Here is a 144,179-nt window from a genome sequence, read left to right as displayed (position 1 = left end):
GGGCTCCAATAGATTACACAGGATCTTCAGTGTTGGTCTGTCCAGCCTGAATTTTCTGATGATTGCCTCATCCTCCATGTCCTGCAGCACTGTCAGGTGATGGAGTAGATTCGGCCTCCTCCTAGTCAAGGAGTGAAATGAATATGTTAGTGACAAGCAACATGTGATGAGCATGGCACAGAGAATCAATGATGTAATGTGAAACAAAGGAGTACCAGAGAGATGCATGGCACTTCAGGTCACTTGGCTGGCCAATAGCTACACACAGAGGGCACGCCTCTCCAGTGACAATACACAAGTGCCACAAACAAATCTGGGACATTGGAAGTGGAAATAATGGATGAACAATTCACATGTGCATACAAGGTGCAGCAAGACCCGCAATTTATTGTGATTCGCCATGTCTATCATACCCATCTGGTGTACCAGCCACACCTCAAAGCATCATGTGAAGTCGGAACACATTCATCAACACAATGATCACAGTAGCAGGGACACTTCCGGTTGTGTGCATGAGCAGTTGTGAATGCAGAAGTCTTGTCCGATACAATGCAGTGACAACATCCAGGTGAAGGTCTGAAATGAGCCACAACACATTACACGTCACTACATCATTTACACCAGCTGGAGTCTGTCAATCATCATCAGCCATCAAATTCCTCACTAATATGGATGAACAACAGGCCAAAGTGTCTCACACTGAACGTGCGTCCACCTGTGGATGACATGGCTGTGTGGCATCGTGTGTACAATGATGTGCCCTTCACCATGTTGCTGCAGGGTGCTGATACAGTGGCCCTGATTGTAATACACAGCAATGTGTACGAACATGGCAGTAACTACCGCCGGTCCCTGGCGGTGTGACCCCAGCACCACCCCCTTCAGGAGTGTGCTAGCCATTGGCATATGGACATGTGACTATGGCGCTGGCATGCTCCGCAGCATGATTTGCGGAACCTACCGCCTGTCCCCGGCGGTGTGACCCCAGCACCACCCCCTTCAGGAGTGTGTTAGCCATTGGCATATGGACATGTGACTATGGCGCTGGCATGCTCCGCAGCATGATCCGCGGAACCTACCGCCGGTCCCTGGTGGTGTGACCCCAGCACCACCCCCTTCAGGAGTGTGTTAGCCATTGGCATATGGACATGTGAATATGGCACTGGCATGCTCCGCAGCAGGATCCGCGGAACCTACCACCGGTTCCTGGTGGTGCATCACCGCCGTGGAGCATTGCATACAGCCAATGGCATCGATGATGGCGTTGGCATGATGCAGATTTGAAAGTCGGGGGAGGTGTGCTCCGCTACCGCGGAAGCGGTCATTGGATACTTCTAAATGATGCACCATCGCGGAAGCGCACTCCAGGCGCCCGCGGAGCGTCACCGCCGTGGAGCATTGCATACAGCCAATGGCATCGATGATGGCGTTGGCATGATGCAGATTTGAAAGACGCGGAAGGTGTGCTTCGCTACCGCGGAGGCGGTCATTGCATGATTTTGAATGAGGCAGACCCGGACAACCAATTGAAGCAGCTTTCAAGCTTCCTAACCACCACAGGGGGTTATAAATCTGTGGGAGTGAGCCTCACATTCCCACTGCTCCAAGAGCCTCCTGCCTGCGACTATCTCCTGCTGCCTGGGACCCTGTCCTGCTGCTTCAAGAGCCTGCTGCCTGCGACTATCTCCTGCTGCCTGGGACCCTGTTCTGCTGCTCCAAGAGCCTGCTGCCTGAGACCCTGTCCTGCTGCCTGGGACCCTGTCCTGCTGCTCCAAGAGCCTGCTGCCTGAGACCTTGTCCTGCTGCCTGGGACCCTGTCCTGCTGCTCCAAGAGCCTGCTGCCTGGGACCCCTCACAACTCACTTCCGCCACAGGTCTGCCGTATCCACAGTGATGTCAAGAACAGAGAAGATCCGTGCCAGTCCATTCACGAGTGAGTAGCTGGATGTCCTTGTGGACGGGGTGCTGGCACAGTACCCACGGCTGTTTGGTGGTCCCAATGTTGTGGTAAGTCACCATGAAGGGAGCTGCAGGGCAGGGTGGTGTCAGACGTGTAGTCGTGATGCTGCAGTACATGCTTGGGGATGTGGGGTGATGACATACACTGACAGACAGGCTGTTTCCTGCTCGAGGTAGTGTGTGTGTTGCAATGTGAGTCTTTCCTAGGCCTGAACTCGTATGTGTGAGTGGGGGGTGTTACATTGCCGGCCATACAGAACCAACAGTTGTTAGCCTTTTAGATGCCAGGACAGTGAACGCTTGTGAGGAAATTTCAGGGTGCCCTGTAGTCAGAGTCAGTGTGAGCCACAGAGTGGGTTCAGTGGCAGCATAGCCAAACCTTGAACATCAGCCAACTTACATGCTACAGTTGCTTCACACTCATTAGTGGATATACCCCATCGGTGCCCTGTGCAATTTCCGATTTACACACTGCTGTTGATGCATTTGTGTTGAGGCATTATGCATTTGCGTGCATATCATGGTGACTAGGGACCACAATGTGTGCATGCATACACTAATGTTTATGCCATGCAGAGGGTACGCCCAGTTCTGGAGGGAGGGAGGTTACTGTGAGTCCAGAGTCTGTGTCTGGCTGCTGTAATGATAGATGCTGACATCTTAAATTGTGTAAATGTTCTTTTGCCCTTCTTTACTCTCATGCCTGCAGCTCAAGGTACACCAACGTAAGGCCGTGTGGAGGGCCATCGCAGCAAAGGTGCGAGCCCTGGGGGTATCAACAGACAACACACACACTGTCACAAGAGGTGGGACGACATCAGCCGACTGGCTAAGCAAGTGGCAGAGATGACCTTGGGTATGGTACCACGCACAGGACGTTTGGAACGTCGCACCATGACTCCGCTGATGGGACGCATACTGGCAGTGACCAATCCAGACCTGGATGCACGTCTGAAGGGGCATCAGCAGCAAGACAGAGAAGGTGAGTATCTGGGGAGGGAGAGTTTGTCTGGGAGTGGATGCATGTGTACAGGGCCGGTGCCAGCGGTGACACATGTGATGTGCGTGTGTTGCCATGCTGTGTCATGTGATGTGAGTGGCGACTGTGATGTGTGCCTGTATGAGGCATTGCGCCACCATGGCCTTACTGTTCTGCCCATGCATGCAGTTCTCAGTCCTTGACAGATTTTATGTGTCCACATGGTCTCTCTGCTCTGTGATGGTGTGGGGAGTCCATATTGTGCCGAACTGCAGTGTCCATTTGATGAGTGTCACACCATGTCTATCTACTTTGCATGCATCCATGATGTTTGAGGCCCACACATCCAACGATAATGTGTAGCCTGATTGCCACATGGTGTTTGCTATGGCCTAGTTGGCATTGTGGCATGTGTAGTCAATACAGGTGTGTGTGGTCCCCAATGATTCCCTGTAGGGGTGTAAGTGGTGATGTGTGTTGTGGCTACATCATGTCCATGGGGATGGTCAATGTGGGCTGGGGGAAGACCATCTATGGGCAGGGTGTGGTGCTGTGTGGCATCGACATGCCTCACTCCAGGAAGTTTGTCTGCATGACAGGCACTGTTGTGGTCTATATCGTGTGTAGATGCACAGTGTTTGCAGGGTGTGGTGGTTATCATGTAGCTCTAGGCCTCTACTGTGCTGAATTGATCTGCTATGGTGTGTACAGATGATGACACTTACACAAACCTGTTTCTCTCACTAATGCAGATTCGCAAGACACCACAGCGGTACATGATCCTGGTGGGGAGACCAGCACGACAGCGGCAGCGGAGGCAAGTGAGACTGAGCCAAGTGACACTGAGAACACCAGCGCTCCTGAGGGTGACAGGAGTATGCATGAGGAATCTGTAGCTGAGACACAAAGTACCACTTCATCTGATGCCGGCGGGTATGCATCCCTGTTTGCAGGCACAGGGGATGTGGAGTGTGCCACAGAATCTGACACCCAGCGGCCAGTGCCCAGCCTCCCATCCACTGCCTCTGGTGCTATCCGTATCCGTGTTACTAAGAGGGGACGTGTGACATTCACACATGGCACCGCTGCCCCTGCACCTGTCCCCCCTGCTGCCCTCAGTGCAGAGTGCGTAGAGCTCCTGCGCCAACTTTGCGTGGGCCAGACCGCCCTGCTCAATGCCTTCAGTGCCCACGATAACAAATGAGGCCAGGTTCTAGCTTTCATGGAGGGCATACACTCTGACGTGGGTGGGCTACACCGCACACTCCAGTCATTGTCAGCCACAATCACAACAGGCCTCCAACAGGCACATGGTCCCATTGCAGCTCAGGTGCCAGTGACGAACAGCCACATCAGATGACATTGTCCACTTGGGACCTACGTCTACTAAACGGTACAACACTAGGAGCACAGGTCAGACACAAAGCAAACAATCCCGTCCACAGACTCCATCCCCGAAGAAGAGCAGGGCCCCCTCAATATGCACGGACAAGGTGAAGTCACAGAAAAGTAAGGCCACAAGATCATTGTCCCAAACATCAGGCTCACATGTGCAGAGGCATCACCAGATTATGACTCAGCGATGCCCACAGAGGATGTGTGGCATGTCATGGCTACACCTGGAGAGAGCACAGGGACACAACCACCCACCACATCGACACCAAAAAAAAGTACATCGAGGCAGGTGGAGGAGGGCCCTGTTGGGACCAGCCCAATCATTGAGGCAGAGGAGAGCCCAGTTGTGACCAGCCCAATGGTTAAGGCAGGGAAGCCCAGTGTTGTGACCAGCCCTGGCAAGGAGGGACAGGATGTCACTGTGGACACCACCCCTGGGGGTAGTGTAAGGTGGTCAATGTGAGGGGTACACCTTCCGGAGAGGGTAAGGTGGTCCGAAGGCGTAGCCAGCCAAAGCGTTATGCAGGATCAAGCACATCACCTGAGGGAGTGCCAGTGTCTGCCCCTGATGTGGGACAGTTGGTGTGTGTGCCTATTCTGCCATCTCCACTTCCCATCAACCCCAAGACAGGCAAGCCATTTCATGTACCAAAAAGGTGGAAGGGAACCCCTCCAACCTCTCCCACCCACACTGTGTCAAGGGTGTGCATGACTCCACCTCCATGTGCCACGGTGCCACCTGGTCCACACAGCCCTCCACCTTGCAGGCCCTCTGTTATTGCCACATCACATGGCCCTCTGTCACCCCAGTCAAGTAGACCTGCTGTCCATGACACGCAGCCAGGTCACAGTCCGCATGACAGCCAGGAGTGAGTTGACAACCCCCTCATCGCTTGTGCCACACACAGGTGTGCTAGTCAGGACCATTGTTTGCAACCTGGGTGTGTTGCTAACCCTGTTGTTCTGCTGTGCTGGGCTCTCCCCTGCCAAGGACTCTGGGCCTGTTGCTCTGATGTGCTGTGATCTCCCCTGTGCAGCCTCTCATGTACTTGCTGTCTCCCCTGCCAAGGACTCTGGGCCTGTTGTTCTGCTGTGCTGTGCTCTCCCCTGTACAGCCTCTCATGTACTTGCTGTCTCCCCTGCCAAGGACTCTGGGCCTGTTGCTCTGATGTGCTGTGATCTCCCCTGTGCAGCCTCTCATGTACTTGCTGTCTCCCCTGCCAAGGACTCTGGGCCTGTTACTCTGATGTGCTGTGCTTTCCCTTGCCAAGGACTCTGGGCCTGTTGCTCTGATGTGCTGTGCTCTCCCCTGTGCAGCCTCTCATGTACTTGCTGTCTCCCCAGCCAAGGACTCTGGGCCTGTTGTTCTGATGTGCTGTGCTCTCCTCTGTGCAGCCTCTCATGTACTTGCTGTCTCCCCTGCCAAGGACTCTGGGCCTGTTGCTCTGATGTGCTGTGCTCTCCCCTGTGCAGCCTACCATGTACTTGCTGTCTCCCCTGCCAAGGACTCTGGGCCTGTTGCTCTGATGTGTTGTGCTCTCCCTTGCCAAGGACTCTGGGCCTGTTGCTCTGATGTGCTGTGCTCTCCCCTGTGCAGCCTCTCATGTACTTGCTGTCTCCCCTGCCAAGGACTCTGGGCCTGTTGTTCTGCTGTGCTGTGCTCTCCCCTGTGCAGCCTCTCATGTACTTGCTGTCTCCCCTGCCACGGACTCTGGGCCTGTTGCTCTGATGTGCTGTGCTCTCCCCTGCCAAGGACTCTGGGCCTGTTGCTCTGATGTGCTGTGCTCTCCCCTGTGCAGCCTCTCATGTACTTGCTGTCTCCCCTGCCACGGACTCTGGGCCTGTTGCTCTGATGTGCTGTGCTCTCCCCTGCCAAGGACTCTGGGCCTGTTGTTCTGCTTTGCTGTGCTCTCCCCTGTGCAGTCTCTCATGTACTTGCTGTCTCCCCTGCCAAGGACTCTGGGCCTTTTGCTCTGATGTGCTGTGCTCTCCCCTGCCACGGACTCTGGGCCTGTTGCTCTGATGTGCTGTTCTCTCCCCTGTGCAGCCTCTCATGTACTTGCTGTCTCCCCTGCCAAGGACTCTGGGCCTGTTGCTCTGATGTGCTATGCTCTCCCCTGCCAAGGACTCTGGGCATGTTGCTCTGATGTGCTGTGCTTTCCCCTGCCAAGGACTCTGGGCCTGTTGCTCTGATGTGCTGTGCTCTCCCCTGTGCAGCCTCTCATGTACTTGCTGTCTCCCCTGCCAAGGACTCTGGGCCTGTTGCTCTCATGTACTTGCTGTCTCCCCTGCCAAGGACTCTGGGCCTGTTGCTCTGATGTGCTGTGCTTTCCCCTGCCAAGGACTCTGGGCCTTTTGCTCTGATGTGCTGTGCTCTCCCCTGTGCAGCCTCTCATGTACTTGCTGTCTCCCTTGCCAAGGACTCTGGGCCTGTTGCTCTGATGTGCTGTGCTCTCCCCTGCCAAGGACTCTGGGCCTGTTGCTCTGATGTGCTGTGCTCTCCCCTGCCAAGGACTCTGGGCCTGTTGCTCTGATGTGCTGTGCTCTCCCCTGTGCAGCCTCTCATGTACTTGCTGTCTCCCCTGCCATGGACTCTGCCGTTCCTGTTAATGTATGACCTCTGCATAGTCTCTGCCATTTGTACATGGTTGTGTGGCTTGCTGTTGTCTACTAATGTTGTATTGCTACATCTGTGCAATATATGAATAAATACAGAAACTTCTGGTGTGTGTTTTCTCATTCTCGTTGCTGATTGAAATCCTTTTCTTGTTTGCATTTGCTTGACAGTTTACCATGCTCTATTTTTCAGTTCAACATTGCTAGGCTCTTTGTGGGCATCTTATTTTTATACAGGGGTGACAGGCTCTTCAGTCCATTCTGGCCCAGCTGATGTTGTACTCTGTAATGGCTATTTCACAGACAATGCTATTTTCCTGTTGGGGATTTGCTATTGCTGCATACACTGTTCACAGGTCACCTTGGGAGGACACTGGCAGCACAGGGTGTGCAGCTGTTTAGTGGTTTTGTAGCTGTGTGATGTCATGGGGTATGTATGTGTTTTCCTTTCTGTGTGCCCAGGCGTGTATGTGTATGGTCATCTTTTGTTGGCCCTTAGTCCAGGTGGCATGGCTTACATGGCATGTGTGGTGTTGGGTGTGGCAGAGGTGTGCAGTGTGAAGGGTGTTGGTTTGTGGTGTATGTATGTGTGCCCCTGTATGGTGTGAGACACACATGTGTGAGGCAGGAGTTGTATGCCTGGTTTTGGTTTTGTCTTGCCCTGTGTGGATGATTGTATGCAATTGTGTGGGCTACGGGGAGTGCACTGGTGCTGTGTGTTAATTCTCAGCCACTCCTGCAGTGCCTGTGTCCCTGGTTGTGTGTTGTGTGTTGCAGTGTGTGTGTATTGTGCTTCTTGTTGCTGTGCTTGTTGGTGTGCATGGGGGTGCACAGGATTAGTACCTGGCCTGTGGCTAGCTCGGGTGGTGTGCAGTGTGGTTTGGGGTGGTGTGTTTCTGTGATGTAGGTGCCCTGCCCATGCCTTGGTGTGGCCCTGCCTTCTGCATTGTGCGCATGTGTTGACCGCGGTGGTGACGTGACCGGGGCGTTCCTGCTGGTTGGCGGACGTTCTGTGTTCCGGATGGTGTAGAGTGCCTTGTAGTGAGGTGGGTGATGTGTGGGTGCCCATGTGGATGTGTTGTGTCCTCTAGCAGGATGACAGTGTGGTGCTGGGGCCCTGTGTCGGCATGTGTGTTGTGCGGTGCATATGTGTAGTGGCGTACCTGCGGCGGCGTCCGCGGCGGCCCATCTGACGATAGTATTGCAGCAGGTACATGACCGGATGCATGTGGAGGGCTGGGTCCATGGGGTTCATGTTGGGTCTCGGCGTTCGTGCTCCGCTGTCGACTTTCCGCCTGCTTCAGCTGTGCAGTGTCCCCGCTGCGGTGCGTCTGCTTGTTTGGCCCATCCTAATTTGTCGGACGGGCCGGACGTCATCGGGCGTGGCGGAGGCTTTCGGTTGGCTCCCGCCGCCGCGCTGGCGGGCGCAGTTTGATGGCGGTGCGCGGCGCGCCGCGGTGGATAAGAAATGACCTGTGTTTACCTATCCTAATGTTGCGGACGTGAGTTCCGCAGCTCGCGGGTGGAAAAAGCTGTTTTTCCGCCCCGCCACCACCGCGGTGGTGCCACCGCCCACCATCCTAATGGACCCCTCAGTGTGTCCTAAGTAGTCAATGTTTTCTGTAAAAATGTGCACTTATCTCTGCAAAGAGTGATACCAAACTCTTTAAATTTAGTGACAACTGTTTCAAGAGGGTGATTATGTTCAGGTAAGGATTTAGTAAAAATCAGCACATCTTGAAAGGCTTGTACCCCACTCACGCCCTCCGGAATGCTGAAAAACACTAGCTACTGAATCCAATCCAAAAGGGGGTCTGCAAAACATAAAGGGGGTCATTAGGATGACGGGCGGTATCGGATAATGGGACAGCCCGCCTTAAGGGCGGGGGTCCAGTGGGGGGAATTAGGATGCGCCCGCCACATTGGCGGGCGCATCCAGCATTTTTAGAGCACTGCCCGCCACAATGCTAAAAATGCATGTTGTGCATGTGTCTGCACAACGTGGCAGGCACTGTGCGGTGCCTGCCATGTTGTGCATGCACATGTAGGGAGGTACCATAGGTACCCCCCATGTGCCTCCCCCACCCCCACACCATCCTGGGGGCCTGCAACGGGCCCCCAAACTAGAAAACCACATGCCTTACGCCACAGAAAGGCATCATCTAAAGCCCATCCTAATATGGCTGGCGGTGTCCGCCGCGGGCAAGGATGTCGGGCGGATCGACACTGCCCGGATGGCAATCCACCCGACATCCTAATGGGCCCCAAAGTCTCCGAAAGGAGTTACAAAGGTGGTTAAATCTTGAGATCTTTCATCTAATGGGATCTGGTGGTAGGCTTATTTGAGATCCAAAAGTGTGAAAAATGTAAAGTCTCCAATGTTGGCAAGTAAGTATTGAACCTTGGGTAGAGGATGACAATCAACCCCAATGTTCCTGTTGAGACTGAGGTAGATCAGTGCGGATGCTAATGTCAACATCCTTTTTGCAAGCAATTACAATAGGACTTACCCATTCAGAGGAGTCAGTGGGTTTGATAACTAGGTGGCCTATTACGATGGATGGCGGACACGCAAAGGAGGTCGGGACGGTCCGCCGAATTTTGCGGCTGTCCCGCGAAGCAAATTAGGATGCAGCACCCGCCACAATGGTAGAGCCCATGGTGTGCATTGTGGTGCCTGGACCTTGTGCATGGCAATGTTGTGGGGTACCATTGGCACTCCCCGATGCAGCCCCCCCCGGGGGCCCGCAGTTAGGGCCCCTCTGTGAATTTCTAAATGCCTTACCATGGCGGGGTCTCCGCCATGGAAAGGCATGCATCCTAGAATGGATAGCGGTGCCTGCAAGGCACAGCCACCATATTGAGTTCCTTTTCCGCCCGGCCGGCAATCCGACCAGCGGAAAAGCGGCGGACGGTATTTCCATCCACCGCGGTGCCCCTCACCATGCTAATATGACGGGCGTGAACCAGGGGCATTTTGCGGGCGGATCCGCTGTGGCGATCCGCCTGATATCATACTGGGCCCCTAACTTCTCTAAGAGCTTTTTCAATTCCGCTCTAACACTTAAGGGGCTTTGAGTGCAACCTCATAGCATGCCTCTTCAACTTAATTGTGTGCATATTTTTCTGAATTAGTAATAAAAAAATAATTCAGGAAATCTTTTAATATCTTCAGTGGGATTAAAATCATCAGTAGTGAGTAAAGATACATTTGCTAAACTGACTGGTGGATCATGGCCAGGCACAGGCATTATATTTCTACCCTTGACTGCAACATATATGTTAATTGACATTGACCTGCCAAGACAAGATACAATGACTATGAGGAACCAAACCATAGTGACATCCTGATCACCATAAGCTTTAGGATGTATCTCCGGTGTGCTCAGGATAACATTAGACCCCCACTGTTGATAAAATAAAGTATCAAATATGATAGCAATAGGTGCACCTGAGCCACACATTAAGTTATGAGTTATTTTGGAACTTAGTGTTACCTTACATAAAGGTTCCTTAACTTTTTTAGTAGATGTTAGACCTGGCACCTTGGCGTGAGTCTCCCTTCCACTTTTTGCTGATGTGCCTCAGATGTTTTGCTGGTGTTCGATGCTCAGGGCACTGCGCCACGGCCGATCCGTGCCGCAGTGCAAGTGCTCCCAATGTAAAGTGTATGTACAATTGATTTCCACGATTGGATTATTTGGTTTACTATCAGTCCCCAGTAAAGTGCACGAGGCGTGCCGGGGCTAGTAGATACAAATGCCGCTAGTGGGCCTGCAGCGCTGTTTACGCCACCCACAGAAGCAGCCTCGTAAGATATGTCTTGGGTCCGCCATTGCTGACCCCGCGTACAGTCCCGCACTGTCACGCTGACAGTGCAAGTGCCCACACTTGCCAGTCCCAGAACCTTCCCTCACCTTCATATCAGTCACCCCTATGGTAGGCCTATGGGCAGGGTGCATTGTAAGCGTAAGGTAGGGCAGGCCTAGAGTGTGGCATGTCCTAGTAGTGAATTACCGCCCTTTCTCGTTCTTCACTATTGAAGGGCTACCGGTTCTCTTAGGCCAGATGAGCTGTCGGAGCTATTACACGCTATAGTCCCGGCAGGCTCAGGGAACACGGTAGCAGGTCGAGTTTAATATGCCTGAACTCAGAATAATAAAATACTTCCTTTGGTAAGGTTTATTTTAATATCCTGTGCTGGAAATGCTACTTTTAGAAAGTTAGCCTTTGCTCGCCTAACTGTTCAGCCTGCCTCTGCCAGGATGTGTACCTGCTGTCTGGGTTTGTGTGAGTGACAGGGCTGGGAGATTCCCGGGGGATAGTCGGGTGCTCAGGAAGGTGAATGAGATGCTTACACCAGGATGGGTGGGCGGAGTAGTCCTTGACTCTGAATAGGGTTGTGCTCCACCACCACAATGCTGGCTCCACCTCCTGCGGAGCGTCTGATGTCTCTGCCCTGCACCCTGAAAGAAGACGGCAGCGCCCTGTCAACAAAGTACTTCAGAACCGGGTTGAACCAGGCTCAGGCCCCCTGGCCTGCAAAGACAAAAGAAATGCAGTATAAAAATAGGAGCTCCGCTCCTTACAAATCAGATCCAGTTTTAACCACGACGAACCTCTGCCTGACTAGAAGGACCAAGAGAAGCTGAAGGACGGAAACCAGTCTGTATCCTGTAAGACTAGCCTGCAGTGGCGCCTTGCTGAGAACGGAGAGGAAAGGACCAGATAGGACTTTGTAGACTTGTGCCTGAAACGATCTCCAAGGGCTTGATCAAGAGCTTTCTCCCTGAACGGAACCCCAGGACCATTGGGTTCTATCTGCTTGTGCCCGTTTGCTGTTGGGCCTCAGTTCTTATTCCCTCACCAGAGTTGTGACTCGGGTGCCTTCGCCCTCTCCCAGGCCGTGACGGCTCGGAGCTTGGTCGCCCCGCCGTAGAGAGTGGAGCTCATTCCTGAGCCGCTCTCCGCTTCAGTGCCGGGCCGCCTGCTCTCCTGTCACCTCGCCGCTTACGGAGCGAGCTTCGCACCTCTCATCTTCTCCAGCCGGAATCTGCACAGAGAGCATCTCATAGCCTCGGACGGTCCGTACGCCGTAACGTACCCGACTGCCTCGCTTTGCACTCCTGCATACCAAGGCGCATGCCGCACCTCAAGAAAGGCCTCACCGTACCGTGGTACCGGAAGCCTGGTGCTGCACCTGTCTGCCCGAGAACTCGACGCCCCTCACAGATCCACGAATCAGACCCGGCGTGCTAAGAAGTAGTACGCCCCCGCAGGCCTGAACGGCGCCTCGCCCCGTGAGCTGTACCGATCCCGGATCGCCGCAACCCTCCACAGTCTAGCTCCTTCACCTCGCTCCTCGAGGGGGATTGAGCCGGAGAGATCCTCTGGAGAACCGTCGGCCTCGTTCGGGGTCCGCCCTCACAAGTAGCCGCGCCTGAAACTCCTCGGACTTCCACCAGCAAGGTACACTTGAACTCCGTCTCGAGTTCATATCGGATCCAGGGTCCGCAACGTTCTTATTTCCCTGTCATCGTACCTTGCTGAACAACGAACATAGAAAGACTAAATTGCCTATTGTAATCTGGTGACCTCATTGTACTAAACATTATTCTGGTCTTGTGATAATCCTGCTTGAATCTATCTTTTATATAAAGTATACGTATTTTTGATACAACCATACGACTGGTGTCGATTTGTGGTGGGTCAGTGGGTTTACTGTGTGTGATCATGAATGCTTAACTTACTATCGCCCTGAAGATTAGCCTTGTCTGCTCGCGCCACACTACCTAGATGGTGAGCAGGGGTTATTCCAAGGAGTAGTTCCCTTACCGTTACATGGAGCTGAGGGTCATTGCTTGTCACAAGTGTATACCTGTGCCAACCAGAGACCTCCGGTTCTAACAGTAGACAAGAAGTCAATCTCCAGATTCAGGTCCATATTTGATGGATCAACAGGAAAGTCCCCTTCATTTAAGTCAACACTGTATACTTTAACTTTGTGTTTACCAGATATGCAATCACTGTGAATGTGTCCAAATTTCTTGCACTTATTGCATCGTTTACCTGTTGCTTGAAAGGGATTTAGATCAGCACCTGAAACAAACAGTGTTAGTATTATGTTGAACATTCTTTTTTTTTTTAAACCTTTATTTAAAATTTGCAATCAGATACAGACACGGGCCTACAACCCCCAGGGCTGGCCGCTAAGCATTTCAATACATTATTACAATCCAACTTCAAACCCAGCCTCCCTGGGGAGCATGGGAACTCCATACACAAAACGCATCGGTTGCAAAGGCAGTTCAATCCGGAAACAGGATAAGAGGTTTTCATTTTACAAATATAAAGTAGAAAGGATCAGGTGTCGTACAGTGTCTCGGATCACAAAGGGGGGAGAGCAAAAGAGCAACGTGTCCAAAATAAGCTCGCTATCATGTAAGTCAGCGGCGTTAAGACATACGACAGCAGGATAAAATAGCACATTAATATTCGTCTACGCCATCATTAATGTCCGCCCCACAGCACCAAAACCTCAGAAAAGTCAAGGTACAGATGTAGAAACAAGGATGTAAGGAAAGCCGAACCCACTACACTAACCCGGAAAAAGAAAAAGAAAGAAAAGGCAAGGGAAGAGAAGGAAGAAAAGAGGCCATAGAACAAAAATAAAAACGAAACACCCACCCCCACACCTCCCACCCTGCACCCCTGCTGATGACTACGGCCACCCCCCTCGCAGCGTGCCTGTCGCCCAGTAACCAGAACCCGAAATATAGAAGAAAGGGAAAGAAAGGAAAAGGCAAAGAACCCCACTCGATGAGGGAAAGCGGAGGAGGGCATAGTTCTACGGGCTCCCGGTCTCCTCCCCCAGTCGTAGCCAGCCCCGCCCCGGACTCCGTTAGGTCAATAAAACAATCCCGTTAAACATAGTGCCACAATGAAAAACCCAGATAAGAATATCAACCCTGGCCCCGTCGATCAAATTCACTGAAGTCGTCAATTAAGGAAAGCTCTTTCCACAAAATAATGCAAAAGTCCGCAGAACAGGAGTACACAGATGAGAAAAGAACAGCAGGTTCCAATGTAGATAGCTGGTACCAACGTCGCCCCTCCCGCCTCCGAAGCCAAGCTTTACCCCATCCGCCAGCTTGAAAGATCGACAGGGGAGGGGAGTCAATGCGGTCCAAAACAGCAAATGATAGAAAGTAGAAGGTTCCAAAATGGGGACGACATGTAAATATTCCGAGGGATACACAATCGGGGGTTCCAACGGTTCCATTGGGTGACCAGGCACAGTACAGTCGGGTAGATCCACTACAATAGGGGCAAACACTGCTTCCAGCGCCGGGTCAAAATACGCCTCCGAGACATCTATAGAAAAGCGGGCTGGCTGCCGGGTCGCGGGCGTCGAGTCAGGATCCAGTCTCAGGCCTGAGAGTCCATCCGTCGCAGACAACAAACTGCAAGTTTGGACTTCAATAGTTCCCTTAAGTGCCATGAGTGCCTCCAGCACTGTTCGCAGTGACGGGCCAGTTCCAGCCTGTTCCGCTAGATTCCTTTCGTCCTCCAACATGGTGGTCCCACGGAGAGGGCCTTCTCCGGGGCAAAATGAGGCAGAGCAGGATTAGGCCATGAGGGACTGACTGTTAGCGAGCAGTAGTACGCCGCGAGGCACCGACCCGGGGGGATCGGCGATGTGAATGCCGGACCCCCGGTCAGGGACCCCAGCGACACAGCACCATGCGTCACTCTTCACCTCACCTTCTGTAGGCACCAGGCAGCTGGTGGTAGTAGAACAATCAAAAAAGTCCGAGTGTTCCAGAGACCGGACCCAACCACCTTCAGCAGTCCGTTGTTATTCAACTCGGACCCGGCTGAGCCAGCACTCGAGACCCCGGCTTCTCTGCTGGGTTAGGCCTCAATGCGACCATCGACGTAGCTCCGCTCCACAACGGCGGAGAAACTCCGGGATTGCACCACTGGAGTGCAGGTTGGATCACACACACGGATCCGGTGCAGGTATACAGGATAAGCAACAGGATAATAAAGCGAAGGACGGAGGTCAGCGGAGCCGGGAGACTATGCGGCCATCTTGGTTGGTGTTGTAGCTCCTCCCCCATGTTGAACATTCTTAAAGACTTTGCCCTTAATTTGCACAGCATCAACATGTTCAGAATATCCTACAGCATGAACCATTGGAGAAGACGTCTGAGTGGATTTATGAACCAAGAAGCAACTGGTGATTATTGAACGTTCAATGCTTTTGTCCAGATCAAAAACCTCTGACAATGCATGGTCTCTGCAACTGAGTAGCCTTTCTCATGTATTTTTCTAAAAGCAGCTATACACAAACTGATCTCAAATGTGTATGTAAATGGATTCTCGGAAATTGCATGTAGCAGCTAATGCCCTTAATGTTGATATTCATTCTTCAATAGTTTCATGAGTTGTTTTTTCTTCTTGAAAAAAAGTAAATCTCTCCAAAGGAACCCTAGGTTGGTCTGAGAATTTGACTGTAAGTCTTATAATCGCTTTTGAATACTCTTTAGAATCTCTGGATTGTCCAGATGTGCAGCAGCAGGAGGCAAATTATCAGAATCCTACTGCCCTTCATTTCCTAAATGACTAAACAAAAAAGCAGCCTTTATTTTAGGTTCAAAGACATCTGCTCCAATGTCAATTAAATAGTTCTCAAAACCAAGCATTGAATTAATCAAAGGCTTGCAAGGAAGTTGAAGAAATGATGAGATTTGAGCTAAATTGTTAGAAGACATTGAAAGGAATTGTTTAATCTGCCACCATCCAATGAAGAGTTGATACAGGTAATGACACAGTTCTGAGAGTTCAATAAGTATTTCCAAGTTCACGTGAGCCAATTCAAACAAAAACTCTCAAAGTTACGAAGAAACCTTGCTGTAAACCTAAAATATCCAAAGCAATCTAGCAATAGCATTCAAATATGAGCGTCCTGGCATAATGTCGACAATTAAAACAGAACCATCTCAGACAAGTAAAATTTGTGCCAGGAGGACATATGAACGTGCAGCTAAGTATTTATATGTTGAACAGATATGTAAACTGAAGAAACAATATCAAGCGCATACACGAGCGTGCTGGCTCGATGGCTCACCCGTGTTGATGAAGAAGCAGAGCCGAAATGGGGAAGTGGGCGGAGCTGAGTTCAAAACAGCCCAAAGATAGCCTTGGGTTGTGTTGGCTCCAGGAAGTACAGGAGAGCACTCACCGGGTGACGGCTTTGATGGGTGAAATTGTACAGATGATAGCACGGGTTATCTGGAATACGCTGTAGGCTTCAAATTCTCGAGTCTCAAATTTCTTGATAAATCATCACCAAATATTGCATAGAGACTTTGGGAGCCAAGTGGAGATAAGCACAGCGTTTTTTTAATGAAGTACAAGGTAATGAAAAAGAAGCCCACACGCAGCCTGCCCTCATGGGTCAAACGCCCAATGAAGACTCAGCAACTGATGCAGGACAGCAGCGCAGGTCATAAAGCACTAACTTAAAACATAGCAACCCGAATGCATTTACTGTTGATAAGTGGTGTGCACCTGTTACAACGCATTTTTTACAACGCACTACTGTTACAACGCATCCATTACAACGCGGATACTGTTACAACTCATGTTTTTACAACGCATTTTTTTACAACGCAGGTACCTTTACAACGCATACCATTACAACGTAAGTATTGGTAAGTATATAGTTATATTTTAAATGTTATATGTTTGGGGTAAAGGGGTATTTTTAGGGGTTAGGGTCAGCTTTGGGTTTTAGGGTAAAGGGGTATTTTTAGGGTTCAGGGTCAGTTTTCAGTTTTTGGGTAAAGGGGTATTTTTAGGGTTCAGGGTCAGTTTTCAGTTTTTGGGTAAAGGGGTATTTTTAGGGTTCAGGGTCAGTTTTTAGTTTTTGGGTAAAGGGGTATTTTTAGGGTTCAGGGTCAGTTTTCAGTTTTTGGGTAAAGGGGTATTTTTAGGGTTCAGGGTCAGTTTTCAGTTTTTGGGTAAAGGGGTATTTTTAGGGTTCAGGGTCAGTTTTCAGTTTTTGGGTAAAGGGGTATTTTTAGGGTTCAGGGTCAGTTTTCAGTTTTTGGGTAAAGGGGTATTTTTAGGGTTCAGGGTCAGTTTTTAGTTTTTGGGTAAAGGGGTATTTTTAGGGTTCAGGGTCAGTTTTTAGTTTTTGGGTAAAGGGGTATTTTTAGGGTTCAGGGTCAGTTTTCAGTTTTTGGGTAAAGGGGTATTTTTAGGGTTCAGGGTCAGTTTTTAGTTTTTGGGTAAAGGGGTATTTTTAGGGTTCAGGGTCAGTTTTCAGTTTTTGGGGTACAGGGAAAAAATAAATTAAATTTAATTTTAAATTAAATTATTTAATAGTAAATAAATTAAATTAAATTACATTGCATTATTTTTGGGGTTGAGGGTCAGTTTTGAGTTTTTGGGGTACAGGGGTACAGGGTAAAAATAAAGTTATAATTTTTTTAATTTACAATAATTAATTTAAATTATATTTCATAAAATTACTTTAATTTATTTTTGGGGTTTAGGGTCAGTTTTGAGTTTCTGGGGTACAGGGGTACATGGTAAAAATAAAGTAATATTAATTTAAATTTAAATGAATTAACGGAAATTAAATTATTTAAAATTACATTAAATTATATTTTTAAAATTAAGTTACTATTATATTATTAATATTAATATATACTTACCAATACTTACGTTGTAATGGTCTGCGTTGTAAAGGTACCTGCGTTGTAAAAAAATGCGTTGTAAATACATGCGTTGTTACAGTATGCGCGTTGTAAAAACCGCGTTGTAACGGTATGCGGTGTAAATGTCCGCGTTGTAACATCATATATCCTTGATAAGTGAGCTTGCTCCGCAAACCAAGCTCGCTCAGTCACAACAAGTTCTTAAAGATACTGCACACTCCCGACATTACTGCAATGTCTTATGGTAGAAAACAACGGTTGGCGTGTTGCACTTAGAGGGCGTTAGATTGCAGTTTATTCTTTGAAAACTCATAACTCCGGTTCTACTGATTGGATTGTTTTCGATTTGGTCTTGTTTTATTTAATACATTAACCCCTTCGCTGCTAGGCCTCCCTCCTCCCACACGGGCTAAGCTTTTTTTTGGCTTTTTGGGGTTGGTTGCGCTTAAGCCCCTGTAACTGTTTGTCAACATGAGCTATCCATGCCAAATGTATTTGCTTTTCTTCCAACATCTTGAGGATTGCAAAGGTACCCAGGGTTTGTGAATTCCCCTGGAGGGGGCCAAGAAAATGTACAAACTACAGAAAATGTTTGCCTTCCTTTCTGAAAAATGGGAAAAAAGTGCTGCAGAAGAAAGTGTCTGTTTTATCGCCTGCAAAAGGTATCAACAAAGGGTTTGTGGTGCTAAAAATCACCATCTTCACAGCTTTCAGGAACAGGCAGACTTTTGACAGAAAACCAAATTTTTCTACACCGTTTTGGCATTTTACTGGGACATAGCCTATTTTTCAATTTTTTTGTTCTTTCGACCTCCTTGTAGTTAGTGGTAGAAATGGTAGAAAACAATAATGGATCCCAGACAACTATACATTTCTGAAAAGTAGACAAAATTAATAATTCAGCAAGGGGTCATTTGTGTAGATCCTTGAAGCTTTTTTTTAATAGAAACTAACAGTTGATTTAAAAATGTATTGAAATTGAGTTAAAATAAAACAGCCATTTGTGCCAAAGTTGTCACCTGTAACTTGTGAGGATTCCTGTTTCCGTTCCAGCGAAGAACTGGCTTGGAAGTTCAGGCTGGACTGTTCCCATGAGGAACAGGGTCAAAACTGATTTGCATATGGCTGGGTCCAGACTGGGGTGGCAAAGTGAGCTAAAGAACAACGATGGATTTAACCCAGATCTGTGAATTGGCGTGTCTGATAAGTTTCATCGCTCCGTCCATCATCTCCTTGTGTTAGACTTCTTTTAAGTATGGCAGATTTTTTAAAGCAATATAACGTTATGTCCGTTGTACCCTTCTAGTTGCCGGGATATACAGGACTTGTAGGTTCACCAGGAACCCTAGGACTGCAGAGCCAATAACCGAACTGCATCCTGCAATGGATTTTCATGTTGTACCGGGTATAAAGCAGCAATTCATTTGGTAAAATATAAAGAGTGAAAAATAGGTATCAAGGAAACCTTTATATTTCTGAAATGGGAGCAAAATATAGAGTTTGGAAGCAGTGATATTTTTGCACATCTCCAAAATTGTGAGTACGCACACAAGCAGGTGATTTAGAGGACATTTTTCTAAATGGCTTCTTTTTTTTTGCAAATTGTCTAACATTTGTAAGGCAGATATGGAAAGAATGTCAATTATCAATAACACTTGTTCTACAATCCTTTATTCCCCTAATTCTCCCGAAAAAAATGGTACCTCACTTGTGTGGGTTGGCCTATTGCCTGGAACAGGACATAGCCCAAACCACAATGCAGACGCATCACATTTTTCCAGTGAAAACTGAACCTTTTTTTTGCAATGGGACTAACTGTGGATTTTGGACCCTAGCTCAGCCGGCACATAGGGAAACCTATAAAACCTATACATTTTTTAAATAGAGACACCCTGGGGTATCCAAGATGGGGTGACCGGTTTGGCTTTCCCCAGGTTCTGTTACCCAAAATCCCATGCAAAGATCATACTTTGTAAAAAAACAAACACATTTTCCTCTCATTTCTGTGATGGAATGTTCTGGAATCTGCAGGAAGCCACAAACTTACACTCACCCAGCATTCCCCAAGTCTCCGGATACAAAATGGTACCTCACTGTGTGGCTAGGCCTAGTGCCCGTGACAGGAAATGTCCCAAAATGTATTGTGGAATCTTCAAAATTATCAATTTCAAAAAGACCTTGTTTTGGAGGGAGTCACCTGCATTTTTTAACCTGGGCTCAGCAGCAATCTATGGAAACCTACCAGTCACAGAGATTCCTGAAAACTAGACACCCAGGGAATTCCTGGAAGATGTGACTTGCGTGGATCCCCCAACGTTTTTCTACGCAGAATTTCCTGCAAACCTCGAATTTAGCTGAAAAAAAATCAAATTTTCTTACATTTCAACCTGGGGTAACCATGACCACACACATGTACTACCACCCAGCATTCCCCTTGGTCTCCTGACAAAAATTAAATGTCTTGCGTGGGTGTCTAATGTGAAGTCAGCCTAAAAACACATATAAAATATAGTGCTCAGAGCTCGCTGTGCTATCCCTTCAATCCCTATGTTTTTGGCCCTTCCCAGTCTCAGGATATTGGGCCACCCTCACAAGTGAGGTATAATTTTGCTTTAGAGACCAAGAAGAATGCCAGGTGGTAGGTAATTTGTGCCGGAGAAGTAATTCCAGACAGAAATGTGAGGAAAATATGACCTTTTAGCTAAATTTGAGGTTTGCAGGGGATTCTGGGTAAGAAAACGTTGGGGATCCATGCATGCCACACCTCCCTGGGTTCCCCAGGTGTCTAGTCTTTAGAAATGTCTGGGTTTGGAAGATTTCCATAGATGGCCATTGAGCCAGTGACCAAAAATGCATGCGTCCCCCCTTGCAAAACCAGGTCTTTTTGTGATAAATAATTTTGATGTTTCCACAATACGTTTTGGGCCCTTCATTGACCCGGGAACTTGGCCCAGCCACACAGTGAGGAACTATTTCTATCATGAGACCTGGGGAAATGTTGTATGATAAGAAATGTGTGCCACTCTGGTGATCAGACAACTTTCGCACAAAGAAGTGTGAGGAAAATGTGATTCTTTTTAGCTAATTTTGCAGGGGGATTCTGGGTAAGAAGTCATTGAGGGATCAGCGCAACCCACACCTCCCTGGACTTCCCTGGGTGTCTAGTGTTCAGAAATGTCTGGGTTTGTTAGATTTTCTTAGATGGTTGTCGAGCCCAGGACCAAAAACTCAGGTGCTCCCCTTGCAAAACCAGATGAATTTTGATTGATAATTTTGAAATCCTCACAGTACATTTTGGGCCATTTCCTGTCACGGGCACTAGACTTAACCGCACAAGTGAGGTACCATTTTCATCTGGAGACTTCTGGAAATGCGGGGTGGGTGGAAGTGTGTGGATCTCTACAGATTCCAGAACTTTCCATCACAGAAATGTGAGGAAAATGTGTTTCTTTTTACAAAGTTTGAGGTTTACAAGGGATTCTGGGTAACAGAACCTGGTGGGAGACACACATGTCACCCCATCTTTGCTTCCCCTGGGTGTCTAGTTTGTAAAAATGTCCAGGTGTACTAGGTTTCCCTAGGTGCCGGCTGAGCTAGGGTCCAAAATCCACAGATAAGCACATTGCAGAAAAAGGTCAGTTTTTCCTGGACAAATGTGAATTGTTCATGTTGCGTTTTGGGCCATGTTCTATTGTAGGCATTAGGCCTGCCCACACCAGTGAGGTACCATATTTATTGGGATACTTGGCGGAACGCTGGGTGGGTGGAAGTTTGTTGCTTCCTGCAGATTCCAGAACTTTCCATCACAGAACCGTGAGGATAGTGTTTTGTTTTTAGAAAGTTTGAGGTTTGCAAGGAATTCTGCGTAACAGAACCTGGTGATAACCACCCAAGTCACCTTATCCTGGATTGGCATGACCATTCTGGACAGACCCCAGCCCTACATCAAGAAACAAAAATAGTCTCTGGTGCCTAGTATGCTTTCTGCCCCTACCTCCTAGGAGAGGCAGACCCCAGTTATGTGGGGTGGAGGATTGGCTTAGCCCATTGTGGGCAGCCCCTACCACTCTTTTATAAACAAAAACAAATCTGTTTTGCCTAGTGGGATTTATGCCCCCCAGGGGGCAGATCGGGTAATAAACCCCATCCACCCATCTGCCTCCTACCCCTCCCACGGGCAGAAAGACTGCCCCTTTTGTGTTTGGGAGGTTGGGGCATAGGCATGCCGATTCTGGGCAGCCCACACTGCTATGTGTTAAAAAAGAAAAATCCCTGGTGCCTAATTGGCTTTCCCCCCTCCCCCCCACCCCCGTAAGGGGGGGTATATCCGGGGCTATTGCCCCCATCTGCCTCCTGGGGGCAGAAAGACTGTGGCATTTTGCGGGGAGGAGCATTGGCATGCCCATTCTGGGCAGCCCCACCCTTGAAATATGAAAACAATTATCTCTGGTGTGTAGTGTGCTTTCTGTCCCCCCCCAACCTTCTGGAGGGCAGATTGGGAGCTAATGCCCCATCTGCCTTATATATGGAGGGAGCAAAGACCCTTGCCCAAGGGGCTGCTCCCCCCTCCTTGGTGACTAGTGGTGGATTCCTGCTTGGGGTCACCTTCTTGCGGTGATCCCCAAGCAGGGATCCACTAGGGAGGGTTCCCACTAGAAAGGGGAGTTTCTCCCCTTTCCAATGATACCTCTCCCCTGTGTTTCAGTGCTCAGGGGCTGGATAGGCCCATGAGCACCAGAAGCAGTGATACTGAAACGAGCAGATCAGCTCATTTCAGTTTCAGTTTCTATGTAATTACGTCAGCGCGCAATGCGTGCAATCGTTATTATACTGAAAGGAATAAAATGTCTCTGGAGGTTGGGGAAGCTCCACCTCCTGAGACAAAAAACAGGAAATCCCTCTGCTGTTTACATCAAATGGATTTCGTGTTTGTGTACACATGACGGAATGGTTCCGTTTTGAGCACACAAACACTGTGGCTCATGACGGAACCATTTCGTCATGAGCATGGAAGGGGTTAAGCTCTATTTGTCTAACCTGTTGTGGATCTTATTGTGTGGCGAATTCACTGTTTTAACGTTTAAAGTGTTGCCCAAATACTTTTCACATTGCCTCTTAGTTTAGCCTTCTAGCTCTGTGCCAAGCTACTAGGGGGTTGAGCACAGGTTAATTTGGGGTTTGCTTGTGCCTTACCCTGACTAGGATTGTGGTTCCTGCTTGTCTGGAGCAGTTAGTCAAGGAGTTGGGTGCTAGAAGCAGACGTTTAAGATAGAGCTCTGGGCGACTGTCTCCAATATTCTGTCTGGCAGACACCATCTTCTTTGCATGCAGGTAGTAAATATGTTTCTTTTCCAAGCATGTTCTCCCAGTGTCTGAATAAAACTCCCCCATGCTTCCCACTACTACTTTTCTGATAGTGACTCACTTCTGGTTTCAGGAATGTGTGAGTTGGCATCAAACCAGATGTGACTGTCCAATCAGAGGTGTGAGTACAGAGCACTTTAGTAATATCCCAAAACTGTAGCTATACAAAATATACCCTACACAGCATCATGAGCTTGTTGGGGTGATTCAAACATTGTTTGCAAACCTACTTTGTTAAACGTCTGCAAATCCTAATGGAGGGCTCATTATCTAGCTTGAGATGAAACTGTATGTGTAGTGAATACATGGGATATCCCTCTTTGCAGGAGTACAGAATGACACACAGGGGGGCCGTGTAAACATCAATAAAGATGCAGTGCACTGGGAAACTTCACATTTGACATTGGCTATTTTGGAGAGGATTCAGCCAGACTTTACTTGATGGCAGCAAATGATGAAGGCACGTTTGATGCTCAGAGAAATTACTCAACTAGAGAGACCAGAATGCACTAGGCTGGCGGAAATCTGGCTGAGAGCTGTGAGCCGAGCATGATGACTTTGGCAATGCAGATATCTTGAGAAGGAGATGATTTGTCCAGCATTGAAAGTCTGCAACCTCTAGTCATACTATGCACCCTTTGTTCGCCACCCATAACATGGCACAAGCCATAAACTTGGTAAAAGGAACGGCTGTTATTTACAGTGCTTCGAAACAGCATAAGTGTGGTATGCAGCACTACATAAAAAACGAGTTATTAGTAATCTCGTGAGTTAGGCTAGCAATGCTGAACAGTGGAAGTAGGACAGCGCACTTTTTGCTGAAGTTGAAGTGCTCTGTGCAGATGCACTGGGTCTAGGATACCTTTCTTGCTCTCTGCGGGCTGTTAGATGAAGAAGCCAATGCCTGAAGGAGACGCAGGATGCAGGCAGGAGACAGGATGGCAAGTGACAAGCAGGGCCGGCAAGCTTGCAAATGCTGGGCTCCTGCAAGCTGACGGGCTCCTTGGCAGTCGCATGACGGCCTGAAGATGCCCTAGAAACAATGTCTTGACAAAAATAACTCTCGCGTGATATCTCCGAGACAGGCCCAGACACTGATATTAATTCAAAGCAGAACTTCAATCACAGCCCTGGTGCTTGCACGCCCCAAACGCCAGCGGTGGTGATGTCATAACTCTCCTAGTGTTTTATTTTTATCCTGTGATCCATTTTTTCTTAACTGTGTCATGCCAAGAAGGCCGGATGAGCTGATTAATTTGACACATTGACGGCTGCTCTGCACAGCAGAGTTAATTGGGAGTGGGTGGACGGTCTGTAAGAGAGGGAAAGTTTTGTTTTACTGAAGTATACTTATGGCTGTTACCACAAAGTCTTTATTATAGCGCAGGCTTTGGCTGAGATTCCGGGAGTCAAGCAGGCACTTTCACTTACTCCTGGGTGAGAATGGTAAGCAGAGAGTAAGTACAGAGAAAGCACTTTTACATATTCTTGGGTGAGAATGGTAAGCAGGAAGTGGGTTCAGAGCAGGCACTTTCACTTACTCCTGGGTGAGAATGGTAAGCAGAGAGTAAGTACCAAGCAGGCACTTTCACTCACTCCTGGGGGAGAATGGTAAGCAGGAAGTAAGTACAGAGAAAGCACTTGTACATACTCCCGGGTGAGAATGGTAAGCAGGAAGTAAGTACAGAGAAAGCACTTTTACTTAGTCCTGGGTGGGAATGTTAAGCAGGGAGTAAGTACCAAGCAGGCACTTTCACTTAAACTGGGGTGAGAATGGTAAGCAGGGAGTAAGTACAGAGCGAGAATGGTAGGTAGGGAGTAAGTACCATGAAGGAACTTTAACTTACTCCCAGGTGAGAATGGTAAGCAGAGTGTAAGTACCAAGCAGGCACTTTCACTTACTCCTGAGGGAGAATGGTAAGCAGAGTGTAAGTACCAAGCAGGCACTTTCACTTACTCCTGGGTGAGAATGGTAAACAGGAAGTAAGTCCAGAGAAGGCACTTTCACTTACTCCAGGGTGACAATGGTAAACAGTAAGTAAGTACCCAGCAGGTACTTTGACTTACTCCTGGATGAAAATGAGTAGCCAAACAGGTATTTTCACATTTTCCGGGTAATGAATGGTAATCAGGAAGGAAGCATCAAGCAGGCAGTTTCACTTATTGTTAGATGTTTATGGTCAGCAAGAGCTAAGTAACGAGCATGCCCTTTCAATTACTTTTGGGTGTGAATAATAGGCAGAAAGTAGGTATTACTTACATAATGTGAAGCCAGACATTTTGATCCACTAAAGATATGCTCAAGGATCTTTGATCACAAATGACTCAATTTACAAAGCAATGTGTGCATCTAAGTTTGACTAATGTGCTCACGCACATATATTTACTCTTGCAAACCACCTACAGAACAAATGGTTTAGCATTCACATGAACGGCTGCATGTGAGGAAATCTCCTCCCTGTAGAAGAAAAGAAAATAAAGGCAAGCAAATTTGTCATGTCCCGTTGGAAAGCTGTATGAAGTATCACAAGACATAAATCACTGATGCATGATCGTAGAATGTAGTTCTTAAGAATTACACCCAGACTTTGTTGACACTGAGCCCAATTTTTAAACATTTTTGGTACCTTTGCTCGATTTAGGTCCGCTAGTTATACCATTATAGATATAAGTGCTATATCCTGACTGACTGCTTTACAACGTGCAGACATTTAAACCCACAAATCGAAATAATCTTCAAATACAGTAGATTTTCTTTAGTAATAAGGTTAATGTCAAAGGCCTTTAAGGTGGCAGCTTCTGCATTCCTAAAAGAGGGGCTAAGGGTTGCTTATTAGGAAGGAAGTGAACACCTAGAGTCTTACCTCAATTTACAAGCCTTTTTCATGCCCAACTTGCTCACCTAAATCGAACCTCATTATGAGATGTCTAGTAATTAGAGTGAGAGACACCAGAGCCTAAGTTGGCGATTTAGGCCGCCATCTTCTCTAGATAGTGGCTATTACGAGTTTCCGGCAGCAAAAAACAGGGAAAACATATCTGACCTAGAATTAACTGATCCAGTTACGTTTCACATGCTGTACCCATTGAATTTGCTGTTTCGCAATTTCTGGCAGTTATGTGCCGCACGTGTGCAATTACTTAAGTTTATGCCTAGCACGTAAGTTAAGTGACCTAGTCTGTTTTTTTAGTGTTTTTACTAGAAACGTATTTATTGACGTAACTTTTAATGAGATTTGAACGTTACCTGCTTCGATGAATTGAGAATGTCACCTATCTGGATTACTGCCATATGTTTTTATTGTGATTTTATGGTACTTTACCAAAATAAAGATTTTATGATGATGATATGATGTACCTGATTCTGGGGCTGTTTCTGCACACATTTTCCTCCTGTTCCTAGCCAGAGAAAAATGTGTGCAGACACCTTTGCTTTTATTGGCTGCATTTCTTTGCCTATTAAAACTTGCAATCAGTCAGGTTGCTATGTCCCGGGGAATACCTCTATATCCAAATAGTAATGGGCCCCAAAGTGTCGCACTAAACTTGCGTAAGTGTGCAAACTGTTGCGAAAAACACCCAAACAGTCCCATGTTTCATGAGGAGTGTACTGTAAGGGATTTCCTCCCCATGGCATAAAATGTCCAGGCTGGGAAAGCATAGAAAGCAAAGTCTGGTGTTATTCAGTTCCTGTCAGACTCACTTACCTCTATGTCATTATAGCTTGTAAACAATACACACAAGGAAGTGTAGAGTAGAAACCCAACTCATTGAAATCAATGACATGCCTGAATTGACATTGAAACACCTGGGATAATTGCACACACCCAAAAAGTCGGTAATCTACTCAAACTGTATGAATAAATCTACGATGAACACAATTCTGCCTTTCAAAAATAATATTTATCAATCAGCCACACTAGAAGGAGATACCTCTAGGATCAGTACTTCTGAGTGCTTGTGAGTACCTTTCACTCTATGCCAAAACAGGCTCAGCTTCTATCTTCATCAGATAAAAGTACGACACAATGATATACTGTGAGCCCAATTCGCAAAGGTAAACCTAGACCTGAAGTCTATGCTTAGCCCTGAAGTCTATGTTTAGACCTGAAGTCTACGTTTAGACCTACAGGAGGGGGCTCTGCGTGTGGTGGAGGAAATCCTATTGGCTGAATCCGAGATCACCAACGCCCCTTTCATCTTGCAATGCCTCGAAGTTGTTCTCGGCGAGAACTACTTTGAATTCAACAATAGTTTTTTCTGGCAAATTTAGGGTGTCAGCATGGGGGCGTCATGTGCCCTCAGTGTAGCATGTCTATACATGCGACAGTTTGAGACGATTAACATCTATAACGAGATGGCCCCTTCCATGAAAATGTTCGAGCCTGGTCTCGATTCATTGATGATATCTTCTTCATATGGAAGGGGGACCAGGACTCGCTCAATGAGTTTATCCTATGGATCAATGCAGCGGACTGTAACTTGAAATTCACCGCCCACTCCAGTAACCATTGAGTGGAGTTCCTTGACATCTGGATCGAACACCGACATAATGAGATCTATGTGTCTCTCTACACCAAGCCAACTGCAAGGAACACCTTGTTGCAGTATGGCAGTTTCCATCCCCGGTGTCAGCGAGATAGTATCCCGTTTAGCCAGTTCCTTCGGATCTGAAGGAACTGCTCTGATCTGACAGATTTCCTTCGTCAGGCAGATGCCCTGAAAGAGAAACTCGCCCACCGCGGCTATCCCCACAAATTGATAAAGGAGTCTTTTAAACGGGCCAGATATTTTAATCGGGAGACTATGTTCTTACCTAAAGAGAAGAATCCTTTGGAAAAACTAGTATGTGTGACTAGGAATTCGGATATCAATCATAAGCTTAGACAGGCCATCAATTCATGCTGGTATCTATTGAATTTAGGCAATGGGGATGACCATCTCCCCAAACCCATGTTTGCCTTGAAAAGGAATAAGAATCCCAAGAACTACTTGGTGAGAGGTAAATGACAGGACCCTTCGGCTCTCCAAGAGACTGGAATATGTGGTCCTGGTCCGATCAAAGGCAGGCAATTGCCAGGCCTGCCCCAATGCCCTAGTGGGAGACAAGATCAAGACCACTGAACGGACAGTCTCTCTTACTAAGATGACCAACTGTCGTACATCTAATGTTGTGTCCATTATCTTCTGCCCGTGTAACCTCCTGTATGTCGGAGAAACAGGTTGGGAGGTTCGCACTAAAATAGGGGAACATAAATCTAATATCCGGACGAGAAAAACTACAGCCCCTCTGGTCACTCACTGGCACGAGAAGAAACATTCTGAAGGGGACCTTAAATGGTCCATGCGAGAAAAGATACTGGCCCACTCGGGCCAAGATCCTCAGACTATACGGAAGAAGAGAGAAGTCTTTTGGATCTTCCTTCTCAACGCTGTGAATAAGGGCCTAAACAAGAATTGTCCATGGGAGAATGCCATTACCTGATGCACCCCCGTACTATCTCCTCACTCAGGTGTCATGTTTTTTATTTTGCCATTCCCTGGTGGAGATAGCTATGAGTTTGGACCTCAGTCCCCTTTACTTAGTGCAAAGGGACTCGTCCACCGTGAATCTGTGATTGGTTGCTGCAAGTAGCCATGATTCCTGGCTGATTCCACATGATTGGGAATATTGCAAGTCTGTTTCCTTATACTCGGATAGGTGTTGTTTTTTATACATCTCTATACGTTTTTGCTGCTTTATGGGCTATTGTCTTTGTACACAGTTTTTTTAGTTGGTAGTCCTCTGTTTTCCACCTTTAAATTGGTCTCTGATTTATTTTCTGGGGTCGGGAGGCTGGTCTCAGCCCCGTTTTCGGTGCTCTAATATGGCTGTATTATCCCCCTCTATTCTCGCTCCTTTCCCATGGGACGATTGACCTCTTTCCATGACGGTGCCATAGTTTGCATCATCAAGCTAAGGGGTGGAGCTTTCCATGATTTAAATGGACGACACTTTTTCAGCCCATCATGCGCCGCTAAGATTGAAGTGTGAGTGAGGAGCCCAACCGTTTGCGCCCTGCTGTCAATCAGCTACAGCCTTTACCAACCAGTGAGTGGATCTTCCCTGTGCGACGCTAGCAGTCATTGGGGAATTGCTGTCCGTGAACCATATCCCTTGTTTTTTGGCCGCATGACCCGACGCCGGGCGCCTGGGTGGTTGTTCTTGAGCAAGGGCAAAAACCACAGATGATGGGCAGAATACAGAGCAATGTCCTACATTCACCCCAGTACAGAGATCTGAGCCTAAATCCATTGTTTTTTTGCACTCCACACCAACCCAGTTCAGACATGCCCATATGCAAATCAGTCTGACCGTGTGGCTCATGGGAACAGTCCAGCCCGAACTGCCAAGCCATGCCTTCCCTGGACCGGAAACAAGCTTCCGAGGACCGGTTTCTGGCATTCCAGCCATCTTCAGCTGAAGGCTTCTATAGGCGTCTATGTGGGCCCCCGTGCTGGATATGGTAGCCCGATGTATCGTGTAATTGACATTGTATTTATTGTGTCTTGGAATCTGTGGATTGGAAAATTGAATCATTGGAAGCTTTGGCGCAATAATAGGAGTAGTGCTGTGCTTGCTTGAAAAGAAAGTGAACATCAGGATCGTCCCCTCCATAGGAACCATTTGGAAATTACTTGGTAGGTATTGAGTCATCTCACTTCTTGTTGGGGTGGCTGGGAGGCGGTTGTATCTGTGAAAAATATTCCCCCCCCTCAGCGAGCTCCTAATAGTCATCTTCATTTTTTCTTTGAATTCATGCTTGTTCCTTAGAGGGGATGGTTTCTTTTTAAACCCAGCGAGGTATCCTGTCCAGTGCCTCCTACCTTTCTTCCAGCGTTTGGCGGATTACAGTCCCCCCACCCGTTGGTAGGCGATTTGAGACTTCGTTCCATCTAGCCTCCTTTTTTGCCACACTTGTGGGACCGGTGATGGTTTGGCATTTGCCTTGTGTTTCCACTGTTTAATTGTTCTTTAATTCTGTTTTTTAAACTGGACACTTGTGTTACTCTTTTTTGTTCCTGTTTTTTTTATCTTTGGCTTTTTATCCTTTGTTTCCCTACTCTGGTGTCTTTGATATTTCTCTTTTCATTGTGCTGAACGTAAGCGTAGATGTGAATAACTTTATGTGTGAGATTTTCTGAGAGTTTGGATTTATTGCCTTACATAATATTACTCACCATGAGCCATGCCTTATGTGCTATTCCCGTTGTGATTTCTATTGTGATTGATTATATTATGGTGTTCCCGGAGCATATTAAGCATGCACTTTTACTATGAAGTATATATAAGTTTGTAAAAAAGTCTAGTCACAACTTTGAAAATGTGTATTTATTTTTTCTTGTTCATATTTACAGGTATCTTGTCCCTCCCTCCATTCCTTGTTCCCTTTTCGCCCTGATGAAGGTGTAGCCCCGGCTGGGGCAACACACCGAAACGTGCGTTGGCGTTTTTCTTGAGGGGGAAGCTGAATGATATCTACCCCCACCCCCATAACCATGATGATTTGTACTATCCTGTCTCAGGACCAGCTTGTGGTGTTTCTCTATTTTCCTTATTTTTGGATGTGTGAATTGTGTGATGAGTCTTGGGAACATGGGAAGGATTGAATGTGTAGTATGTATGAGGAGTGTGGGATTTTTTATATTGGAATATTTTGTTACTGATGTCTTATGCACTGGTCTGTATCATGCCAAGCATCTAACCTTTTTGAAATATGTGTTAAAAATCACAAAAAATATCATATTTTTGTATAAACTGGTGTGACTTACTTTCTCTGCACTTAATTTGCTGCGGTGACTGTGTGCTTATTTCAGGACCCCATTTTGGGGCCTAGTCTCATGAGTTGGGGCAGGTAGTTTTCTTGCTTTAGGTACGTTTAGACCTGAAGCCTAAACTTAGACTTCAGGTCTAAAGTTCAATTTCAGATCTAAAATTAGATTTCAGGTCTAAAGTTACACTTCAGGTAAAAAGTTAGATTATTGTCTACCATAGAGACATGTCCCTTGAGAAATTACTGAACAGGAACCTAGAGGGAGAAGAAGAGGCAATCTGCACATATCTGATTTACGCATCAGTTCTACAGATCAGTGCTTTAATTCAGTTTAATACTGACCTCAAAAAACAATATTAAACAAGCATTTGCAATGCAATAGGACTCGCAATTACACAAGACATATTGCATTGGAAACAGGATTGCGGGCGGGCAAAAAGGCATGAGGACCTGTGTCTTGTCCCCAGTGTTTAAGGAGACCAATTTATTCTTAGAGCCCGTGGGGCTCCAATAGATGGCGCAGATTTGTCCTAAGGAGCCAGTGGACTAAATGGGCACAGTTGATTGCCCAGAGCCTGTGTGGCTCCAGCATTTGGCCACAGTGTTTGGTGTCAGAGCCTGTGTGGCTCCAGCAGTGGGCGCAGTTTACGCCTAAGGGTCAGTGAGGACCCTGTCGCAGTTTTGATTCCCAGCTGCCCAGCAATTAGTGGGCAGCTGCACCGTTTAGGTCTTGTGATGTTCCCAGGTGCCCAGCAAGTAGTAGGCACCTGCAACGTTTAGGTTTTGCGTTGGTGGCGCACCCCTGAATGGCGCTGCGTGGCAGCGCGCACTGACATTCTGGACACAGGGCTCTTTAGTCCCTTTATTAGATGGGGGCTGGTATGTGATTATCTATGTGATGGTAATTGCCTAATGTGAGTTTTGCGCAATGTGATGTGGTGCTAGGAAATGTAATGTATTTAATATGATTACGCACCTTGATCCTACACCTCTGAATGTTTTCATGCATCATGTGTTTTTGCGCAATTGAGTTATGTTCTGGCACCTCTGAATGTTTTTATGCGTCATTTGTCTTCCTTGATTTTACACCTCTGAATGTGTTGGTTTATGCATCATGTGTTTTTCCTTCCTTACACCTCTGAATGTTTTAGGCATCATGTGTTTTCTCCGGTACCTCTGAATGTGTTTTGATGCATCATGTGCCTTGTTCTTACACCGCTGAATGTATGTTTTATGCATCATGTGTTTTCCTTCCCTACACCTCTGAATGTTGGTTTTGCATCATGTGAAGGCACGGACTGTGGGAGGGGGGGAGACACAGGAAGAATATAGTGCTGAAAGTAAAGGGGCAGTAACCATGGAAGGATACAAATGACAACATGCCCGTCATAAGGAGGAGCTAACTAGCCTAAAACCAATCGGAAGGCAGCATTTAGGACCTAAGACAAGAAAAAGATGTACGGTGAGTGGGCGGAACTTCCAGAAAGCTTCCATGCTATACTGAATGCTGCATGTCTTGCAAAGCGATCAGCGCATGAGCTGCAACGCTAGGCTCGGAAAAAAACACAAGCCTAGCAACTGTGTGTAATGATACTTCAGAATAAATGTAAGATTGAAGCACAAACACAGATGTCTGTCAAACACAGTTATTGAAAGAGGTCCCCAGAGCAGCTCTGCGTGGGTAGCCAGTGAAGTAACTGTTGGACCCGGCTCTTTTGGCAGGTTCACCCCAAGACTTTTTGTTTTCTCCTAGTTTGTTTCTGGACCTTCAGTGCTGGGGAGCGCTGTGAATTGCCTTCAGCGCTTGGGAGCGCTTTATTTGCCTTATTACTTTCTCTACCGCTGCCAGGGGGCCTACAATCATCAGAGCCCTTGGCCGGGGATCGCGGAGAGAGACCGAAGCATCTGCGCTACCATTAGCGGAGAGCGACGAGCCCCCTCAGTGACGCCGTGCTGGGATTGGCCCCAGCCCTGCCGCGTCATCGGCAGAGCCGCGCAGCGATTGGCTGAGGACTCAGCATCGTCGGAGGCTCGTCCCGGGAGCCGCACTGCCATTGGCTGGCTCCCGGGTGTCTACAGAGGCCGCCATGGGGGAGCCCGGCCGAAGAATGAGCCTGGAGCCACGAGGGCTCCGCCTTCCGAAGTCCCGGTCCCCAGATGGGGGACCGGGTGAAGCGTGGTGCAACCCCCCTTCCGGGAGGGGCAGCTGGTGAGTAGCGCCGTCGGGGAGGAGGGCTGGGGAGGAGAGAGCACCAAGAGGAGCCCCAGCGAGAGTCCCGGTGAGTGTCCTCGGGAGCGCTGCCGCATTAGTTCTTGAGCGGCCCCCGCCTGATAGGGGGCCGCTCCAACGAAGGGGCCACATTTGGATCTTGTGAGCCGCGAGGCTCTGGGGGCATTTCAACATGTAGAGTCCCCCAAGCAGGACTCCAACGGTAGGGGGCAGTTCTTTGCGGTGCCGATGTAAGGGACTGCACCAGAGCGGCCCTGTGTGTCAGTGGGCCGCTCCAATGAGGTGTATTGCAGTTCGGGCCCAGAGGGGCCCACACTTTGTTCATGATTGTTGAAGAGCCTGTGAGGCTCCAACGTGGCGCAGATGTGAATATGATGACCTGTGTCTTGTCCCCAGTGTTTAAGGAGACCAATTTATTCTTAGAGCCCGTGGGGCTCCAATAGATGACGCAGATTTGTCCTAAGGAGCCAGTGGACTAAATGGGCACAGTTGATTGCCCAGAGCCTGTGTGGCTCCAGCATATATCCGCAGTGTTTGGTGTCAGAGCCTGTGTGGCTCCAGCAGTGGGCGCAGTTTATGCCTAAGGGTCAGTGAGGACTCTGTCGCAGTTTTGATTCCCAGCTGCCCAGCAATTAGTGGGCAGCTGCACCGTTTAGGTCTTGTGATGTTCCCAGGTGCCCAGCAAGTAGTAGGTGCCTGCAACGTTTAGGTTTTGCGCTGGTGGCGCACCCCTGAATGGCGCTGCGTGGCAGCGCGCCCTGACATTCTGGACACAGGGCTCTTTAGTCCCTTTATTAGATGGGGGCTGGTATGTGATTATCTATGTGATGGTAATTGCCTAATGTGAGTTTTGCGCAATGTGATGTGGTGCTAGGAAATGTAATGTATTTAATATGATTACGCATCTTGATCCTACACCTCTGAATGTTTTCATGCATCATGTGTTTTTGCGCAATTGAGTTATGTTCTGGCACCTCTGGATGTTTTTATGCGTCATTTGTCTTCCTTGATTTTACACCTCTGAATGTGTTGGTTTATGCATCATGTGTTTTTCCTTCCTTACATCTCTGAATGTTTTAGGCATCATGTGTTTTCTCCGGTACCTCTGAATGTGTTTTGATGCATCATGTGCCTTGTTCTTACACCGCTGAATGTATGTTTTATGTATCATGTGTTTTCCTTCCCTACACCTCTGAATGTTGGTTTTGCATCATGTGTAATGTGTTCTTACCTATACCCCTAAATGTATTTTATTCTTAGGTGGTTGTTCTTTCTAGTACAGGTGGTCCTGGTTCCCTGCGTGACATTTCTCCTAAGGTGTTTAGGGTTGCGTAGGTAGTACTTACCTGTTCCCAGTAGTTACTGGATGTGATCTATAACTGTTATTTTGTGCTATACTTATTCTAAGTTCTAGAAGTTCTATTTCTAAAAGTGTTGATTCTGAATTGACCCATGTGGCCCTGTCCTGTAAATAATCCCTTGTGAATATTGCCCGTGCCAGTTGGCACAATGTACATGTGCGACTTCTATCTGATGTGTTTTTACAATACAGAAGTTATTTTTATATAACCTTGTGTGGAGTTCCTTTTGTGGTGTGCCTAGGATGTTGTTGCTGTTGTGTGCTGGCGCAAATGCTTTACACATTGCCTCCGGGATAAGCCTGTCTGCTCGTGCCAAGCTACCATGGGGGTAAGCAGGGGTTATCTTGGCGTTTGACTCCCTTGCCCTGAGTAGAATGGTAGTTTCTGCCCAGCTTTGGGGTCAGCCTTAGCCAACCAGAAATAGCCAGTTCTAACATTGGTGGACAGTGGTGAGGGTTAGGACTTGTGTTTGCGTAGTGCCACAGCGACAGCTAGCTACATTACAAAACTCTGTGTTTTTTAGATAGTCACATGTTTGGGATTATTGTTTATGATTTTGTATTTTCCTCAGGAGTGTCATTTTTAAATTATGTTCCTGTGCTTTATGTTTAGTGGCAGATGAGAGACAATAACAGGGCGGGACGCGAGTAGAGGGGGAGGTTCCCAAAGATTAGGAATCCGTTGCTGGGTCCAGTGGCTAATCCCTGTTCCTGTCCCTGTGTGGGTAGATGGAAGAGAGGGAGTGTGGAGGAGGAATGGCTTGCTCGGGAGGGTAGTTATCACCTGAGTGTAGGGTGTGTGTCTGGATTCCCCAGTATGTTAGGATCTAGTGGTGGCAGCTTAAATGTCTCCAGTGCGTGAAGTCCTATTCCCAGTTCCCAGAGTATGGTGCCTGGTGCTCAGTAAGAGGGGTACAGGTTGAGGGTCAGAGGAAGTGAGGAACTGTCTCACCAATCTGGAGGGGGAGTGTATGAATGAGTGGTGTGTTGAACTGGAGGAGTTGGTATGAGTTTTTTTAAGGAGCTTTCACGTGTATCTGATGATCCTGTTTAGGGGAAGAGGTTCATGTGTAGCCCAGCTAGGTCCCAGTAGGATTGTAGGGGTGTGGGGGCTCATGTCCTGTCTCAGTGGAGGCGGAGTGAGTGTGGGACGGTGTGTCCCATGTTGGCACGAAACCCTGTCTCAGGGCCTAGAGGGTTCCCTAAGGGAGCGCCAGGTCAGGGGCCTAGGCAGTACATACAGGTCATTTGAGGAGGATCTTCCTGTGTCTAGAGGACGGGGAGTGTCTGTAACCAGAACTCCGGCGGTCCTGGTGTTGAGGGGTACCGCTCCTAAGTGGAGGGTACAGAACTCTGGAAGGGGGTGCAGAGGGACGTGTACTTCTGACCCCGGTGAAACCTGAGAGTTTAGATCCTAGGTTGGGAGATTAGGAAGCTTCCAGGTTAAGAGGAAAGAGGACTTTGCTGTGTGCTGTGTTCCCCCACCTGCTTGAAGAGGAACTGTGCTGTGTGCTTTGTACCTTAGAAGTGAAATAGTTTCCAGGTGATAGACCAGTGATGGAGTGAGGTCCTGATCTGGTAGGAGAATTGTGTTCTGGTGAGTGCTTCCCTGTGAGGGTGCGGAAACCCAGAAGTAGAGGTAGGGTGGGGCATTCTTGCCCGTGACCTCTGGTCAGCCTGAGGGTGTGGTACCTAGGCTGAAGGATCCATGGTAGTTGTAGCTACGCTGAGAGGGAGAGTGGAGACTGGCTATTTTGTGCCAGGGGTTACTGCCCCCCACTCTGTGAAGTGGTTAGGACCTGTGACATTTGGATGGCCTATGGCCTGGTCCTGGCTGTGAATGACTAGGGAGTACCAGTGGGGTATACTAGTTGTGCCAGAGAGCTCTTGTTGAGAGAAATACATGTGGGTTCAGAGTGGCGAAAAACCGGAAGGGGTCCCTGCCGTGCGGGTCCGTGTCCCTGTTTTGTCGCCAAAGCAGGGAAGCCCATCAGTGGAGTGATTGGTCTACCCTGCGTTTTGGCTGGAAGGGGGTTGTGTTGGACCCGGCCCTTTTGGCAGGTTCACCCCGAGACTTTTTGCTTTCTCCTAGCCTGTTTCTGTGACCTGGTGTTGGTGATTTTAGGCCGCTGCGCACTTTTTCACTGTGGTACAGTGTAAAGTGCATGAGGTCTCTGTGTATGTGTGGTGAGTGACCTGCCCTCCCATAGGAATGAATGGGGAATATGTATGCCCATGGTAGTTCCTGATGTGTGGGGAGTGCAGGGTCGAGTTTGGTAAGCTAAAGATCTGATTGCCTCATTCCTAGCCAACCGCCCTCAGACCATCAAGATGGGCAATTTCACCTCCCACACCTTCTCCCTCCCTTGCGGTGTTCCCCAGGGCTCCTCGCTAAGCCCGACGCTGTTTAATATCTATGCGTCGGACTTGGCGAGGGTGATCAAATCTTATGGAATTGCCCTCACTACTTACGCCGATGATACCCAACTTGTATTATCGGTGCATAATAATGGAACATCCATCGCAGCCAACTTCCAGGAGGGAATGAAGGCGATAGGCTCCTGGATGTCATCAAATTGCCTTAAGCTCAACTCCGATAAAACGGAGGTGATGACATTCGGGAGCTTGCGCCCAGCATGGTCTCCTCAGTGGTGGCCACCTCAGCTGGGGCCCCCACCCCAGCCGGTGGCAAAGGTTCGCAACTTGGGAGTCATCTTTGACAACAAGCTGACGTTTCACCACCATGCCAACGCCATTGTTTCATCTGCTTTCTATACCCTCAAAAAAATAAAAAAACTGCTTCCTTACCTCCCACAATCAGCAGGAAAAACTCTCATCAGCACATTAGTGTTCTCGAGAACCGATTACTGCAATTCACTTCTTCTGAATGCGCAGGAAGGAGTTTTCAATAAATTACAAACAGTACAAAATGCTGCAGCCAGAACGCTACTGTCTATCCCCAAATTCTCATCTGTGTCCCCGTACATCAGAAAACTCCATTGGCTCCCTATCAGGAGCCAAATCAAATTTAAGGCTATGTGTATAGCTTATAAGACCCTGAACAACACAGGACCACAGTTTTTAAAAGAAGCTCTCCGTCCAGTTGAACAACATAGGATTTTACGGTCCTCTTCAGCCTATCTGTTGAAAGTCCATCGAACAAAGAGGGCCAACTGGGGAGATAGACGCTTCACCATTGCCACGTCCAAACTGTGGAACACTTTACCGCTCCACATTAAAACTGCTCCCACGCTTCAAAAATTTCGTAAAAGCCTCAAGACATGGCTATTTTCCTCCTCCTAACTCCCCGTTCAGACATGGCTATCCTACGCCTTAACTCCCCCGACATCTCTTAGTGAGTTCTATGAATTTAGCGCCGAGACACCCTCACGGGTATTTGTTTGCGCTTTAAAAATTGCTAAAAATAAATAAATAAAATAAATAAATATGTGCGAACTCGTGAGATTGAATGCTGCGCAATGGTATATGCGATTTACAAAAAGGGGGGTGGTGATGAACAGAGTGTCTGAGTTAAACAGACCACTCTTACCCAGTCCAAAGATCAGGGCTTGATCCATCACCGTTATTTATCTCACTGCCCCATCCCAGCTCAGAACCTGGCTATATGCAAATCAGTCTGTCCCTGGCCCAGTGCATCATGGGAACAGGGCAGACTAAACTACCAAGCCAATTCTTCACCAGAAAGGAGACAAGCTACCGGGGACCGGTTTCTGGCATTTCAGCCTTCTTCGGCCCGGCTTGCTTGAATCCTGATGGAGCAGTGAGAAAGGGACTCATGTCTGAGTATACCCTGCCACACCTATAGTGGCCAAAAACGATTTACAAAAAGGGGGGTGGTGATGAACAGAGTGTCTGAGTTAAACAGACCACTCTTACCCAGTCCAAAGATCAGGGCTTGATCCATCACCGTTATTTATCTCACTGCCCCATCCCAGCTCAGAACCTGGCTATATGCAAATCAGTCTGTCCCTGGCCCAGTGCATCATGGGAACAGGGCAGACTAAACTACCAAGCCAATTCTTCACCAGAAAGGAGACAAGCTACCGGGGACCGGTTTCTGGCATTTCAGCCTTCTTCGGCCCGGCTTGCTTGAATCCTGATGGAGCAGTGAGAAAGGGACTCATGTCTGAGTATACCCTGCCACACCTATAGTGGCCAAAAATGATTTACAAAAAGGGGGGTGGTGATGAACAGAGTGTCTGAGTTAAACAGACCACTCTTACCCAGTCCAAAGATCAGGGCTTGATCCATCACCGTTATTTATCTCACTGCCCCATCCCAGCTCAGAACCTGGCTATATGCAAATCAGTCTGTCCCTGGCCCAGTGCATCATGGGAACAGGGCAGACTAAACTACCAAGCCAATTCTTCACCAGAAAGGAGACAAGCTACCGGGGACCGGTTTCTGGCATTTCAGCCTTCTTCGGCCCGGCTTGCTTGAATCCTGATGGAGCAGTGAGAAAGGGACTCATGTCTGAGTATACCCTGCCACACCTATAGTGGCCAAAAACGATTTACAAAAAGGGGGGTGGTGATGAACAGAGTGTCTGAGTTAAACAGACCACTCTTACCCAGTCCAAAGATCAGGGCTTGATCCATCACCGTTATTTATCTCACTGCCCCATCCCAGCTCAGAACCTGGCTATATGCAAATCAGTCTGTCCCTGGCCCAGTGCATCATGGGAACAGGGCAGACTAAACTACCAAGCCAATTCTTCACCAGAAAGGAGACAAGCTACCGGGGACCGGTTTCTGGCATTTCAGCCTTCTTCGGCCCGGCTTGCTTGAATCCTGATGGAGCAGTGAGAAAGGGACTCATGTCTGAGTATACCCTGCCACACCTATAGTGGCCAAAAACGATTTACAAAAAGGGGGGTGGTGATGAACAGAGTGTCTGAGTTAAACAGACCACTCTTACCCAGTCCAAAGATCAGGGCTTGATCCATCACCGTTATTTATCTCACTGCCCCATCCCAGCTCAGAACCTGGCTATATGCAAATCAGTCTGTCCCTGGCCCAGTGCATCATGGGAACAGGGCAGACTAAACTACCAAGCCAATTCTTCACCAGAAAGGAGACAAGCTACCGGGGACCGGTTTCTGGCATTTCAGCATTCTTCGGCCCGGCTTGCTTGAATCCTGATGGAGCAGTGAGAAAGGGACTCATGTCTGAGTATACCCTGCCACACCTATAGTGGCCAAAAACGATTTACAAAAAGGGGGGTGGTGATGAACAGAGTGTCTGAGTTAAACAGACCACTCTTACCCAGTCCAAAGATCAGGGCTTGATCCATCACCGTTATTTATCTCACTGCCCCATCCCAGCTCAGAACCTGGCTATATGCAAATCAGTCTGTCCCTGGCCCAGTGCATCATGGGAACAGGGCAGACTAAACTACCAAGCCAATTCTTCACCAGAAAGGAGACAAGCTACCGGGGACCGGTTTCTGGCATTTCAGCCTTCTTCGGCCCGGCTTGCTTGAATCCTGATGGAGCAGTGAGAAAGGGACTCATGTCTGAGTATACCCTGCCACACCGCGGCATGAATGTGTTTAGTGTAGAAGTGCCACTTTTAGTAGTTGGCATATTTGTGTAATTTGTGTCTGGCGTGTGATTGGCTGATGTTGGCTGGTGAGCCTGGCTCCAAGAATCTGGGAGGGTCTGCTCTGGTGGTGAATGGAGTGTTTAGCATGCTGATGTGAGGGGAGGAGTGAGCATGGGCCTGCTTGTGGATTGACCGTCTGGTTTGAGGGTCCTGAATGAGGCTGGGTTTTCCCCACACAATGCTGGCTCCACCCCCTGGGGTGCGTCTGATTTCCCTAGCCTGGTCAGTGAAATGAATTCCCTATAACCAGTTCTAGCTGGTTCTCACACTGCCTGCACCCTTTAGACAAAGGATTTTGGGTATAAAAAGGGTGCTGTGACACTCTAAAAATGTTCTTGTTTCTGACTTGAATCCTACCAGGGGCGTGCTGCTGCTTGGGCCCAGGGGAATCCCTGGGCCCTGCCCAGCCCCTGGATATCTGATGGACTTGTCCTGGACCCCTGAAGGAGTTTGTGGAGTACTGTTGGGGCACTAGTGCCTGAGGGGCTCTTTACTTGTACTTTTGCTGGACTGGTGACCTTGGTTGCCTATAGCACTGGGAGCGCTTTATTTTCCCCTTCTATCACCTGGGAGCGCTTTTGTTTTACTTCGAGCGCTTGAGGGTGCTTTTTCTGGACCTTCAGCGCTGGGGAGCACTGTGAATTGCCTTCAGCGCTTGGGAGCGCTTTATTTGCCTTATTACGCTTTTCTCTGCCGCTGCCCGGGGCCTACAATCATCAGAGCCCTTGGCAGAGAGAGACTGAAGCATCTGCGCTCCCATTGGCGGAGAGCGACGAGCCCCCTCGGTGACGCCGCGCTGGGATTGGCCCCAGCCCCGCCGCATCATCGGCAGAGCCGCGCAGCGATTGGCTGAGGCGTCAGCGTCGTCGGAGGCTCGTCCCGGGAGCCGCACTGCCATTGGCTGGCTCCCGGGTGTCTGCAGAGGATGCCCGGCTGAAGAATGAGCCTGGAGCCAAGAGGGCTCTGCCTTCCGAAGTCCCGGTCCTGAGATGGGGGACCGGGTGAAGCATGGTGCAACCCCCCTTCCCGGAGAGGCAGCTGGTGAGTAGTGCCGCCAGGGAGGAGGGCGGGGGAGGCGAGAGCACCAAGAGGAGCCCCAGCGAGAGTCCCGGTGAGTGTCCCCGGTAGCGCAGCTGCATTAGTTCTTGAGCGGCCCCCGCCTGATAGGGGGCCGCTCAACGAAGGGGCCACATTTGGGTCTTGGGAGCCTGCGAGGCTCTGGGGGCATTTCAACATGTATAGTCCCCTGAGCAGGACTCCAACGGTAGGGGGCAGTTCTTTGCGGTGCCGATGTAAGGGACTGCACCAGAGCTGCCCCATGTGTCAGTGGGCCACTCCAACGAGGTTTAATGCAGTTCGGGCCCAGAGGGGCCCACACTTTGTTCATGATTGTTTAAGAGGATGTGAGGCTTAAACGTGGCGCAGATGTGATTATGAGGACCTGTGTCTTGTCCTCAGTGTTTAAGGGGACCGATTTATTCTTAGAGCCCGTGGGGCTCCAATACATGGCACAGATTTGTCCTAAGGAGCCAGTGGACTAAAGGGGCACAGTTGATTGCCCAGAGCCTGTGTGGCTCCAGCATTTGGCCGCAGTGTTTGGTGTCAGAGCCTGTGTGGCTCCAGCAGTGGGCGCAGTTTACGTCTAAGGGTCAGTGAGGACCCTGTCGCAGTTTTGATTCCCAGCTGCCCAGCAATTAGTGGGCAGCTGCACCGTTTAGGTCTTGTGATGTTCCCAGGTGCCCAGCAAGTAGTGGGCACCTGCAACGTTTAGGTTTTGCGCTGGTGGCGCACCCCTGACTGGTGTTGCGTGGCAGCGCGCCCTGACATTCTGGACACAGGGCTCTTTAGTCCCTTTATTAGATGGGGGCTGGTATGTGATTATCTATGTGATGGTAATTGCCTAATGTGAGTTTTGTGCAATGTGATATGGTGCTAGGAAATGTAATGTATTTAATATGATTACGCACCTTGATCTTACACCTCTGAATGTTTTCATGCATCATGTGTTTTTGCGCTATTGAGTTATGTTCTGGCACCTCTGAATGTTTTTATGCATCATGTGTCTTCCTTGATTTTACACCTCTGAATGTGTTGGTTTATGCATCATGTGCTTTTCCTTCCTTACACCTCTGAATGTTTTAGGCATCATGTGTTTTCTCAGGTACCTCTGAATGTGTTTTGATGCATCATGTGCCTTATTCTTACACCGCTGAATGTATGTTTTATGCATCATGTGTTTTCGTTCCCTACACCTCTGAATGTTGGTTTTGCATCATGTGTAGTGTGTTCTTACCTATACCCCTAAATGTATTTTATTCTTAGGTGGTTGTTCTTTCTAGTACAGGTGGTCCTAGTGAGGTCCTGGTTCCCTGCGTGACATTTCTCCTAAGGTTTTTAGGTTTGCGTAGGTGGTTCTTATCTGTTCCCAGTAGTTACTGGATGTGAACTATAACCTATATTTTGTGCTATACGTATTCTAAGTTCTAGAAGTGCTATTTCTAAAAGTGTTGATTCTGACAGTGGCCCATGTGGCCCTGTCCTGTAAATAATCCCTTGTGAATATTGCCCGTGCCAGTTGGCACAATGTACATGTGTGACTCTTTCTGATGTGTTTTTACAATACAGAAGTTATTTTATATAACCTTGTGTGGAGTTCCTTTTGTGGTGTGCCTAGGATGTTGTTGCTGTTGTGTGCTGGCTCAAATGCTTTACACATTGCGGGATAAGCCTGTCTGCTCGTGCCAAGCTACCAAGGGAGTGAGCAGGGGTTATCTTGGCGTGTGACTCCCTTGCCCTGACTAGAATGGTAGTTTCTGCCTAGCTTTGGCGTCAGCCTTAGCCAACCAGAAATAGCCAGTTCTAACAGTAACTGATACACATTCTAAACATAACAATCACAGACTGCATGGTAAGAGTCTGTGAGTGAGGTAGGTAACATTTTAAATGATGTAAGACACTACATGTCTCCCTTCCTTTTGGAAAATAACATAAGCTATATACAAAAAAACAGAATTCAAGGATATGGAAACAATAGGAAATGACAGAAAAGATATGTAGTGGCATTACCCACAAACATAGTCCTTTTAGCTAGAGGGTGGATTAGTCTCTCTTCTATTCCTAATGCTTGTAATATCTACCCACTTGTTTATTACTTCAGACTCATTTCTTACCATGGTTTTTTCACCGAAAGCTTATCTCTCTTCCTTTTATTCAATTAGCTTAACCAATCTACTTTTACTTGAACAACCTTCTAATTTCACATAATTTCTTCCCATTCTTTTCACAACTTTAGGATCAGAAATCATAGATTTGCCCTTGTGAACACACCATGGTAACTCATAACTCTTTGCCCCAAAGACACCATAAGATTATATGTTCTGAATATTTCATCAACATTTCTTTTACTGGACTACAGTTTTTCCAATATTCTTCTCTTTCATCTGCCTTCATTAAATTCATTTTTTCTTTACTGATATCCATGGGTTCAGCCAACTTCGGTTTTCTCCTTCTCAATAATTCAAATGACGACTGATAAGTTGTGCAGTGTACACTGTTCATACACAACCTGACCATATGTTTCACATGGTCCACAACAGACCCGTTTACCATGGTCATCTGAATGCCTTCCCTAATTATTCTGTTTATTCCCTCCACAATACCATAAACCCTGGGACTGTATACAGTGGTTCTGGAATGCACTATGGGCCAGATGTAGGTGGCCGAAAATAGCCATTTACCGATCGGTAACGGCCGAATTCGGCCGTTACCGACCGGTAAATGGCCATTGACATGTAGGGGCCCTTAAATGTTGCATTTTCGGTAATTTTACCGAATCTGTAATTTTATGGATTCGGTAATTTTACCGAATCGGTAATTTTACGGATTCGGTAATTTTACCGAAAATGCAAGATTGAAATGTGGGTAGCCAATTTTCCATTGGCACATGGCTTTCAGAATCGGTATTTTACCACGGAATACAAATCCATGGTAAAATACCGATTCCTGTGTACATGCACATCTGTGCATGTACACATGTGCCATGTGACGGACAGATGTGCCCTTAGGGCATGTCTGTGTGCCACATTGCACACATGCCCGTTTTGGGGGTGCTAGAGGGTGTCAAAGTGACACCCCCTGCACCCTTGACAAATTCGGTATTTACCGATTCGGTAAATACTGAATCGGTATTTGAATTGAATCCTATGGGCTTCAAGGCCCATAGGATTCAATAGCAAATACCGATTCGGTATTTACCGAATCGGTAAATACCAAATTTTTAAGGAATCAGTAAAAATCCAGATGTTGGTACCTACATCCCATTTACAGATTTTGAAATACCGAATCGGTAAAATTCGGTAATATTCGGTATTTCAAAATCGGTAAATGTGATTTACCTACATCTGGCCCCATATTCCTTTGTGACAAGACTGTGAACCATTGTCCGGCTCAATTTCTTCAGGATAACCCTCATTGAAAAGAAATCTCTCCATGAACCCTATATTTCCTCGTTACCACTTGTACACATTCTAGTTCAAACCACTTGGAATATAATTAATCCACCAATACCAGTGCATACCCATTGTAAGCACTCATGACAGTCAATGGACTCATAATATCCATGGCAAACATTGCCCATGATGTCATGGGATACTTTACTTGTTGATGTGGCTGAACACAAGCTTTTAGCATTTTGTCAATTCTGTGACTTTTACTATATCACCCCAGCAGTCTCTGGGATAACCTTCCTTTTGGGCAGTTTCTAAGGATTCGCAGGAACTCCACCACAATGAGAGCTACTTTGAAGAATCAGATATCCTAATAACCAAGCTCATTGAAAGAGGGTACCCCAAAAGACTGGTGAAGTAAGCCCACAAACAAAATTGGAATAATCCCAGAGAGATCCTAGTGGAACCCAAAATACATGGGAACACAAGAGATCCCTTGAAATGTGTACCTACATTCAATACAGCAAGTATTGAGGGTAAGACAATTATATGTAAACATTGGTAACCAGTCAAGAATTTGTTGACCAAAACATTTCCGTTTTAGTACAAATAAGGTGCTAACTTAAGGGACAAGTTAAAGGGAACGGCTTCTGATATAATTTCACAATGGTGGATAACCCCACACATAGGACATTACAATGGTGGCAGCCTCACAGCATGCAACATTTTTATTGTAACTAAGACTTTCTGTCAACGCAAAACCAAAATTGACCTAAGAGCCTTCATGGATGTACGCCGTTACCACGCATGGTTTTACCACGCGTACCTTTACAATGCGTTTTTTACACCGCAAGTCGTTACCACGACTTGCGTTGGAGGGGTGTGGACTTAGGAATTTTTTAATTTACTATTACAACACCAGCCTACATACAGTAGGGAAGGTGTTGGATAGTAAATTAAATTATTCCTTGTCCTGTAGCGCCCTCCAGCGCAAGTCGTGGTTACGACTTGCATTGTGAAAGACGCGTTGTAAAGGTACTGCGGAGTAAAATCTGCGTGGTAAAGGATGTTCCCCGCCTTCACAAACTGTAACTCCAAAGGTGTGATTTATGCAGTATGGTGTACTTGTGATTTGATCTACACGAGCCAATCTACTCAAAAGATTAAGAATCGTATTATGCAGCAAAGGAACTGGATCCAATGTGGAGTTGTGGGGCTCCACTGATGGAGCATTACCAACATCTTCAACACTCAGCAGAATGAATCAGATGGCAAGTCACTGAACATGTATTTCAAGATCCATGCAGAGATCGCTGGAACAAAATACTTTCCAAGAAAGAATTGAAGTGGATAGATCAAACAGACTCCAATGCTAATGGACTGATGAGTGTGGAGGACTTGAGACACGCTGTGTTATTTTTGCAAATTCTGTAAACCTCAGGGACATTTGGACCAGGGCATGCATATGTAACACTACAGTATATGTTTTTGTTGTTATTTATGTCACCTTGTAACTACAAAACATGTTATGACAACCCTTATGAGACCGCATTGCAATACAAGTCCATCCTTTCGTCAGTAATATTTCCTGTTGTAACCAAATTATGACTTACACAATAGTTTAGAATACTTTATAGTGTAAAATGATTTATCCCTTGGACTAATTCTAACAGCCAATCATTCAACCTTACACACTGCTTTGCTTGTCCTGTTTCCTAGAGAAATATCTCCCTTAGCTACACATACAAACCCATTGCAAATGTGACTCCAAACATATACTATGAAAATATCAAAAATGTATTACTTCATTAATGAAGATCATATAAAAACATCATAATCAACAATACATTACACGAAAAATCAATAAAAAATCTAAAACATATTCCACAGAAAGAGACAAATTCAAGTGAATCAGTATGAAATCATTAAGTTTCATTAATCCGTTAGAATCTTGAGCACCACGTCAAGCCAATATGAGCAAATGACATTACATAAATTCCGCGGATTTAATAAAAAACAATTGCGTCGAGGCATTTCGGTGTGTTACTTGTTTTTGCACCACCTTTCTCAAGACAGAAACTTTCTCTTTTCGTGTCCAGTATTAAAAAATCAAATACAATCTTATTCAGGTTATCCCCGGGGATTTTGCTGCAAACCACTTGCTGGATAAAATTAATTAATCCCGTGGTAATCTGGTCGCACAGGTCTATGTCGACCGGCTCGCCACTTCCCCGACGGAATCAATATAATTCCAATCCTCTTGATTGGTTCAAAGAGATCTATATTTAGGACCCTTCTGGCCTCGTGTTAAGTCGTACTTCATGGTACCGTCTCTATCCTCGAAGTTAGTTTCTTTTATATTGCGGAGGGCGCCGTAAGTTATAAAAATCACCGAACTTCTCCAAACTCGAGTCAGTGGAATCGCCCGTCTGCCACCACCTTCATGGGTGAAAAAATCCTAGCTACGGAAATTCTTTTTGTTTAGGCCGAGATCTTCTCTCACGGGACCCTCGTTCAATGTATGGCTTCACCGTTGGTAAGAATACTTTATCACAGAACCTCTGCCATTGACCCTATTTGTTTATTGTACTTATACTCCCATTGGGACTGTTCTGAACTATGTGATCTAAAGTAATTTGTCTTTGGATATGGGGCTTGAGGTGCCTGTTGTCCATTTCCTTTTTTTTTCTTTTTCCCATATTTTATTGATGGCACAAGCAATAGAGAAAACACAAGAGACAAAAAAGAAAAAAGGACAGACATCGAAAAATAAAAGCATACAATCGGAGAAAACAGTGTAGGTAGCTCCGATATGAACATAAATATCAAATCGTTTCGCCTCAAATCATACCCAGGAGAAAAAAAAACAGATTTGATCTATTTTCATTAATGCACGGTCACCTCTAGTTCTAGCTAAGATGAATTCCATATCTTGTATTTCGTTCACCAAAAACCACCAATCCTTTACCTCAGGTGGTTGTACCTGTTGTTCATTTCCATTGTAGTTTTTATGAGATCTTGGTAGAACTACCAGACGTTTACCATGCGGTTCAGGGGCCTCTTTTTCTTTTTACACATAGGGATCATTTTTACCTGCAGGTATTTTTTAGACTTAGTGCATTTCCTACACCAGGTCAGTATCACCAGCAGTCTGGCAGCGTGCACTTTGCACTGGCATGGGTTGCAGTGATAAACTGACAGATTGAGCACACAAGGCTAAACAACTCCTGAAGTTTACTGTGGAAGCGTTCTGCTCTCCACTTGAGGGCAAAGTCAGCCTATTTTAACTTTTAACATACACAATAATTACATGAAGACAGATGAGTTTTCTCTTGTCCCTTCAGCCAAGAGTACATTGAGTGCCTTGGAAACATTTCTTGTTGCAAGGCAGTGGTGAGTCACTAAGCCCTTAGGTTACCTCCTGATGTGGACAGTGGTTGTTTTCTCATGTTGTTTTCCCATGAGTTGCCTATTTTCTCCTACACATATGAACTAACTACTTGAAGAATGATGAGCATCCTCTTGTTCTTTCAGGCAAGAACACATTGAGTACATTAGAGAGTTGAAGGAGGAGGCGCTAATGTTGGAGCACTAGCATAGGGCTCACTTAGAGAGATACAGCTTCTGCTTACCGGGATATCACGTGGGCTCGTCACTAGGGAGCCAATCGTTGCTGCTTTGTAATGATTTTTCCAAGTATACGTAAGATTGAAGCACAAACTCAGATGGCTGTGAAGAAAAAGTTATTGGCCTTCTTTAATGCATCTTCTGGCAAAGACTCTATCTACCCGTAGATTCCTCACCTTTGAAATACTCTCATTAGGCATCGGTAAAGAATCTGCGGCTCGGATAAATACTATATAAGAAATAGCTCTACAAAAGGTAAGTTACTTGTTATTCTAATAGGGAAATGTAGTCTCAGATTCCACACCTTTTGAATAGATACTGAACTAGTACCTATTTGGATGTGAGTCTGTAAATGGACTCAAACCAGAAAGTCCTGCAGGACCGAGCTGACAAAATGCCCTCTCAGTAAACCTGACTGTCCAGACAATAGTGCTTCATTAATATATGGAAGGATGTCCACATAGTCTCTGGGGAAATGACCATAACAGGGACTCCACATGTCAAGGCAGTAGTAGCAACCTTGGTCGGAATAGAATGAGCACAAAGTCCTTCCAGAGGCTGCTTTTTAGCCACCGTCAAGCAGGTCTTAATGCAGAACACGATCCAGTGGGAGATGGGTCTGTTCTGCACAGCCCTGCTTTTTCACTTTAGAGAACTCCACAAAGAAATGACCATCCATCAGGTGTTCTTGAAGCTCAGCCTCTCTTGGGGTTCAAGCAATGGACTCTCACCTTGTCCGTAAAGGGGTGAGGAGGAGCATACAACTTTGGCAAGGTGATATTCTGGCCAAAGTAGAACAGCATTTCAATTTTCGGTAGGACGGATGCCAAGAGTTCTGCAAAACCAGCTTCTCTAGGAAGAAAGTGGTGTACAGTGGGTTGACATAGAGAGCTGAAAGCTTACCCGCAGGTCCCACCGATGGAGGAAACAAACAATGTAACTCTTTCCAAGGGTCAAGTCCATCGTTGGACTTGACCCTTTCTGCAGGGTAATCTCCAGACTTTATGCCTTCCTCCTCCTATTTCGTTTCAAATTTGTTTTTGTTGGCTTTAGGACTCTGTGCAGTGTACCACTGCTCACCAGTGCTAAAGTGCTTGTGATCTCTCTTCAAAAACATGGTTCAATTGGCTTATACCAAATTGTCATATTTAATGTACTTGTAAGTCCCTAGTTAAGATGCACTACATGTGCTAGGGTCTGCAAATTAAAGGCTACCACTGGGTCTGCAGCAGTGATTGTGCCACGCACTTAAGAAGCCTTTTAAACTTATCTCAGGTCAGCAATTGCAGAGCCTAAGTCTGCAGTTTTAAACTGGCATTTTGACCTAACAATGTAAAACTTTTGCCGGGCCCAAACCTTACTTTTTGATACATTTAGGTAATTCCTAGGGTAGGCCCTGGACAGCTCAGAGAGCAGGGCATAATGTACTTAAAAAGCAGGACATGTACGTCTAATTTAACATATCCTGATTGTGAAAAAAATCTTACATTTGTTTGTTTTCCCTACTGCATCTCTCCCACAGATTAACACTGGAGTTGCCTTATTACATTTTATAATTCCCAAATGGGAATAGTTAGACAGTTCATCTTTTTTTTCTTTTTAACTTTATTTTTGCAAATTTTTAGAAGTACAAAGCATAGCACAGAGTTCAATAGTGGTACATAGCAGATACATCCCGACAATGGCGGTTAAATATCGTCTCCGCTGCAGAGTATGTCAATGCAGCCCTGGCACAGCATAGAGTCTGGCAATAAACATAATCAGTTTATATTCAAAGGCAATCCCACAGAATTATCCAGAATACCATTATTTGTCTAGTACATGCATAACCGCCCATATTAAATTACCTCATACGTGCAGAAACATCATTATGAATGCGCTATCACACTTGCCCTGGCTTTGTTGTGTAGGGGGGATTGCTGCTGTGAGGTCAGGTAGTTACGGAGGGGTCCCCAAATATCTCTGGGTCTGGAAGATACAGGACAAGTGCTGTCATACGTATCGCTGTGTGTTGTGCAAGTTGCCATACTTTGTATCCATCCCTTCTTCGTCTGTGCTCTCCTACCACCCCAGGATATCGCAACTTCTCTTTTGGCCAAGAGCAAGGCAATAGCAGCGAACCTACGAACTTTTAATGGTATTTGCACCGCATACCCTAATAACGCAATCTCTGGGAGCGGCTTCAATGGATTTTGAATCATTACACTAAGGAGTCGATGGACTTCCGTCCAGTAATCGTGGACTCGCGGGCAGCTCCAGGCCAAATGTGCAAAGTCTGCGCGCGGTGCTTGACAGCGCTGACATGTGTGTGGTCTGGAGGGGTCTATTCTATGTGTTCTGGCGGGGGTAGCATATAGTCTACGGAGAAATTTAAAGTGTAGCAGTCTATGTTTGCTATTTAACAACGCCGTCCCAGTGACCATGCAGCATGCCAACCACTGCTCATCTGTGATGGAAATGCCCAAATCAGACTCCCATGCGGAGCGGACTCTCGAGTCATCTAACGGTATCACCTCGGAGCAGGCCTGATAAAGCTGTGATATGAGGTGTAGTCCCTTGTCGCAGGTTATCACCAATGTGAGAGGGGAGAAGGAGGGTGGCTACAACGGATAATCAGGGAACTTGGCACGTACTGCTGCTCGTAACCTAGCTAATACAAACTTGTCCAAGAAGGAGGACTCCGAAAGTGCGGGCATGTCTTCCGGGTCAAAGATATGACCATCAGGGAAGAGATCTCCCATTGTGTGGAAATTGAATTTAGCACAAGTCTGTTGGACTAGTCTTCAGGGGTAATGGGCAAGAAGGGGGCATTCAATATGGGAAGGGAGGAGGAATACAGAGTGCTTATCTGTGTAATTTTACTTAGTTTCAGCCATGCCCAGCTGGTAGTGTAAACGGGCTGTATAATTTTGGGATCTCGGGGGACACCCGAGAGTATCACCGAGGCCAACACATCAGGGAAAACAATGTCTGATTTAGGGCGAAGATAAGTAATTCTAGCATCTGGGTGGTACCAAGAATGTGCAAAACTGGCTTGTGCAGTAAAATAGTATAAACGCGAATCAAGTGCACCATACCCGCCTCGGTCGTAAGGAAGGGTCATGACTTGCCACCGTACCCTGGGTGTCTTGTCTACCCAAACTAATTTAATCAGCAAGGACCGCAGAGTATTGAAACCTTTATTGGTTAGGCGAATCGGAATGTTCTGAAATAAGTACAGAAATCTGGAGAGGACTATCATTTTTATCAGGGCTATGCGTCCCTCTATAGAGAGTGGAAGTTTAAGCCAGGAATGGATTCGCGCCTCCAGTTGAGAAATCGCCACTCTGTAGTTTCGGCGCACTATCTGTTCGGTATCTCGATGAACGTGGATTCCTAAAAATTTCACTGAATCAGTACACCAATCCAATGGGAACTCCGTGGTACACCGATCCATTCCCTCAGTGAGCGGGAAGATGATTGATTTACACCAATTAATTTTTAGGCCAGAAAAATTGCCAAATCAGAGGATCTCTCTGAGTAGTGGATCAAGGTTAGTCTGAGGGTCATATACATACAAATTTGTGTTGTCAGCGTACAAGGAGACCAATTGAGGGCCCGTCCGGAATACCAAGCCTCTATGGAGATATTTTTCCTGGAAGTGCCTAATCAATGGGTCCATTGCCCAAAAAAATAATAAGGGGGAAAGGGGGCAGCCCTGGCGTGTTCCGCGTGATAAAGCAAAGGGAGCAGAGAGCGTCCCATTTAAACGCAGTCTGGCTGTGGGTCGTGTGTAGAGCAAGGCTGTGGTTGCGATAAAACCCTGGAGCATACCCATGCACTGCATTATGGAAAGGAAGAAGGGCCATTCTAGAGAATCAAAAGCTTTCTCGGTGTCCAATAAAATTGCCGATGCGGGTGTTTCCGGGGTTATCTGTATAGGGTATCAAACAAGGTGCTAAGATTAAAGGCAGTGGATCGGTGTGGAACAAATCCCAACTGGGCCGGGGAAATTATGGATTCCACTAGCAGGGATAAGCGACACGCCAATGCTTTCACTAGAATTTTGTAGTCTAAGTTTAGCAATGATAGTGGCCTATAGGAACTACATTGGAGGGGGACCTTGCCGGGCTTCGAGAGCAATAATATTACGGCCTCTCTCAAAGTGGGAGGCAGCTGCTGGGATTCCAGCGCCTCTGCGTACATATCCAATAAATGTGGGGTCCATAGGTCTTTGTATGCTTTATAAAATTCAGGCGTGTAGCAATCTAGCCCCGGGGCTGTGGATGTGTTTAGTGCGTCAATTGCCTCATGTATGCTGTCAGCAGTAATGGGTTCTGCCAAAAAGTCTTGCATTAATTTTTCCAGGTAAACTAATGTTATTTCTGAAAGATATTCTTCCTGATTAAATTGGTCAGATCCCAGCCTAGTAGTGTATAACAATTTAAAATAAGATTGGAATTCCTCCTGAATCAGCACGGGATCTGTGAGTGTATGCCCTGTTTCTGAGCGTAGCTCCGTGACGTATGCTTTTGTGTATGGTGGCCAAAGCATCTGAGCTAAGACTCTGCCGGGATGCTCTCCCTCTCCATATACGCTGGCTTTGTGGTATTTACCCATATACAAAATTTCCTTGTCGGCCGTTTCCATATACTGAAGGTGGAAAGCTGCCCTCTTGGCTTCATACCCCGGGTCTGCAGTTGTCTGTTGTGAGGTATCCAACGCGGCCAGGTCTATTTCCAATCAGGACAAGGTGTTCCGTAGATCCATAAGCGTCTCAGCACTCTTCTGAGCCTACCGAGCCCGTGTTTATATCAAAATAAGTTTTGATGGCTACCTGTAGTTCTTCCCTAAAGTGCTCGTCATCTAGTGCTTGTGACGGGAACCTTCACTGCCGCTCGTACCCTTCAGGGCGGGGGACAAGCAACCTTAACAGTACAGGAGAGTGGTCGGAATAGGATCTGGGCAGTGTATGTATATTGTGAAACCAACTGGAGAACTCGGGAGTGACCAGCCAGTAATCGAGCCGTGTCCAAGTAATACTAGCACCCGTATATTGTGTATATGTGACGTGGTTTGGGTCTCGTGTTCGCCCCAGATCCAGCAACTAGAGGCAGTCGCACAGGGATTGCAGGGCTTTGCGCGCTCTAGGCTTCGGGTCAGGGGCGGTGGAAGTGCTGTCAAGGCGAGGGTCAAAAGTAACATTGAAATCCCCTTCTATCAATAGGGAAACGGGGCCCAATTGCAATAGTTTTGCATACAAGTCATGAAAGAAATCGGGGGAGTCAGTGTTGGGGCCATATATACATCCCAGCGCAATCTTGTAATAATAAAGAGTGCGCACCGCAATTACAAATCTACCAGAGTCATCGTGTATGACGGAGTGACATTTTAAGGGGAGTCGCTTGTGGATTAAAATACCTGTACCTCTGGCGTAGTTACTGTAATTAGTGAAATAGCAGTTTGGGCACCAGGCGGCTGCAAACTGGGAATGGTCCGTTAAGGAGAGGTTAGTCTCTTGTATTCCATGTGGCCAGGGTGATAGTGGATGGGCCAGTAGTGTTTCCTATCTGTGCCATAACTGCAGGGTAAACTCAATAAGGAAGAACAGCCTAGGTCCGTACTCTGCTAGTGTGTTAATAATCATAAAAAGTCTAAACTTGGTGCAATGCAAATTAAACAATTCGCATCCCGCCTCCCCCCACCCAGCCTTCCCACCCATTCAGAAAGGCAACATCCAAGTGTTCATAACAGCCCACAGTTCCCAAAAACAATCAATTGTTGTACCAAACCAAACTTTTAGGGTACGGAATACATGATAATCCCAGGTCAAAGGTGTACATCAAATAGGGAGACGTTCTCTATCCAGAGTGTAGTAACCAAGAACAAATAGTGACAATATATCAAGAAATACTATTAAGGAACACTTATGGCAGCAAAGTCAAAAAGGATATTATTCAGCCGGGGCCGGATGTGGAAAATAGGTCTGCACTAGCATCAGACCCGCTCAGTAGGGGGGAGGAGGAGACAGTGTCCAAGGAGCCCTTGTTACTAAGTTTTTAGGTGTGATAGAAGTCCTGCACCTCCGCTGGACTTTGGAATATGCGGGAGCGACCGTTGATGCCCACACGCAGTCTGGCGGGGTACAGCATTCCATACTTCAGTCCCAAGTTCCGAAGGGTAGCTTTGACACCCTGGAACTTCCTCCGGGCATCCTGAACCATAGTGGTAAAGTCAGGGTACAAGGACAGTTTGGATCCTTGCCAGTTAAGCTCACCTTTCTCTCTGGCCATCCGCAGCGCAGTGTCTCTGTCCGGGAAGTTCATTATCCTGGCAATAATGGGCCTGGGAGGGAGGCCAGGGTTATATCTTGGGCCGAGCGACCTGTGGGCGTGTTCCACCACAAAACCTGGGGTGAACACCTCTTTGCCAAAAAGATCCACCAGGATGGCCTCCACCAGATTGCCCATGCGTTCAGTTGCTGTAGATTCCGGCACGCCCATGAGGCGAATAATATTGCGGCGACTCCTGGCTTCTAAGTCCTCGTTCTTTATTGCCACTTCCTTCAGTATCCTCTCCATTCTGTCGACTCTCTTCAGGGACTGTGCCATGCCGTCTTCCAAGTCCGATGTCCGAGATTCCACCACATCCAGGTGGCGGTCTTGTAGTTGGAGTTTGGCCCCTAGATCAGCAATGTGTTTGTCTAGGGTATCGAATCGGACGTTCAGCGCTTTAAATCCTGCCCGCATTTCAAGCAGTAGGGGCCCCAGCTGTCCTGCATCTTCCGCGGACATGGATTGGTTTTGACTGCCTGTCGCCATGGTGGTGGGTGGGCCCTTGCTCGTGTCTGCTGGCTTATCGAAGGAGAGCTGACTTTGCTTTAAATCTCTGCGGCCCATGCCGCAATAGCCCGCCAGATGGGGGCAGGGAGTCGAAGATGTATATTCACAAGCTCCAGCAAAACGTTGCTCCGGAGTTGCAAACCGTGGCGCCCACTCGGACGGGGTCCATGCGTTGGTGTTGGGCAACTGTGGCACTAGGGAGGTGTACCATGTGCGGGAGTTCCGGCTAGCATCCACCGGGGTTGCAGGCTGGTGCCACAATGGTTGGTTCTTCCAGGTGCCGGGTGCATACTACCACCCTAGTGGTCCATTGGGTTGAAAATGCCGCAGTGACCTGTCGGCTGTGAGAAGGAGCCCAGTCAATGGGGGCAGAGAGGACAGCCTGGATGGGTATTCAGAAGCGAGGTCGGGGCGCAGCGGAGGGAGGGGGTAGGCCCAGGGGTGATGTTCGGGGAGGCCAATACTGTTGATCACCAGTCACCGTACTGCATGGTGGGAGCCCTGGGCAAAGCTATTGTTGAATCTTCTGCTTCCCCCACAACTGCAGCGGTAGTAGCCCCCGGCCGTTGGACGCCCCGCTCGGCCGTCTCCCGCCAGCTGTTAATGGGAAGCTCGGGCTCACCAAGCGCAGGATCTAGGAGCTGGCCCCGTCCTCCCACACACAGAGCCAGCAGCCGAGGGAGACTCCGGGGACGCCAGCCTGGCCGCTAGCCCGGGACCGCCATTTCCGGGCTCCTCTGGTCACCCCGACCACCCCGCGCCGCTATCGGGCCAGGGGGCAGCAAGGAGGAAGGCAGCCAGAACAATGGAGGCAAGGGGGGGGGGAGCAGTCCTCCGCCAGCGCCGCGTCCAACACGGCCAGAAAAACCAGCAGGAGTACCCGCCACTCACCGCACCATGTTGCAGCGGTAATATGCAGGGCAGTCGTCGACTCATCCGCCTCCTTCACTCCAGCGGCGGCACCCGGGCAGGAAGATGATCTGGGCGGAGATGTGCCGATGTCTGGTCAAGTCGTCAGCTCTCCTCCGCCGTCAGCAGGATGTACGGCCAGCCCAGTCCCAGCGGCGCGCAGCTAGACCCATCTCGCTAGTCGCGGAGCCGGTAGTCAGGAGAGACGCCGAGAGCTATCGCTGGGCTGCCATTTTGTTTCTTCTCAGCCGCGCGACTCTCTGGCTGCCTCGGCTAATTTTGTGGTGCAGGCGGGGCAAATCATGAGACAAGAGGGCTCCCTCGTATACTGTGAGGTTCCGACACATCGTAGGATCAAATTTGGGTCGTCAGCGTGCACGTTAGTACCAGATAGGCTACATCACTCTGGAGAGCTTTAGCGCAGCGTGGCCATTTCGATCGCCGGCTTAGCCACGCCCCTAGCCAGTTCATCTTTGGTGCCTCTGGAGTCAACAATTAAAAATCCTAACATGTTCAAGTCAGATTTTAAATTACAAATCTGAAAATGCCACTTTCAGAAAGTTTAATATAAATCTACTGTACCCCTCTACCATAGATTCATGTTTTACTTCGGTTGGAGTGTAACCCTTACATGAACCATAATGCAATTAAGGTCTCTGATTTCTGTCATGGTGTGCTCTCTCCCACTTCTCACTCTATGCCTCCCATCTCTCTCTCTCTCTCACTTTCTCATAATTCTAGTCTTTTAGTAGCGTCTCTCTGTCTGTCTCTTATTTCAAAATAAAGATCTGTACACTTACGGGCAGTGAATATGCTATGACAGACGACAGATTTATTTAATTTGTCATTGATTCTTTTTATCAGGTTGCATGTATAGATTCTAGTTCCAGAAAAAAAACATATACTCACCTAACGCTTTTTACAGTACTGACACATTGAAATTTAGAAAATGAATCTTGCAGAACGTCACTTACATATATCGTGCTTTTTACATATATAACACTAAACCATACGTGGCCAACAACAATTGGTTTGGGGGCGCAATACACTCCCTCAGACAATTGATCCTAAAGGTATATGGTGGCCCTATGTGGTCAGGGACACAAAAAATCAATAGGGAGGGTAAATATTCTCTCCAAGCATGTTTCTGGAGTATGTGAATTTTTCTCTTTCTTTTTCACATAATACAATTCAATCCTTGAATGCTGATAATCGCCTCCTGACCACTTATTACAATATGCCGATGTGCCTTTAACCTTCACAAAGGGCCTGCTGATTTTCACAAAGGTCTTCCTCAGGGCTTTTTATGTGCTTTGACTGGGACGCTACAAGTAATACAAAAATGTGTGTGGGAACCGATTACAGAATGGAACAGGGATGTATTGTTAGTTAAGGAAGACATTTTTTCTAATAAAGGTCAGAGGAGCCCTCAATGGAGTGTGACCTACCAGTATTACTCTTTAGAGGGTCTTTGAACTGCTCAGTAGGTCCCTCTCATCATGGAACGCCTTGGCTGCCTCTGTGAAGAGGGCAAAGATTACTATTATGCAGCCATGGCTGATATTATACATACAGTTAGGTGAGGTTCTAACGGTCTTGAAGGGTAGTTCTTGCAAGCTGGAATTAGCTCTGTGTCTCCTGTTTTTGGAATATTTTCTTCTTTCCGTCTTCGCTTTTATTTATTTCAATTTCCGATGCATCATCATATTCGTATAGTTCGAGTGAGGCGGAGCCCTCCACAAATACAGTCTTAAATCAACCTGGGCAGTTGTCTTTTTTTGGGCGAGGTCAGAACAGGACAAGGGGAAGAATCAGAGGTGGGAGATTGTTCAATCCGATCCAGTTCCCAGGAGAGATAACTATGAGACGTCAGACTTACAGATGGAGATACCAGAACTAGTCCCCTCATATACAATCTATCGACAATGGAACTTGATCCAGATGAGATAAAACTATTAAGTAAGGACTATCTTTTGTCCCTTCATTAAGACCCGACTATATGCAAATTTGTCTTGAACTCTTCAGAAAAATGTGATTGAAAGTCTTCTTTAGACAAGAAACGTCCGTACAAGAAAGAAACTACTCTGGACTAAGAAATCGGCTAAACACCAGCTAATATGCCCTTGAATTACAAACGTTTGAAAGAACTACTCTAGAAGACATCGATAATATGGAGAAGTAAATGAAATACACCAAACACAACATGTCCAAAGGAGAACTTAAAGCATTGATCAGATTAGAATTAAATCAGGAACTCATCATAAAGCCAGCCAGCAAGGGTGGGGGAATAGTAGTCATGACCATGGACAAATATGAATCCCAGATCCAACGGCAACTTGCTAATGAAGAACACTACAAAAAGATCCAAGAAAATCCTAGTTGCATGATTCTCACAAAGATAACAGAATTAATCAATGAAGGAAAACAAGGAGGATGGGTCTCCATTAAAGAATTCACAGACTCAACCGCACCTCCTATGCCAACAACACCCAGCTGATCCTCTCTCTCGCTGATGAGCCCACAACCCCCAGAACCAACTTCCACAGCGGGATGAAGTCCTGGCCACCTGGAGGAAAGATAGCTGCCTTAAGCTCAACTCAGATAAGACCCCCTCAGCCTGGGACGACTCCTGGCGGTCTGCCACTCTGGGAATCCCTCCCACCTCCACAGACCACGCACACAACCTCTGTATCATACTGGACTCCTCGCTTACAATGAACCGCCAGATCAAAGCCATTTCTCCATCCTGTTTCCACATGCTCTGCCTGCTCCGAAAGACATTCAGATCGATCCCCACAGAATCCAGAAAGACTGTCACCCATGCACTTATCATCACCAGCCGACTCGACTACGGCAACGCACTCTACGCCGGGATCACAGAGAAACAGATCAGGAAACCTCAGAATGTCCAAAACGCCACAGCCAGACTAGTCCTCGACATCCCCTACCGCAGCCACATCACTCACCACCTCCAACAACTTCACTGGCTCCCAGTCAACAGAAGAATTACCTTCAAGCTCCTCACACATGCCTACAAAGCTCTCCACAACTCAGGACCAGCATATCTGAACCACCTCCTCTCATTCCACGTACCCGTCAGACTACTACACTCCACCCAACTTGTCTTGGCCACCATCCCACAGATTCACAAGTCCAGAACCGGAGGAAGATCTTTATCCTACCTCGCCGCCAAGACCTGGACCACCCTGCCCCTCCACCTCAGGCATTCCCGGTCGCTGACCCATTTCAAGAAGGATCTCAAGACCTGGCTCTTCGACTAAACCTGCATGCCCAGACGGACCAGCAACACCTTGAAAGCCTCACGGCTGAGTAGCTGTGCTTCACAAACCCCTGATTAATTAAAAGAAGACAAATACCTATCTAACAAAAACCCTAGAATACCCTTATTATATATCCGGCCAAAGATACACAAGGACCTACTAAACCCTAAACCGGTTATTTCAGAGGTAAATTCAATCCTGGAACATCCAGCTAAATCCGTGGCTGTGTTTCTCAAACCCAAATAATGAATATACCAACTACTTGAGAGAAGCCGTGCATGCCATGAATACACTGGAAGGGATGCCATTAAATGAGATGGAAGACATCCTTGTAACGCGAGACATTGTCAGTCTCTATACGAATATCCCACAGGAGAGCAGGCTCTGGAAGCCATGGAATACTTTTCAACAGACAGTTCTATGTCCAAACGAAAGGGCCTGTGATGGGATTGCCCTTCGCACCAGAAATGGCCATAACGTTTATGGCACTATACGAAGACAAGTGGGCAATAACCCCTTCAGAGACTACATCAGCGTTTGGCGAAGATACTTAAATGATGAATTGATGATGTGGAAAGCACTATCAGAATTGATTAAGGATTTCACTCAATGGCTGAACACACAAAGCTTGTGCAGGAAAGCTTTTGTGCATAAGAGGGAAGGGGCAAACAATATTTAAGATGAGAAAGTATACCTTAGATGTACACAACAGTAGCATCATCATCAAGGAAATGTCTGCTCATTTATTGCAAGTTAATGTAACATATGGTTTAAGACCTCAATCGTAATAATTAAGAACTAATGCGTGGCATACAACTACATGATTCATCCCCAAAAATTTTAAAAGGGCCTTTTTACCCATGTATTCACAAGAGTAATACTCTTGCAAGTACGGTCCAGAGATGTCCCTCATAGTCTGCAAGAATCTCCCATATCAAATAGTTACTACTGAAAAATAAGAGTAATACTATAGGCAACGAATAGATAATTAATTTCATTGTCTACCCTATACTTTCAAGTTAGAATCAGGAAAGATCTATGCCCTCTGTGTTTACTATAGCAAAATACGCTGTTGCCTAGTGGATAAAAAAAAAAGGTAAGGCACAAGCCAATGAGAGGCAAGCGCTGCTTCTGTACCCGTAACGAGAAAGAGCATCATAATTACCCTGAAAACATTTGGATTATTAATTTTAGTGCTTTAAATGGGGGGAAAATAGTGCAGATAAATGGCGAGAAGCTCTTCAATCTGATTGCACTTTAAATGAAGTAATAACCTTTGTGAAAGCAGGTTGGCCGAAAGAAACTCAATTGAGAAATGATTTACAACCTTTCTTGAAAATTTGTGATGAGTTGTCTTTAGAAAGTAATCAGTTGGTTTGTGGTGAAAAACTTATTGTACCTTTTTCACTTCGTCAACTGGTAATTACTTTAGGTCATACAGGGCATTTAGGGTCCACCTTGACAAAGAGGAAAGTCAGAGAAAAGTATTGGTGGCCAAAAATGGACTCAGAAATTGAAAGTTATGTGTCAAATTGTACTAAATGTAAGATTAGTGACAAACACCCACATGCATCAAAGTCAATTGCTTTTGCAAACGGTGTGAATCAAAATTTTCGTCTGTTTGCGAATGCAATTGACTAATTTGGAATGCATTTCACAATTTTAGGAATCGCAACCATGTTGCAATTTCTAAAATTGCAATTGCATTTAAGAAATCGCAATTTCAGATTTGTTAAATGCAATGCATGATCATTTTTAAATTGCGAATTCGCACTTTGGAAGGGGTAAATTAGCATGAAGGTGAACTTCATGCTAATTTACTGAAAACTTTCAAACATGCACTAGTTGCATATTTGAAAGTTTTAATTTACACACACACATGTCCTTGGTTCATGTGTGTGTGTAAATTGCACTTAAAGTTACATTTCAGGGGTGCAGGGAGAGGTTCTTTGGACCCCCCCTGCACCCTTGAAATTGCATTCACATTTTGCGAATCGCAATTTGAAATTCGCAAAATGTGAATTCCTTCCCATTCATTCCTATGGGCCTTTTGGCCCATAGGAATCAATGGGAAGTGTTTTCCTTAATTGCGATTCGCAAATTGTGAATCGCAATTAAGGAAAAATACCGAATCGCAAAAAATATTGCGATTTTTTAATGCATAGCATTTTGCGATTTCTTAATTGCGATTCCTTAATTTTCGCAATTAAGAAATCGCAAAATGTTACAATGGTGCATGTGGGTGAAAGTGTTAATCACTGAAAGACAGGTAGACACTGTAAATTTATTGGTGTTGATTTTTTAGGTCCATACCAAATGCTTTCTCATAATTTGAGATATTTTATTGTCATTGTAGATCATCTTTCCAGATGGGTTGAAGTAGAGTCAGTCTCTGAGCCTACTACCAAGTGTGTTATAGAATGTTTTCAGAGAATATTTTCCAGGGAAGGACTTCCAGAAGAGGTACTTACTGATAATGGAGTTCAGTTTGTGTCCTCAGAGATGTCCTCTTTTCTAAAAAAATGTAACATCAGGCTTTTGAGAACTCCACTTTATCATCCTTAAAACAATGGAAAAGTAGAACGTTTCAACAAAGTTCTAGTTGAATGCATCCAGGCTTCACTTAAGAGTAACATGAATATAGCAAAGTCAATACAAGAGTTAGTATGGTCACCCCGTACCATGCCGCATTCAATTACAGGTAAATCTCCATTTGAGTTAATGAGGGGTAGAGAAGCTGCAACTGAATTGTGTCCTTTTTGGGTACTAAAGGTTTCACCAGGGTCTGGGGAAGTCAACAGTTGGTGCAAATCTGCTGAAGCAAATTCCAACGCGTCCAATTCCAAAAGGATTGTAGAACAGTCCTACTTTGATAAAACCATGTAGATTGAAGGTAGGAGATTGAGTTTGTGTGAAAAATCCTGTTTTAGTAACAAAGGGTCTATCAAAGTTCAGAGAACCTGTTCAAATATGTGAAATTAGGAAAAATTCAGTGAGATTATCAGATGGTAATTGATGGAGCATATCTGGCATAGCTTTAATTCCTCACTATCTTCCAGTTTCAGAGAAAAAAATAATTATTCTGAGCCAAAAAAATGTGTACCTAGAAGAAGTGATCGCATTACAATGAGACCCAAAAAGCTCAATGATGTTGTTTCACGTTAAAATGTTTGAACGGGAGGGTGAGTGTATGTGCAATTTCAATATGTTATAAGTTATTTGTTTTTCTAGAAAATGTTCATAGTTTGTATGCTGATATTGTTTTTTAGAGTTTGAATATTTTAGAATGTTATGACTATGCTCTTGTGGGATCATTAGTTCTTTCTTTTTGTTTTTGTAAAAAAGGGAGATGTGTGGTATTGTGCTTCAATGATCATAGCAGATGGCTTGGAATGTAATGAGATCATGGAGCTGGAGAATTGTTATGGCTTGGACATTCTGCGTAATGTCAGTTGCTCCAGGGGCCCCTTAATTGAAGTCTTACTTTCTGCATTAAACCCATTTCTTACCCACTCCTCTTGTGTGGGTCATTTCTACAATTACTCATTTCAATATGGCGAGTGGGCGTGTCTTGGGGTTGTTGTGTGTTTATCTAGGTTCCTGATCGATACTGTGACCTTATGCCCGTATTCGGCTATAACTCCATTTATTCCCTATATTGGCATAACCGTTCAAGTGCGATTTTCTGAAAAGTCATCTCTGGTCTCACACGAACAGAGCCACATTCCAGCATGACTCTCTGCTACTTCCTTTGCGACCAATTAGTGCAATGACAGTGCAGCAGTCCCTATTTGATATTCCTAGATAACACTCCGAGTTCTTCAACAAGATAAAAACTTAGCAAACCTGGAAATCCCCGCTTGCTATGTTTGATTAGTAATGGAACTCTAATGAGCAACTGATAACTATCACTTCCTAGTGACATCTTTAATTGACGTCTTATGTCCAGCAAACTTGCGTCAAACCCGGCACCTGTCAGGTATAAATATTACCAACGTTGCCTTAAGCAATGTTCGTTGCCTGTTGCTGATGCCAGCTGCCTGCATGACCCTGTGTTGGTAAATCTAGCACTCTGTCGCTGCAGCCTGCTATCCTGTGGTGGTGAAGCTGCTGATTACCATTATCGCCGCTACAGCGCGAACTATGGTGCAGTACGCTTAAGGAGCTGAACAGCCGTCCCTCTGCGAAGACATCCAGCAGATTCCAGCTGCCCGCGGACGCTGTCCCCCCTCCTTCCTCGACGCGCTGAAGAGAAGCCGCTGCCTTTCTCGTGCAGAGAAATCCAGTCCCGGCGCTTCCGGTTTACCCTCGCGGGTGACTGGGATATCGAGAGAGACCCCTGAAGGAGATACCAATCCTCCATCATTCTATTCAGAGGTATGGTGTTGACTAAACCCTTAGACGAGAATTCTTGAAACAAACCTTGGCAAAACCAACTTAACTTAAAGCTACTTACTTACTCCCCTTTCACGTGTTAGGCTTAGGTCAGGCACACTGGGGTAGGCGTAGTTAGAAGCACCAGTTGAGTATGTTAGCCTAATGTATATATGACTGTATATATGTTTTATTACTTTTAAACCATTGTATGGCTAAGAAACCATATCAATGCTTTTACAGTTCTATTTCGCAATACTTATCTTACTGTACGTACTTTTTATAATAACAATTATTGCAATTGTGGCAATACATTTCTCTTGTACGAGAAGAAAGACTGTTCAATAAATGTTAACCCTTTATTGATACACGCCCGTCTCTCTATTCTCTACATCTCGTGAAAGTAAACTGCACTAGACTGACTGAGTGAAATACATGTCTATTGTTTCACACGACCCTAGAGATTGACTCTTGATCTGAGGAGCAAAGTTGTCATGTTGCACGGTTGTTGGAAAGCTGAATCCCTTCTTGTCTGTGCCAAGGAAGCTGATCACTTCCTATGCAGAGAAGAAAGTTTCCAGTGACCTCTGAGCTAGTTGGTAACACAACCCAATTAAGTTTAGCATAGTCAGTGGAGGCCTGGAATATCCGCAGTTCCACGTCGATACTACTGTTTATGTTATTCCAATGCGCAGGGCCTAGTGGGAAACTAGGAACTACACTACAGGGTGGGGCCTAGGGCAAGACATGCTGATACTTATTGACTTCGATACTACTTGCAGCATATACCAAAACACCTGTGAAATTTCTTTCAATAAACAAAGCACGTTTGTTTACTCATTACACACAACAAAAGCCAAACACGGCAATATTTTAACATTTCCCTGTTATGTAATATGTGCAACATCAATACTGTTAATTGCTGTTGCTTGGCAGAATTCTATCTATTCTCGAATGACACAGAAAGAAACAAGCACATCTACATACACAAATGCATTCCACGCATTTCCTTTAATATAACTTCCAAGAGTGTCTCTATTCTCTCCCTCTTTCTCACTAGTTTTTGTCTCACACAAAAACAATCACAGACAAGCAGACAAACATAATCAGACAGTGAACAAAAGAATCAGGTGGGATTAAAGCCATTTGAACCTGGTTACCTCCCACAGCTTTCTTAATTACGCTGTCACTGGGTTGCCTCCATGTCTGTGTTTGAATTTCCTTCGTTTCTTGACACTCTCTTGTTGTTTTACTGTGTTTGCAACACAGCATTATGGTGAACACAAGGACATTATGCAAATGAGCCCACGCTGAATTGTTCTGCAAGTAGGCTCAGCTCAGGTCTACAGAAGTGCCTTGGCTATGAAAGAAAGCACTAGCATTTCATGAGTACCGGTACTCTCCTCGGCAGTAGAGAAGTGACGGTACTCAGAGTGATAAATCTATGAAGTGCCGGTACTCAGTACTGGTGAGTACCGGCCCATTTAAAGCACTGAGCAATTCCAATACTTTCTCTCACATAAACATAAATCAAGAACATAGCGTGCAGAAACATCCTCTTGCACGCACCCATACGTTCCCATAAAGCAGTGTTTGAAACGTTATCTGGAAAGCACGAAGCAGATCAAGAAAAAGATTGAGCATAATATGACACAACCCCCAAGCAAGGCTATTGATTGTTCACGTTTCAATACACCCTCATCGATTAGCAGCGTAAACACTCAGTAAGGTTAGGAAACTAAGAAGTGTCTTGCGCGTAGCAAGCCAGACTTCTCGGAATGTAAGCCGAGGAAAAAGGTATTTGTGCCCTCTGTGACGAGCCATGCACATGTTTAGAATGACTTTAACAGCCATCTCAGGAGCCTTACACAGCTAATTAGGGGACGGCTCTCCCTAGATTTGGAAGTAATTCCTTGACGACAGCTTTCCTATAAAACGGAGACAGAAAGACAATAATGGCCCAAAGACAGGAGGCACAGAGCAAATTCCAGTTTCCCTGTATTGCCCTTCAAGACTATTAGTACCCCACACAATTGTATGTATATTATCAACCGCCGCTGCATAATAGTAATATACAGGGCTTTAAGTGGGAAAAAAACTGGGGGTGCTCTAAAAGGGGGGTTAATTGCTGAAACCTCTCTCTCAATCCGCATTACTTGCTGGCAGGGTTTCCATGCAAACTACTAACTTTTTTAATGCTTCAGGGGTTTTCTTTCCACCAAAATCTTTGAAAAGTCTAAAAGCTTGAATAGTTTCTCTTGCTGGCAGCTGAAACTCTGAACACAGTTTCTGGATATCTGTTTCACCATAAAGAATGCATTCATCACCAGAAAGCAAGTTACCTGCATCTAGCACACTAAAGCAGGCTATAATTCTTTCTCAGAATCTGGGGCACATCGTTTATTGATATTTACAGACAGACTTTGGCAAAACTGATTTTGATTAAGGGCAACAGAGTTGCTTCTACCATGGAAAAGAGGAACATTCTTGAATTTGTCTTTGTCAACTGCTCTCTGAGCCGCAGAAGCAAACTACCCTGATAAGTCCTTCATTGCTCTAAATATACGTACTTGACTAACCTAAAGTCTGTGGGCATCAACAATTGTAATGTCCCTCCTGTGTAAGGAGAGTGATAAGTCTTTGAGCTCTTGAAGTGCATCTCTGATAAAAGAATAGGATGTAGGCTTCTTCAAGAGACCTTCATACATACTATGGTCTCTTATGGGTCTGGATGGGTCTTTAGAAGCATTCTCAAAATATTTGCACAAGGCAGGGAAGCAGTTCAAAACAGCTTTCACAGAGCTGTAACTGCAAGCTACCCATCTAGTATCAATCATTTTCCCTATCTTCTGAAGCTGCACACATAGCTCGTAGGCAGCCAGATTTAGCTCTCTTTTTTTTTGGTGACATGCTGTATGTGGCATACAATGAGTCTATGAAAATCTTGAAGTGATTGACCCCGGCAACCTCATCAACTGTATCTGCCACAACAAGATCTAGTCTGTGAGCCTAGCAATACAGGCACTATATAGACAACCTACTGCTAGGATAAGAATTAACAAATCCTATTCAAAACGGTACAGATCGGGCGGGGGACGAGACAGGGTTGCCCAGCCTCCCCGCTGCTGTTTGCCATCTATCTGGACCCATACCTGAGAAGGCTATCAGCTAATTGTAAAATCATGCCTGTTACATTGCATGAGAAAGATTACAAATTATTTGCTTATGCAGATGACGTGGCTATTATAACATCAGTACCGGCGCAAGCATTGGTTGAAATTGAACAGGAGGCGAGGAAATTTGGCATGTTTTCAGGGTATTCAATAAATAGAGGGAAGACATAGATAGTTCAGAATAGTTACTCTTCTTTTATAGATGCAAGAGTAGTCCAGGAAGCAACATATTTGGGAGTTAGGGTGACGGCTGAGTTAGGAAAATTGGTAGAGATAAACATGGAGCCATTACTAGGGAAGGTTAAGAGAAATTTGGAGAGGGTTAACAATTTACATCTGACACTAATGGGTCGTATTAATTTCATCAAAATGGTTACTTTTCCCAACTTTTTATATTTATTTAGGGCAATCACTCTATTATTTGATGGCATATGGTTTAACAAGATAGAAGCAACATTGAATAGATTAATTTGGGCACAAGGGAAGACACGTAGAGCCTATAGATTTTTGACACTACCAAGGGAGAAGGGAGGATGGGGGGCACCAGATTTCAGATTTTACTATTGGGTGGCAGTATTGCAATACTCCAAAGGACTTTTAGGAGGCAGCGATTATCAAGAGGAGGGGGCAGGTATAGAGAATGTTTATAAAGCACTGATGGGGGAAAGGGCAGAGAATGCTTTGGTTAATACAGTAGATTTCGCCTATTTTAAACATACTAGATTTAAGACCTTGGTGGCAGTATACAAAATTTGGAGGGTTATTATGAAGAAGGTAGGTTTAGGAAGATATAATAGATATCTGAGGCTATACTTGAATGTCGATCTGCCAACAGAAATTTTTTGGGATGCTGCAATGAAAGAGTGGAACGATAAAGGAGTTAAGAAACTAGGAGACTTGCTGGATGTGGAAGGGGGGTTCCTACTATTTCAAGAAATCCAACATAGATTTAAAATACCTGGGAACAATTTCTTCAAATACTTACAAATTAGAAGTTGTTTTCATACAAAACAGGGGGGTCCGGTAGGTATGACAAGTTGCAGGATTATGGATTATTTGGGGAGCGGTTTAAGGGGATCAATTAGACAATTGTATATAGAATTACAGGCGTATAAAACTGATGATAGGGAGAAATATAGCAACAAATGGGTTGAACAAGTTGGGGCCCACCCGCAAGCTTCATTAGACCTAGGAAGAACCATACTTTGTTCAGCTACCTTACAAACCCAACATTATAAGACCATCTTTTCACTATACCACACACCAGCTAGAATTGCACAATGGGGGGGTAGCACCGGTATAACTTGTCCACGTTGTAACTCATCGAGCGCAAATCTCACGCATATGTTCTCGCAGTGCCCACAGCTTTGTACCTTAAAGGTGGCAATAGAGGTATTTCTGGAGAAATCTCTAGGGCTAAAAGTGAAATTAACAGACAAGCTGATAATTTTAGGCATCAGTATAGGCGATAATAATATTCATCCAGAATTTTTGTTTGTGGTCACAGCAGTTTTCAGACTTATTATTGCGAAAGCCTGGAAAGATAAATCTGCACCAACATTCCAAATATGGATGGCAAGGATTTTACACATATATAATCTGGAGAAAGCCATTTATGATAGGAAAGGCAGAAGGGCAAGATCGCTGGGGGGAAAGATTTGGCGCCCTATTGAAGAGTGGAAGAATAGTAAGGCATAAAAACTCTATTTCCTTTGAGTTATGTTAGGTTATGACCTATTCTGTTTTGTTTCAGATATTCAGCCTTTGTGTCTTTCATTTCGCTTTCTCTTTGTTTTCTCATAATTTTGGACTGGTTATGGATTTCTAGTTGTTGATATTATATAGGAATGTATAATGGTGAGAAAATCCTGTACTGTAATCACTGCATTGTAATTTACAGAAAAAGTGAAAGAAAATAAAAAAATATTAAAAAAAAAAAAAAAGATCTAGTCTGTGAGCCAAACAGTGCCATGTCAGTACAAGATTTGGAGAAGAGAAGGGAAATCCCGAGAGAAAGCGTCTTTCGTCAAAGGATTTCTTGCTGCCCAAAAATAGAGCCCTCTACAGAACCCTTTCGAGGCCCCCCAAAAACTGGGGGTGCTCAGACCCCCCCCTCCCCACTTAAAGCCCTGGTAATATATCTCCTCTTCACAGAGGCGTTCCATGATGAGTGAGACCAACAGAGCAGTCCTAAGACCCTCTAAAGAGCAACACTGGTAGGTCACACTCCTTAAGTACAATGTGAGTATCAGGGCTCCTCTACCTGTCTTTTAATACTTCATTGCTCTTTTTTTAATTGATTCCCACACACAATTTTGTCCTACTTCTAGTGTCTCAATCAAAGCACATACCCAGCCCTGAGGAAGACCAATGTGCAAACCAACAGGCCCATTGTAAAGGTTAAAACATGTTAGTGTATTGTAATGTGGTCAGGGGGCAAATATCATCATTCAAAGATTAAATCATACATGTGAAAAAGAAAAGAGAAAAATTCATAGACTCCAGAAACATGCTCGGGGAGAATACTTGCCCCCCCCACTATTTTTTTGTCCCCAACCACACCAGATACCTGTAGAATAAATTGTCTGTGGGATTGTAATACACTCCCAAACATTTTGTTTGTGATTCCTATGTTGGGCACGTATGTTTTAGTGTGTATATGTAAAAAACGGTATATATATTTTTTGTGTGACCTTCTGCAAGATTTGTATATCTAAATTTCAATGTGTCAGTACTGTAAAAACGTTAGACGAGTATGTTTTCTTCCTGTAGCAAGAATCTATTTATGAAACAACCTGATAAAAAATAATCAATGACAAATCAAATAAATGTCCTATCTATCACTGCCCATAAGTGTGCACATGCTTATGTTGAAATAAGGGATAGACAGATAGACAATACTAAAAGACTAGAATCATGAGAAAGTGAGAGATAGGGAAGGGGGCCATAGAGGAAAGAGTGGGAGAGAGCACACCAAGACATAAATCAGAGGCCTTAATTACCCTATGGTTCATGTAAGATTAAACGCCATCCGATGTAAACTATGAATCTGTGGGGGAGGGGGTACAGTATATGTATATTAGAGTTATGGTCCAGCACCCTTTACACCTCAACAGGATTATCCCTGTGCATGTTAGACTGACTTTTAGACAGTTGGCATTTGCTTGCCTTAGCCCTTTGGTGTCTGTAGCCTGTGTCTGGGTCACATGTGTGGTTGACAGTTGGGATTTGTGCATTCCTCGTAGGCAGCCAGGTAGGTAGGCATCCAGTTAGGTGGGACTGGATAAGCTATCAGTGGCGGGAAGGGTGGGATTACTTAGGCCCATCCCCACTTACACTTGAATAGGCTGTGTCCTGGCTATGTCCTGTCTCCACAGAAAGGGTTGCATAACCCCTGTTGTTAGTCTGGAGCCAGGGCCAGGAAGGTAGGGCATTTGTGCACTTCAAATTCATGCCTCTAGAAGCGTCTCCCCACTTCAAAGGCACACCTGTGTATAAAAGAAGGGCCTCAGACACCAACTCCCCACTACACTTCTGGCTCTGTGGATACTCTGCCAGCATGAGTGGCAGCTGTGCTTCTACAAGAACTGCCACTCAGCTGGACTGCTGCTCTAATGGAACTGCTGAATCCAGGACATCAGAGTGACTCTATGGACTAGTCTGCTGGCCTCCTGATCTGAGCATCAGGGACATGCAAGGCTGCCCAGCCAGCTCCTGGACCCAGCTGCAGCAAGTTCCTGGTTCTCAAGTGGTGCCATTCAGCTCCTGGACCCTTGGTGAGGCTGACGGGCTTCTAAATCAAACTTTTAGGCTCTTTATGACTGCAAACGTTCCTGTTTACGCCTGGAACATGCCGCCTGCACAGAAAGTCAGTGCTAGACGCCGCCAACCCGTCTCTTCACACAGCAAGCATTCATCACCCGTGGGGGACTGCCAAGACGAAACAACAGTCTGCCTATCAGCAATGCTCAGCCTGATCTCTGAGGGACGAAAACCGCATCTGAGAAGGTAAACCTTCAGCAAGACTTATCTGAGACTGTATTTGACCCTGGCTCCATCGCCGTCTGCCTAAACTTTTGACTTTGATTTGGTCTAGCGCCATCAGATATGCATGGTTGGGACTTCATACTTTTAGGTTCTACTGATTAAGTTTTTGTTGTTTTTGTCATGTTTTATCTATATAATTATATGCTATTTTTTCTAACTTAGTGTTGGATCTTTATGTGTGGTATTTTTACTGTTTTACTGTTTGAAGTGTTGCACACATACTTTACACCTTGCCTCTAAGTTAAGCCTGACTGCTCTGTGCTTAGCCACCAGGGGGTTGAGCACAGGCTAATTTGGGGTTTTCTTGTGCCTTACCCTGACAAGGACTGTGGTTACCGCTTGACCAGGGCTCCCACCCAGCAATAGGCGTACAAAGGTTTTGTCAATGGGTCGGCGGTTCCAGGATGAAATCAACCACCTAAGGAGGAAGGTCGTATGTGTTCAGCAGCCGCCGCTCAATCCCCATACATGAACGTGAAGATTGCGATGGCTGAGGTACAGAACTCTACCCTGCTGCTACAAAAGCAGATCCTCTTGGAGTGGCAGCCTGATCGCAGAACAGATGCTCAAGGCCAAGGAGGTCTGGGCCCCATATTCTCATACCCAAACCAGGGCTACTAGGATGACTTGGGCTTGGTTGTTCCTAATCTTCTTGAGAACTGGCAGAACGCATCTCCGATACACAGATGCTTTGGAAGCTCCATTGCGCAGAAGTGCTGACATTGCAAAGTCTTGGCAGTGGCAAACAGATTGTGGTTCTCCTCAGTCTCGGAAGACTCCTTGCGCCACCTTCGTATATAACTGCTAACCATGATCCACATTGCACCGATGGCCGAGCTCATCTACCCTGCCACTCAATGATCCTTCCAGGAGTTTTACGACCAGAACAATCCCTAGGAGGTCCATTCGTTTCCAGAGGCCCAGAGCCTCCTCGCACAGGGTCCATAAGCCCACCCTGCCCTGTTTGTTGCAGTACAACATGGCAACAGTGGTGCTGTCTATGAACACCAGTACCAGCGTCCTCTTGATGGATGGAAGTCTTTCAACGCAAGTAGGTTGGTCCTCAGCTTCAGAAGAATGATATGGAGTCGGGACTCCGCCAGAGACCAGAGGTCTCTGTTCTCCATCTAGCCAAGATTGTCACTCAAACCGAGAAGTGATGCATCTGTCAGCCCTGTCAGCTCTGGCTAGGAAGGGAAAGTGGTCTGTGCTGACACAATCACAGTCCAGGAATCAACACTGCAGACATTTTTCAGTCATTTCTGAAATCTGAACTTGGTCGGAGAGGTCCACTTAATGAAGGACATCAGATCCTGCACATTCCAACTAGCGTACTCAACCAGCACGCTGCAGGAGGCCATAAACCCCAGCAGCCTGAGTGTACCTTACTGAAATCCAGGACCAAGTTTGAAATATTGGGATCATAGCCTGAAGGTCCTAGCCTCTCTACTTTCCGGGTGAAAGGCACAACACTGAACTGTGTCCAGAATGGCTTAGATAAAAGAGAGTGTCTACGAAGGAGTCAGCATCTTGATAGCAAACCCCAATGATGTCAGGAGGTTTTCCGTATTCTGGTTGACGATTGCCTGGTGTGAGCCCACCATCAAAGCCATTCGCCAAGGTTAGGGAAGACTGTCACTCCTGACCCCCAAAGGTCCACTGGGATGACAGCCATCCCTTTTGTAAACACCCAAAGGGATTGTGGTGAGACTAAAAGGGAAATGCCCTTGCCTCACCTCAAACAGCATGTAGAGCTGATGGATCTGCAGGACTTGTATATGGAAATAGATGTCCTGCAGGTGCAACGTCACCATCCAGTCCCAAAGGCCGAGGGCAGACAAGACCTGGGCCAGTGTGAGCATTTTTAATTTCTCCTTTGGAGGAAGGTGCTGAGAGGTTGCAGGTCTGAAATGCGACAATGGGTTCCATCCTTCTTAGGTACCAGAAAGCAGCAGGAATAATAGCCATGTTCTACTGCTGGTGCAGGCACCCGCTCTGCAGCCCTATGGCCAAAAGAGCTTGCACTTTCTGCCATAAAATGGAGAGATAGCCCTGCGTCAGCCGCTGGGGGGATGGTGGAAGTTGTAGCGGGTGGTAAAGTGAAAGGCAGTGCATATCCCTTCCGAACAATTTGCAAGACCCACCTGTCCGTTGTTATGGCCTGCCAACCAGGCAAGAATCGTTGGATCCTACATCTCACCTGGTGCACTGCTTAGGACAGGCTAAAGTGGTTTGGCAGGTCAAGTTGCTCAGGAGAGGTAGTAGACTGGGTGGCTCATTGACTTTGGTGGTGGGTGAGGTGGGCACCACGACCTTGATGCATCTTAGGTGAGTTTTATTGCCTTGCGGTATGGGGTATCTCTTCCAAACCCACGAAAGGAGATGTAGGGCTGATGTGGATGGTGAAAAGGCATAGAATCCCAGAGAGCATGCTGCAGCTCTGCTCTCCTTGAGCCACTCGCGAGCGGAGGCTCCTTTGTCCATAAACACGCGATTGCCATAGAGGGATGCCATGAGGGACGACTGGTCATCACCAGAAAAAAAGCAGTGGACTGCAGCCACGTCTAGTGATGAATTATGACACTGGTGCCAATAGCTCATCCAATGCAATCAGTGGTGTCCTTGCCAAAACAAATTGTGAACTTGATGGCGTCACAACTGTCTTGTATGGCCTAAGCATGGCAGGTCAGAGATCTTCAGGATAGATGGGGTGCTGAGATAAAAATGCTGGGTCTTCAGAGATAGGGCGGTAATGTTGAGCAATATGGCGGTTGACCAGAGGGTGAAAACAAAGGTTGGCCTATGCCCCAACAAAGAATTTGTATGGGCCACATTAAAAAGGGCTCAGTGGATATTTGCCCTAACTGAATGACCTCCATAGGAACACTGTTCTTGACCTTGAGGAAAATCGAATTTTATATGTCCCCTATCGTGTACCCCAACGTTCCATGTATGTGCATGACCTCCATGCATTTTCCCTCCATGCCGAAAATGAAGACGCATTTGTATTTGCGTCCAACGTTAACATGTTATCTACCAAGTCCTCCATGAAAGCAACATTAATTTGGTTTCTAGACCCATGTTGCCAACGTCTTTACATGGTGCACTTTTAAATAACGCGAAGCACACGTTTTCCTGGCTCAGCCGAGCTAGGCCCTGAATTGAGGCTCCGAAGTCTCTTCTGTCTCTGAAAGCTGCAGTTTAGGTATGCATCCCTGACCTCTGCCTTACTTCCTGCCCAGCGAAGCGGTGCCCGGCTCGGCCTGGCCTGCCTGCCAAGACAGTATTTTGCCTACAGTTATCTGCTCAGCCTCCTCAAAAACACATTCCAGTCTAGTGAAATAGGTAAACATATTCCCGGCTGCAGAGTAAAGGGCCCTTGCCTTCCTGTCTCCTTACAAGCGATTTACAGCACCCGTTACCATGGTAGGCCCATGGCCCCCGCGCATTGTACCAGGACACGTATGCACTCCCTAGCATTCAGTAATGTATGGCCCCTGCCCGAGAGACCTTTTGCTTCAGACAACACATCCTCCAAACATGAGATACCAGATATGCTATAGGTGCAGGTCGTTCTGACATCCCAGACACCGAGACTCTTCTACTAGAGCTAAAGTCAAGCCCCCCAGCTCTCCCCAGTTACACGTCTTTACCACGTCATGCCAGTTGCGCGCGCATACAGAGTAAAGGTTTCTGCTGACCCTGCAGAATCCTTCTATGCATCCACCCACCTATGACACTTTTTGTGACGTTTCTAGCACACACCTCCGTGTACGCCTATTACACGCCTTCTTTTACGCCCATATGTTCTTATCTTCTTCTTTTCACTTGTCACGCCTACTGTATTCAATGCAATTATACTGTTTTACTATATATAATGTGTGATGTTAATAAAATGTTGAATATCCCTTTCTGAACCCTCGTGGTGATGGAACTCGATGTCCAGCTTCTCGAGTTGCTTAATTAAAGCCCGTATGACTCAGATACCACGGACTCTGCCTCTCATTTTATTGAGCTATCCTTTATTGTCATTTAATGTATAGAAAAATAGTCCCGGTAATTTTATTTACCACATAAGCTGGTGCCCGAACAGGGACCCCTCCCCTTCCCCACGCGCCGGCGATGTAACGCAGGCCTGACCCCTTCTACAGCCGTGACGGACTCCTGTGCACCCCTGCGGGTTTTCCTGCTAACTCCCTCAGGCCCACGGAGGAGACGGAGACTGCGGTCCAGCATCCAGACGAGGCGGTGAGGAATGCGGAGAGTCCCGACCAGAGCCCGAGCCGAGAGAGCAAGGTCCGAGGTATCCAGAGGCCCACCTGTTCCGAAGCGCATGCGTAGTGCGTAGTAGCAGCCAGATGTCGTAGCAGTCCAGTCCAGTCCAGTATCAAGTTTCCGAGGCCTTCAGTTTTGCTTCCCGGTGAGTACAGTTGTTGGGAAAGCATCTAGACGGGTTCATTAATTTGTTCCCGGTCAAGACGGGTCTGGGTACACAGACCCGGTCCAGACGTGTCCACTTAGGTGGATGCGGTATGACGTGTCTCTTTATGGGACCGGTATGTCTGTACTGTTTTAGCAGTGCATCTAGTGATCCAGAATTCTAGTATTGTTTCTCGAGATTTTCAGCATTGTATTTTATGTACCAGGTAGTATCTGTTCGAAATGTTTTGATGAGTTTTATGTCGTGGTATGAATGACTGTTTGAAATTCCATACTGTGTTTATTGTGTTCACGTTCAAGTAAGTGCCAAGATGCCACTGTTCTCAAAATTACGTCAGATAGGAACTAGGAAAGGGATACTCGAAGAAGCAGTTCCCGTCCCGCCTAGGGACACTCCCGGACATTTTATGTACCATAAACATGGCTTAGATGCCATACTGTACTTAGACTTATGGGTTGAATACACAAAAGATCTGGAAGAGAAATATAGATGGCCTGTTTCAGGGACATGGGATGCTGAATGCATCATGAGAGTAGAGGAAGCATTATGGAAAAAGAAAGCCAGACAATCCCAGAAAGATGCTATAGAATTGTGGCGTAGAACAGTGGCGAAGAACAGAGAAAGAAATTAGGAAAGCAGAGAAAAGTAGAGAAGAATCAGAAAAAGCCCGAGAAAAAGAACTACTAGAAGAAGGTGAACGAGTTAGAGCAGAACAATTAGACCGGCAAAGAAATGCCCTTATTCAAGGCATGTATCCTCTTCTCGCCGAGGGCCTGCCCAAGGCGACCCCGGAAGTACCCAGTAATTTACCGCCACCACTGGTTCCAACTAAACTCCGACATAAACAGACCGCAGCTGATATTTTCCTTTCATCTTACTTAGATGACAATGTCCCAGGTTATGCAAACAGAACTCCGAATATTAATCCTCACATCCCTGTTCAAGACACGGTTCCGCCCACTGTTTCTCCTGTCATTGGTCCTGCCACTGATCCTGGCAATCCTTTTACTCCACCTGCAACCCAGGGCCAACCGACATTGCCTACACCTACTTTACCAGTTCTATCACCGCTAACATTACCACCAGCACAGCCAGTATTAGTTGACGATCACGCTTCCGCAGGGGCAGTAGGAGGTCTCCCTATCACCCCGCCTCAAGTTAAACGTACCACACTCAGAGAAGCAGCATTACAGCGTACACCGAAAGTATCCACATACGCAGCCCTTAAACAGTACCTTACTGATTGCAGATATGATCCGATACCAGGCGAAGACCAGATGATATTATATTCAATACGTATACGACGTGTTACGAATTATTTGACTATTTTACCAGATATGAAGAAACATCTAGACAACATATATCATTTTATTAGAACAGGAGAGAGACCAGAAAGTATTCACGAAGCCATGGCACACAGGAAAGTGGAAATTCAAAATATGATCTTACAGTTTCTGATAAATTGTTTAATAAGGGAACAAGACCAGCCAGGTATAGATAAAGACGAGATGAAAACTCTGATAAAATGGAGTGACAACATAGCTGATGGTAAACATAGTAAGCAAGGTTGTATAGAATCTATGTACAGAAAGATCCGTAAAGAAATTGTAGAAATACACGCAAGGGAAAAAACAGCAAGAGAAGCCGAGAAAGCGGATGGTGACATCTCAGAAGACAGTGATATAGAAACTGAGGACCCAGACAGAATAGCATATGTAGGTAGGGCGAACCCCTTTGACAGACCCATACGCCCAGAATGCAAGAACCGTTTTCTTCCTCCCATACCAGAACAATGTTCTCTTGAGCATCTATTCCAAGCTACCGATAAAGTATTGAAACAACGAATAGGTTACAGTGAACTTAGTACTATGCGTGAACAGGAACTAGCCCGGTCAGCAGTCCAATGGGCTGGCAATTCTAGTGTATATAAAGATGACGTAGTAGCCCAAACATTTTTTAATCTTTCCCCAGACGAACAGCGACTAGCTGGTATGTACATGATCCAGCACCTCATTACATTGTATGAAAGTCAACATTCTGATCCAGGTCCCCTACATAATGTATTGGAAGAGTTACTCCTAAAGAGATGGAGAGGCCTAGGTACCGATTTAATTAATGTCATTCTAGAACAGCGACACAAGTACAGAACTTTCCTGACTCCACATTTTGTTCCCGTTCCACCCCCAGTAAGGAAAACATTTTACATAGACAGACAGAATCCTTTACGAGAAGTTCATCCTGTTCAGACAACGGGGGGTACGCTTCAACGAGTATTTGTTTACACCCCCTTAACGAAAATGGAATTATTGGAAATGAAAAAATTAGTACCGTGCCATGATAAAGATCCAGCAGGGTTTCACCGCGAATTAAAAGACATGCTCCGCATGGGGGAGTATACGTATCCCGATATACTTAAAATGTTAAAAGTACTGTTGCCTGCTGGCATTTACGAGAAACTGAAAGAGAAAGAATGGGAGGTGGGAGAGAAAAAGATTGATTGGACAGTATTAGAAAACGAAGAAAATACACGAGTCCCTGGTACTGGTCTCGGGGATCACGCCAGAGCCTTGCCAGAGTTATTAGTACAGGTTTTGCCAAGATTACTAGCAACTAAAAAGGAAGACTAGGATGGAATCTCAGCCTGCAAACAGAAACAAGACGAAGACACTAGTGATTTTTATTCCAGATTCGAGAAATGTTTCATTATTAATAGCGGCCTGAAAACAAGTAGTGAATCATATCCACATCTTTTTGTGACAAAATTAGTAGAGAATTTCTTACCACAGGTTAAAAATAGAGTTCTGAAAGTCGAGAGTACATGGCAAGCTAATACTCCTTCCCAAATGTTACAAATGTTACAGTATCACCAGAATCGAATCAGAGAAGAACACGAACATGAACAGAAACGTATTAAAGATACGAAAATGAAAGTACTAGTTGCCCAGTCCGTCCCAGCTGACAGCCAGAAGAGGGGTACTACACAGACCAGTCATTCTGCATCTCCCGTTAAAGGGAATTGCAACTATTGTAAGTAGCCAGGTCACTATATAAATGAATGTACCGTTCTAAAATACAATATTGCTACAGGCAGGACGAAAGAAAGACCGCGTCCACCTAGACAAGAACAAGTTCCGCAAAACATTCCGCAGAACACACAATCTCCTCAGGACACACAACAGACAGTAGCGGTACCCCAATCCCAACCCATAGCTGCCACGCAACATGTTACACAGCAAATGTACCTGTATGCTCAGTCAGATTATCCGGATTATCAGCAGTACTCATGAAACAGCCTAGAGAGGGAGGTTGGCTTGCCCCTCATCGAGGTTCCTGTAGATCAAGAGGGTCCCTATGTACATAATCAGGTATTAGGGAAAGACAGAAAATTTTTGATTGACACAGGGGCGAGCAGAACTACCATCAGTCATGACGAGGTTCCAGGGGCACCCCTCTCAGGCTCACAGAATGTTTCCCTGGGTTTTTCAGGAAAGCCTATTGCTAACGAAGTGTCAAAGCCAGTTTCCCTAGAAGTTGGTCCGTTATCCCGTACTACAGACTTGTTACTTACGAAATCATGTCCAGAAAACTTGCTTGGTATTAAAACATTGAAAGCTCTGGGAGCAGTGATTTGTTGTTCTCCGGAAGGAGTGAGATTGCTTTTACGTGATTTTAAAGGGCATTATGTGTTAAGAGATTTTGATCCACGATTGCAGAATGTACCACAGCATTTATGGGCACAAGGTCCGACTGATGTAGGTTGCATGCATATTACACCATATCGTGTTACTCTCAAGCAAGGAGTTGTACTACCCCGAATCCGACAATACAAGTTACCACCTGAGGCTGTAGCAGCCTTATTGAAAATTATTGACGAGCTCATTACTCAAGGAGTGGTTGTAGAAACTGACTCCAATGTATGTAATTCTCCAATCATCCCGATTCTTAAACGAACAGACCCGAATGCACCTCCAGTCTACAGACTGGTGATCGACCTTCGAGAACTAAATAAATGCATCATACCCCAGTACCCGGTAGTCCCAGACATCTCTTTCCTTTTGACTGCCATTGATTCCGAAGCAGCGTTCTTTACTGTCATAGACCTCAAGAACGCCTTCTTTAGTGTCCCCATTCATCCGGAAAGCCAGTACCTTTTCGGATTCTGTTTAAATGGCCGAAGCTTCAAATTTGCACGTGCACCTCAAGGGTTCACAGAAAGCCCTAGTATTTACAGTCAAGCACTGAAACGACAACTAGACAGTATTCACATGCCAACTGACACTGCCCTGCTCCAGTATGTTGATGATCTATTGATCACAGCCCGAACAGAACGTGACTGCGAACATGCATCACTGACAATCTGGTATTTTCTGGCCGAAAAGGGGCATAAAGTATCCCCTTCGAAGCTCCAATTCTGTGCCCAGCAAGTGGTTTACTTAGGACACTTGCTGTCCAAGAGGGGTAGACAGTTGACACCTGACCGCATCCAGTTAATTGCACATTTGCCACAACCCAAGACACAAAAGGAAGTACGGGCCTTCATTGGCCTCACTTCTTACTGTAGACAATGGATTCCCCAGTATGCATATCTAGCCAAGCCACTCATACAGTTGACAACACAGGAGGCAGCGACATCGACTGTCCTCCCTTGGACTCAGGAACATACACTTGCTTTTGACGAATTGAAGAAAGCCCTATGTCAAGCACCTGTTTTAGCGACACCTTGTTACAGCAAACCTTTTACACTTTTTGTCACTGAACGCGATGGCACAGCATTGTCTGTCCTCACACAAGATCAAGCAGGAAAACACAAGCCTTGTGCTTATTTTTCTAGTACATTGGATCCAGTAGCCCAGGCTCTGCCTGCGTGTCTCAAATCAGTTGCAGCAACAGCTCTAGCTATCAGACAAAGTGATTCCATAGTATTAGAACATCCTCTGACAGTACAGGTTCCACACTCCGTGGAAGTTCTTTTAAACAGAACACAGACTCAACACTTGACCATAGCACGACTGACAGGATATGAACTGACACTGTTTCAGCCACACATAGAAATCAGACGTTGCAACATACTGAACCCACCTACACTGTTACCCTCAAATACAGCAGATCCCGTACCACATGACTGTGTGGAAGTAATTAATACCGTAACAAAGCCCAGACAAGCCTTGACTGATATTGCATTGCCTGACCCCGACCTGACACTTTACGTGGATGGTTCATGTATGAGAACAAGTACAGGAGAGTTAGTGGCCGCATATGCAGTGACCACTGAAACTGAAGTCATAGAAACACATCGTATTGACACACTGTCTGCTCAAGCAGCAGAGCTCATCGCTCTGACCCAAGCCTGCATACGAGCCAAGAACATGAAAGTAAACATATACACGGATTCACAATACGCATTCGGAGTCGTACACGACTTCGGCGTTCTCTGGCAAGAGAGAGGTTTTCTGACCTCCCACGGTGCCAAGATACAGCATGGTCCCCTCATTCAAGCTCTGTTAGAAGCAATACACTTGCCTACAGCCATAGCCATCATGAAGTGCAAAGCACATACAAAAGTCACTGATTTTATTTCCCAGGGTAACGACCTGGCAGATCGAACAGCCAAGCTTACAGCTCAGACTCATACAGACATTCCAGCCGACACGACAAAGACAGAAGTACCATCACTGACGCATTGCATGACAGTCAGGGATCCCATACAAGATGTACTCGACATACAGACACATGCCACTCCAGACGAAATCAAGAAATGGACTGAACAAGGAGGGGTCCAGACAGATCAGGGATGGATGACGAAGGGAAAAGCCACATGGTTTCTTCCCGACTCAATGGTTCAAGTTATCATCAATACAGCACATAGTCCAGCACACTTAGAAGAAAAAGCCATGTTAGACAGCATTCAGAATATATGGTTCAACAAGCATTTACGTGCAGCAGCAAAACAGAAAGTACGTACCTGTATGATCTGTTGTCAGTTCAATCCAGGCAAAGGCATTCCCGTGGAACAAGGTGGATTTCATCCTCCTGGCCATCCATTTGAAGTCCTCCAGATGGATTATATCCAGATGGACAGATGTCGTGGATTCAAGTACGTCCTCGTAGTTGTATGTGCCCTTTCCAGATGGACAGAAGCATATCCAGTCCCAGATTACACTACCGTAATTACTGCCAAGCAGTTGGTTCGTGAATTTTTCCCGCGATATGGTTGGCCCGTGTCGTGTATTAAGATAATGGACAGCCATTCTCGTCCGAGCTTATGAAACAGGTATCACTCCTGTTAGGATACCAGTGGAAATTCCACTGCGTACGACATCCCGAGGCAGCTGGCCTCGTCGAGAGACACAATCAGACTCTGAAAACACGTTTAGCGAAGGTCTGTGCAGAAAAAGGCGTAGATTGGATGGTAGCCCTGCCGGTTGCCCTCTTTTACATGCGTATGGTAGCCCATTCTAGAACTGGTTTGTCCCCCTATGAAATTATTTTTGGTCGTCCCCCAAACATGTGGGGTACGCCTATGCCTCGTAAGATAACAGACGTCGACAGTAACATGCTGACAGATTACCTGGCTTCCTTGATGTCTGCACTACACTCTTGTCGTTCACAGGTCGCGGCTGCCTTCCTGGACAATACCCAGGTGAAACCGCATGAAATCGTTCCAGGAGACCTGGTCTGCGTACGAAATTTTGATCGCTCAAGCCCTCTGGAGCCCAGGTGGAAGGAACCCAAACTGGTGTTGATGACCACGCGTACCGCTGTGAAGATTGAAGGAAGGAAAGGGTGGCTCCACTCCAGCCACATTAAACGATTTCATGGACTGTGTCCAAAAACTTTTTTCAAGGACTGCCCCGATACAGACTCTAAACTCCCCCTGGTGAAGTAGTGTGGCTCACTGGTTAGAGGCGGCAGACCCGAGAGCAGAGGACGGCCCGGGACCAGGGTTCGATTCCCGGCGCGGCAGGTTTCTGGACCAGGGTCAGCGGACTCGATAATTCTCTCGCCTCGGTGCCCACTCTGATCAGCGATCACACTCGGCAACTCTGGGCATTAGCTTGCCTCATCTTCACTAACGGCCCCACCAGACCGTCTCTCAGGGAAGCCAGGAAGGGTTTCGCAGCGGTCGAAGCGCGGAGATACTCCCCCGGGAGTGATTCTAGCGCTATATAAACACGCAAATTAAATTAAATTAAATTAGAAAAAGCTCCGCAACAGGAATATAAAACAAAGTTGAGGTCTAGTAAGTCAGACAGCGTTTAATTGTTTAAGTCCCCCTGGGTGAAGCGGTTAGACAGGTTTCTGACATGTATGAGATAGACCCAAATAGTGAGAGAGATAGACAGAAAGTCAAGAAAATGAAATACTGTAAAAATCTGCGCAGCAGATGTATTATCACGTTGCTTTTTATGTTTTTTTTGAGTCTTACGATTATATGTATAAGCTGGACATTACATGTTTTCTTTCCTCCTCATGATTCACATGCACATCTTTTTTTCAATGACACCGTAGAGCACACTTTCAGTGACCTGCCCCCACACGAACTTTCCTATCGACTTGCATTGCGCAACAACACTTTTATCCGTATGTTACACCATTCTCACCAGACCAGCTGAGTATGTGGCCGACTCCCTCCCTATCAGAAATACAAGGGAGCTCTGCCCCTCTTTCCTTATCCGTTTTCACACAATGGTTCGTGCGGAGCATGGTTTACTTTAATGTCATCATTAGACAGTGAGTCCAAAGTTTCCCAAGGCAATTGGCTATGGGGAGACTTGAATACAGTTATGAATAGAGCATGTTTTCCAGACAAGGAAGGTCTTCCCCAAAGGACAGGAACCGATCTAGAAAATGAAGTGTATGGATTAGGGAATTTTACACTTAATCTCATGATTCTGAACGTCCAGTCCGAGACTAATACGAATTTGCCATCTATTACAGTTTTACCAGTGAAAGGTGAATTATGCGTTAGGAAGAATGGTTCAATACACCTAGGACACAGCGATTGTAATACTGTAGTCGAATTCAGTGATAAAGGAAAGTCTACTTTCAAAGCTTCCCGCCATTCCTATTTCATTTGTGGGTCAACAGCTTATGCACGTCTGCCCTTAAATTGGGATGGAACATGTTATATTGCATTCCTACTACCACCTGTTTTTCTAGCCCCACCTGATTATCATCGAAATTCACGTCTTGTGCATGTAAGACATAAAAGGGAGATCAAGACCCCAATTGTCGATCAGACTGAGACAACATGGGAGCAATACACAGATTTCAATAAAGGATTCTTTTTCTTTGTAGGTCCTGTCCAAAACAGTAAACTGATACGCAAATTGACCAGAACCCTTGAAGCAGTAGTGAATGAGACTACTTTTGTCCTAGGTAACTTGACCGAAGAGCAGTCTGCTATGAGACTTGTTGTCCTTCAAAACCGCCTTGTCCTTGACGTCATCCTGGCCGATAGGGGCGGGGCTTGTAGAGTGATCGGATCTAGTTGTTGCATTTTCATTCCTAATAATGCACCGTCAGTATACAAAGCCATCACAAGGCTTCATGAGATAGCTCGCCAGATGCACCAGAATCCAGGCACCTGGACTTGGTCCGGTTGGTTCTGGATTGTGCTATCCGCCTGGGGATGGAAAGTACTGTCATTCCTAGGAATAATACTCCTCATAGTATTCAGTTGTTGTCTTTGTCTACAATGTGGGCCAGCGATTTGCGGCTTGTGCGCCACAGCTTGTATTCCCCGTCCACGCCCACGATCCCGTGCTCGAATGAAAAAGGACGAGCAAATGATGTTATATGAACAGATAGATGGTCTCATGAACATAGATATATCTTGAAGGGAACGTAGGGGACAAGGAGGGAATGAGGAAAAGCGAATTTTATATGTCCCCTATCGTGTACCCCAACGTTGCATGTATGTGCATGACCTCCATGCATTTTCCCTCCATGGCCGAAAATGAAGACGCATTTGTATTTGCGTCCAACGTTAACATGTTATCTACCAAGTCCTCCATGAAAGCAACATTAATTTGGTTTCTAGACCCTTGTTGCCAACGTCTTTACATGGTGCACTTTTAAATAACGCGAAGCACACGTTTTCCACGTTTTCCTGGCTCAGCCGAGCTAGGCCCTGAATTGAGGCTCCGAAGTCTCTTCTGTCTCTGAAAGCTGCAGTTTAGGTATGCATCCCTGACCTCTGCCTTACTTCCTGCCCAGCGAAGCGGTGCCCGGCTCGGCCTGGCCTGCCTGCCAAGACAGTATTTTGCCTACAGTTATCTGCTCAGCCTCCTCGAAAACACATTCCAGTCTAGTGAAATAGGTAAACATATTCCCGGCTGCAGAGTAAAGGGCCCTTGCCTTCCTGTCTCCTTACAAGCGATTTACAGCACCCGTTACCATGGTAGGCCCATGGCCCCCGCGCATTGTACCAGGACACGTATGCACTCCCTAGCATTCAGTAATGTATGGCCCCTGCCCGAGGGACCTTTTGCTTCAGACAACACATCCTCCAAACATGAGATACCAGATATGCTATAGGTGCAGGTCGTTCTGACATCCCAGACCCCGAGACTCTTCTACTAGAGCTAAAGTCAAGCCCCCCAGCTCTCCCCAGTTACACGTCTTTACCACGTCATGCCAGTTGCGCGCGCATACAGAGTAAAGGTTTCTGCTGACCCTGCAGAATCCTTCTATGCATCCACCCACCTATGACACTTTTTGTGACGTTTCTAGCACACACCTCCGTGTACGCCTATTACACGCCTTCTTTTACGCCCATATGTTCTTATCTTCTTCTTTTCACTTGTCACGCCTACTGTATTTAATGCAATTATACTGTTTTACTATATATAATATGTGATGTTAATAAAATGTTGAATATCCCTTCCTGAACCCTCGTGGTGATGGAACTCGATATCCAGCTTCTCGAGTTGCTTAATTAAAGCCCGTATGACTCAGATACCACGGACTCTGCCTCTCATTTTATTGAGCTATCCTTTATTGTCATTTAATGTATAGAAAAATAGTCCCGGTAATTTTATTTACCACAACCTCCAATGTGGGGAGCTGGAGGTCAAGGTCTTTGGCTGCCTACGCTTCACCATGGCTCAAGGCATTCTCCTCAGTCGCTGGTGTAGGGGTTCGGGGGAAAACTGACTCAGGGGAGGTATCATAGCCATTAGCCTCTAGCATCTCATCATACGAGTTCTCCTTGTGATATGGCTGGACAGTCTTGTAACCCGCTTTATAGTCATTGTCCGAATCCATGCCATAAGGGGAATATGGGTGTGAGTTTGTCTTTGTGGAGGCAGATCAAGTGGAAGAAGTGGAGCCTCTCTAGTGACGGAGCTTTCCTTTGGTCGAGGTCAGACCAGTGCCAGCATCAAAGTGTTAATGGAGTTGTCGTCGAAATACCAGGAACCAGCAAGGACTGTGGCACTGAAGTTGGAGTCAGTAGCGGAGTTAGAGGCAGCCTGTTTGAGTACTAAGAGGGTTCATATAGCGAACCTGCCAGCAGTAATACAGGTGGAGAACCTCTCTGCTCCGTGGGTCCACAGAGGGAGTTGGAAAGGATCCAAAGAGTTGAAGCATGGCCAAACGGAAACCTTCAATCTGTTTAGGAGTAGTGGACAGCCCCTGAAGATAGGATTTTGCCAGAACAACTTGTGACATTGGCCTACTACTTTGAAAGTGAGATCAAAATGTATGGCGCTGCCTTTGTCTTCTCAGGGGGTTGTAAATAGCGGGAAGTGGCAGAGTCCTCCTAATATTACTTGTTTTTTTTTTTCAACTGACCTGAGGACTTTGATCAAAACGAAGACCAGCTTCTGGAGTGACTCCTTTGACTTTTGAATCTCAAACAAGACCAAACTTTCGACTTGGACCAGTGTATTTGTGGAGTCTTCCGGTTCTTGACGATGTAGAGTTTCACCTCGCAGTTTTCTATGGCCTTCTGATTCATTAATGAGCAGTTCCTGCAGGCTTCAGAGTTTTGACTCGACCCTAAGCACCACAGGAAAATCTGATGAGAATCTGCCACAAACATTTGTTTTCAACAGTCCTTACAGGGATTAAACTATTTCGATTGACTTACGGCAGTGGTTCCCAAACTGTGCACTGTGGCTCCCTGGGGGGCCATCAAACCTCGCCTTGCACCAAGCTCTTTAATGCATTTATTGTTGAAGGTCTGTTGGCTTCAGTTAAACTAATTAGACTTAAATGCATGATGTTGATGATTTGCAAGTGACATGCCTAAAGCTGTAAATGTTGTCCTTAATTGATGGCATGTCGAGGAAGATGACCTCCATCTTTCACTGGATCCCCACGTTCCAACACCTCCAAAGTAAGCGGAAGATGCCTACTTTATTTTGTTAGACTCGTTAATAGTTTTGTTTTTTTCCAATTACTTTTTACAACAATGCAAGTTATCAGGAAAGTACAGTTGTCCTGCCTATTAAACACACTAAGTATTAATAGATATTGACATTTGTACTTGAATCATGGGCACTTCCAGTACACATTTCTTTTAGTACATACACATTTCCAGACAGGCCTGTTCTCTCCTTGAGCGCAAGGAAGTAAAACACCATTATACGGCATAATGCCAACACCTGGAAGCAAGAAAGAGGGCTGTTTAAATTTGTTTTAAATAAATCAGAGGAATTCATTTTACTTGCATTGATTTGGAGGAAATTTTAGGGAGGAAGCAGCAAAAATAAAGCTGTACATGGTTTGAAAAATCGTGAGTCACCCTGCTGAGCAGGTTTGTTTGCATGTATGACATGGGTAGAAATGGAAGTGCATGCAAATATTCTTCAATCAATCAATCAATCAATCAATCAATCAATCAGGTGAATTGTAAGCGTGGTACTCTACCCATGAGGGTCTCATGGTGCTGGAGGGGGGGAAGGGGAGGGGGAGTAAGCAGCCCCTTTCAGTCAAAGATTCAGGTCTTGAGTGTCTTCCCAAAGATGTTCAGGGAGGGTGTCTGATGATGATCGGGAGCTCGTTACAAGTCTTGACCGCGAAGTAGAAGAAGGCCCTTCCACCTGTTCTGGCTTTGCGGATTTCTGGGGTTTCTCTTGGGTACGTGGAAGGAGATTCTCTCGTTGAGGTGTTGGGGTCCGTGTTGTGGAGGCATTTGTAGGCATGGGTGAGTATCTTGAAAGTGACACAGTTCTCGACGGGGAGCCAGTGGAGGTCGTGCTGGTGCTGGGTGATGTCTTTGTGTCGTGGGATGCCGAGGATGATTCTAGCTGCGGTGTTATGTCTGGAGTTTGTGAAGCCGCGACGTGTTGATACGGGCGTAGAGGGTGTTTCTGTTGTCCAGTCTGCTGGTTATGAGTGCCTGGGTGACGGTTTTCCTCGATTCATGGGGATCCATTTGAAGGTCTTTCGGAGGACGCGGAGCATGTTGAAGCAACTAGCCGCAGCGGCATTAACCTGTTGGGTCATGGAGAGGGAGGGGTCGAGTACGATGCCGAGGTTTCTGGCGTGGTCTGTGGGGGTGGGGAAGCTGCCGTGGGCTGTGGGCTGTGGGCCACCAGGTGTTGTCCCATGTGGAGGGGGGGAGGGTTGGAGGACGAGGACCTCTGTCTTCTCCGAGTTGAGCTTCAGGCAGCTGTTGCTCATCCATGATGTGACATCCTTCATTCCTTCCTGGAAGTTGAGTCTGGTGGTGATGGGGTCCTTGCGGAGGGAGAGGAGGAGCTGGGTGTCGTCTGCGTAGGATACTGTGCTGAGTCCGAGGTGACTGAAGATGGCGATGAGGGGGGGCATATAGATGTTGAAGAGCATGGGACTGAGTGACAATCCTTGGGGTACTCTGCAGTTGATTTCCATGGGTTCGGAGAAGAAGGGTGGCAGTCTGATTCTTTGGGTTCTACCGGTAAGGAAGGAGCGGGTCCAGTCGAGGTCAGTTCCCTGTATGCCGGCGTCGTGGAGGCTGCCGGTGAGTGTGCAATGGGATAGGGTGTCAAACGCTGTAGAGAAGTCGAGCAGGATCAGGGGTGCTGTGTGTCCTTGGTCTAGGAGGGTGCTGATGTCATCTGTGGCAGCGTGTAGAGCAGTCTCGGTGCTGTGGTTGCTGCGTAAGCCAGATTAGGAGGGGTCGAGGATGGAGCTTTTTTCAATTAATTTTGTTAGCTGGGCATTGACGATCTTCTCAGTGACTTTGACTATGAAGGGAAGGAGGGAGATAGGGTGGTAGTTCTTGAGGTCCGTAGGGTCTGCTAGGGGCTTCTTTAGCAGGGGTCTGACTTTTGCGCGTATCCAGTCTTTAGGGAAGGGGCCTGTCTTGAAGGTGGTGTTGATGGTGCGTCGTAGTTCTGAGGTGATGGCGGTGTCGGCTCTGTGGTAGATGTGCGGCGGGCAGGGGTTCATGGGGGCCACCGAGTGGATGCCCTTCATGGTCGAATTGGTGTCTTCGGTGGTGACTGGGGTCCAGGAGGAGATGGTATGCTAGCTGGCGTTGCTGGGGGGTGACACTTTCGGTGTTGGGTGTCTAGTCATTCAAGTGGTCATAGTGGTCCTTGATTTTGCAGGTAGAAGTAGGTCCTGGGAGGGGAAGGTGGGAGATGGGGCGGTAGTTATTGAGGTCCGTGGGGTCTGCTGTGGGCCTCTTTAGCAGGGGCCTGACTTCTGCACGTTTCCAGTCATTAGGGAAGGTGCCCATCTTGAAGGTGGTGTTGATGGTGCATTGTTGTTCTGGTGCGATGGCGGTGGAGGCCACATGGCCCCACTTACTGGTTTGCAGAGGTAGTGCTGAAAGTTTTCGGATCCAGTCTGACACCTGGGAAATATTCAAAAAGTGAGGAACCTGAAGATAGATGTCTCTATCAGAAACACAACATTTATTGCAAGAAGTCACCAGAGCAGCTATGTGTGAGGTAGCAAGTTCACCAACTGCCACACATTTTTAACCTAACAATCACAGGTTGCATGGATACATTTTGATATACTGGAACATAAGTGGGATTTGATGGCTAACTGTTGGCAGCTTTATAGACACTTTATTATAAAATCACAGTAGTTATATGGTATGGCCCAAGAAGGATCAAACAACTCTACTGAAGTTGGGAGGGGGGGGTTGCCAAGACTGCACTTTGGCGCATCAATTATGTAACCTATATATGAACCCTATTAGTGAGTGCCTGTAAATATTTAGGCCAGGTGTCACAAGTGCAGGAAAATGTGCTCTCCCTATCATGCTATTTAGATATTAATTGGTTGCACAGAAAATGTTTTGCAAAAACTAATAAAGTGATTTGTTCATTTATTTCTGTAAGAAAAGGTCATTTGGAAAGAGCGTACAAAAGTCTAATATCATAGTGATGGGCTTGACGCGATCCTTAGAAGATACCTAGAATCTAAGCCTAAAATGTATGACCAAACGCTTTTGGTTCTCAGTAAACTTATTTAGTGGTGGAATTCTTCCTACATAAAACATACAAATACTTCATTAAGAAGGGCATTGTACAGAATGAAGGAAGAGAATGGGGCATTATTTCCCTTCACAATTTGGTGGTTCAACCTCCTCATCTTTAATAACCTACCAGGACAAACAGTTGCCGACTGCTTTGTATGCAGTAGATCTATGATGAAATGTCAGAAACTCCGACCCCATTGAGATTTATTATCTGAACTGAATATTGGTATTCCTTCTCAGTGCTCCAGATTCATTCATGCTCAGTAAATTAATAAATGTAAATGTAAATTGATACTTGTATAGCGCACTACTCACCCGCAAGGGTCTCAAAGCACTTGTACGAATACCGCTGTGGAACGCATCCTGGCTGTCCCTGTGAGGCGTCCACTCCTGGGCACCCCCAAGGTGGAGGCCAGGCATCCTTAGCGTTGTGGGGGGCGTTGTGGAGATTAAGCAAGCTATTGCCCAGAGTTGCGGAGTGGGACTCTAAGATTAGAACCGGCACAGAGGCGAGAATTATCAGGTCCGTGGAATTTTGAGCCCAAGACCCGCCGAGGAGGGAAATTGAACCCTGGTCCCGGGCTAGACCTCTGCATCAGGGTTTGCCGCTCTAATCATTGAGCCACACTTCTCCAACTCAGACAACTAGGCATTCCAAGGGACCATACGTCTCCCACACCCTTATTTTTCTGGGTCAGACTCTAGTTGCATAATAATATTAAAAGTTTATCGCCTGATACGTTTGTATCCCAAAACAGGGGTAGCAGATTTTACATACCTAAATGTAGTACCATGGAAACTAAAAACATGACAATATAGTACATCAATCCTTCTCAACATTCATGGCAATGAAAATTAGATGATTCCATCAATCAAGAGAATGGACTTATGTGGCCCATCAGAAACAACAGCAAGCGAGTCTAACATCAGCCACATGAAGGGGCATCAAGCCAACTAAAATAATGGCGATCTATTATAAAATGTGTGCATACAAAATTAGAGGTGGCTTGCGGAATTGGTCGTTCTGGTCAAATTCTGCCAAACACGGATTTTTCCCTCGAGGCTCTGGAAATGTGAGCGCAAGCGAGATTTAGCGTCCCCTAACCTGATTTTCTAAGGTGGGCGGTTGCTGTCCGAGTACTGCTTCTCAGGTAGATTTGCTGCCTCTCGAGTAGACTTTCTACTCGAGCGACATAAAAATCAACTTGAATAGCTGCCCACTCTTGTGCACCGCATGGTGCAGTTCACACTGATTTTTTGCCGCCGCATGCGCTACTGGTGCTTGATTGCTGTGTGAGCAGCCCAACAGGCATATTATCCACCCATTGGCGGAACCCCGCAGAATCTCGCTGGGTTTTAATGTAACTCAGCAGAATTCCCCAGAGCGAAACTCTGCATGTTTCGCCTACCCCTAATAAAAATCATGGGGCAGATTTATGATAACTGGCGCATCCCCAGGGATGCGCCAGTTATTTTGCGCTGCTGCTCCGCCACCCATGGTGCGCCGCATTTACAACGCGGCGCACCATGGGGCAAAAACGGCACAGATGCGTGACGCATCTGTGCCGTAAAGGTGGCGCATTGCTGGAGTTGCGTCGCAAACGCGACGCAGCTCCAGCAAGGCTCGGGGGTGTCCTATCTGTCCAATACTGCGTCAAGCCTTACGCCTGCTTCAAGCAGGCGCAGGGTTTTGACGCAGCATTGGCCGGAAAGTGACTGATTGAAATCTTATAGATTTCACTCAGCCACTTTTACGAGGCGCACCTGCCCCGGAACACCCACCCTGCGCCGGAACGCCCACAAGTGGCGCAGGGCTTTACAACGTGACGCATCTGCCTAGATGCGTCTCGTTGTAAATGGGTTGTAGGGATGCACCACGTTTATGCCGCAGTTGCGTGACGCAAACGTGGCGCATTACCAACATAAATCTGCCCCCATATTTATACACTAATCACTAGTGATTTAACAGCGAAGCAAAACCTGCAAATCTGATGATTTACCAACAAAGGCGGACTAGGATACCTGAAGCTGAATGGCTATGTGACGCAGGTATTTAGAGAACACACAACTTTTTTTTCGTGGCTTGTCCCTAGTACTTGATTCAGTGAAAGAACATTCGAAAAACACTATTTATATTTAACAGTATTGGAGACAGCTTATAGTCAGACATATTACATCATACGAATATAAATTGCTTCTTGACATGTGCAGAGGTCACAATCGGTAACTAGTATGAAATTAAACTGCTTTCCACAGTCCAGGAATTACAATTACTAATGGCTTTCCATCTGAGGTGCTAGAATCGGGGGAAATGCATCGTCAAAGTTAAAGGATGTGATGTCATTCCTCTCTGAGGTGCTAGAAACAATTTCCGGACCACAGAGAAAGAGTTTCTGCTGTATTTGCTAGTATTAGTTGTATCAGAGAGGCAGATCCTGAGTGCAGATGTTAAAATCACTACTTCTTAAACGTCTTGATTTATGACTCAGTGTAAAACTTTTGTGCCATTGTAATACTTTTACTACCGACAGTACACGCATAATAATGCGCCTTACTCTCCACCATGCCTAACTTGATATTGGTACCTCCCCAGATAATAATTTATATTCCAATCAGAGTTCCAGCAGCATTTCTTTCTGTCACTTCTGAAAGATCTAACTAGCCCAAAAAAAGATGCACTGTTTTGGCACACTTTTTCCTATGCACACGTGCAGTCTTCGTCATCACCTCACCAAGTAGTGTGAAGGATTCTTGAGTTAATTCAATTGGTTGCCGGTGTGTATATCAGCTGCTTTAAATGTATCTTTTGCCCTATTTCAATTTAAGAACGCCTAATGCACTGTCGCCAAGAGCTTGAAAAGAAGGTGATTTTCAGCCATTTCCACACCTGACAGCTATCTGCAGTCCAAATGTAGGCAGTATTCACCAGCATTCTTGATGTCAGCAAAATGAACAACATTTTTGACTTCTGAAATGTGGACCTCGCCAAAGCCATCCCTACTTCCTTTGGCTCTTCTCCTCAAAATGTCCATTTATAGCTCAGCTCTTGAATTTCGCAGCCCCTGGCTTTATCCCCTGGATTTCTAGCATTTTGCTTTCATTGTGCAAATTAGGTTACATTTCAAAATCAGTTTGTAGCAATAGAGCTCACAATCTAAAGAAGGAGTGCCTAGATTAACAGGCGAACTGGTGGATTTGTCAGTATACAATCGATACCACCAACTATTGAATTAAAAGGTACTTCGAGTGTCATGCTTAATTAGTCACCAAAGCCCAGCTAATGAAATATATTAGGAGTCAACTTCTATTACCATGAAAAGAAGTCCTGCTTTTCGAACTGAAAGTATCAAGTGGGGATCCGGGATATTGCCTACAGGGTGCTCCTTCGCTATGGCGGAGGAGCGTCACCCCCTGCCGGCAGAGTAAAACAAAAAATATGATGATAATAAAGCAGTTTTCTTATCATTTTATTTTTCATCAATAGCCGAGTCTTGGGGGTGGGGCATCACTAGGAATGGTGAAGGAATGGTGGGCACTGCTGTCAGTGCGCATGTCGGTTTGGCTGGCCGTCTTAGGATGGACAAACCGTCATGCGCGCTGACAACTCTCCAACCCAGCTACGTTGCTGGGTGGAGAACAACAGCAGGCAGCAGCTCCCAGGCCTAGATGGAGCACAAAACCAGCCTGCTCCGACCAATCCTGATGGTCCTATCATGCCCTAGAATGCTTGCTTCCAGCTCAGGGAGGACCTGGCCTGGCAGTCGGGCTGGACTGTTCCCATGAGGGTATCGGGGGCAGTTCTGAACAGCCTGATTTTAGCTGAACTATTGCGATTTGGGAATTATGTTGTGAAAGCTGACACTTTAATTTTATTTGCTGTGTTTTAAACTTACGGGGGCACTGAGGGCACTCTCTGGTCCACTGCAATCGCACTAGTAGATTGTTTGAGTGGAGAGAGGTGTTTGAGTCTTTCTACTCTAGCAACTAAGCAGGCGCTTACATAAAATCCAGCTCTCGAGCGGGTAGGCAGCGGGCGCGCTACTGGTGCGTCAAAGGCAAGCCCGTCTGCGCCTGTCCGCGCCAGAATGCCTCCAGCCGCCAGGGAATGCCGCCAGTTTCACAGCAGGGACTCTTGGGGAGACGAATCTCCTATACACGAGATACTGTTTTGGCCTACAGTTACCCATTATCGTGCACAGGGGACAAAGAGCTTCGAGCTGATGATGGTAAGAGGGCTATAAAAATGGACAAGTGCACCAACTGTGGGTGGGCCCTGGTTAAACAATCATCATCCTTTCCCCTCCCTCAGTTTGGGATACATTGCAATCAACCACAACAGGGGTCGCATTGTAACAACTGGGGGGAGACTAGTGGGATTGGACGGGATAGACAGAGCCTTGGCATGCAGGGATTATATCTGAACGCCAGATCTATCCCTAAGCATGCAACTGAGACATGGGACTTAGTAGAGGACCGTAAGCCCGATATATGCCTTTTTACTGAAACGGGGCTCAATAATGAGGCCACACGGCTCTAGCAGTGGCCTTCCCGAATGACTATGCAGTCACTAGACTGGATAGGCCAGGTAAACGAGGCGTGGGATTAGCCATCGCTACCTGACTCCCTTACTATATCAGGACGGTGGATAAAGTGTCTTCTGCCAATATGGATCTTTTAATATTCAGAGCAGAGTGTGACCAAGTCATAGAATGGACAGGTGCTCTGGTATATCATCCGCCTGGGGGCAGTAATAAGGAATTCTGTACTGTATTACTAGACAGACTGGCACCCCATGTCCTGAACACTGGAAAAATGTTACTGATAGGGGATCTGAACCACCATTTAGAGTTGTCCTCTAATTCAGATTCTGCTAGCCTTAGTGCAATGATGGAATCCCTTGGGCTATCACTGAGAGTCACCAGCCCCACTCATAGTGCAGGCCATATATTAGACGCCATCTTTTCTAGTATATCGGACTTGGTAGTTGAGCCTCCGCAAGTACTTGGCTGGACCGACCATATGGCACTAAGCTTCTCAGTGCCGCCTGCTCATCCAGTACAGAGGACGCAAGGTCAGAAGAGTTTTCGAAGACCCTGGGCGAGAGTAACCGCCTCTGCCTTGAGCCAGGCTTATAGGGACCCTTTGTTTAAAGGGGATGTGGACCCTAACTCTGCCTTGGAAAGACTGGAGGAAGCAATTCAGGTAGCCTTAGATACCATAGCTCCCCTGAAAAGGGTTACTATTCAGGAGAGGGCAGCTCCTGCCCCCTGGTATTCGGATATTCTTAAAAAGGAGAAGTCTAAGTGCAGGGTTCTGGAGAGGAGATGGAGGAAGTCAAAGAGGGAGTCAGATGAATTACTATACCAAAAAACACACAGAGCCTACTTGAACAGCTGTAATGCAGCAAGAAGGACACATCTGGGTTTACGCATTACAGAGGCCAAACATTCCTCCAGGGAACTATATAGGATCTTGAGGGAATTTACGAACCCTAAAGCTGTTGCACCCCCTCCTACACAGGAACTATGTGAAGATCTAGCTAAGTACTTTGCCAACAAGATTGACCTGATCTATCAGTCCTTTGACACGGCAATAGAGGAACAGGTGGAGGGAGACGTATTTAGGAACCCGCCGCAGGAAAAGGTTTCTTCCTGTGGGCTGGACTCTTTCGCCAACATAACCTGAGAACAAGTAGGTTCCCTATTAAGCTGCGTAAAATCGGGCTCGCCGTCTGATCCTGTACCACCGGTGGTTATGCCAATACTTATCCCGGTCTTGGCAGATGCGCTTTCTAAAATATATTTTTTCAAAAGGAATTTCCTGGCCACCAGTTTTGGAACTGCTAGTTACTCATGCAGATTTGGAAATACAACGCATCAAGTCATTGCATTTTAATTTCACAGTTGTATTGATTCAACTAAATTTCAAACATCCTTTCATTTTTTTGAAGCATGAAAAGAATACACATTTCATTCATTTATACATTCCTCATGAATAAATGTTAATAAACACATAAAAAACTGGACAATTCAAAAACGTAAACATGACGACAATAAATTCGAATCTAACGTTTAATTCAAACAATTACACCAGTCGGTGATTCAAACAATGCCTGTAAGCGCTATGACATTAAGTATTGTTCAGTTCGTTGAGCGCTTCAAACAAGTATACTGCGGGGACAACTTTCTCTGGAAGTGATTTGCTCTCGGGGTATATTTCATGTAGTGGCACCCTCTCTAGAGCTTCAATTAATGTTTGTGGATCCCTAGCAGGCAAAATATTAGCGTGCCGACGTGTTTCCAATCCCCCTCTGGCTCAGGGGATTATCTTCAGGGCTTAGACCACGGTGTAATCTAAATTGACAAATAATGAGATGTATAAATAACACACTGCATCACCGTTTCTTTCTCTGCAATTAATAGGTAAAAGGGGCACTAAGTTCATCTGGTACCTTAACTTATTTGCTGAAATTCAATCTCCTAACAGTATCCTCTTAGACACCTGAACATGGGTAAATATATTGTGTAGGTATGAGGTTTTGCGTCTGATCATTTTCAGCAGGTATGATTCATTTTTGTCTAAATATATGAGACTTACTGGAGTCTCCGTGTTTACTTGCAATGACTCCCACCTTGTATCCTTATTTGTGATTTAAATTGAGCCAAAATACTTCATTGAGGGCTTTACATTCCACCCTAAAATACAATTAAATCATGGTCATTTAGACAACCATTATGAACCAATGTTAAAAGCACAGGACGAGCTTAATGTGGCCTCCCCCTTACTTGTAAATGTTGTAATCCTTTTTCAGGGGATTTCTGTCTCTTCTTAACAGGTTATGACTTCCTGATGGAACTGGAAGATTGGTAAGAAAGTCTGAATTACTTCGCGGTATGTCACATTTCAAGTTTTTGGTGTTTCTATTCATTCCTTTGCATGTGCAACTATTTTCAGATTAGGACTTTTCATTGTTGCGCATTTACATTAAATTGACAAGCGCTTCAATGGTGCGCATATATTTAGCAATGCCCCTCCTGGCCAAATGTTTTGGACTTGCGCTTTTAGTTTGTAGTTACATCTTCTTTGCGGGTCATTTACCTCAAACAGTTCATCACGTGGCTGCTTTTTGGCAATAGATTAAAACGTGCTTAAATGCTGCGCACATGTTTGCCAATAAGCCGTAAAGCCAAACATTTGGAGCATCTTGTTGGAGACGGCTACATTCCCGAATAAGTGGAAAAGCGCGCGGGTCAAGCCACTCCTAAAGAAGGCGTCAGCAGACCCACTTGAGCTGCAGAACTATGGGCCAATCTCGCTTCTCCCTTGTTGTTCTAAAGTTCTGGAAACCCTGGTGAACCAATAGCTATCCCTCTATCTGGAACAAAATCACCTCCTAGACCCCTCGCAGTCCGGATTCCGTGCATCACATAGCATTGAGGCTGCACTGTTAGAAGTGACGGATACATTAGATAGAGGGACCGCAGTGATCCTGGCCCTCTTCGATTTGTCAGCAGCGTTCGATACTATTTCACATTGGATGCTGCTAGACAGACTGATGGGGATTGGGGTGAAGGGCAGGGCTCTAGAGTGGATTCAGAGTTTTCTATCGGGTCATACCCAGAGCATCCAGTTAGCTATTTGTATTGAAGACTACAGGGGTGGACATGGGCATTCTGCAGGGTTCTGTGCTGAGACCTACCCTCTGTAATGCATACGTGACACCCCTGGCGGATATCTGAAATGCAGCTAATTGTTCCCATTGAGGAAGACATCATGTCAACTCAGCGGAAATTCAGGATCTACGTGTCTAGCATTGCCATCTGGATGAGGAGGAATTTTTTACAACTCAATTCCTCAAAAACGAAAATTATGCTATTTTAGAAGGCCGAGGCAATCTGGTCTCCAGAGTGGTGGCCGGCTGAGTTGGGTGAAGCCCCTCCACCAAGGAGTTGGGATAAGAATTTGGGCATTAGGATAAATGATAAACTATCTATGGAGGAGCAGGTCAAGACAGTGTCAGGATTAATTGCATCTTCTGTTTCTTTTATATAACTTATACGTTTTATTATTCAGACTGTTCCCTCTATCCCCTATATTCCTGAGCATTTATTGTATACCCTATTTTTCTGTATACGATATTTATTTTGATCAGTTCCATCATTTTGTAAGAGAGATTTCTTGTTTTTCATAACTTATGACTGTTTCTTCATTTTCTGTCTTTACTTCTTTATGCTTTAATAAACTTCAAACTAAAAAAAAAAAAAGACAGTGTCAGGCACGGGTTTTGGCACAATGAGGATTGCTCACGAAGATCTTTCCCTGGATCCCCTTGTCAGCGAGGAAAACCCTTGTCCAGTCACTCCTGGTGAGTCGGCTGGATTATGGTAATTCGCTGCTGGTGGGTACCAGAGAGGATCTATTATCACAGCTGCAGGTAGTGCAGAACACTACAGCCCGCAAGGCCCTCAACAAGCCGGCACGCACCCCGTCAGCCCCATTGCTGAACCAACTACATTGGCTCCCGGTGAGGAAACGAGCTATCTTTAAGATGCTCTGTGTGGTCTTCAATACACTACAGGGGAAAGGCCCTGTCTATCACAGTAATAAACTCAGGCGGTAACAACCAGCTCGGCAACTAAGGTCTAGCAATGCCAACCTTCTGTGTATCCAGAAGATACAGAAGGTAAGGAAAGGCGGTAGAGTCTTCTGTTATCTGGCGGCGAGCCACTGGAATAAACTGCCACAAAACATCAGGGCCTGCACTGAGCTAATCAGCTTTAAGAAGCTTCTAAAGACATGGCTGTTTTAGACATGTGGACCCTAAATAACCTTCTCCCACAGCACCAAGAGATCTCCTCGGGGGTGATTCGTTCGCGCTTTCTAAGACCACAAATGTAAATATAATGTAATGAGGCACAGGGTCAAGACTGATTTGCATATGGCTGGGTTCAACCTGGAAGGGCATGGTGAGTTAAAAAACGATGGATTGAGGCCCAGATCTCTGTACTGCGATGATTGTATGACATTGTTCTGCATTCTGTTCATCAATTGTTCTTTTTGCACCTCTCATGGGTATTACCACCATGGGAGTAGCGTCTGAATTTGTTGTAGGGGAGTCTGGGAGCCTCAGCCTGTGCCCAGAGGACCAGAAGAGCAGCAAGCTGCAGATATGTGTTTGCTTGTTTGTTTGTTTTGTCATTGCCCCTCTGCCCCCTCGGCGCTGCCCCTCGGTGCTGCCCCACCACCGCTACTGATGAATGTTCTTGTACAAAATGTACACAACAGATTTGAAAATCCACTGCATTAGTGAGTGTCCATTGGTGGAACACAAGCTCTCTAGCCCTTGGTGGTGCAATTTACACATGGGAGAAGTCAAAACCATGTGCTAGGTTAGGAAATTTAGTAAGGGCATGGAGACTGCCATAATATGTTTAAATGTTTAAACCTACCAGTGCCGAGATAGGTAGTACTTCAACAGATAACTCAACACAGCACACACAGCTTAATGTAAAATATACAAGTTGGCAATGCCAGCAACCATGGCTACTGTACTCTGTAAAGACTTAAGGAACAAAAATGTAGGCTGGAGAGCAATTTCACCTATATTGCTACACACCAGCACTTCAGTTTTCTTTTTAATTTCAGTTGTAATATGATTTTATGAAGCACTTCAAGTACAGTTGCTGCATCATATCTGATTGCCTTTGGTATCTGTTCCAAAGTCATATCAAAAAGGACACTACAATACATTTGTTCGTTCCTAGTTTATCCGGTGGTTGTCCCAGTTATATTGATTGCTTAACTGTTTGTTTGTCAGTCTTCTAAATTTTTAACTAAGATCACAAGGTTTGAGTGCTAGTCACCGGTCTATTTTTAACACTAAACCCCAGCAGGTGCCTGACCTGGGAGTATGGGAATGAGAAAGGTTGAATTTCAAATAGCAGCAGAAATGTCAACAGTTTCAGCTGAGCAGGCTCGTCTTGGTTTTTCATGCTTTTAGAGTTAAGATGCAAAGGTGGCTCCACATCAGAGAAGAGCACTTCCGGTGGGCAGTGGTAGCCTGAGCACAAAAACATGGCTTACACTAATACCTCAGGTGGGAACCCTATGATGAAGCATGTCACCAACTAGGTTGGTGAGTGAGGGTTCTTTTAAAACACAGTTGTGACTCCTCAGGTAAGTCAATCATTTGGAATCACTCTTTCGTTTCATACTATATTGCTGGGTGTGCTGTCCCAGTGGAATAATGCATCCACTGCAGGGCTCTCTGTTTAACCTCATAGTCACAGGGTCACATCCTGCTGGGTCAACTCAGCCTTTCATCCTTCCGAGGTTGATATAATGAGAGCTGCTGAGTTGAACAGCAGTAACCCTCCAGTCATAAAGGTCATGCGGTTTTGCACGCGCTTTACAGTGCTGTGACTTTCACACTCCATCTGCATTTAAAAAAGGTTAAGATCAGTGACAATGGAATTATGTGGCAATGGAGGTCCAAATTATAAAGGAGAGTTGACTAAAAAAGATGGAGAAAAAAGGCATGTTTTGCGGCAACACGTAGCACATTTTGTGGAAATACTTTTTCATTAGTTAATCTTTTAAATACAAAATCTTGGGCACAAGTTTAACTTTATTAGTACCAATTTAACACCTGAATAGAGCAAACAGCAACATTAAGACAGCCTAGTCTTTCTGTAGTCTGAGTTGCTAGCGCCAGGATGCCTACTAGGTGATAGTGCGCTTTATAAATCAAATAAATAAATAAATAAGTGGGTTTTGCAAGGGCCTGCCACTCAAAGAGATGGGGAGCATATGGCAAGTGCAGTCTATCTGTAATTATGCGGAGTAGCACAGTGGTAGAGAACAGCCCAATGCCAGTGGCCCTGCTTAAAAGTGACTCAAGTGAGAGCTCAGTCAGAAGCCCAAATGCCTCATTTACTGATGACTAACTGAAGCGCTGGCAAATGAAGCGAAGTCCTTAAAATTAGACAATTCTGCAGTGGGTGCACAGTGACACTTCAATCCATTCCTGTCTCCCTTACATCACGAGCCAAGTGATTAACCTCATAAATGTTTACACCTCCCATCCTGCGAGCCGATTAGAGCCAGTGCAGATGCGTGGCTCCGGGACATCCCTGCGTGGCCTGCACGCTTCACAGGAGGCGAGAGGGAGGGAGCCTGAGAGATGTCTGCTTATCGGCTTCCTCTCACTTCCCCCTGGCAGCACATTCAACTCCGGCTTCATCAGAGGCCAACAACATGTCAGTGGGGATGAGCTGCTGATGGACTCGCTCCAGCGAGATTAATATGGTATAATCGGTCTGCAGGCACCCCTCGCGCAGAGTGGCACACACTGGATGCCAACCAGCGCCACCGAGGGGAGCTGCCAGACATGGACGTGTGCTATTTATAAGGCCTGGAGCATATGCTGTGTACTTCACTCATTAGGACACCCCATAACACATGCTTAGAGATGAGTTTGTGTTCCCCATAAGAATCTATTCTATTCTACCATACCACTAACCCCAGTGCAATTGATCCAGCGGAAGACCAGGGATTAACACTTTGCAGTCAACAAGAAATTCAAATGGGCCCCTTATACACATTTCCCTGGCTTTTCCGCTGGGGGGGTCAAGTTTTTTGTTCCCTTTGATGTTGATTACTCAATGTCTAACTAATCTTCACAGATCAATACTCTTCCTTTGGTCAATGGATCATTAGTTGAGTAGTTGATGGTTGTATTAACAATTAACTAACTAACTTACAGTTCTTAATGAAATAACCACAGACTCTGGGTAAGAGTCAATGAATTTTATCTAAATCTCAGTCATGAATGAACGCTCATTAGTACAAATTCACAGTGCAAACTCCATCAACTTTCATGGGAGAGAAAAATTCATTTAACAAAATACATTCATTTCACAGACTCATTCAACAATTCAATGCATTAGGAGTGGATAGATGAATAGACAAAAGCAATAATAAATCATTCATTTGCAAAAGATATGCAAATTCAAGGACAGAAAAATAATTACTCAATGGTGAAGCAGGAAAACCAACACCCTTGTCAAAGGACTGGTGGAGGTCTCCTGATTGAGAATTCAGGAGACAAAGACTATAGGACAGGAACAGGACAGGGCAATACTTACTAAACTTCTCTATAGACCCGACGCACTAGGACGCATCCCTCTCTTCCGCTGTCTCCCTCCTCTATATTCTTCCGGAATCTTCGATCTAATCAGGTTTATCAGTCAGGAATGAATCTTCCCAGTCTGTTCTCTTTTTTCAGCAGCAGTTCTCGCCTACACCTCTCTCAGCATCGACGTCCAACATCAGCTTTCAATAGCACAGCATAACTCCTCACAACTAACTAATCTTTTATGTCACCCCAATTATAGTCTTCATTTCTGCAAGTCCTACCCTCACAAATTGCAATTATCAGAGGATCATAGTCTGTGATTGGGCAGGGGAGTTGTCATCACCTCATGTCACCATGTTCAATTTCTGAACTAATTCTTTGTTTGACAAACCTTTCCCATTTAGCTCATTCATTCGTTTATTTTATTTCAATTTCACACCCATTAGATGTTTCAATTCATAATGATCTGAATACAGTTCTACAGTCCAGAGGATGGTTCACACGGCTTCTTATCCTTGGCTCTTGGCAGCCTGTCAGCAATACGGTCAGCGGGTCACATCCTTACCACACTGTGCATGTTCTAACTCGCTTCCATCTTCGCCTCCATCTTTTTCATTGGTCTATCATATTAGGCCCAAACATACACTATTAATGAAGGAATCATAAACAAATGTTACTTTCTCAAATATGTGACTGTCACTGTTCACCACCCACTTCTACTCTATCCCATGGTAAATGATTTTCCTTTAACCAAAAGCATTAGCAGAAACAGCTTTTTTTAAAGTCCAGGCGAGCATGTGCCAGTCACTTGGTGCCTCAAGACCTAAGGTTAGTAACTTTTGCGCGTGCATGAGAGTTTTCCCTCTCAAACGGGTTAGTCACATGGTTATCTACGTAGCTCAGGTTTGCAGATGCGCAAAAACAATTTTCGGTTTCAAGCAGGGCTTAGTCACGTTGCAAATTATTCTTTGTTATTTAAGCGTGCGTAAAGCTCTTTTCCCCATATGTGAATTTTGTGTGTATGTTATTTTTGACTTCTTTACTAATTCTAGTTATTAGTACTTATTAATGAGAGATTGATCCAAGCAAGTTTGTTTTCTTGAATCCTTGCTCCATCACAATCACTGCATGTGTCACATAGAATGACATGGCTTCTACCGTGCCTAGTGCCTCAGGGCCTCCTTTTTGAGGGAATACTCTAACAGAGTTCTGCATTCAGGACCCAGAGGCAGGGGTCCCAAAGGTTGGTGCAAAGGAACAAAAATGTGCTGCATTATTGACTTTTCCTTCCTGGTGGCCACCATGCAAGGCCCACTGGTCTTCAAAGAGAGGCCCTCTCTAGCCTGAAACAGAAAAACTGCAGTTGCATGGGGGCAACTACATTTTCAGAATGAATGGTCTCACAGTCAAATAAATCCATCAAGCATGCATGATGAGGAGCAGTGTTTCATCCACTGCATTGTTATACAAGTTTGTAATCTCAACAGACCAGTATGGACTAGTCTCCTGTCATTTACTGGTCCATTCATTAAATTTCTGGAACTGTTGCCAGGGTGATGTAGTTCAGGACACCATCTCCAAGATGTGTTTTGCAATTAGTGTGTCAAATCAAGGATTCTCGCAGTATGTTCTGCCCTGACCCAATCACTGCAAGATGGACCTCAGCGTGGTGGAGAGTGTGTCTCTAGGGACTCCAAAATGTCAGCAACTGGTTTATGCGACCCAAAAATGTCAGGCTTTGAAAATGCACTCAGGCTGCCTTCTCAGTTACCATAATATACCTTATTTTTGGTCTTTTACTACCCCTGGTGCTATTTTCATCATCTAGAGTTTGAGATAAACGAAAACTTTACCTGGAGATATTGGAGGAATGAACAAGGGAGTAACCAGAAATGTAAAATACCCCACTCTGAACTAAACCTCTGATGGCACCAAACAGGCAAAGCAAGTGAACCCGACCACCGTAGAAGAGCTCCTTTGTCTCTCACATCCAAACATCTATCCATTCATCCTTCCACCTTGCCATGCACCCACTGATATCCACTATTTCACCTTTACTTCCAGTCCTCCTTAATGTATTGATCCATCACTCAATCTCTCCCCATTCCATCTACCGGCCATTCCATCTATTCACCCGTTCACATATCATCTATGCATCCATCCAAATTTACATTCACCCATACATCCATCTTTTGACTTACCCTTCCATCAGTAAAACTATCTATCCATTCATTCATTCATTCATCCAGCCATCCATCTATCCACACTCAAATTTCCCTTTACTCTGCCATCGTTCACCTGTTGATGCACTTGTCCAATCAGTCATCCTTTCACTCACTCATCCAGCTACCCACTATTTCACCCAACTGCTCATTCATCCTCCCTATCATCCTCCCTTTCTTTCCCTTTTCTATCTACCTACCTTTCAGTCTACCTTGCTGCTGCTTGCTCTCCTATTGACAGTGATATTCCTTTATAGTGTTAATTATGAGCTTCTCTCTTAGGCCAATAAAATCACCACCCTGCTGTAGCTGTTAAAGCAGATTGACAACGCCCTTGTTGATGGCTGACTTAAAAAAAAACATGAGGCTATCTAGGTGTGCAATTCTGTACTAGACATTTTTCTAAGAAAAGAAACGTTATTTCAATGATTTGTAGGAGAATATCCATGTTTTTCTAGTTGAGGCTAAAGCCTACAGTGAGGCAGTATTCAAACACAAAAATGGTAACTCATAGAGAAACTGAGCTTTTTCGTTTGTGCAATCACCATTATAGGAGGCAGTGTGAGAGAAAGGGCACTATGAAAGATGAGAAGGTTGACAACAAAAAGTACTCTGTCTTATCAGACACATCATCCATCCATACACTTTCCATTTTCACAGCCATTCTGAATGCCTCCAACTCTTTTTTGACTTTCCCAAGTGCTTGAACAAAACCACTGTCCTATTGCTGAAGAACCAATCTGCTGACCCTTCAATGCTCGCCAACTACAGACAGATCTCCATCTTACCATTTCTGATAACAGACACCTCACCAAATATCTGAACAACCACCAACTACTTGACACCACTCAGTCTGGTTTCAGACCTAGCCACAGCATAGAAACTTCCCTCTTCGTTGCCACAGATGACATCCACAGAACTCTAGATAGAGGAGACATGGCAGCCCTTATCCTCCTGGACATCTCTGAAGCATTTGACACAGTCTCTCACCCCATTCAACGCCTACATGACAAACGAATACAAAGACGTGCTCTCTATTGATCTGCTACTTCCTGACTGGAAGGACCCAGTCCTTCAGCCTGGTACCGTACACCTCAAAAGCATGCAACGTCATCTGCAGGTTTCTGCAAAGATCTTTCCTGAGTCCGACCCTCTTCAACGCATACATGGTCCTACTAGGCAGCATCAACACCTCTCATGATATCAATGTGCTCTCCTAGGCCGATGACATGCAAATCATTTTCTCGCTCATGGATAAGAGGCTCAGCACCGGGATCAAGTTCAATGCCTGCATGACTGAAATTAACTACTGGATAAAGACCAACTGTCTAAAGCTAAACACTGCCAGACTGAAATTGTGATCTTCAGGAACAGCACTTCACCGTGGGAATCTTTATTTATCGAGAAACATCATCAGCTGGACAGTACCCAATTTGGATTTCGTAGATTCCACGGTACAGAAACAGCGCTAATAAAAGCATCCGATGACATCAGAGTCATCCGGGATCAAGGTGGGACAGCGGTCCTGGTGATGCTTGACTTATCCGCTGCCTTCAACACGGTCGATCATAAGATCTTGATTGACCGTGTCGGAAAAATGGGTATCCAACGGTTGGCCAAAGACTTGTTGGCCTGTTTCTTGGCAGGGCGTATGCAGGCGGTTACCCTGGGCTCTTTCCAATCACCTCAGCTATCTCTGCCGTGTGGGGTTCCTCAAGGCTCATCCCTAAGTCTGACACTGTTTAATATCCACGTGTCGGACCTGGCCAAAGTCATCTTGGCCCATGGGATGAGCCTAACCTCCTATGCAGATGATACGCAATTGGTCTTAGCCATAATTAGTAACGGAGACAGGGTGGCAGAACGTTTTCAAGGAGGTATGTTAGCAATTGGAGAGTGGATGGCTTCCAATTGTTTAAAGCTTAACTCCGACAAAACGGAGGTGGTCATTTTTGGACCACTCTCGCCAGCATGGTCATCAGTTTGGTGGCCTCCATCTTTCAGCGTGCTCCCCAAACCGGTTCCTAGGGTAAGAAACTTGGGAGTGGTCTTTGATGAGGGCCTTAATTTTATGGCCCACGCCAATAAAACGGCAGCCACAGCTTGTCACAAATTAAAACTGGTAGGCAAAATCCTCCCTTTTCTACCTGACACAGCTGGAAAAACTCCTTAGTCATATCCTCTTTGGATTACTGTAACAGTCTTTTTACCAACGCTCAGCTCCGTGCCACTAATAAAATGCAAACTATACAGAATGCGGCAGCCAGAGTTCTTTCGAGAACTCCTAAATTCAAACCAGTTTCACACATAATAAGGAATTATCACTGGCTGACGATCCGCAACCGGATTAAGTTTAAGACCTTATGTATAGTCTACAAAGCACTCCACAATGAGGGACCGCAGTTTCTTAAGAATCAATTGATTCCTTATACCCCCTCTAGACAACTTCGATCTACCACTCTGAATCAATTAGTGGTTCCCCGCACAAAAACAGTCTCATGGGGCGATCAACGCTTCTTGGTATCCGCCCCTAAGCTATGGAACACACTACCTCAACCGATCAGGACAAGCCCCACACTCCGGCTCTTTCGTAAACAATTGAAGACATGGCTTTTTAACCAATAATTCTCAGCTGCTTCTCCTAGAGACCTGTAATAAATCGCTAGCGCCGAGACGCCTACGGGTATTCGTTCGCGCTTAATAAATAGCAATAATAATAATAATAATCCAGCTGGAGGCCGACAGAGCCAGGGACGACACCCATACCGACCCCCTCAACCCACGCCAAGAATCTTGGGATCACCATTGAAAGCAAACTCGACATACCCGCCCAAGTCAATGCCGTCACTGCCTCATGATTCCACACCTTAAAGATACTGAGGACGATTTTCAAATGGCTCCCAATCAACACCAGTAAAACGGTCACAACACGGGCTGGTCAGCAGCAAACTGTACAATGGGAACACCCTCTGGGCTGGGGTCAACAAAAATCTCACCAGAAGGCTGCAGACCCTTCAGGACTCAGCAACCAGAATCACTCTCAACCTCCAATGCCGCACTTACATCACACCTGAAGGAGGTCCCCGGATTCCCCTTTCACAAAGTAGCACAATTCAAACACCTCACCCATACTTTTAAAGCACTACATAGCAGTGGTCTAAACAACACATCTTCTTTCACAAACCTTCCAGACCCATCTGCTAATCCGGACTCCTACTTGCACAAACCCCATGCTTATGGAAAACTAGGTCTGGTGGTTGAGCCTTTGCCTACATTGCTGCTAAAGCATGAAACGACCTGTCGCTACACATAAGAGCCTCCTCCTCACTCCTTGAATTCTGCAAGAAGCTGAAGACCTGGCTTTTTGAGTAGTTCAACTAGGCCCTTTTTGTGCATAGCCTCACACATGCTCAGTGCCAGGATACCCTCCCAGATGATCGTGCACTCTACAAGTCTGCATAAAAAGATGCATTTACCATTATTATTATTATTATTATTATTATTATTATTATTATTATTCTGAGTTTTATATAGCGCCTGGTTACCAGAAAGGCATCCCAGCGCTCACCAGGGAATGAAACTACAGAGTAATGCGGGGGTTTAAGCAGAAAACAGAAAAGTTTTTAAAAGCTTGCGGAACCGAAGCAGACTGGCTTCCGAGCGGAGTTGTAGGGGAAGAGAATTCCACAGAGTGGCTACGTTTATAGAGAACCTTCTGCCACCAGTTCTTACTTTCTTCACCCTCCCAACCTGCAAAAGATGTTGGTGGTCAGACCGGAGAGAGCGGAGGGCTTTGTAGGGCTGAACCCTCTTCCCCAGAATAGGTGGACCTGCCCCCTGCAGGACTTTATGAGCGATACAGAGTGACTTGAACTTCACCCTGTCCCTCACAGGGAGCCAATGCAGTGCCTTGAGCGCAGGGCGAGCAGATTGATGTCTGGGGATACCCGTCAGAAGCCTGGCGGCCGCATTCTGCACTTGCTGCAGTTTGTTCATGGTAGATTCTGGAGCACCCAGGAACAACGCGTTGCTGAAATCCAGCCGCGAGATGATAAGCCCCTGGATGAGAAGTCTCCTAGTGGCCGCTGGGAGCAGCGGTAGAATCTTCCGAGCCGAGCGGAGCAGGCCAAAGCACACGCCAGCAGTCTTTTTGGCATGGGTTTTAAACGACAGGTCCTGCTCAAGCCAGACCCCGAGGCTCTTAATCTCCTGCTTGGAGGTGGGTACAGGTCCAAGGCAGTCGGGCCAGCTGCTGGGAGACAGAGATGGAGAGGAGTTTCCCAGCAGCATCAGCTCCGTCTTGGAGCCGTTGAGCTTTAAAGCTGAGCTGCACATCCATGTGTAGATCTTCTCCAGACACGAGTGCAGCCGGTCAGGATGGTGAGCCGACTGGGAAAGGCCTACCACCAACTGAGTATCATCAGCATAACTGATGATTTTGATACCCAGTGGCAGTACCACGGTCTCCAGGGGGGCCATGTAGACGTTGAATAACGTAGGGCTCAATGAAGAGCCCTGTGGCACACCACACTGGAGAGGGATTGAAGATGATTTTTCAGGGCCTTCCCATACCTCGAATGTGCGACCTTCCAAGAAGGAAGCAAACCACTTGAGGGCCAGACCGGTGATCCCCACCCCTGCCAGCCGTTGGAGAAGCACCTGATGGTCCACGGTGTCAAAAGCAGCACTGAGGTCCAGGAGGATCACTGCCACTGATCCCCCTGAATCCAAAATGCTCCTAGCGTTCTCCACAACCGCCAGCAGGGCGGTGTCAGTCCCCTGACCGGGACGGAAACCGGTTTGGGAGTCACCTAAGAGGGAATTGGCCTCCAAGAAGTCCGACAAGCGGCAGTTGACCAGCTTCTCAGCGATATTACTAAGGCCCGGCAACAGCGAGATAGGCCTGAAGTTGGCAAGGTCGGCGGGGTCCAGATTAGGCTTTTTTAAAAGGGCCTTCACGACCGCCCCTTTCCAACTGGGGGGTACTACCCCTTGAGTGAGGGACAAGTTTATAAGGTCCGTCACTGGGCCACCAATGGTAGATGCCACCTGTTTAAGATATTTAACAGGTACCGGATCTTTCGGGGAGCCACTCTTCATGGTCCTCAAAATCAAGAGAACCTCCTCCATGGTAACAGTACCAAAGGAGGTCAGCTCCACTGATCGCATCCTACCCTGCGGACCAGGGATATCACCCGGGGGAGATACCTCACCTGGGTGGGGAAGGGAAGCCAGTATATTATCAATTTTTGTTTTAAAAAAGGACGCCAGTTCTGTGCATTTTTTGCGCGGGTCCTCATGGATGATCTGGGGTTCAGGGATGTTGAGTAATTCCTTGATAACTCTGAATGATTCTTTAGAAGAGTTGGCCGCTGAGCCTATTCTCTCTTCAAAGAATCCAGATTTTGCTGCACGAATGGCGGATTTGTATATACTCAGGGCCTCCCGATAATCCTTCCGCTTCGTTTCACACCAGTCCTTCCTCCAGGACCGCTCTAGCCTCTTGCATCCCTTCCTTAGGGATCTCAATTCGGGCGTATACCACGGCGCCGAACCCACTCTCTTCCCCTTCATAAGTTGTTTCTTTTTTCTGGTTCGTCTGACCATCTGTATACGGATGCATCAATCCATCCAAACACTACCACTCTATCCATCCCTCTATCCATCCATCTGTCTGTCCATCCATCCATCCATCCAGCAGCATTACCTTATACTTACTGATCCAACATCCACTTGAGTTCTAAAATCATTCCAATGCTCCAAATACACATCAATCCTACCAGCTTACCCATCCAGAATGTATCCATTCATCCACCTTACTCGCCCATACAACGACCAACACATTCATCCACTCCATCACCTATTGCAGCATAACCCTTTCATCTATCTATTCACTCAATTGCTCACCTGCTCGCCCATCCACCCTTTTATTCATCAAATTATTCACTCATCTAGCTCCACAATCACTGGATGACACTGACTGGTACAGTCATCCACCCCTTACCCATCCATACTTATTCATCCTATCTTGTTCATTCATCCACTCCTCATACATTCCTTTACAATCCATACAAATAGGCATGCACTAACTCACCCATCAATAAACAATGTACAAACACCTATCCACTCTGTGATACTTTCATTCTTTTTCCCTCTCGACCATTCATACACTCACTCACTAACACAAACACATATGCACACATACTCAGTGACTCACTAATAAACAAACACTTTATCATAACATGCCAATCTGGCATCCAAACATGTTATTAATGCTCTTTTAGAGGCACAAGAACTTGCCACAATTTCCCGGGTGCAGATTTAAGTATTTGGCAGAATCCTCCAATGAGTAAACATCTTTATCTAGATATCCCTATGCAAAAAACAGTAGTCAATGCCTTAATTACATCCCGGCTTGACTACAGGAACATCTTGTATCTGGGAGCAAACAAGGCAGTCTTAAAAAGATTGCAGCTGGTACAAAATATGGCTGCCTGACTTCTTTGCCATATACCTAAAAACACCAGCGTGTCCCCCTACTTGCGTGAACTACACTGGTTGAGGGTGGAAAATCGTATCAGATTTAAGGCATTAAACTACATGTTTAATATCAAATCAGGTACCGCTCCTAAGTACCTTCAGACACTAGCTCATCCCTATATCCCTACAAGAAACTTACGGGCCCAATCAGCAGAAAAATTCTGTGTACCTAGATTCAAGCTCTCCAGGATGGGAGGAAGATCCTTTGCCCATCAGGGTCCCACTATCTGGAACTCACTACCACTTCACATACGAAAGGAGGGAAGTCTCTCCAGGTTCCGCAAAGAGATAAAGACCTGGTTGTTCGATCAGTAACCTTGAACGACCTCTGGTATATTATTCCATCCATGCTGTTGTGCTCTCAGGCGCCGGGAAACCCTTTTTGGGTAGCTGTTTGCGCCATATAAGTTCAAAAAATAAATAAATACATAAATAAACAGTGCACCAGAGATAGCCATCAGAAGTGTACAAAAAAATCCATTGATGCCTCCAGAACTCGACACAATACACCAGAGGTGGCTTCGGGATCTGGACAAAAAAACACCAGATGTCATCAGAACTCAACAAACTATTTCAAATTTGGCCTTCAGAATTCAGTAAAATACCCTAAATGAGAGCTCTATAAATAGGCACAGTATTATAGATGAGGCCTGCAGAAATGTACATTATGTTCCATAGTAAACCTTTAAAATGAAAGTAACAATCAGACGAGGCACATGTACCACAGGGCACCTTCAGAATTGGCTACAACACTCCTTGTGAGGTCTCCAGAACGGTACACAATAACCCAGGTGTAGCAATAAAAGCAGTATTCATACTTCAGATGAGAACCATTCTCAATTTTTCAGTTGGTATTTTAAGTGCTTGAAACAATGCCATAGAGTAATCCTGGTCAGAGGAAGCCTCCAGATCTCATGGCATCCAGAAAACAGCATAGTGCTCCAAATCAACTGAGATTCTAGAATTGGACACATTAATCCAGATGAGGCTTTAGCCCTGGAGGCAATACTCTCCGCCAGGCGTTAAAGTTGATGTTTACACTGTGTTTCCATTAGTAATATACCCATAACCAGATTTAATATTCCAATGATGCCTCCAGAAATGGATACAACATTTACTATGTGGTGCTCCGAAATGGACACATCTACCACATGATGCCCTGAGAACTGGGCACAATAGGCCAGAGTTAACCCACAGATCAGAATACAACACAACCGGGGTGTCGTGGTCTTTCGACTAGACAAAATACTCCAATTGATGCCCCCAAAACTATGCACATCAGTCCAGGTGAAGGCTCCCCAACAAGACCCAACACCATGTTGGGGAGCCTTCAAGGGCCGAACAGGCTATCGCTGATGTGGCCCTACCAGTGATGTGTTCACTGGCTTTATTTCTTCTTGTTACCTCGGCATAGTGCATATCTACTTAGAGATCATCAAAATGTTAACTCTGTGATACTCAATGGGCATAAGGACCTGCTTCACTGCTACATGTGAATTCCCAGTTCATTCTGTGAGGAAATATTGCACTCTTGCTGTACATGTTGTACCTGTTCTGATTATTGCCTAGCTGAAGAAGGCTGAAATGCCATAAACCGGTCCTAGGAAGCTTGTTTCCGGTCCAGGGCAGGCATGGCTTGGCATTTCGGGATGGACTGTTCCCATGAGGCACAGGGTCAGACTGATTTGCATATGGCCATGTCTGAACTGGGGTGGCAGAGTGGGCTAAAGAACGGTGATGGATTAAACCCAGATCTGTTGACTGGGTGTGAGTGTTTGATTGGTTCAGATGCTCTGTCCATCACCACCCCCTTTTGTACCGCTCTGGTTATTATAGGGCATCTCCTACTGCTGCTACCTTTGTCATTACTATGTGAAGGAAACATGCATTTCTATGCAAATGCTGTGCATGGCGGGCATATGCGAGGAAAGATTGCATTGCTGATATCTGTGCAATCTGTGTGTTTTGTGTGTAGGTGTGGTTGTCTGTGAATCTTGCAAAGATTCAGTTGTATTTGTTTAGTGGGTGAGGAAAATATACATTTCTGCTATCTAAACAGTATCTCTGTAGGTGGGAAGCTTGTACTGCTGATGCTTATGTGGTATGCATTTGTTGTAGCTTACTGAGTCCTAAGAATACCTTTGTACTCTACAAAAGTCTAAGGGCCAGATGCACCAAGCGAAATGCGCTCGCAAAAGGGCCAGATTCTCAGAATCTGGCCCTTTGCGAGTGCAATTTTTGCATTTGGGATGCATCATCCCAAATGCAAAAATCGCAAATAGAGAATTCGCTAAATTGCGATTGTTTGCATTTAAGGAATCTCAAATTGAGATTCCTTAAATGCAATGCATGAAAGTATCAAAAATAGCGAATTCGCTAATAGGGCACACAAATTACCACGAAGTACAACTTCATGGTAATTTGCAAAAACTGTGAAAAATGCACTTTTGTGCATTTTTCAAAGTTTCATGTTGCGCACACACATGCCCTAAGGGCATGTGTGTGCGCAACATATGTGTACAGATCACATTCAGGGGTGTAACAGGGTGTCCTTTGGACACCCCTGCACCCTTGAACTCGCAATCTCAATTTGCGAATCGCTAATTGCGATTCGCAAATTGAGATTGTCTTCCCATTCATTCCTATGGGCCTCTAGGCCCATAGGAATTAATGGGGAGGTATTCATTAATTGCGACTCGCAATTTGCGAGTCGCAATTAAGGAATTCTAAGGAATCGCTATTTTTATAGTGATTGCTTGATGCATTCCATTTTGCTATTCCTTATTAGCGATTCCTTATTTTTCGCTAATAAGGAATCGCAAAATGGATGCTTGATGCATCTGGCCCTAAATGATTGGCTTTGTCAATGATTGTGTTGAGTTAGAGGAGTTCTTACAGCTTGAAAGTTTTCTTACATCATTGATAGTCAGGTGACCTCTGTGGGACTTGGTTGGGAGCTCATTTCTATCTGCAATCTAGTGACTTATAAAATACTGTGCTTCCACCCCACATTCACTCAAGTTACACAACCATATTTGATTACCCACTGTAATGTGGTCTACAGTGAGTCATTTTTCTTAGATTTTCCTATGTAATCATATGGCCTAAACCCAGATGCTCTTCTGGAGTTACTGGCTAATCATTTACTTATGCCTTGAAGTTAACTACTTGCTCAGTAGTTTGCAGACATTCACAAATAGTTATTTTCGTGAATCAGAGTTTGTAAATCTCACTGGGAGGTTAATGTAAGTTTGTAAGCAGCGTTCCAGAAACTCTGATGGAGTTTTGGGATTAAGAGGTTCTCTTCTTCTAGGCACTCACTCAAAGAAGGGATACAAATTGTGAAATACGCAGGCTAACAAGTCTTTCTGTATAAATGTATGTGGTATTTATATAGCGGGAGCCTATCCAAAAGGAAGAAGAGCCTTGTACCGGGTTGAGTACAAAGATACAATTCACATATGATTGGAGGTGTTAGACCTGGCATCCCTGGTGTGGATTCCCCTGTCTTTTTGCCTCTACCTCCTGTATTATTGATGGTGTGCTCGGCTTTGTTGTTGCTGGTTTATGTACTCTGGGCACTTTACCACTGCTGATCAGTGCTACAGTGCAAGTTCTCCTTGTTTAAATTATGATCATGATCGGTTATCCGTTATTGGCATATTTGAATTACTGGTAAGTCTCTAGTAAAGTCTACTTTGTAGATCAAATGGGTGGTTGTGCCGCCCACATGACTAGCCCTGTAAACTTGTCTCAGGCCTGCCATTGCAGTGTCTATGAGTGCAGTTGATAACTGCCATGTTGACCTAGGAAGTGCACCCACTTGTCAGGCCCTAACCTTCCCTGGTACTACAGGTAAACCACCACTATGGTAGGCCCAAGTTAACCTCATGGGCAGGGTGCAGCGTATTTGAAATGTAGGACATGTTCTGGTCTTTTTTATATGTCCTGATACTGAAATACTGTCAATTTAGTTTTTCATTGTTGCAAGAACTAGCTCTCCCATAGGCTATCATTGGAGCTGCTTTGTAACATTTGTAACTTTTTATTGCAACAGCTAGAGATTTGGAGTTTGGGCTCTCTGAGCTCAGGATTTAAAAACACCTCTTTTAATAAAGATGGTTTTAAAACTGTCTGTTTGAAAATGCCACTTTCAGAAACTGCAAATGGAACAATTATTGGACAGAATGCAGAACAATGTCACACATTCACCCCAGTACAGAGATCTGGGCCTAAATCCATTGTTTATTTGCTCCCCATGCCATTCCAGTTTGAACCCAGCCATATGCAAATCACTTTTGACCCTGCTCCCAATGGGAACAGTCCAGCCCGAACTGCCAGGCCAGCATTCTCGGACCTGTTTCGGGGTTTCACCCCTCATCAGCCAGGCTAGCATGACTCCAGTGGCAAGGAGAGCATGTCCATAATCTGTGTGACTTTTAGAAAGTGGGCATTTTCTTGTTTAACCAACCACCCTGTGCCTCTGCCTGCCCGTAGTAATGTCTGATTCACACTGATAGGAGCCTGTTTATGCATTCACTCTAGAGACTCACACAGAGGGATTTGTGGTGTGCTCTGCATATCCTGGTAGCCCATCACCAGGCTCATGGGCTTTGCTGAGTTAGGCTGGGGGGGGAGGTATTACCTGCACCTGCACCTGAATAGGACTGTGCCTTGCCTCTCACAATGCTGTCTCCACCCCCTGAAGTATGTCTGGAGCCAAGATGAGGCAGGACAAGTACTTGTGCACTACATAGACAATCCTTTGAAGAATGGGGATGGGAGCACACTGCTACACCTCCCCGCACAGTTCACCCCTTAACATCCTTGTAAATGCAGTTCAGTTTAAAGGTCCACTTGAATTTTTGTAGAAGTGTTTCACCAAAGGTGGTGCAGGTTTGTGCTTTTAATCTCTAGACACATGTGTTTCTGGGTATTATCATTCATCAGTAGAGATACAAAACTAAATTCTAATTCATCTGGGGTTGCTCAGAAAGCTACCACAATCCTCTCAGGTCTCTGTACCACTCCTTGGCGCACAGGTGCATCTCCAAGAGCTCGTCAGCTCAGTGGCTCAAGGGAGCCTTTTTTAAACAGATGGGGATGCGAGAACACTGCTTCACCTCCCAGCACAGTTCGCCCCTTAGCATCCTGGTAAATGCAGTTCAGTTTAAATGCATACTTGAATTTTTGTGGAAGTGTTTCAACAAAGTTGGTGGAGGTTAGTGCTGTTAATCTCTAGACACATGTGTTTCTGGGTATTATACTTCATCAGTAGAGATAAAAACAAAATTCAAATTCATTTGGGGTTGCTGAGAAAGCTGCCACAATCCTCTCAGGTCTCTGTACCTCTCCCTGGCTCACAGGTGCCTCTTCTTTGAAGAATGTCTACTTCAAAGGCGAAAAGGGGTTAAAGAATTGGACCTAAAACCCCACACTTTTAGAACACTCCTGGATCAAACGGAGCCTTTACCAAGGCGAAGAGCTGAAGGGCTGTGAGTCAGGAGTTATGTTATGTTATATTAAATGAACTTATATAGCGCAGGTACACCCAACGAAGTACTTCCCCTTTGCTGTCAGTTGCTTTGCTGGGTTGGCCTGCAGTTGCTGCTTCTGCTTTAGAGAGGAAATGTGCTAGACTTTGCCTTGTATCCTGCTTGTGAAGTTTCTCCAAGGGTTTGTATGCACTTGTCTCCTGTTAAGAAGTCTCAGGGCCAGGAAAGACTTCACCTTCAGCATCCCTGAACTCCATTGCTGTTCTGACCTCCCAAGTGGTGCCAATTTACCAATTCCAGTTCTGGGACCTTTGAGGTTGTTCCTGCTGCAAAGATCTGCTTGAGACCATCAAAATTGACCCATTGCCTTTCCAGCGCCTGTTTTCCCGACACAGCACCAACATGCGGGAGAAATATCCATGCACCACCGTCGTGCGGCTGAAAAAATTGATGCAGCACCTTTCAGCGTCCAAAGAAACCACTGCAGCCCGAGTTTAGCGCACTGGGTCTCCGAAGTCCGAGATCCCTGAACTGACTCCTAAGGAGGCTCTGCTGTGCGGCTGAAAGAATCGATGTATCGTGGGATCGAGGCTGAAGAAATCATCGCCGAATTGGCCTTCAGCGCCTCCGGATTTCCAGGCATTGCACCTATGTGCCAAGTTTTTCCGACGCATCACTAGCACACCAGAACCAGCTTGGATTTTGACGCATCGCTTCCCCTTACAGTCTGATTTCGATGCAACACTTCTCCTGGGCGCCACAGCAGAACTGACGCATCACCTCCCCGTGGACCACAGAACCAAAGCATCACTGTGTTTTTCAACACTTCCCTCCACTGCGACTGTTTTGCCTGGTGGATTTTGACGCATTTGAGGTACTTGGGTAAAATCACTGCATCTACAGAGTTCTATGAACAGAATTGCTTGAAACCTTGAAAAAGTCATATTTTGAGTCCTGTATGTTGGATTTTTGTTGTTTTGATGTTGTTTCGTTTTGATAGCGATACTTTACTTTTCTACACTGTTGTGGTGTCCATTTGAAGTGTTTTCACTATGTTACTGTGTGTTATTTACAAATACTTTACACATTGCTTCTGAAATAGGCCTGACTGCTCATGCCAAACTACCAAGGGGGTGAGCAGGAGTTATCTTGGGTGTATAATCCACTTATCCTGAATAGGAGGAAGGGTCCCTACTTGGACAGGGTGCATACCACTGTCAACTAGAGACCCCCATTTCTTACATGACGGATAGCTGGTTTTTAAAAGCAAAAAAGGACTGGTACTGCATGATGATGTAGTTAAAATGGTGAGACTTCATCTCTTTCCTAAATTGGAGCAGGGTGCTGATGGAAATTAGAAAATCATTCCAATCCTGGGTGCATGAATGGAAAAAGTCTGTCACCATGTTTTTTCTTTTTGCACTTGTTTGTCCCCATTTTGGTGGTGTGCTGACCGCAGGTGTGTAAAGAATTACCTGAGATGATGAATTTGTCTGCCAGCTGGCCAGTGGTGCTAGTCAAGATGGCTTTGTAGCTGGTGCAGGCGGGTTTGAATTGGGTGCAGACTAGCACAAGCAGCCATGATGAATTCCATCATGATGGGTGTTATGCAGTCATATTTCTTCAGGCCCTTGATAAGACATGTTGCTGCATGTAGGGGGAATAGTCTCCAGTCTGGGAGGACTTGGGGAAAACTACTGCCACCATCCAAATGCAAGAGTACATGGGGTTCAGCAAAAAATCTGGTCAGTTTCTGGGAGAAATGGTTTCACTTTCTTTAGTAGCGGGAGATGGTACCAGGGCATCTTAGGTTTTTGGTGGGTGAGAGCGGTGTCGAGAGTGAATTTGAGAGGCTTGGCAAAGTTGAGTTTGATTCCCTTCAGGTTTGTATCTTCAGGCCAGGTTTGGACTGATTGATGCTTGTTGTACTTGGCTAACAGTAGGAATTCTGTTTTGGTAGAATTAACCTTCAAGTAGGTGCTGGACATTCAAGTCTGCAAAAGGTGCAGGCAGTGTTTGAGGCAAGAGATATCTGGAGAAGATGAGAACTTCAAATCCAGCTGCATGTCTGTGGTGATGTCATATCTTTTACATTCCAGAACTGTTTCTCTGGAATGTAAATTGTTGATGTTGGTTTGGTATAATAATAGGGGAGCTTATAAAGCGCATGGTTACGCTAAAAGCGTGTCCCCGCGCTAAGACTGAAAATACCTCCAAGCAGAAGTAAGGAGGGAGCTCTCTTATTTTGCAACAGGTACGTTTTTAAGTTCTTCCGAAAGCTAGATTCAGCTGAGTCTAGGCGGAGATTGGAAGGCAGGGCATTCCAACTCTTCGCTATCAGATGTCGAAACGAGCGCCCTCCCATGCGGGCCCTTTTTACCCTAGGTACCTCAAGTAGGCCTCCGTTTGAGGAGCGCAAAGTTCGTGAAGGTAAATACTTGGTTACTAGGTTCCAAAGTGGTATTGGCGCTTTGTTAGCAAGAATGCGGTGACAGGTACAGAGGGCTTTAAATTCCACTCTGGTTCTCACTGGCAGCCAGTGGAGGGTCTGAAGGGCAGCTTTGGAATCCGATCTTTTTGGGATTTTTAAGACAAGGCGGGCGGCTGCGTTCTGTACTATCTGGAGGCGGTTCATTGCCCTGCAAGTGGCTCCCAGGTACAGCAGGTTGCCGTAGTCTAGGCGTGAGGTCACGAGGGCATGTACTAGCGTTTTCCAGGCAGACCTAGGGAGGAGGACAAGGACCTTCCGAAGGGTTTTTAAAACGCCAAAACATACGCCTGCCACTCGGTCTATTTGGGGTCCAAAAGACAGGTCGGCATCGAGCCAGACGCCAAGGTTTTTGACTTCTTGGCGAGGTATGGGAGCCTCTCCTAGGCATGGGGGCCACCACGCCGATGACCGAACAGATGGATTCCCCCCCACCACGAGCACCTCGGTCTTGTTGCCATTTAGTTTAAGGCAATTGGTGGACAACCAGGTTGCAAGATCTTGCATGCACGCCCTGAAGCTGTCCATAGCAAGTCCGGGTGCACTTGAGAGGGAGATGACCAGCTGCGTGTCATCGGCGTATGACACAATGTTCAATCCATGACTCACAGCAATCGGAGCCACTGGAGAGACATAGAGATTAAACAAGGTTGGGCTCAGGGACGATCCCTGGGGAACGCCCTGGCTCAATCCTATGTCTCTAGAGTAGTGATCTCCCTGGCGAACTTGGAAGCTTCTCCCAGTCAGGAAGGATTGGATCCATTGGAGTGCAGCTCCAGAAATTCCTCCGTTATTCAGACACTGTAGCAAGGTGGTGTGAGCTAGTGTCGAAGGCTGCACTCAGGTCCAATAGGATGAGGGCCATGGTGTGACCCTCATCCGCCCCCTGACGTAGGGCCTCCACCGCTGTTAGGAGCGCAGACTCCTGGTATAAACCAGAGTCTAGGTTTGCCAATTGCTCCAGACGGCGGACACTGTGGCTAATAAATCCAGCGCTTGAAGACTTAGGTTTCCTGCCTTTTCATTCACACTGCGCTACTACAATTTGGTGACGACTTTAGCCAGAGCAAGGAACTCACGCATCATTGAAGTACCGCAACTCGTCTTACAGATGAAACATGTACCATGTCACGGAAGAAGAAAACAGAAGCAGCAGGCCTGTCTTTGTATAATTTATGTGCTTATATACAAGACCTTTACTGAGGCTGAGTGTCCTTTGAGTCAGGATACGCAGAATTGTAAACATTATAAGGCACAATAGACTTGAAAGATATTAATGTTACAGTGTGCGCTTGTCAACGTGTGGTTTCTCGCTCGAACACTCACCTAGCCTTCCGAGCTGAGCATGCACAGCAATGACTCTGCAGCGTTACAGTGTGTTTTCTCATCATTATTGCACCATGTGGTGATGCGCAAGCACGGAGGGGTCAGGCATCAACGATCTCCTACGTCATCACGCTTAACACCAGCGGCCATTTTACAAGCAAGTGGCAGGCGCAGGCACGGATAAATCAAGCATCAGGAAATTACAACGTCATCCCGTTTACTTCATACTCACGCCAGTGGCCATTTTGGAACGGGGTTGTCAATGTTTTCAAAAATGTGCTATAAGTGGCTACACCGATTACATTGGAAAACATCCTGCAACGCTTTTACTAATCCAGCTTCATCGTCGTTTTCTAAACCTTATTCTTTAGTGAGCCAAGCTGCTTTTATTGCCTTTTTGTTCTTTAAGCACTTTTGCTTATAATAAGACTTCTGCCCCATTTCACAAAATGTGTCTAGATCACCCGTGACACGCACACGTCAACAAGACTACGAAGCTCTGAGTATTGTGCATCCGTGACATGGACGCACAGTCCAGAGTATTACTTTTCAAGGTAGCTAACTAACGTACTTCTATCATCTGCGATCCACACACAAACGTTGTATGGATCAACAAACCCAGTAACTTTGTTCTGTTTTTTGTTAAAGTTTTTGGTTTTATTTATTTCCCATTTTTTCCTCAATGCTACTATGCAAAATGTTAATGCTCCTCCTCCATTTCTCCAATCACCCGGTGATCCACCTGTTTCTTGGAGGAATTGGTACAGTGCCATCACCAAGTACCTGGGAGCTATTCGGGGAACAGATATCGCCGGAACATAAAAGATCTTAATTGGAACACAATCTGGGGTTTGAGGGTCAATCTATTTATGAGCATTTGCCACAATACCATGTACAGCAGGACGGAGATGAGTTAGAGGACCACACATACCACATAATAAAACCAGGATGAACAGCTTCTAAAATAATCAATACACATCCTAAAACCGACAATCCTCACATCGTTTAAAGGGAGGAAACATTAAAAACTAGAAGTTTTAAAATTTCTAAAATGCACACTTACAATGTAAAATCCTAGGATATAAAACCTTTCTTATCACATGATTTTCATTCTTATATATCTGGTTTGCCTCTTATACTCAACCTAAACTTCTCGATAGTTATTGCATTTTAAGAACTCTTTAACTTTTTTTTTATATTTCCCCATGGCACAGGCTATGTCTAAATTGACCACTTCCACTAAGAGGTTTACTACTTGCGACCTGTTCTTAATATCCAACTTTTAAGAAATCGGACATAAAAAAATGTCTTCGCATTTCTAATAACTTCTGGCAATCCAATAAAATATGTAAGATATTACATGTTGTTCCCAAAGTGCAGGTGCATTTCCCTTCATTATTTAGCATAAGGCTTTTTACACCTTTACTCGCATAACATGGATTTATCCCAATTCTTAGCCTTAGCACTTCGCGTGTTAACTGGCAACTGGGTAGCCTGTCGATTTTGGGAAAATGTTGATCTTTTTGCCACACAGTGAGCATATGGAGAATTGAATTTTTCCTAGAGAGATAATCTTGATCCTGACCTCGAGAGGCTTCAATTCCCAGCATCTTAAGCTCTCTCTTTTCGATCTCAAGTTGAGGGGACTGGAGGTATGATTCAATCTTTAACAAACCATACGCTTTGCTAACAATGGCCCTAGTTTCTTTTGCCCAGGTTAAATTGCTGTTTACAATTTCCATCTGACACCAATGTGAGATTTTAAGGCCATGACCCAAACCCACAAGTTGCAGGAAGTGTAGTAGGGCCATGCAAGCTATAATGCCCCGTGAGGTGGATCCCATCCCAGTTCAAGTCTTACTGCCTGTACCATTGATGATTTGGGCAGAAGAAAAGATTTTTCAGACAGTTACCCTCTTAAACATCTCACCTATTTTTGCCACTCAAATATAGTATCTCTGTACCATACAAAAATTGAGGTGGCACCATGGTTGTGTAAGCTTTTAAAACTGGTCTGTAAGACATTCCCCAATGACACCATTACATCTTTGTAATCCCTTCACTGAGGCCAATGACCTCAGCTTTAGTGCATCCAGGTGAGTGTGCCATTGCACATTTTCTGAAACCACATCCCCAGGAATCTGTATTCAGTTACTTTTTCTAGATTTTCAGTAACCAGATACCAGGAGAAGCCTATTTTCCTTCTGCCGAAACATAGGATCTTCGTCTTCTCCATATTAACTACAAGTTTTATTACCTGGGAGTATTCTTTGAACCTATGTAATTTTCTTTGCAGTCCAATCTCTGCCTGGTCCATAATTACCAGGTTGTTCGCATAGAGTAGACATGAGATCTGTTTCCCATCTTGTTTCGGGCTTACTCCTCTTGTATTACCTAAAATCTGTGGCAGATCTGCTAAAAAAGGGAAAAGAGAAGGGGGGCCAAGACACGTCCCTGTCTCAGCCCATTGCCAATTTCGATTTTCCAAGATAAACTTCCCTCTACATCCAAAATGATCTGGGTCCAATTTTCTGTATGCAGAGCTTGGATCAGGCAACATGCAAAAAACTTGGCTCACCATTCCGGGTTAGTTTTTATCATTATGGCTGGCAGATTATCAGGACCAGCTGCATGGGTTAAATTTAAACTTGAGATTATCTTCCTAATGTGACTTGGGTTAAAGTGCTCTTTTGTTTCTTTTCTCATGCCTGGCCATCCTATTGTACTTGCTTTACCAGCAATTGGCCAACTCCCATAGATTTTCTCCAGGTAATCCACCCATTTATCCTCGGGAACCGAACACAGCAAAGACCCCCAGCCTTTACCAGAGCTTTCTTGAACCAACTTCCAGAAGTCTTTCACGTTCTTATCTTCAATTACCTCTAGCAAATTTGCCAAGCATCTATCTTTGAAGATTCTTTTTTATTTCTGATAAATGTTTTATATTTTATCCTTAGCTTCTGTATGTTAGATAATAGTTCTTCATTACATCGACCTCTAAGTCTTCTTTCCTTTTGCTTGATACAAGCTTTCGCTTTACAGTACCAGGGTTTATTATTGATATGTTGTCTTTTATTAATAGCTGTTCCGGATTTACCACCTTTGAATTTTATCCTTAGACATTCTACCAATTGACTTATTGTGTTTGCATACCAGGCTTTAACATCCTCATGTGGCAATTGCTCTAGTGCAGGTAACTTCTGTACATCGCCAAATTTTAATATGCTCCTCTGAGATACGGGTCGTGAGCCGCTTTGGATATTCTACATATACTTGAGGGACTTGCTCTCTCTACCTACCCCTTTTTGCATATAGTCTAGTCAGCATTGGGTAATGATCACTTCCTTCCACCCTTACTACTTCAAAGTATTTGATTAATTCGAAGCTCTAGGCATGTGTATATACATAATCTATCAGGCACGTTTGCTGGCCCACCGTAAATGTGCGTCTTGCCGGCCGGTCAGCTTCCATTCTACCATTTGCACATAAAAAGCCCATAGAACCCAACAGTTGACCAAGGGCCCGACCTTGGTACGAAATTTCACAGCTGGGGAACATAGCAGTCTCTATATTGTAGGCTTTTAGTAGTTCTCTACTCCATTTATCTGTTCTACCAGGATCTAATCTGTGGTTAAAATCCCCCAGCATTAGAAACACATAATTTGGGTATGAATCACATATCTTATCCATATACTTTTTTAATTTTTTCAAGTTCACCTTATACTCATCATCTTTTTCCCTCTGAATATATACATTAATAATACATATACCTTCATAGCTAGGGTCTTTATTCAATGTCAATACCCTACACCCTAATGCCCATTTACAGCTTAAATCAAGAGTTTCTATTTTTCTGCCAATTTTTGTAGACACCAAAATCAGTTGTCCTCCTGAGGGTCTACCGCTAGGATTCTTCCTTGCGGCTTTCAAGTGGTAGGCGAACCCCTCCATAGCCACGGTGTCAGTGACTAGGGTTTCGTCGCACAGCCAGGTCTCTTGATGACACACATCATTGCTCTTTAGAATATTATTAAAGCTCTCTTGTGTCACTATTCTTTTATAACCATTTATATTCCAAGATATTATGGCCAAGCTGTGTGAAGTCCCAGTCTCCTAGTCAATTTCACTCAAGCCCCCGTCATCATCGTACTCCCCATGTGCAAAGGCGCTATATCTATTCCCGACTAATATGTCTACATCATCACGGCTTAGTTTGTTTGGGGATATAGAAGTTTCCATCCTTCCTTTTTATCCCAGCAGTGGTTGATCCACCTAATTTTACGTACACCCAAACCTGCATGGTTTCTAAGAAATTACTTCCCCTGCTTCTTGATCAGCATTTATTCCCTTTTTATTAATCTCATTCCTTCCTTTAGCAGCTCATATTCTGCTTTTTCCACAGTTGCTTTAACTAGTTCTGAGTACAGGACTAACTTAGTTACTTCCCCCCAAATATTATTTGCTGTAAACCCTACTTCTTTAAGATCATCTGTGCTAACAAAGCGTAAACTTGCACATTTTGAGAATGAGAAAAGGAGTTGGGAGCGATTTAGAGGTTTTAACTTTCTTACTTTCTTCCCATCTTTTCCCTGCTCTAAGGGTTCCAAGTAAAGCCACAAATCCTAGTAATCTTCTTCCTGAATTCCCAAAGGTCCCCCCACTTTTGGCTCCTGCCTATTTGTACTATGTTCTTTTTAGATGTCTCTCTTCCTGGGGCCCCCGGTAATGTTAGAGTTACAGGGTCTTGTACCTAAGCACTTAAGCCACCCCTCTTGCCTGAATGCCCAATTTTCCTTCTCTCTCAACTACCCCAGAGCTGACTATAGTAACCTTTTTATAATCTAGATGCACTTTATTGCCAAAGGGAATAATTTTTGATCTTACTCTCTTTTTACTACCTTGACACCGTGGGGTTTGGTTCTTACATGTATAAATTCTTCCCTTTCTTAGTTAGAGGTGTATGAGTTAGATGTAAAAAAATTGGAAAAACAATTCGATGTTCAACCAAGCTTGATTGTAAACAAGCATACATTTTTCACAAGGGAGCAAATACAGGACAAGTCAATTGACACATATGTAGCATGTTGGCTGCAGAATGTGAGTTTGAGAATTTCAGAGGTCAGCTTATTTGTGACCAGATAGTAGTATGCTTTTTGGTCAAAAAGGTCCAAGAGAAACTACTCACAATGAGAAATCCCAGTTTGACAGAAACAATTGATGTATTGAAAGGCATTGAAGTTTCACTTAAGGCTTGCAAGGAACTTACACACAAGGAAACCAGTGGCGTATCTGTGGTGAATGACAATGGCAGTTCCAAACAAAATATTGCTTACAAAAAAACGCTAATAAGAAAGAATCCAAAGGGTTTTTTTTCGCCCAGAAAAACATCTGTTTCAGGTGTGGTTACTCTAATCATTGTCCCAATGGTCGACCACATCCTGCTTAGAATGTTAAATGCAGGTTATGTGGGTAAATTGGCCACTTTGCGAAGGTTTGTCAGTCATCCAAGACTAAGGTCAATGCCATACCAGATGGTGATTTGTGTGACAGCTCTGAAGAAGAAAAGAGCATTGGGAGAGATGTTGTGGTTGGTTGTACAGGGTGTTGAGTCAAACTGTGTTGATCCTTATGACATCATCTTGGTTGATGGTAAGGTGTAGAGACTATTCATTGTAACTGGTACAAGGATGACAATGGTGACTGATGAGTTGTTCTTGGATGTTTGGAGTAACCGGGAATTGCTCCTACCTGACAGGAATCCTGTAACTTATGATGGGAGGAAGATTAAACTGTCTAGGTATTTTGAGTGTCATCTCAAATTTAAAAACTCATACTATTTCTGTTCTTGCACCATTCGACCCCTCCAAAGAGTGTATTATCACTGTTGATGGGAGCAACAATGGTTTAGGTGCCACCATTGCTCAGCAGAAGGGTTCATCTGAATTGACTGTTGATTTTGCATCGAGGTCTTTGAGGGTAAATGAAAAACTGTTTTTGAACATTGAAAAAGACCTTTTTTGGGCTGTTGTTGGGCAGTTGAATGTTTCAAATGTTTTATTTGGGGGAGGAAGCTTACCCTCAGGACCAAACACAAACCTTTAGTCGACATTCAGGGTGGTTCTGTCATTAAAGATCATACACCCAGGTTGGCCAGGTTAAGCTTAAAACTTTAGCAGTATAATGTCACTGTAGAATACATTCCTGGTGGGACGAACATGAGGACAGATTATTTTTCTCGTTCTCCTCTGAGTTTTAGTGATTATCCTGGGCACGTTGATGAAGAGGATGAAGAATGTTTAATTGCTAGTATTGATGTAAGTCATGTTGCTACTTCCACAGAACAGGAGTGGGTTGATAATTCTGCTAAAGATGAGGAACTTGAACGTGTCAGGAAATTTGTCATGAGTGGTTGGCCCAAGGAGAAAGCCTTACCATATGGTTTGCAAGCTTATTTCAAGGTTGCTGATGAGCTTTCCATTGAGAAAAAATGGATGCTGGTACGGGGTCATAAATTTGTGCCTCCTGTTGGTTTGATGCATTAAGAAACAATGTCCTGATAGGTAAGGATGTGTAGACAATTAAGTATGCATGCATACAGCATTACTCACAAGGAAATAAGGAGAGTACTCATTAGTATGAAGAAAGATAGTTAATCATCTTTATATTATGACATAAGTTCATGGTCGGAAGTTATACAGTTGGAAGCAGCACTGCATAAATTGAATTGGTGACAACCATATAATACTTGGTGCATAAAAAAGTGTCTGTGGTGAGAGTGGCGACGCAATTGAAGAAGTGAACAGCATGGATGGCGCACTGTGAACAATGGCAAATAATTTACCTGTTGGTTTGAGAGATACAATAATCATGTATGGTCACGAGGGACACTTAGGTCAGACCATCACCAAGAGGAAGATCATAGACAGTTATTGGTGGCCTGGTATGGATACTACCATCATTGCCAGTGTTCGCTCTGGTGTCATGTGTGTCAAGAGTGATAAGGGCCTCAAAACTGAAGCTGTTCCCCTCCAAACTGTCAGTTTGCCTGAGTGTGTGAGGTTCAAACTGGCTACTGATTTTATCGGTCCTATCAGTACATTGCCACTTAAATTCAAATTTGCCATTGTAGTTGTGGACTATTACAGTAAATGGTGGGAGGGGAAATTTGGGGAAGAGACCAGCACCTCTGGTGTTGTCAAGTTTCTCAGTAATCTGTTTTTAAGAGAAGGGTGTCCCAAAGAGATTGTCCCTGACAATGGAGTTTAGTTTGTATCGAGGGAAATGAAAAAAAAATTCTGGACAGCAATGCCATAAGACAAACAAATTGCTTTATATCATCCAAAGCAAACGTGCTTGTAGAAAAAATTTGCCGCACCCTGGTGGAATGCATACAGTGGGCTGTACAGAACAGGGTGGAGTTGTATCAAGCTCTGGAGGACATGTTATAGCCACACAGGTCCTGTCCAAACGCTGTTTCTGGTTTTTCTCTGTTTGAAATCATGTGGGGCGTCCTCCTGCCTCCAGGTTGTGTCAGCAAGGTTGAGGGAGTGTCAAGCCAAAAGTGATTGAATGTTGAGTGTTGATATAATTGTTAGACCCAGAGTTGAGAAGTTTCAAGCAAAAATGAAAAGTCTGTATGATGTGGTGCATAGGGTGCTACCCATTAGGTCAGATCTGTATGTTAAGGATTGGGTTTGTGTCAAAGATCCCAATCATATTGTGAAGGGAAGGTCAAAATTCAAAGCACGGGTGAGAGTGGAAGATTTGACCAGGAATGCTGTTCACATGGACAGGAATGAATGGTGGAACAAGGGAACAGCGAAGGTGAATTTCCACAAGTCTTCACTTGCATCTTCCTCTTCTGATATGGCTGAAGTCAGTTCTTCCTCTGGTTTTCTTCATCTTCCCAAACAGAGGAGTAGTGGTTGTATTATCACCAAACCTTTCAGGTTTCGTTATTAACCTTTCAGATTTCATGATTAACCCTTTCTTTCATTTTTAGCTTGTTTGCGGGATACCATTAGTGATATTAATCAGTTTCTCGTTTTTTTCTTTGTGCTTGTGTTGCTGTTTAATTGCAGCTGATTTTCAAATTGATTTCTTTATTCTTCCATTATTTAACTTGTATGTTGTTGCCCTTGTTGTACCTTGTGTAAGAGAGGGAGATATTGTGGTGATGTCATTTCTTTTACAAACCAGAACTGTTTCTTTGGAATGTAGAATGCTCATGTTAGTTTGGTGTAAACCAGATTCGAAGATTGACATTTTCTCCTGAGTCAGATGTTGTGGCTATTAAATCCAGCGCTTGAAGACTTACGTTTCCTGCCTTTTCATTCACACTGCGCTACTACAATGTCATTAGTATATTAGTGAATTTTAATGTTCTTAACTGAAAGTAGAGACTGAAGGGGCTTGGTGTATTAGTTGTAGATGACAGCAGAGAGTACTCCATCTCCCCCATGGTTACACCTCTCCGAAGACCTGACGGAGTAAGGGCTGTCAGAGGTTGCTCTTTATGTCCGCTCATCTAATTTAGAGATCTATTTTCACTGCCTGTCACCGCCAGGAAATCCCTTGTGGTAAAGGACAGTGGAAAATGCAAAATGCCCCCTCACCATGAGAGTTACCTCCCATGGAGAAGGGGGAATTATTTTGATTATTTTCAGAAACTATATGGGTTTTTTTTGGAAATAAAAAAAACTTGAAAACTTGGCGTATGGCTCTTCTCTTGTTGACGGAGCTGTAAGTCAAACTTTCAATGCATTTCCGGGAACTTGAAAATGCTAGATTTATCCGGTGGCCCAATGGACATATCTAAATATGGCGGGCAGAAGAGGTCATAAAGTCCTCCACCATGCCAACAGATAATACTCCATCCGCCTACATATAAATTGGGCCGTTAGTCCTTTAACCCCATGTGTGCTCATGACGAGACCAGGCCGTCATGAGTCACAGTTGATCTGTGCTCATGGTGGCCTGGTCTCATCATAACGGTGCTGCTGCGCCCACGCACGGTTAATTCCCCACCTGTGTGAGAGAATTAATCAGTGGGCGGGGTCATGACGAGACCAGGCCATCATGAGCACAGCTCCACCGTGACTCATGATGACCTGGTCTGGTCATGAGCACCGCAGCACCGTGCTCAACACCCTCTCCCCCGCACCGTGGGGGAATTAGCCCTGCAGGTAAGGGGTTAAGTTCCAATCTTTATTTTTACAGAGTTTTATATAGTGCGAACTTGACCCGATTCGGGTATCAGAGCGCTTTACATAGCACCAGTTGCATTATATGAGGACACAAATCCACAAAAGGAGTACACTTCTGAAGCCTCCCCCCAAGACCTCAAGGAGGCACTTAGGGACACACAGAGTGTTCGGCAGAGGACAACAGCAGGATCCGTTCCAGGTCCACTTGCTACTGGTTAGTTGAAGGAAAGGTCTTTTGCAGCTTGTTGTGTCTCTGTAGCTTGAGCAGGAGTCCAACCAAACACATTAAGTTGCAAATGTGGCCAAAATATATATTTTTAACTGTTTCCATGTTCAGTTTCAGTTGATGGGAATTCACCCAGTCACTGATAAAGATCCTAGTGTTCTGGAAGAGTTCCATAGATCCTGGAGTGTCCTTGAGATTGAACAATAGCTGCATGTCATCAGTGTAGTTGTATATAATTACTTTGTGATTTTGTTTGAGAAATAAGTGGATTAAGCTTCCCGTATGAATTTTTTGTAGGTCTTCAGTCGTAGGACAAAGCTGTCCTTTCAAGGCCGTATGCTTTACGCCATTTAAACTGATGAAGAAATATATGTGAAGTATCAAGAGAAGTAAAGTAAACATAGAAAGGTGGCCATTGTTTGCCTGTCGACGAATGGTTTTACAAGGACTGCATTACTTGTTAATATGGGTCTCTAGGTGTGTATTCTTCTTAACCCTTTCGATGCTCATGACGGAACGGTTCCGTCATGAGCATCGGTTGAGCTGTGCTCATGATGGAACCGTTCCATCATGACCACGCCAGTTTTCGTTAGGGCTCAGCACCCGGCGGTAAATCGTACCGCACAGATGTTAAGAGTAGGTCAATTATTCAACTGTCCTTGGGTGCCATGTTAGCCTTAATCTCTATTATTGTATCTCTTCAATTTGCCCACAGCTCATTTTCAATACCCCAAACCTCTCCCCTTCCTCTGAAAGTCATAACACTGTAACCTAACAATACCTACAATGTACTCTAGCTCATCTGTTAGTCCTACCCACTGTGGGCATGAGATCTTCTCACCCCCACGCCCTACCCTTCCCTGAATTAATGTTTACAAGTAACTCCTATTAACTAAATCCACCACAAAGAGGCTGGAGTGAATGCATGATGTGAGTGGAAACACGAAACTCTAACCAGTAATACTGAGCTAAAGACTAACGTTGGCTGCAGAGCAGCGTCCTGGTAGGTGTAAAGAGCCTCAACGCCTCGTCAGTGGTAGTAAGTGCTCTATAAATGCGATCACAATCAGGCGCACAATCAATGCCCACAGGACTCAAAGAGCATCAGCCCCCCCCACCCCACCGCCCGAGTCTCTCCCCCCTCATCGTGTGTGTCAGCCCCGGCTGAGGCAGCTTACTGGGAGGACACAGACAGTTTTTGAGCTTATATCAACCGCACCCGAGTACTTCACAGGTCTTTTAGAAAACAATTTAGGTGTTAACGAGGCTTTGTTGTTTTTTCACCCCTTCATTTCCACTCTGCGGCCCCTGGGGGTAGTAGGGTCGGCAGACCAGTCTTCCCCTGGGGTTTTCACGTAAGACCAGAAGGATAGGGCTGAGGATAGGGTTAGTGGGTTGTGTTAGGGGTGGGGTTAGGATTAGGGTATAAGGAGGGCAGGGGAGGAGTTTTCTGCCTCTTTCTGCCCTCAGCGCCATTAGTGAAGGGTCTAGTTTTAAGATTGATCCACCCTCTCACCCTACATTTTACAGGAGTGGGAAACGGGTAATTACCCGGAATAGTGTGCCAGTTTAGGACGGGTTGAAGGTTGGTGCTAGCAGTACTGTGGAGGGGTGGGGAGTCTATGATGGGCACACTCACCCCCCCTCCCATGCCCCCCCACCCCAGGGAGGGGGATACAGGTGCATGATGGGGGTGCGGGATGCAAGAGTGCGATGGCTGGAAATGCTGTTGGAGCTTGAAAGATAAGAGTGAGATCGCTGAGTGAAGCGGGAGAGAGTAACTGGAGTGTGGGAATGGATGATGGATGAAAGACATGACGTTTGGAATTGTTGATAAAGTTATTGATGTTTTTGGTTAATTATTGTTGTCAACCCTGTCCTAATAAATGGCCTTTTACGCTAACATTCAGTGTTGGAGTGGTTATTGTGAGATGCCTATTGCTTGAAGAATTAGCCCACCCTAAAATAAAAAATGTCGTAGCCCCCACTGAAATTTGGCTCTAGTTGCGCCTCTGGTCACAATACAAGTGGCCTTCACATCAATGTGGCATCTGACCATAGGGGCGGTCAGCGACTGGTCTTCCTGCCATTGCCTCGTTCTCACCTACTGGACTCGCCAGAAAGAAAGAGGATGTTCTTTTGTGTCTCCAAACAAATGGTTGCCGCAGACCACCGAAAATCAGTACAGACTGTGGTGAAAAGGCACACCCTGTCTCGACCAGGTATTTTCCGTACACAGGGTTGTTTCATATTTTCGAGAACAGGACTTCGAGTTTCTTTGGAAGTCAGTCGCTACTTTTATCGTTCCTGGGTGCCACGTAAAGCCCAAGTAATTGCATTTTAAAACCAACGCAGCCGGAGCGCAATGTTCCCTCTCAGCAGCCACATCATCACCCCAGGATCAAGCGCTGTGCGGGCCGGGCCCAGGGAACCGCGCACGCGCGCCCCGATGAAAAATGCGCAGCCCGGACACAAATGTCCTAATTACCGGCAATTTCAGGCGGAAACGAGCGCGAAGAAAACCCTTGACAGATTAATGGATTGAAAATACATGTGCTCCTGCGCCGCGGCTGGAACCGGCTGTCTGACGGTGATTCAGGTGTCGAAGCCACCGCCTCACGCCGGGAGCAGCCGGGGTTTTCACTTCACTCTCCGATAAATCCGAGGAAAGTGCCCGTGTGTCTGCTGCCGCTCGGCGGGCTCCAAGCTTGATTCGCCTCCGAGTTTTTCCCGGGGAAAACACATCAAGAGTGCTGTCTATGGAGTTTAAGGGGCTTATTACAAGCCCCTTGCGCCGCCGGTGCGCCACTTTTTCCCATGTTAAAAGTGGCGCACCGGCGATGCAAGGTACTTGTAAATAAGCCCCTAAGGATGTAAGGATGCTTTTGAGGAGGGGGCAGCCGCCCTGCGTGAGAGATGTGTCAAATGACCACTCACCCGCAGTGCTTTGCAGAAGGGAGTTGTGAGATGTCGAAACCAGGCACTGCGAAGGCTACGTGTTTTATTCAGAAGATCTTTTGAAAAATGTTTAATGTATGTTTTTTAAGTTGTCTATGTAGCGCTCTCAAGCTTCCACTTTTAAGGCGTTTTGATATATATGTCACTTTGTTTTTGGTGCCTCGGAGTGAGTCTGTGAGGGAGGGAGGGGATGCTAGCAAGCAGTGGTTAATTACCCCCTCCTCTCATTCCTTACTGTGTATGGACATCTCCGCCCTGGACATTGTTCTTCCAAGCCAACACAAAAACAGTATTGTCAAGATGGCCGACTTCCTCTTCCTGTTAGAAAGTTAAATAGAAGTCATCATCCATACTACCAGCAAAATACCGAGCCAGATTACCAAATACAGAAACTCTGATTGTTTCTCCCCAAATGGACCACGGGAGGCCAAATCAAAGATGAGAAGACCATGAGCAGTGCCTTTTCTTGATTTAATTTGACTTCTTTGGTTGTAGAGCCTAAAATGTCAATAGATATGCTGGTCTAGTACTATGGATTTGCCCAATGGAGAATGTTCATAGGGCTTTGAATGAAATTAGTTAAGTGACAAGTAGCCAGCATAGGGCCTTGAGTGTAGAAGTCATACGGTTGCGTTGATTCAAGCTGAGAACCTGTCTCACAAGGCATTGAAGTTGATTAAATGTTTTGTAAGCCCAATATAGAGTCCATTTGCATAGCTAGTGTGTGGCAGTACTAGCCTGAAGAGTAACTCAAGTAAGGAAACATATCTCAAACTTTTTTCATAGTGTTGAAACTGTAGTTTATCACATTTCTGACCTACCTATAAAATGAGAGTTTTGGAATCTATCACTCCCAGATTATTTCTGTCAGCTAGGGTAGTATCCGATCTCCTTGGGTAGGTTAGTGGTGTGTTGGTGGGTGTCCCATAGTATACACCTGAGAATCCTAGTTTCCCCAGGGTTTAGATTGATGATTTCGTGAGAATCAGATGTCCTCTGAATGAATGGTTTTCCCAGTTTTCGAATAATCTGGATATTATCCGCATAGCTGTCATAGGTGGCCTTAAATATGTTAGGTAGCACAGGGAATTAATTGAAGACAAATTGGCAGCTTTTGAGCCTTGGGTTACATTCACCTTTTGTGAGAATGGTGCCTACAGGAATGGAAGCAGTGCCACAATTTGTATTAAGCCTGGGCAGTAGGACTCAATCCATTGTATGACCGTGCAGTGAATTCTTGTGTCAGTTAGTGTCTGAAGCAGTAATTGTTGTCCACAGTGTCAAAAGCTGCTTAGAGGTCAAATAGGAGTAATGAGGTGGCTCAGCACTAATCTGTATGCTTGAAGTAATCACAGAATGCAAAAATGCGTGTTCAGTGCCTCTTGCACTTAGACAATTTACATTTGTCAGAAATTAATTTGTTTTGATCAGGGAAATGTGAGATCCGAATCTGAAAAAATACGGCTGTGAGACTTGACATCCACACATTTTCCCTTCACTCTCCAGTTTTGCTGAATTTGGTTTAGTTGACTTCAGGACACTGTGCACTTTCCCACTGCTAACAAGTGCTAAAGTGTGTGTGTGCTCTCCCTAAAACATATTACAAATAGTGTCCACCTAATTGTCACATTTAATTTGCTTATAAGTACCTAATAAATGGACCTCCATGTACCCCGAACCTATAAATAACATGCGATTAGTGGTCCTGCAGCACTCCTTGTGACACCCACTACAGTAGCCTTTTAAAGCTTGTCTCAGGTCTACCACTGCAGCCAGTAGTGTTGTTTTAAACTGTAATTTCAACCTTGCAAAATAATCGTTTTGCATGACTCAAACCTTTTAATACATTTGTTACTCATAGGGTAGGCCCTGGACAGTCCAGAGGTGCAGTGTATTTAAAAAGTTGGACATGTACTTTTAAGTTTTACATGTCCTGGTGGTGAAAAACGTAAATACTTTTTTCACTAATGCAAGGCCTACCTTTCCCATAGGCTAAAATTGGAGTTATCTTATTACATTTAATAAGCAATAAGTTTCAATTGGGACCAGGTAAGGCGGGTATGTTTAGTGTCTTTGGAAATGTACTGACTACAGAAATGCCCTTTACGCGGGAACTCCGACCAAGCTCATCAAAATGACTACAACACATCCAAAACGCCTCGGCACGACTGACCCTCGACGTACCACGCCACGGCCACATCACCCCCACCTGAGAAACCTGCACTGGCTCCATGTCAACAAGAGGATATCCTTCAAGCTCCTCACCCACGCACACAAGGCACTCCACAAGACTGGCCCAGCCTACCTCAACAGACGGCTCTCCTTCTACATCCCCAACCGCCAGCTACGTTCCGCCGACCTCTCACTCGCCACGGTCCCGCGCATCAGAAGAACAACCACCGGTGGGAGATCCTTCTCCCACCTCACCGCCAAGACATGGAACACCCTCCCACTGAGCCAAGACCTGCTGACCTTCAGGAGGATACTCAAGACCTGGCGGTTCGATCAGTAGCGCATCCCCCCCCCCCCATCGCCTTGAGACCCTCACGGGTACGTAGTGCGCTTTACAAATTATTGATTGATTGAATGAAAAATTCTCCCTCATGGTGAATTCAGATTGTAAGTTACAATTTTGAAATTGCCACTTTTAGAAAGTTACGCATTTGGGGGTTAGCCCTTTTGAACAGCTGGGTTGGCCCTCCTTAAAACATATAGAAAGCAGATTACTCTTTCTGTAATATTTCAAGGAACACTTTATATTCTCGGTGAAGTAAATACATTTTCTTGACCTGTGTGTTTATTCATAACTTATTTTTTGTGTTCTTCTATGCCATTTTTTACACTTAAACATATTCGTTAAACCATATTCAGATAATCAAAAAGACACATATTTATACTATACAACGCTGTACAAAACTTTGACATTACGTACACCATAGTGACATTTATTGACACATACTCATACCACCAGTATGATAATGAACAAAATGCAAAGGTTGTAGTTGTTGTTATTATCTATGCACACCCTCTTGCTACTAATTTCCCTTGGGGGTTCTAAGCCGGTCTGTAACAGTAGACTTTATCAGTTCCTAAGTCTTTTTTGTATGTCCACTGTACAAATTAAATCCAATGAACGTTATTTTCAAGTTTCTACTGTTCCATGGTGTCACTGCGGACTTTTTCCAAGAACATGATGGATACGTGAATTCATACAAAGCAGTGTTTATTACAATAAAATCACCCAATGCATTTCAGGCTGCATGCCCTTCTTCGGGGGTCACTGTAGAATAATCACAAAATCATACAATTAACATACTGTTATCTCAACTTCTCATGTCATTTAATCTAACAACTTATGCAACAAAATATTAATGCTGTCTGTTCTGCGCAAAGTTAATCACCCCGTCTAGAAGTGAATGAATCAACATAACATGCCACTCTGATCAACGTTTCTATTATCCAACCATAATGATGTACTCTAAGGCTTTTAAAACTCCCCAAGTTTGTCCCTCAACATGTTTTGAACCTCTTATTCCTTTTGGGTTCTCCTCTGAAACCTGACAGGTTATTATAATTCTCGTTCTTTTTTAATTAGAGCACATTCATTGGGCTTTTGCAAAGATTCCTCTTTCGATTATGACGGCCTCCTCGGTCCTGCTGTTAGGTTCACATTTTCTTTTGGAATTTCACCGGGGCTTGGTGTCTCTTCGGTTCCTGCTCACATCAGTCTCTTGCATTGGTCACTACTGCAAAACCTACCTCTCCCTCAGGGTAACATTGGAGTTACCATATTACTTTTAATAAGTGATCATTTCTAAATAGGATCAGATAATCCATTTATGGTAAGTGTCTTTGGAATTGTAACGAAAAATTCACTCTCTGGTGAAGTCTGATTTGTAAGTTACAATTTTGAATATGCCACTTTTGGAAAGTTGGCATTTTCCTGCTTTAGCCATTTAGTGCCTGTAGCTAGCCTCTGAGTCATATGACTGGGTGAAGTCCAATGGCAGAACTGGGTATAAATATTGGACCTCACACAAAACAATTCAGTACACCTCTGGACCTGTGGATACTCTTCCAGGAAGAAGGACTGCTGTGCCCCTTAAAGGCCTGCTACTCTACTGGATGCTCTCCATTGCGGTCAGCCTGAACTTGTAACTTTGTTCCGGTCCAGCTTAACAGATTTGATTGGCGTTTTGTGCTTTTTACTTAAGTATTAAAACTTTCATATCTGCGGTTCTGCTAATTTAGATTTTTGTCATTATGGTCTTGCTTTATTTATTAACAATTACTTTTATGGTGTGTTTTCACTGTGTTACTGTTTGAAGTGTTGCACAAATACTTTACACACTGCCTCTGAGCTAAGCCTTCACTGGTCTGTGCCAAGCGCCCTGATGGTTGAGCACAGGTTAAATTAGGGTTTGCTTGTGACTTCTGCTCTTGACTAGGATTGTGGTTTCTGTTGCAGTAGGGTTTTACCCCTTCAACCAGTCAACTAATGTCTTACTCAAACCTACACCACACAGGCTCAAGGGCTGTGTGTAGTTTGGGTTGCTGCACAGCCTTGCAAGAAGCCGGGCCCTCCACCCAACCCACTGCAAGTAGGCATTCCCTGCTAAACCCAATCCAACACACGCAGTCAACCCCTCTTCACATAGCATATGGCTGTGTGCATAGGGCTTAACTGCATGGCCTGGCCTCCTCTGCCCAACACACAATGGGTAGCCAACAGCCTTTGGCCATGTACAGCTCAGGTTGACTGCGGGCCTGTACCCATCTCACCATGGGTAACCAATCCCCCCAGTGAAGAGCTTATGGCCATGTGCTGCCCTCAACCATCTGCAAGGAGAAAACACAAGCTGCACATGTACTTAATGTATAACTGAGGTTGTCATCAGGGCATGACCCAGCAGCCAACCTATTCTACGCACAACCTTCGGTCACATGCAGCAGTAATTGGATGCAGATCCTGCAATCAACCAGTCAAAACTAACCAACCCACACTTCATTGTGGTTTTTTGGCAGTGTGCAGCACCGGTTAAATGCAGGGCCTGGGATCTGGGGCTCTAAACACTGCAGGCAACTGACCCCTGCTGGCAATAGCATCTAGATTTGTGTAGTGGGTTTGGCCGCAGGCCTTTGTCTATCCACCACAGGTGGCTAATCCTCGCTGAGCATGGGAGGTTGGGTGTAGTGGTAATTAACTGCTTGCTAAGGGGTGGGTGTAGAGCCTGCCAGCAGCCAGACCTGTATCTAACCCTCCTCGGGAAGGGGATGGGCCACTCACCGCTTGTCTTGGCATTTGGCAAAACCAGGGGTGGCAGTAGCGTTGCCTTACTCAACACATGTTACCAGCCTCTGCTGGGCTCGCCTTCTGGTCATTAGCAAGTGGTGTTCAGTGCTAGAAGTCAGGCCCTGAACCTATCCTCTGCAGTTAGCCAACCCCACAGCGCTCAGGGCTTCGACCACACAGCTTTGGCAAGAAGCTTCTCTCCTGATGTAGCAAGATTCCATTACAGTGAAGGCCAGAAGGAATTGAAAAACCCAGCGAAAAGAAAGGTGATCCTGCTGTAGTTTAATCATGGAATAATAGTTTTGTGACATATCTTCTGGCTGAAAATCAGAAGCAATAAAAAAAAATTCCGTCACAATACCAAGCACCGGGAGAGAAAAAAGGGTGAAACATTGGTATTTTCATATCAAATTAATTACCATTCCAGTTGTCACACTTATACAAAGATCCACAATACAGTTGTCTACTATTAAATGAGAGAATACCAACAAGAGGGAGAGAGGGAAAGAAATACGGGAGAGTTACCTCAATTCCCACACAAAATCAGGGTAACATCAAAAAAGAGGTTACTTCGGGTGATGATACCTCATTTTTAGAGGTGCAGGACAGGGTGCATACCTATGCCAGCCAGCCACCCCAGTTCTAACACGGTCTTAATGTGTGAAGTATCAGTGACGATCTATTCCAGCACTATGTTTTACTTGAATACATAGGCCAATGAAAGTAGGGACCATCCGATTTGCTGTAAAATATAAAAAATGAGATAAAGTACAGGGCAGGACTCCTGTCCTTTTAGCAGACTCTCACAACCCCTATGTACTATGCTTCTTCATCAAGTCCTTACCTAGTACGTTTTGCTGGTACTGGGTGGGCACAACCCCACTTGTGATGGGAGCACTTTGTTTGCACCTGCAATTTCATTCTAGGGACTCAGAGAAAGGGAATTTAAAAATGGCTAAGTTTGAGTTTTAGGAGAGAGAGTGAGGGCCAACACAAGAAATGCGTGAAATTACTTGCATTGCAAACCTGTCTCATCCACTACTAACAATATGTGTCATTCCTGGAACAGGTTGTTACTGAGAATATTATATATTGGGTGTGTTGGAAAATGAGGCAGCATCTGTGAGGCCTGCACAAATAGCATGACTACATTTGTCCTTCACTGGGAACCAAACACCCAATTATAGCGCCTGACTTTCAGAGGGTAGCATTGCAGAGTCTTCTGACGCTTACTCAAGGGAGGTGGTGTGGGCTAATAATCGCCATTTTCAGGTGCTCAAAAATAACACTCAATAATTGATTGTCTAGTCTACTTTGCTTTATAAAAGTAAGAGTACATTTATTAAACACACATACTACTCAATACTATGCACCAATTTAACAAATATACATAAGTGATTGGAATTACTTTGTGACAATGCATAACATCTCCACCACTCCCGCAGGGGAGGGGGGTGGGGTCTAGTACAACCACTCCCATGTATGCATATCATCTTGCCCCAATGCAATTAGTTGAACGTATTCTGGAGCGAGGGCCCTGCGCACTGGCACCATCCCAGTGGCACAGCCCCCCATTACCTCCTCAAGCATTAAACAGGGGTACACCTGCCTTGGTGACACATGACCCTGACTGAGCAACTCCTACTGACCATAAGGTTTGCACCTATACATCTTAAGGGCTAACAGTCTGGGGTCTTCACCTAAGCGAAGCAGCAAGAATACATGTGTACGCACACTTTAGAATGACAGTACTCATAACATTTGGATATCATTAAAGATGAATTGCAATTACCACCCTAAAGGCATCACAGATGATCACAGGATTATGCATATAAAGCCAAACACCCTAGCAGGAATGTCTGATACATAACCCCACTTTGCTTATGCCATCTCCTTACATCAGTACTTCAAATTACACATGACCTTCAGTCCCTCTATCAGGAATAAAATTAGTAAAAGTATTTGTGGTGCAATTATACTTCTTCACTTCCAGGGAATACCTTCTTCCAGACATCCACCTCCTCAGCCCTTCACTCCATGAAGCACTTTTCAATTCACTCTCAGGTGAAGAACAAAAGATCCAGCCCAGATGGTTTAAAATTCATGCTGAGCCCTTGAGGGATTATTCGTTCCAATCCCCTAGACACTTGGGGTGGGACTTTCCTCTTCGTGTATGGGGGAGACTGCGCTTCTCTATCAGCTCCCCCAGCACCTTAGCACATGTGTGGTGGTGACCCAGTTCTCCTGGGGCCACCACAAGCCTTGAAAACTCTGGATTGCCCTTGCAGGGCGGTCCTGGCCTGCAAGGCATTATGGGCGTTGCTGTATAACTGATGAGCGGCTCTCCCGCTACTTCGGGGGGAGCCGCGCTGTGGCCTCCAGCCTCAGGAGGGGGCCAGGTCCCACCCGGACCCCCAGGTAAGAGGATACGGCTCGGGGAGGCCACCCCCAGCCGTGCTGCCAGTTGTTGCCAGGGGGACACCAGTAAAATCTCCATGCAGTCTCCTTCATTATGATTTCACTGTGGGTGAGTGCCAGATTATGAGCCCCCACCACAGTAAAAGCTTAACACTTAGGTGCTCAAAAAGCAAAAAATCAGGCGGGTCCCTAGTGTCAGAACCACCTTCTAACAGGGTGAGAGCAGGAGAAGAGAGTTCATATACTTGCGCATGACCACAACGGCTCATCACCAAACAGGCCAACAATCAAACCAAATGTAGTTGGTGGGGTAGAGAGTGAACAGGGATCTGTCTTTTTCCAGTTCTAACTATGCTAAGGAATATCATCATTTAATCCCCACACTTTGCGAGACAACCTATAGATTCATCTCAGTTCCTTCTCTAGAACCAAATGAGTGCCAAAGCCCCCTTTTTCTGGTACTTTGAGTTGTTCTAAAACAAATCATCAACTTTATGTCCTTGAAAGATGTAATGATTGGCCATTTGTGTGGTAGCTCTCTTGCATTTCAAATTGCTTCATTGTTCACCAATCTGTTTTAATCTTCATGGTTGTCTTCCCTATATAAAGCAGAACGCAGGACAGGTAAATAGGTATATTACATTAAGGGAAATACAATTGGTGTGAGTACATTGGACCAATCTTAACCTTAGCCCAGGTCAAGATTCATTGAATCTTTTGTTACGGGATACACATTGCAATTACAACTTGGGTGATGGCCATTAACAGGTTGGGGATCCCAAAATGTGGTAGAGTAATAATCCTTTTTACGGCAATGTTCCCTTGTGTGAACAGCAACATTCCTGATATTTCTTGCATGTCTATGTGCAAACAGTGGTTTTTCAATTTTCAATTTGCTGTTGTTTAGGTTCCGCCTGTCTTCTTGGAAAAGGCCAAGTAAGTGATAACACATAATAGGTGGTTTTCTAGTTCTTTTCATGTGTATGCTCGATAAGATCTTCTTTTATTATTACTTGCCCTCGTCAATGATCTCCAAATGATATGCTCAGGGTAATTACATTGTCTTAATCTATCACTCAAGCTCTTGCCTGGGACGTAAAGTCTTCTGGGTCACTACAAATATGTCTCAGGCTCAATAACTGCCCAAATGGGAGATTCACCAATAGAGGACATGGGGAGAATACGTCAAAGCAGAGAAGGGTGTTTCTGCTTGTAGGTTTCTAAAGGGCATCAGTTTGAAGGGTCCTATTCTTGTGGAAAGATTTGACAGCAAGGAAGGGGATTTCTTCAACACTGATTGTAAGAACGAACTTGAGGAATTCATTCAGAGTATTTATCCAGTCCAGGAATCGAGTTGCATTATTGTGACATAAACTTCCATAATAGAATACAATCTCTAAGAGAGATGCCCTAGATCAGCTCCTGCGTCCGCGATGAAGGGCAATGCAACAGTTCTGTTTTTGGCGCAAAGTCATCACTGTGTCGATTTTGACTGCTCTGCACAACGGAAGCTCATTTTAAAATACCCAGGCCTGGATTGGCACCACATTGGCACCACATGGCAGGGTAGAACTCACAACTGGTAGAGTCCAAGTGCTGTTGCAGGTTTGAAGGAAGTCTTTTATGGCTGTGAAACCTCAGAACAGGGAGCAAACCCTGGGTTCAAGTTAGATGGGTTCAGTTCTTGTTTTCAGCAGTTCAGGAATAAGCATTTTTTTGCTTGCTTGCTAGTGGTTCTCAATGTCAAGTTGGTGACCGCGCAAAATCAATATCCTGGCGAAACCTTTTTCCTCATTCGCGATCAGCAACATCAAGTTGCCGATCGCGAGTGTGGATAATATACCTCCCGCAGGGAGGTCAGATTTCTCATTGCGAGTGGTCACGACCCCTCACGATGGGAAACTACCAGTCCGCGTTGAGAAAGCTGCAGCTCCAGTACAAATCTACTCGAGCTGCATAAAACGACTGCTTGCACTGTGCAAGATGCCATTTGCAACGACTGCACAGTGCGGACAAGCATCTGGCACTGTGCAATCCATGCGAACAGCATTTTTCCTACAGCACTACACAGTTTGCGTAGCTCGCGTAGTGCGAAGTGCACTCCGCGTAGCTACACTTAGCGCTACTACACAAACTACGCCCAGGGTTAATTTCAATATGGTCTCAGTTGCAACACTTTATAAAGGAGGTAGTAATTTTGAAAAGAGAAAGAGAGGCCCAACTGACAACTTTAAGGTAGGAACTGCTCAAACTTGAGGAACATTAGCAAAGGACTTTCTCACATTGAGTCTGCAGTAAAATAGTGTTTACCACGATCCAGATGATAGTACTTGAATTATAAAAGGCCAAATACATATTAAGACTCAATGATAGCTTGCGCACAACCTGATTGATTTTAGATCTTTTTTACGTAACGTATTATAACTTTTCGGGGTGGTCCAGGGGTGACGTTTCCGTCTTGAGGATACGTCTAATATGATTATTTAGATAGTGCTTCCAATAACTCTTGGTTGCATCCCTCTATGGGCACTTTCCATTCAACCTCCTATGTAGGTAGTAAATAAAAAAATTTTTGCCTCATCTGTTTTATTGGATTTTTTTTATATTTGTCAATAAAGTTATTCGCATATTGATTAATGCTATGAGCATGCATTAATTTGTGCTGTTTACATTTGTACACTTTATGAATTTAAAGAACCCTTGTGATTGACCCTCTAAACAGCACGAATTAGTGCATGCTCATAGCATTAATCAATATGTGAATAACTTTATTGACAAATATGAATGTGTATACAAACAGTGTGTAATGATTCTATTATAGACCGGATCCCTGAAGAAGAGCGATTTGGCTAGAAATGCATTGGAGTATGGAGTATCATGAATACATGAAATGATTTATAAATGAAGAAAAAGGAGGATTGAAATGAAATAAAAAAAAAAATCCAATAAAACAAATGAAGCAAAAAAACAATCAAATTTAATGTGATCATGTATTTAATACCTACATAGGAGGTTGAATGGAGAGTGCCCATAGGGGAATGCAACCAACAGTTATTGGAAGCACTATCCAAATACATGTTAAACCATTTGGACATCAAATATTTTAAAGGGGGGATAAGGTAGGCGCCCTACTGGCCAGCCGCCTTAGACCAGAACAAATACGTAACCATATTGTGGAGGTTATGGTTTTAGGGGGGCAGTAAATTACAACTCAAAATAGGAAATTGGAGGAGTTCTGGAAATTCTATCAACATTTATATGTGCAGGAGACAGGAGACAAAGGGCATGTGAGAGAATATTTTAAGGGGTTAAGGCTAACTAAAGGCCTCATTTCTATGTCGGGCGGACTGCCACCTGACATCTAGGTCATTGTGCAGACCGCCGGATTACAAAACCAGCGGTCGGAGTGCAGAGGTCAGGGGAAAAGACTGCTGCCTATGACAGGATCCAACATTCTGTCGGGCCGGGGGCGGGGTGATAGGAATTCTATACCTAAAATGGAGGCAGTGCCTGCGCAGACACCACCATAGGGATTATGATTTCTCTTTCGGGCTGCCATTTCATGGCAGTCTGACCGCCAAAAAAAGGCAGACGTAAACAGACTTTGGGGGCCCCAAGCAGGGCTCTCACCCCCTGTGGGCCACTACTAAGTGGCCTTGGCGGTATATGTAGTGCCCTCCACACATCCAAGCACTATTTGCAAGGCATCACATGTTGCCTGGCACATGGTGCATGGATGTGCACAAAGTGCTTTTATCTACTGCGCCTTGTGCTGCGGCCCCTTTCCTGGGCTGCAGCCCCTGCTGCAGTAGTAAAAAGCATTTTCCGACTGCTGTGCTGGGGATCTCATCATAATTCGGCATATGGGATTTGCCAACTCATTGTTGGAAGGTCTCCTGCCCAATACGATGGCAGTATGACTGACCGCCATTGTTTTAACCCCTTCGATGCTTGTGACGGAACCATTCCGTCATCAGTCACGGTTGAGCTGTGCTGATGACGGAATGGTTCCATCACAACCACACCCAGTTATGGAATGTCCAGCACACTGCGGAAATCGGGGCCGCACGGAAGGTGTTAAGACACAATATTCTCAGAGACAAACAGAGGGCGCTAAGTTCTCCCATCGCTAACAAGCATTGGTAATGCATTGGTTTCGCCTATGTAATGAATAAAAAGCTGTTTACATCCATCATCTTTCTGGAGAAGGAAAGAGCTCCCGGATTAATAACATGGGAGTGGAGAGAATGTGGT

This window comes from Lissotriton vulgaris, chromosome 1_2 (genome assembly GCF_964263255.1).
Source record: "Lissotriton vulgaris chromosome 1_2, aLisVul1.2, whole genome shotgun sequence".
Classification (NCBI taxonomy): domain Eukaryota; kingdom Metazoa; phylum Chordata; class Amphibia; order Caudata; family Salamandridae; genus Lissotriton; species Lissotriton vulgaris.
Note: the sequence above shows the minus strand (reverse complement) of the source record.